The sequence below is a fragment of the Thalassophryne amazonica genome, chromosome 16 (assembly GCF_902500255.1).
Source record: "Thalassophryne amazonica chromosome 16, fThaAma1.1, whole genome shotgun sequence".
NCBI classification, from domain to species: domain Eukaryota; kingdom Metazoa; phylum Chordata; class Actinopteri; order Batrachoidiformes; family Batrachoididae; genus Thalassophryne; species Thalassophryne amazonica.
Window position 1 is genome coordinate 8,085,598 of NC_047118.1, and position 126,185 is coordinate 8,211,782.

Sequence of the window (126,185 nt, forward strand, 5' to 3'; positions counted from 1 at the left end):
CACACTTTGGCTTCATTATTTTTGAACTAGGCCATTAGCTACAAATAACATCAAGCGAAAAGGTAAAGTGACATCTTATGGAGAGGTTAGCATGCTAACTAGCATTACAGGAACATCACTGTGAAAGAAGCAAATCAAGTGGACTTTGGTTCCGTTAAGGAGTCAAACATTGGGGGTGAACAAAAACTAAAAGTGGCAGTGTCTGGATTTTACATCCTTTATAATCCATCACTAAACACCAGGCACATTAATGCCAAGTAACCACCAGCTGGGGCCACGCCCCAGCAACATCCATCAAGTGACAAACACCAACTTCTCGTTGCTCTTTGTAGCTAATGTGACCACAGGGTTGTTCCAATACTTCTTGAGGGGACTGTCTGCAGGTCTCAAATCAAGATGACTGATCTCAACCACTTCAAATCTACTGCCGCCACTTTTGCAGAAAGACAGTCGCATTAAATTTACTGCTACTGCCAAACTCAAGTACCCCCAACTACACATCTATCAGGGTACAACTGAGTAAAAGCAGCTTTTGGTACAAGAGCACTGGGGAAAATACAAACTGACACGCAATTTCTCCTCAGCACTCATCTGACAGCCGAAGGAGGAAAAAACTGCTTCCATCAAGCTAAACATTCACGCCGACACCTGCCAGTCACCTAACCAACATTCACAACATCGTCTCCAACGTGTACAAAAGTAATTTCTTGGGCTGAATTCATTTCATTTATACAAAAATTCCTCATCCTACAAGTTGTATAAGCACTGACGTTTCCTATGACACACTAACATCAGCGCATCTACCTAAATACCATTCATGAGCTTAAAAACCGCACAGGGAGAGCGATCTGGGACATAATGACGAATGACTCATCAGTTATCATTCTGGCACGGTTCAACGGGTTTAACCATATTTTTGTCTGTGTGGAGTTAAGTCCACTATGTTAAGTATGATGGGAGACAAAAGCACATTTTTACATCACGATGCCCACACCAAACCATGGAGTACAGGCCCAGAGGAATATGCATAATTGCAGTTTAAGAACTGTGAAGAAAGAGGTCTCTGCTGTGTACAGTGTGCACATCACATGACCCTTAATGTGAAAACCCGTATCGTTTTGACAGCAGCGAAGGATGGGATATGGGTAGTGGAGAGAAATCCTGACAGAGCCACGAGTCCGGCCCCTCACAGTGACAGTATCCGACAGTCATCTGTTCTCTGAAAGTACTTATTGACCAATACTGAAAGCTGAGGTTACACCGATCGCAAGTAGTAAGTTATTGACGGTTTGGTCTTGTATGTGCTTGAGTGGGAGAACCTCAGACATGTCCTGCATATACAAATATACTTTTGTCCATCATAAAATAGCTACTCAAATATTTGATCTACTATAGAAAAAAAAAAAAAAAGACAGGCTGGCAAGACTAGATCTGTATGACGTAATTAACTGTAATATTAGACTTTCAAAATAAAAGCACAAAATTAAGAAATGCATTATGTCCCAGAATGGAAAGCACCATTAAACTAACATCAATCTCAGACTGCCAAGATTAAACAAACCAATTCAAAAGTTCTCTATCCACAGTCCTTAACAAAAACCTATCTAGCAACATCGCATCTCGTCCCTGTGATAGAAGGGCCTGGACTATGCTTAAGGACAGAGCAAAGATCAGGCAGAACCAGGTACTACAATGATATATTTGTGTGCGGCCCAGTGCTCTGGAGTAGAACATGGAGGACAGAGTTTGAGTATTGCTATGGGAAGGACCTACACGCGACGCAATGTGCAATCAAGTCAAGATGACACAAAGAGGAAAAGTTCAAGGACGATCTGATGGCCGAAAAAGCCCAGGTATATGGGGTTAAAATTGTCTCATTAATATTTGTAAATGCACACAGGGTGATCTACAAATAATAATTGATTTGCAAATGTGTTCAGATATCCACAAATGCAATTTTCATATTTGTAACTTGTAAATTGGTCTTTGCAAATAATGTTGTATTTGCAAATATAAAACTTAATTTGTAAAAAAAAATAAAAATTTTTAAAAATTACATTTGTAAAACTGGAAATTGTCTTTGTGAATTCAGTCTCAGCATTTGTGGATCACCAATTACACGCATTCATCGCTTTCCTGTGAGTGAGTGTGTATTTGCAAATCAGTAGGCATTTGTTTGTGGATCTGCGTGGATTTCGCAAAAAGAATGTCTCAAAATTACGTCAGAGGAAAACGATGAATGCGTGTAATTGGTGATCCACAAATGCTGAAACTCAATTCACAAAGACAATTTCCAGTTTTACAAATGTATTTTTTTTATTACAAATTAATTTTTATATTTGGAAATACAACATTATTTACAAAGACCAATTTACAAATATGAAAATTGCATTTGTGGATATCTAAACACATTTACAAATCAGTGATTATTTGTAGATCACCCTGCATGCATTTACAAATATTGAGACAATTTTAACCCCATACAAGGTAACCTACGGCGACTTCTATCAGCAGCTTGGGATGAAAAGGAAATACTTTACAGATAGTGAAACCATTTTCTGCAGACTTTCTAACAAACAGTTCAAAGACACACACACACACGAGCTCATAAAATCTGTGTTTTTTGAAAAGGGGTTTAAAGTCCTTAATAATGTGTGCTCAAAGGGGAAGAATTAGAATATTTTTGCACAAACACAGATGAGGACGTTGAGCTTTTTAGCTTGATGTATTGATAGCTGACCTGGAGCCGTATCCCACCATTAGGACCCCGACCCCGCCAAAAACACACAGAGGCAGGACTATGAGAAGTGGAGTAAAAAGGCGAGGTTTGGTACGAGCCTGCAGCACAGTTCAGAGGTGCTGTGAGGCTCCAGAGCCCTTTTCAGGGGGGCCCATGTGGTGCAGATAGCTGCTGTCTTCATGCCCATAGTGGTTTAGGGGCTCACTCTTAAAAAGGGCTGGTGGAGGGGGAGGTGGGGTACTGCAGGCACAGTAAGATGGTGGTGGGAGTGGGGCGGTGCATGCTGGGGTGCTGTTGAAAGGTGCTGCTGAGCTGTTGCAAGGTGGGAATGGTGGTGAGAGTGGGACGAGTGATGCTGCACACGAGAGAACGTGTGTCCGACTGGGCCTCGCTGAGTCATGGGCCCTCCTGAGGGGCTGAGGCCCTGCGGCACCGAGGTGCCGGCTGGGGAGGGAGCTGAGGGTCCGTGGCCAGGAGAGGATGAGAAGGCGTTGGCAAAGATACCGAGAGGCACGGCTGAACCGCTGGTCTGTAGAACCACAGGGCTGGTGACCCGGAAACACTTCTCTTTGTGTGCTTTGAGCATGTTGGAGAAGCGGAAGCGCTGGCCACAAACCTCGCAGGGGTACGGCTTCTCACCAGTGTGGGTGCGACGGTGGCGCTTCATGTTGGGCCGACTGGTGAAGCTCTTCCCGCAGATCTCACAAATGAAAGGCTTCTCTCCTGCATCAGTAAAAACAGAAAGAACACATGAGGTACAGAGGGACTCTGACGATTCCAAGTGCTGGTAACAAAAACACAGGTGAGTGCGTTTGTGACTGAGACTATCCTAGGCAGCCGGTATACACAATAACTCAAAAACAACAAATGCTATAATTTTATAACTCAATAAATTAAAAGAACATATAAAAAAGACAAGCCCGTCACATTTGATGAACTTTGATGGACCACACTGATGGAAAAAGCAACTTTGTTTTGTCTAATATTCCATAGATGTGTCTGCCCCCTGGTGGATGCTGGCTAAACTAGAGATCTGTGATCAAGCTGTTCAAATTGCCAGCAAAAATCAGACTTGAATCTGACTTCATGTTGCTAATCTGAACAGAGTCAAGAGTTGCTGAAATCGCTTTTCTCCAAATCTGTTTCAAGCCTCATTTGTAGGTGAATTGAAATGTGATCTGAATTACATTTTTGCAAATCCGTTTTGGTTTGGATGTTAATACTGGATTCCAGGTATGTCGGTCACTTTTCACACGCAGCTCACGGGATGTAGCTTATGTGGAGGGGAGCTGCACTGAAAAATATGCACTCCCACTGCTGCTTCAGTCTGTCTCTGCACCCGTCAACTTCACCCAGCTGATAAAATCCCTCACTGCTCGCACCAATAAGATTAAAAAAAAAAAAAACTTTAGACATGACATGTATTTATAGTGATGCACTGAATGTGCTGTCGAGGACAGCAGCTATTCAGCTGAACAAGCCAGTGGGGGTGTGTGTGTGTGTAATACATTATGATACAAACAAACACACACACACAGGAATTAATGCATTGATACCACATGCTTGAGAACGGGCCAAAGTTTTGTCAGTACTGTGCATTAGTGACGACAATCTTTGCTTCAACACCTTTGAGTGTTTTGATCACTGCGTCATAATCCACATCAAGGGGAAGACATCACATGCTGTGCTAAATGGGACCTTATTACATCACCAACAGTTTACTCACATTCCATCTGATTTTCCACCTCTGATTCTCAAGTGTATTCAAACAAGTGAACGAAAGAGGACTGCATGGCTTCTGAATTTCATATTTAAAAGGTGACAGTGAAGAGTGTGTACATGCAGTTTACACGTGTTGCTTGTTTTAACAAGAGTCATCAGGAGATGACATATCCCCCCCAACCGCCACCCCAGTCCCCAAAAATCAGTAATACAAAATGTTGAGGGATTGCCCAAGTACACCCTTATGCTAAATATGAATGGGATTGGTCAACTGGGTCTTGAGATGAGGGTGACAATAATATCTCGTCATTGTGACCTTGAAAATGACCCCAAGGTCACCCTAATCAACTGGTGTCAGTGGGGAGATCACATAAGTACACCCTTATGCGAAATATGAATGAAATTGGTCAACTGATTGAGATATCACGCTAACAAGGCTGACAACAATATCTTGAATATCTCGCTATGACCTTGAAATTGACCCCAAGGTCACCGTAATCAACTGGTGTCACGGGATCACCCGAGTACACACTTATTCTAAATATAAATGAAAATGGTCAACTGGTTCTTGAGATATTGTGCTAACAATAGAAAACAGACAGACAGACATGCATAATAAGTCCCTTTGGCTGCTCCCGTGTTTTGCACTCGTGGTTGCCACAGCAAATCCATGGTGGATCTGCATGTTGAACTGGCACAGAGTTATGCCAAATACCCTTCCTGATGCAACTCCACATTACACGGAGAAATGTGGCAGGAGTGGGATTTGAACCGTGAACATTCCGCACTGAAACCAAGTGGGGAAGACAAACCGCACCAAAACGTCAATCAGCTCCTTTGTGGTCCACTGTGATGGACTTAAAAGTTGCCATATCTTAAACATCCGCCAACACACTGGTCCAAGTTAACTATTATTAACCGTTTGCCTTTACAGAGACCATCCGCTATGTCTGGAAAATGCTAATACTCTTCACCTTGAATTGAAGGCCTTTGCTGTCAAACCACCCACTCCACAGGAAGCTATCACAGTTCACACTTTGAGGAGAGGAGGTGAACGTGAAGAGCAGCAGCTCTGTTGGAAGGCTGCTCTCATTAAACTCCCTCCATGGAGCCACTGAATGTGCGCGCTGCCACCCACACAGCCACCTATTAACAGGCCGCTGAAGGGCTCTCTAAATGCCTTATTCCAGCACGTTATGCATGAAGCTCCTTCAAACTAGCTGAATATCAAAAGTTGACAGCTAATGTGGCAGTAGTCTGTAGCCGCTATATCATAGCGGCCAGAAGATTTGAAAAACCAAGCGAATTCTCTGAACTCCACTCGGGCCAGTTGTGTTTAATGTGTTCTGAGTATTACAGGGCATAACTGGGTGTGTCTGTTACTACAGAAGGCTAAATTGGTAGCTAATGGTAGGGAGAAGAGCGGCTAGCATAATTACATGTCACAAATAGAACTGTGAAAGCCAACAGAGAGCAGCATGTCCACCCACGACAGGCATGACTGGAGAAAACCAGTGAATAACATATGGGCTGTGCTCACTTTAGGTTTGGAAATAACGGTGCAGCAGAGGAGGAAAATCAAAGGGATGTAATCCAGCATGCGTCTTGGCAGTCAGAAGCCACAATATGCAAGTCTCTTCTTTGATGTAAAGCCTCCCTCTCATTATGGAAACTGGAAAAACTCTGCGCCTCCACTGCACTGTTCAGCCCCCTAAAATGACTGACTGAATCCAAGAACATTGCTGTTTGGCAAAGATTAAATAAATAAAAAAAAAAAAAAAAAAAAAAAAAAGAGTGCAGTTGTTGTGGCAGAAATACCGCTGAACATTCTACAGTCACTTTTCTGTTAATGTTTCTTTAATAACAACAACAAAAAAGGCTAAATTAGACCAATGCCCACTGGAACATTTGAGCCAAGTGACTTTTTCCAGAGGATCAACTGCTCACCTGTGTGTGTTTTCATGTGCTCATCAAAATACTGTTTCATGTTAAAGTCTTTGCCGCACCACTGGCACATGAACTGCTTATGTCCAATGTGAATACTCATGTGGGAGCGCAGCTGGTACTTGTACTGGAATCGCTCGTCACAGTTCTGCAAAGTAAATAAATCAAACAAACAAAAAGAAGTGTTCAGAAAACATGCACATTAATACACAGGAGCTAACCAATCACAAAATCACCAAGCAACAACAGACCCCACATGGTTGTGCACTTCGTGCTGGATGCGCACAAAGGGGAGTTTTCTTCAGTCTTTCTTGTGCCAGTAGAAACCAAGTTAAAAAACAAAAACAAAAACGAATTTCTCTTTATCATTGGTTGAGAATGCAAACCCTGTTGCTGAGGGAAGCAACATTGAGGGTGATTTCAGAGTGGAGACAGAAAAGCAGACAGCGATCAGAGAGTTTTGGCATGGGAGAGATATTTGCCGTGTGTATTTAGTCTGTTATGGAGTGCATTTAGCGTGTGCGGTTAGTGTGTAGTGTTGTCGTCTTTTGTTTTGTATGTAAAAATAATGAGGCGTCTTATGAATGTGGAGCAAGCGCTTCAACTTATTTTTTTTTATTTGAGGGAGACAAGGTGTGCAGTGCATCGTCAGAATCTGAACCAGATAGCAATGTTCTGATGATGAAGTGCATTCTTACAACAAAGCCTTCATTGTTCTGAACGAACAACGACAGCAGGTAGATCCACCGACATGCACAGCGAGATCTGCACAGAGGATCGGATCGCGCGCTTCAGTTTCCAGATCGAGATCTGCGTTCGCATGTGCAGCAGAGCTATGCCCCAGCTGTGGCTCCTGGAAAACTGAGGAGGATGCTGACACTACCCCAGCAGTAAGCAGGTTCCAGCCAGGGAGAACACCAGGAATCCAGGTTGATATGCTTACACCCCAAAGTCCAAAAGACCTTTTTCTGTTGTTTTTTTGCAACATGTAACAGTTGAGATCAATTTGCACTAACACAAAAAATGCTGCAAAAAAAACAAGGAATTAGGGAAAAATAGAAATGGACTGATATTAAGGTGGAAGAGCTATGAAGACAAGAAAAAAAGAAACACCCGACATGACAAACTGTTTTGAGTCAGGCCTCTTCCTCAATGCCTGCCAGCCTTATTACAACCTGAGAATGAAAGAATGGTGGCGATGAAGGCAAAAACTGGAATGACAATATACGAAAGACAAGCCAACTAAATGGCGGTGAAATTTTTGTGTTGGCTAAGTCAAGCAATAGGTACACACTCAGGTTTACCATCTACACTGGGAAGACTGTGACCACAAGAGAGCATGGGCTGTCTTATTATGTGGTCATGAATCATGTGCCTGTGTGCTGTACCATCCATCCTGCATTTTCAGGTGAGACAGTGCAGAGAAGGGTGAAGGATGGAAGAGATATACAGTGAAAGACATTCCCTGTCTTACCCCAGTTGTGGCTTACAATAAAAACATGGGTGGAGTCGACCTGTCCGAACAGCTCATCCAGTATTACTCCACCCACAGAAAAACTGTGCGTTGGTACAGGACTGTGTTGCTGCAATTCCTTGACATTGCAACCACAAATTCATTCATCTTTCACCATGAGATAAGCGGTGTCAAGCAAGTGGAGCCCATGACACACAAAGATTTCATGGTGGAGCTAATGTGTCATCTTTGTAGCACGGACAAGACAGGTGTCCCCCAGAGCAGGAGCCAGAATCACATTCCTGTGCCAACTGAGATAGGCACAGATCCTTGCCAAAAAGCCACTAAAGGCAGATTGAGGTGCCAACGCTGTCTCTCGGTAGCCAACAGGAGTGGCACACCGTGTAAGTGTCAGGCCTGTGATGCACCTCTCTGTGTTGTGTTAGACAGGAACTGCTTTTTGAGTGGCACAAATAATGTGTTGCATCTTATTTTGACACCTAATTGTTTTGTAAATAGTTTAGTATTAACATTTCCTACACAATAATATTAATTAGCTCAATAGCTTCTCCTTGCTAACGTTGCATTTGTGTTATAAATACTACACCAGTAAAATTCTATTTATTTCTTTTTGCATGAAGCAGAACCACCATATATCAAAAATAAATGCAACTTGTAGACAGATGTGACAACCCCCCCCCCCCCCCCCCGAGGCATTTTTTGGACAGATGTGACTAATACTCGAGTGGGAGTGCGTTTTGGTACATATGCATATGCATACATGAAGCCAGGTGATAGAAAACTTGCAGTAGGCAGGAACTCTGATGACACAGTCACAATAAACAAATGTAATTTTAGGGATCAAAGCAATAAATAAAAACACTGACTGAGTTATTCACCATTTACCTTTTTATAGAACCCTTTTTGCAATCACACTCCTAGTTAAGATAAAACAAGATAGAGACAGCTAAGAATCAGCAAATTGGTTCTCCTGCTGAACAAGATTTATTCACTTACTAATCATTGCTGCTCTTTTCTAATGCAGCGTCACATTATAGGAAGACTTTAACCTACACATTTTTTTTAAATACTTCAGGATAAACACATTTTAAGGAACAGAGTTTCTACAGCTTTACTTCATTCATTCACTCACTCACTCATTTCAACCAATTACTCCAATTAAGGGTGGGGTGGAGCCTATTCCAGAATTCATACGGCATGAGGCGCCCTAATGAGAGGGTGTGGAGGCACAGAATTTAGGTTCAAGTATTGCGAAGACTGACAACATCAGGCTGCTCATGAAAACCGAAAATGCCTGAATAGAGATCCTCCACCTTCCTGATTCCCAAACTGCACAAGATCACCCAAATGTACATTGCATGGGTTGATCTTTGCTAAAAATGAAACCTCTGGTTGAATACACATATAATAACAAACTAAGCTGTATGATGTATTTGTGTTCAAATAAGACAACTGAGGGACAAGATTGTGATATACAATTACATACTTTCCTAATAAGCATATGACGACACAGTATAGTGTAGAGTGACTGTAATTACAGCCATTCCACCCATCCACACATGGTGTCTCTGTGCAATCTATTAAAGTGAGTGGAAATTAAGACTGTTGGTGGAAATAAACACTGGATCTGTCAACAGTGAATGTGGACATGGAGAAGATAATTAGTAGGTACTGATACGTCTGAGAAAAAAAAAAAAAATAAATCGACATTGATATGTAATCAACCTTGATAATTATTGCTTTAAAAAAGTCCTATTTGCAAGAACCTTCTCAAAAGCAGAGATATTCTTGGAAGTGACACCACTTCTGCACCTACGTTAGTCTTTTTGGCAGTGAGAAATGCTTTTGGTTACAACTGGAACACACGTTGTGCTTTCAAAGCGTCAACAGTGACCATTTAGTTCTATAGTCATTTATTTTCCATTAACTGGTGAATACCCGACGTTTGATGAGCCAATATTGACATGGTTTAGGCTGTGCATACACACAAGATTAATTGTGCTTCCTGTCTGGTTATGAGACTTGGGACATTAACCTAGACATAAGATGTGGATACTGAACATTGAACAGTGGGAGGTGATGGTCTAGTGATTAGCGTTGGGGCTTGAGACCAGAGATCCTTGGTTCAAACTCCAGCCTGACTGGAAAAAATCACTAAAGGCCCTTTGGCAAGGTCCTTAATCCTCAAGCTGTTCCTGGTGTGTAGTGAGCGCTTTGTATGGCAGAACCACTGACACTGGTGTGTGAGCGTGTTTGTGTGAATGGGTGAATGTGAGCATAACTGGTAAGCGCTCTGAGCATCGATGCAGATGGAAAAGCACTATATAAATGCAATCCATTTATGTTACCATTTGTATATTTCAGGTATTTAGATCTTGGCCTGTTAAAAAGAATCACAGTGTTGGTGCTTATTAGGATGCCGACAAATAAATGATAAATGTCAGGGGGGCACAGGAACTGAAAGAGTGGGGGCAATAAAGCTGAATTTTATATGATTGCAGGTTTGGAAATTGAAAGAAATTAGCTGTGAATTAATTACCATGAGTGAAAAGTGACAGCCGATGTTCTTTTATGTGTACGATAAGAATAGGAGCAATTTTTGCTGTTCAGAAAAAGAAGTAAAGATGTCTGCTAAATTTTGGCCATGAATCCGTGTGAAGTGTCAGGGCTTAAACAGGAAACCTGCCAGATGAAGACTGAGCAACTGTTCAGTGTTCAGCCAGACATTTGCTGACTGAAGAGATGCAATTTTAGGAAGTGATGCTGTCCCTGTCTGTGGGGCACAGAGCAACAGCAAAAAAACTAGGATTAAAATATCCTTTTAGGGGGAAAAAGATTGGGTCATTTAGGGCGTGCAGTGGATGACCTTACCTCACCAGTGGGCATTAATGGTTAAAATTTAGTGGATAAGTGTTTCAAAAATCTTCTCCTGAATATTCAGGCATATAAAAAGCCTGGACATCTATACTTAGTTTAGATCCTCAGGCAGCGAAAGCCACCACAGCACCAGGGGTCCCCTGGGCCTGCAGGTAAACATGTCCAGGTCTACCCATCACCCAGAGGACTGAAGGAGAATGCAGTCCCTGAATAGGACACAGAGCCCAGGAGAGGCGACTGACCGGACCAGATTTCATCAAATGCTCCACAGTAGGCGAAGGTCATATCAGACTCTGGTTGCTGAAGGGAACAAACTACCGTATTTTCCGGACTATAAGTCGCACTTTTTTTTTTTTTTACATGTTTTTGGCCGGGGGTGCGACCTATACTCCGGTGCGACTTATAATGAAAAATATACCGGTAGGATCTCAATTAATTTACTTATTACAAACAATTTTACTTGACAGAGTCGATTCTATGGTTTAAAATGGCCACCGGAAAAGGAAAAGCAATGCATCATGGGCACTGTAGTATGGCGACCGCCTATAGGTCACGCTGGTCGTGTAACCAATCAGAACAGAACGTTGGACGAACACGGTGCCTTGCTGTTATTCCGGCATGGTGAACAAAACAGCTTCAACCTTGGATATACAGTGTGAGCAGAGTGTTTAAGTTGACGCTGAGAGCTGCGTGGGAGAACTGGTGAGCGACGGCGGAGGATTAGCGTGTGCACTTGGAAGGAGCTGGCGTCGATGTTGTGAAAGCGTTTGAAGCAGACGAACGTGGTGTTTATTCCGGGACGGCTAACAAAACAGCTTCACCCTTGGATATCAGTGTGAGCAGAGTTGACGCTGAGAGCTGCATGGAGCACTGAGCGACGGCGGAGGATTAGCGTCTGCACTTGGACAAGGAGAGCTGGATCGACACCGCTGGGTGGTCATAGAGCCTGCGCAGGTAGGGTGCTGCATGGTTCGGCTCGCAGTGTGGTCCGCAAATACAAACTACCCGTAGGTAAAATGCAGCTCACGAGAGGGCACTCGAGGCTTGTGTGACTGTTCCTGTGACTTCTGACTACCATAGAAAAATAAAAATTTCAACGTTACTGATAACTTAAGACAACGGCGAAGGCCCGAAAAAATGCCACCAAAAAGAAATCATACTCTGCAGATTACAAGTTACGACTGGTGAAATATGCATCCGAAAACGGTAGCCGTCACAATATTATCATCTGAACTTTTCATGTTAAGTTAACATACCTGTATGTCCATGGGACTTATAGCCCAGTGCAACTTATTTATGGTTTATTTTTCTTTATAATGGATAAAGTGGCTGGTGCGACTTATAGTCCGGAAAATACGGTAACTCTACCAACTGCTGTGGTTTCTGAAGATGCCGTCCCATGATGGACTCCGTGTGCCGTTGGGAACCAGAAATCCCAACTCCTGTTCTGCTGAATATGTATGAAGCAAGAATTAGATCCAATGAAAAGCAGACAATGGGGGGAGCCACTGGAGACTTTTTAAAGCCTGCTGTCACCTACACACCCTGGAGGCTTCAATTGGTAAACCCTGGTAGAACTTGCTTAGACGTCCCTTTTGCTTTGAGAACTGCCACAATCCTTCATAAAGACTCAACATGGTGCTTTAAATAATTCCTCAGAGATTATACTCCATATTGACATGATATGATATGACGCTGTTACCACACCAATACCAGCCCGAATTGTTGATACAAGGAAGGGTGGATCCATGTTTTCATGACATTTCCACAACTGTAATGTGTAATATTTGACACCAATAACAAATATAATCCTGTAATTTGTCACATGTGTTACTTCCAGGAGTGGAGCAGGAGAAGAGTCACCCCCCCCCCCACCCCACCCCCCCCAGGTGAGCCTGGAGCCGAATGTATGTTTTATTTCACACTCTTCTGTGACCATTTTTTAGACGTAATTTTTGACTGCGCACATTTATTTTCGTCTTTTCTGTGTGTCTGTCTATGAGTGTGGACATTAAAATTTTTTATTTGGCTCTCACAGCTGATCCAGCAGTCTGCTGTACCTCAAAAGCACATCTATCCAACATTTTATAACTTGGAAATTTAACAGTATCACCATCAGATTTTCCTTTGGTATAATCCAGATGCATGTCATAAACCTCCGTGATCAGTCTGTAAAACTGAAAAGCAGAAAGTGACTTCTTGTAAATCGGACAGCAGTCACTTGGCTTTTCCATTTGCTGAAATGGTTCTTAAAAAACAGTTCTTATATTTTTAGTCCTTGCTCTAATTTATGGCATCACCATTTTGCAAAATATCACTTCCAGCATCTGTATTACCCCTGAGCTTACTGGTGAAATAAATGTCAGACGGTAACACACAATGGTGGTGGCACTGCAATGATGGCTAAGGTGAACTATTCAGTATTACAGCTCTATGGATGTTACTGTAGAATATACTGTGCTGTCCGGTGCGTCACCATCCATCACTCAATTCTTTCTGTGCAGAACCCTGGTTTCAACCAACTTGAACCACTCTTGCCATTCTTCTGACTTCTGCCACCAACAAGGCATTTTCACCCACACAACTGTTGCTGTCAATTTTACCCCCCCCCTCCCATTCTTTGAAAAAGAAAAGAAAAAAAAAGTCAACATGATTGTGCATGAAAATCCCAGCAGATCAGCAGTTTCTAAAAACACAAGCCAGCCCATTTGGCACAAACAACCATGCCACGCTCACTTTTCCATTCTGACCTTTGTTTTAAACTTCAGCAGATCCTTATCCATGTCTATAAATCCAAATGTGTAATGTTTCTGTGACATATTTGGGTGATTAGGTAATTGTTTTAATGAGCAATTGAACAGGTATACCTAATAAAGTGGCGGGTGGATGTACAATCTGTCCATGCATACCAGTTATCATTTGTGCATGTAACCGCAAAGTGTTTCTTACCTCACAACGAAAAGGTTTCTCTCCAGAATGCTGGAGTGAGTGAACTTTTAAAGACATGCTGCGTTTAAATGACTTCCCACACGTCTCGCAGGTAAATGGCATGTCCTTCGTGTGAGCTAGGCGTGGGTGTTTAGAAGAGAAAGGAAAAAAGAAAAACAAGAGGGGAAAGAATAATACTGAGAAAACTGTGTATACATCTGAACAAATAAAAGGTTACAAATAGACAGTGTATGATTTCAACAGTACAAACAATACATCAGGTTTTAAAAATGAACTGTATATTACTATAATATGTACATTCACCTTCAGGTAACCAATCAGTACAAGTATATCAAAATCTTTCCAAAACGTAAAGACATTTTATGACGTCTCTGGTTTTACATTTTATAGCAAAGTTTATTATTACCCCAAAATATTCACAATTACTTAAAAAATGTAATTAAAAGTAATAACACAAAGCCACTGGATTTAAGTTAGATGTATTTAACTAACTAACTAGTTTTACATTAATTTTAAAGATGAATAAAAACTATGATTAAAAGGTTTTGGTCAGCTAAAGAGGATTTTCATCATTTCAAAATCAACTGCTGTCTCATGTGTTGATATTAACTATATTTAGGCATCACAGTGGACTTGAAAGGACACACTGATGTGCCACAAGACACCTGCAAAAGGAGATCACCAACATGGGCTGCTAATCTGATTTTCTTCTCCATACTCTGTAAATGATAACTACATCTTCCATACTTACCAACCATGTGCTTGCGAACGTGAGCCATAGTGTAGAACTTCTTCTCACAGATTTCACACGAGAACCTTTTCTCCGCATACCCATGGACAATCTTTATGTGCTCATGCAACGACCATAACTTCTTAAAAGACTTGCTGCATGTGACACACTAAAGAACACACAAAGATAAAAAAAACCTTTAAAACAATATTTTTGATCATTATGAGCAGCAAAATATTGCTTGAGATAAAATTCATACACCATTACTGTAATATAAGAGTTCATTTAGAGAGTATGGTTGGCCATGAAAGTGTTCTTGCCACATTTCTCTACATTGTAGCTCCCTCTGATGGTCAGGAATCAAAACGGTTTTAAATCGCTCAATTTACTGCATTTCATGACTGCTTTTCAAGTGTTCACCCCCACCCCCAATTTGACATTACTTTAAACTAATTGGATGGAAAGAAGACCTGCACACCATCACAATTTCTCCCCATGATTTAATGTGTGACAGAAGTCAAAGCACCAGCAGGCCATGGACACATGTTCTGGTCCTGTCTTGTTCTTTAATTCAAATGGGATAAAACTTTTAGGTCATTAATGAAGATTAATGGTAGATTTATTGTCCCTTTTTTAGTGTATGTTCTCTCTGGTATATACAAGCACAGGATCTTGAAGAGACACTCAAGTGATTGATTAAGTATCATTAAACTGTTGACACCACACAGAGCAAACTGAAACTTTTGTTACTGCTTTGTGTTTTGGTACAATATTTTAATTATAGATAAAAGTCCGCCCCCACCACCCGCCCACCCCCAAACACTATGGGTAACCACAGCAGTTCAGAGACTTTTTTGCATGATGATTTGGCACACGTTTTACACCAGATGTCCTTCCTGACTCAACGTAATTTATTACCCATTTATTTTACTCTAAATCATTTTGTGACGTCAGCTGGTGTAAGTCGGTTCTACGTTCTGGTTCTTGGTTTGTAGTATGTCTGGCCCATATTATTTACATTGATACTACTTTGTGTACTACTTGCACTTTGTGTTTGTTGTATTGGGAGAAGGACATACAATTTTCAATTTCAATTTATTTAGCGCCAAATCACAACAAAGTTACCTCAAGGTGCTTCACACAAGTAAGGTCTAACCTCACCAACCCCCAGAGCAAGAACACAGGTGACATTCGTCAGGAAAAACTGCCACTGATGATTTGAGGAAGAAACCTCAAGCAGACCAGACTCAAAAGGGTGACCAGCTGCTTGGGCCATGCTACAAACACAATTTACAAAATGACTATACAGGAAACCTTGCCGGTGCACAGGAGGGTTTCAGAAACAGACACCACACCCAACTCTCTCTGCATGCAGACAAAACTAAGAGAAATTCAGGACACAACATGAAACTACAAGAATATTATCTATACTGTTACAAAAAAAAGGACAAAATTGCATTTTCACAATGCCATACTTTGAAGAAAAGTCAGAATTGCAGCTATATATATATATATATGTGTGTGTGTATGATTTTTTTCAGAAATGTTTTTTTCAGCTCTATTATGTTGGAAACTGAATCAGCATCTGATCCAGATTTATATCCAGCTCTGGATTATTCTTGTCATTAAAAATAAATAAATAAATAATAAAAATCTAAGTGATATTTCGATGGATGTGGTGTTTTTAAACTTTTTGATAATCCTCTTCGATGGAGAAAAATTCTTGGTAAAAAAAAAAGCTCCAAATTTCATCCCCTTTTCCAATAAAATCAACCTTTCCATTAAACTGAATGAAAATCACACTCAAACCGAAAAACACGATCTCCTTTATAAATGTAAAGAAAACAACAACAAAAAACAAAACTCGAGTTAGAAACGTTATTCAACTCACGCGCGCGCACGTGCACGTCCGGTATGAAATCAACAGCGCGAGCTCGCACGCACACAACATTTTAATTCAAACTCCTGCAAAATGGTTTAAAATAAATAAAATAATAATTTTTAAAAAAGGATCAACTGTGTCACCTGATGGACAGACGCACCGTGTCCACGCGCGTGTCCGTGGTCCGGGTCCGATCCGGTGTCACGCTGAGCAGACTGTCGCCGGTCAGCCGGAGCGACCGGCGACGAGCACTTTTTATGCAACCGTCGAAACCACCGTGCACGTTCCCGCGTCCTCTCGTCCGCCCCTTTAATAACATCTTACAGGGCGCGTTCACGACGCTACCGAGAAAATTGCATCAGACGGAAGACTGACGGATCCGAATGGGCAGATTGTTCTGCTTTGACTTTGAAGCGTCACAAAGCGTTTCGTGCCCCTTCTGTCAAGTTGTGATCAAAGAAAACAAGATGCTGGGAAAGGAAAGTAAAAATAAATAAATAAATGAATGAATGAATAAAGAAAGAAAGAAAGATAATCATGGGGCCAAGATTTCAGTTTATAACACAGAAAGATGAAACTTTTGTGTTCATTGTTTTTTTTTTTTTTTTAAGAGTAATTTGTTCAAAAGTGATATGAAAAGTGATGGGCTATATTATTTCACCTCAATAAAATAAAATCTGGATTTTATTTTCTGGTGTTCCCTACATTGGCGGTTCTAGAGCTGGGCCAGACTGGGCTATCCCCCCCCCCCCCCCCCCCCGCCCCAAATCCCATAAGAATGTCAGAAGCCCCAGCAGAAAATTGATATTTGCCTTTCAAAACTGTGTGTTTGCAGCCTTCTAATGTGATCAACAGACACAGTTTCCACAACTCCCATTGTTGATGCAAGATACTGGGATCAGCTGAACACGCTCATGTCACTCACACAACATAAGATATACTTAGTTCTTTAAATTACAGCACCCGCATGCAGCAGCACAAGTGGGGGTACTGCTTTCTGTACTGTACACTGAAAAGAAGGAAACATGATTTAAATATGCACATTGATTGCACATGATTTGAATGTGTCCAAATAACACAATTTTCTTATGTTATTTGCACATTCTGATCATGGGCAATCGATGTACATATTAAATCATGTAAAGCTATCAGATTTTTTTTCTTTTTCATTACATCTGTCCATCTGTGTGTGAAGAAAATAACTTGACTTTTGACCTGATTTGGACCAGGCTTTGAGGGCCAGCCAAGGACAGAGAGGTTTATTTTGAGAAAAATGGGAGAAAAGTCAAAGTTACAGGCCAAAGGCAACGTTTTACAAAAGTGCCTTTCGTAAATACATTTACAGCAAGATTTGTATTTGATTGTATTATGAGAAGTTGCAATGCGTTTTTTTTATTTTTTGAGTTATGAGAATTTGTAATGCGTTTTTATTTGGTTTAGTTATGAGAAGCTGCAGGGAATTTTTTTTTTTATTTGGATGTGTTGTGAGAAGCTGCAACACATTTTTTTGTTATGTTACGAGAAATTGCAGCGCATACATTGCCGAACTCAAAGATGTTTTCTTCATTTACATGTTTCCCATGTTGTTGCGTGATGAGCTCATTGGTCTGCTGTACCTTTGTTTGTTTGTTTATGAACCAAATAATTGAAATCCATGAACGTAACCTTCAAAATAAAACATTCTTTCCAGTATTCCAAGATTATTTGGTTCATAAATGGACAAATGTCAAGAAACCATGACATTTTATCCAATGTTTCCAAACCTTTGCAAAGTAGTGCAGATCATATCAATTTAGTAGTGAAGGTCACATATTCAATGTTACAACAATGTGCAATTCATTCCAAATAATTACATCAGAAGATAAAAACAAATCTTTTCCCCTCATGTCAGTCCGAGTACAAGGAACAAAAACGCCAAGAGAGATACAGTATTGAACAAAACCGATCTAATATCACAGTTTTGGTGAGTGAGCGTGACGTGGGCGACATCAAGGCCGAACATGCAGATCCTGATATTTGTGAGGGTGAAACAAAGGAACATTCATGCTGACTTTGGGGAGGCAGCATGTTAATTAAATAGTCTCGGCCAGACTTTGTGAGGTTAGGAGGGAGCTGTGGGGCAGACCAAAGGACAAAAACACATTTTATCCCTGTAAAATAAGAAACAGTGATTTTGCTCCATTTCTCCCCGTCCTGTCCCCAGTGTTTGCTGATGGCTTTTTTTCCTGCTAAAATATGTGTTCAGGGTTGCCAACTTCCAGAAGTGCACAGTTGCGTTTTATTTAGCAACAGTAAGTCATGTTTGACTGTGTGAGGTACGAATTAAACCTCACCAAAATCTAAATATTCAATGCTTCTTTTGAGTTTTGACAGACTGTTTGCACCAGCACCCAAGTTAAAATAACCTAAAAATCACTCGCTCCAAGTCCCAACGACATCAGCAACCCAGTGACACTTCATTGAAAGCTCAGCACCTGTTGGTACTTTCACCATTTTCCCCATCACTGCCATATTATGAACAGTAACTCAAAAACAATAAACTCGTCAGATTTAAATATCACATAATGAGGATGGTGTGATTTGGAAATGGTGAACTTTGATGCACCAGATCAATAGAAAACACAACTTTGATTTACTTATGTATCATCTCATAAATGTGGCTGCCACCTGGTGGCTGGTTAATGTGCGCTGGATGGATTCAAAAAAATGTTTGAATCTCTGTGGTTGATCTTAAATAGATATATTTGTCTGCCACCTGCTGACCACCAGGTGTAATGTGCACCCCCCCAATCACATTCGTGTTGGGTAGGACCCTCTGGGTAGGAGATGATGCCCGCTGTGTGGGCAAATAAGTGATGAAATATACAACAAGAAACTAATGTGTGGCTGGGGATGGTACTCAAAAATATAATATACAAAAACAGGTGTAACTCTGAAGTGGTTAATGTGATGTTTTTGTTAAACTACTTGAATTAAAGTTGAAAGTTGTGATCGTTTCATTTCACCTCCATTGTTATTAGGGTATGCAGAAGCAATATTACAAAAATTGTGTCACTGTCCAAATACTTATGGCCTTGGCTAATTCAGTGATCTGTTATGATTCATTTTGAGGCAACATAATGGACTTATGTTCAATGAAAACAAACATGTTTTAGTTTTTTTTTTTTTTTTGAAGATCTGTAAATTTTATTTTAAATTTCTGCTTTACTCATCCTACAATTACAGTATTGTCCAGAGTACAAGAAACAGCTGTGGAAAAAAAAAAGCCTCTTGAAGAGGAAAAACCCATATATAAGTCGCACCATTTTTCTGTCTTAACAGCTGTTTAATTCAGGGGTTTTGTGCACTGTTTGGAGCACACTTTGTAATTATGGGCATTTAGTCTTTTACCAGAATCCTTTATCTGTTTGCTTCTCCTTTGAACATATTTTTTTTACAAGTTTATTTTTACTCCTTTAAACTTTGTTTTCCATTTGTGAATTATCTAGTTAATTATTATTACACTCAACAAAATATAAATGCAACACTTTTGGTTTTGCTCCCATTTTGTATGAGATGAACTCAAAGATCTAAAACTTTTTCCACATACACAATATCACCATTTCCCTCAAATATTGTTCACAAACCAGTCGAAATTTGTGATAGTGAGCACTTCTCCTTTGCTGAGATAATCCATCCCACCTCACAGGTGTGCCATATCAAGATGCTGATTAGACACCATGATTAGTGCACAGGTGTGCCTTAGACTGCCCACAATAAAAGGCCACTCTGAAAGGTGCAGTTTTGTTTTATTGGGGGGGGGGGGGGGATCCCAGTCAGTATCTGGTGTGACCACCATTTGCCTCATGCAGTGCAACACAACTCCTTCGCATAGAGTTGATCAGGTTGTCAATTGTGGCCTGTGTGTATTTCTGGTAAAGTCCTATATAAATAGTGACTATATTAAATATTAATAACAAATGAATGATTATTTATTTTTATTTTTTTGGTATATAAGTTGCACCGGAATACGAGTTGCAGGACCTCCCAAACTAGGAGGGAAAAAAACAAAACAAAACCCGCAACTTACACTCTGGAAAGTACATTAAGTGTTTCTGTAGCGCCGCCTCTACATTTGGGTGATTCTTAGACTACGGGCACTTATGTCCTTTGATCATATTGTATGAAAAACAGAAAAAAGGGGAAATTTCACACTTTATAGTTATCTTTACAATGAAAGTGTGTTAAGAAATTTGTTCTAGTAGTCTATGATGACTTTTTCAGCATCATTATATGCAAATATTGCCGTTTTGTGCTTGTCCCACACCCAGACTTTTGATCTTCAATGATAAAAATGAATGGTAAAGAAATGTTTTTTTCTAATGTTTTAAAATATCTCTGAATAAAATATCAGTAAAAAAATCAAAACATAATTGGGGTATTCAATGTCATACAACTGTTGTGATTTTTTAAAACAAAATGTAGTTGTCCCACACTATTGCCGTAATTTCCACCACAACACTGTAATGTCCCTTTAAACAGTTTGTATGAAAGATTGTTTGAGTAGTTTCTATGGAGATAAACAGTGACATCAGAGCACATGTATATAACGCCAAATCACAACAAACAGTTGCCCCAAGGCGCTTTATATTGTAAGGCAATGGTGTGGTGGAAATTACATTTACAAGGCCAATAGTGCCCGTAGTTAAAGAATCACCCATTTATTGTTGCAGTAGTTTTTCTATTGTTCGGTATGTTTTATAAAACTGTCCAGAGTTGCAGTTATATATACATCTCAACCAAAAGGTGATTTTTATTTTTACACAATTGCTATTTTATGTCTTTTTATTGTATGTGAGAGAAAGTTTAATGCACGTGGAGGCGCTTCACATCTACGTTAAAATGCATATTTGCACATTTCCCTACAACCGTCCATGAAATAACTGCCACCCCCCCCAAGACAAATGAAGAGAGAGAGAAAGAGAGAGAAAACCCTTTTCCACTGTAAGAACTGTTCATTCAAGACAGACATTTAACTGTTTGTAGGATCCAGAGAAACCAGACGGAACACTGCTGCAGAGAATAAACACTTCTGGCTGGAAGTCACCTCCTCTTCTGGAAAGATCCAACTGAAATCTATAAATTTTGCATCGGCATTACTCCCTTGACAAGCCAGCAGACATGGATGGAGGCTACGTCACCACCTCCACATGACACGGGCGGCTTACAGCCTGAACCTGGCCGCCAGCGATTCTGGTTTTAATCAGAGCTTGACCTTTGTCCTCGACTGCAACAAGTAGATTAACTATTCATGCGCAAAAAGGTGCAACCTTTAAGAAACAAATTAAAACAAGTTTCAAACGGGGAAATGTTTCCACATCTAAATGAGCACAATGAGACACTTGCAGTGCGGGCATGAAGTTGACATGGGTTTTGCTCATTTCTCCCGTTAGACACTTCGGATAAACACTTGCAAATACACTGTGATTAATGAGCCAAACTGTAACGCTCACGAGGCTGAAAAGCACAACGTAAAGCCATCTTTTCCTTATCTGCCCGCTGACAGACGTGACCTCCTCCCTCCTCTTCAGTGCAGAGCGTGATGACTAACAGCTGGGGCGGTCGACTATTTTCAAACCCAAATGGGGACGGAGACGTAGAGACAGCGTGTTATCTCCTCTGCTGCTGAAGCGAGCTGTGGTACCTGACCACCCACTCACCATCAGTGTTCCTCCTCCAATCGGCCTGCTCGGCTACCTTACAGCGTTATGTAACTCGCTGGTGTATGTGTGCTCTACTTAAGTGAACACAGTGATAAATGTCTTAATGCATCCTTCGGGTAGGCACTCAATTAATGGGTTAATTGAAGTGGCAGATGTGGAATAACATTAAATTTTTAGTTTGAAGAAGAGATGCAGACATCTGTTTGCATGTGGTGATAACAGCTGTGCTAATAACTATGTGGTTACAAAATATGGTGGGTGTATTTTAAGACGTGTCCATGAACAGAGCAAAACTGTGAAGTGGAAGGACAGAGCCACGCCACGTGCATTTGAAATGTTTTACACCCCCGTCACACTAGAGTGCGAATGAAAATTCAACCTCCATTCGGGCAAAGTCGAAGCGCAATCAAAAACCTCCGGCAGCATTCTGCCTGAATGTTTAGCACAAGTTCAAAACACTCACGGTGCAGTCGAGGTGGAAAAAGCTTAAATGGCGGTTGAAGTGCTGTCTGACTGCGTTCTAAATATTCCCACAGCATCAAAACAGCATTCAGAACAGTCTTGATCGCGCTCAAGAGACATTCGCCATGGTCAGACACATCAAATACTGCCGGCATATCCCGACTGTGCCACGGATGAGCCATACATGCACCTCCACTGGATCCCATTTGGGCCGCACAAAGGAAATATTATGTGCAACGTCTGTGGCATGCATTCATCTTGTGAACTAGATGTGAACATTGTGCAATCAAACTTAAAGCACTGTGTATCACTGTGAGTCAATGCGTCTCAGAACCGTGGAGCAGCGCACACATCGGAACAGGGTGTCACATCCATAATAAACCTTATATTACAGATACATCGTCATTCCCTCCCATGGATTAGATAATGTATGTAAAATATGATCAGCATAGCTGTAACACCAGCAGCAGCTGTGCCACGCTGCTGACCTACAGCAAATCAATGCGTTTCAGAGGCTCGGTCTGGCACAGTGCAGCTGAACGGCGTGTCTCAGCTCTAATGTATGACATGTAAACCATTGAATCCTTCAGGAGCAATGATGTGCCAACTGTATTGTCAAGCCAGGACAATAGTATAAGAATTCACCTGTGGAACAGTTCCAGATGCATCTTACAGGGCAAAACAGCCAGGCAGCAGCCTGTGATAAAATCCCTGGCAACCTGGCAGCGCCATAAGATGGCTATATCCCATATGACGCGCCATCCAGTGGTGCAACGTGTGCCACCCAGCCAGACGCCCCCCCGTGCGCCAGGGCACGTTCCACGCAATTGAAAAGTCCAGACAGTACATCATGTGAATTGACTGCCAGGACACACATGTGAACCACAGAGTAATCATCTCATGGACATAACATCCTGCAGCTCGTGCATGAGGACATATAATCTGTTCGTATGCGTGACAGAGGCGGACCTTATTTCGCAAACTCCTTCTCTTGTTGGCTCTTGCTTGCCTCTACTGGTGGTTGGCTCTCACTGCGGTATTGTATCACTTCCTGTTCCGGAGCACAGCGGTGTTTTTCTGTATCTGTTAGCTGTTTAATCTGCGCAGTTAGATCTAGTTATCTAGATAACGATTTGTTTCACAGTGTAATCTTCACGTGCCTTAACTAAAGCACTCCCTCTGCTGAATCACCTCTAAATTATTTACATATTATTCACTTCGTGTTTTTAGAAATCCGCTAGCTTAGCGCAGCTACTAGCTCTTAGCCAGTTTAGCATGGCGGCTTCTCCTGTCTCTCCTGCACTTTTCTGCTCTGGGTGTGAAATGTTGGAAAATCCTACAGCTAGCCAGGCCCCTGTAGTCAGTGTGGACCAAGGTAGCTTAGCCGCCGTTAGTTCCCCTCCGGCAGATGTGACGTTTAGCCGCATGTTCTCCCTGAATTGCTGGCTGTCTGAGTGGTGTCCAAAAAATGAGGTGGGCTTCATAGATAATTGGCAAAGCTTCTGGGGAAAACCTGGTCTTGTTAGGAGAGACGACATCCATCCCACTTTGGATGGAGCAGCTCTCATTTCTAGAAATCTGGCCAATTTTCTTAAATCCTCCAAACCGTGACTATCCAGGGTTGGGACCAGGAAGCAGAGTTGTAGTCTAACACACCTCTCTGCAGCTTCTCTCCCCCTGCCATCCCCTCATTACCCCATCCCCGTAGAGACGGTGCCTGCTCCCAGACCACCAACAACCAGCAAAAATCTATTTAAGCATAAAAATTCAAAAAAAAAATTACACTTCAACTGCACCACAGACTAAAACAGTTAAATGTGGTCTATTAAACATTAGGTCTGTCTCTTATAAGTCCCTGTTAGTAAATGATATAATAATGATCAACATATTGATTTATTCTGCCTTACAGAAACCTGGTTACAGCAGGATGAATATGTTAGTTTAAATGAGTCAACACCCCCGAGTCACACTAACTGCCAGAACGCTCGTAGCACGGGCCGAGGCGGAGGATTAGCAGCAATCTTCCATCCAGCTTATTAATTAATCAAAAACCCAGACAGAGCTTTAATTCTTTGAAAGCTTGACTCTTAGTCTTGTCCATCCAAATTGGAAGTCCCAAAAACCAGTTTTGTTATCTATCGTCCACCTGGTTGTTACTGTGAGTTTCTCTGTGAATTTTCAGACCTTTTGTCTGACTTAGTGCTTAGCTCAGATAAGATTTATAGTGGGCGATTTTAACATCCACACAGATGCTGAGAATGACAGCCTCAACACTGCATTTAATCTATTATTAGACTCAATTGGCTTTGCTCAAAATGTAAATGAGTCCCCCACCACATTTACTCTGATGGACTACCCAGCAGTGGGGAATAAGTTTCATTACACTAGAAGTCTTTCAGAAAGCACTGTAACTAGGTTTAAGGATATGTTTCCTTCTTTATGTTCCCTAATGCCATATACCAACACAGTGCAGAGTAGCTACCTAAACTCTGTAAGTGAGATAGAGTATCTCGTCAATAGTTTTACATCCTCATTGAAGACAACTTTGGATGCTGTAGCTCCTCTGAAAAAGAGAGCTTTAAATCAGAAGTGCCTGACTCTCGTGGTATAACTCACAAACTCGCAGGTTAAAGCAGATAACCCGTAAGTTGGAGAGGAAATGGCGTCTCACTAATTTAGAAGATCTTCACTTAGCCTGGAAAAAGAGTCTGTTGCTCTATAAAAAAAAAAGCCCTCCGTAAAGCTAGGGCATCTTACTACTCATCACTAATTGAAGAAAATAAGAACAACCCCAGGTTTCTTTTCAGCACTGTAGCCAGGCTGACAAAGAGTCAGAGCTCTATTGAGCTGAGTATTCCTTTAACTTTAACTAGTAATGACTTCATGACTTTCTTTGCTAATAAAATTTTAACTATTAGAGAAAGAATTACTCATAACCATCCCAAAGACGTATCATTATCTTTGGCTGCTTTCAGTGATACCGGTATTGGTTAGACTCTTTCTCTCAGATTGTTCTGTCTGAGTTATTTTCATTAGTTACTTCATCCAAACCATCAACATGTCTATTGGACCCCATTCCTACCAGGCTGCTCAAGGAAGCCCTACCATTATTTAATGCTTTGATCTTAAATATGATCAATCTATCTTTATTAGTTGGCTATGTACCACAGGTTTTTAAGGTGGCAGTAATTAAACCATTACTTAAAAAGCCATCACTTGACCCAGCTATCTTAGGTAATTATAGGCCAATCTCCAACCTTCCTTTTCTCTCAAAAATTCTTGAAAGGGTAGTTGTTAAACAGCTGATCATCTGCAGAGGAATGGTCTATTTGAAGAGTTTCAGTCAGGTTTTAGAATTCATCATAGTACAGAAACAGCATTAGTGAAGGTTACAAATGATCTTCTTATGGCCTCAAGACAGTGGACTCATCTGTGCTTGTTCTGTTAGACAGTGCTGCTTTTGATACTGTTGACCATAAAATTTTATTACAGAGATTAGAGCATGCCATAGGTATTAAAGGCACTGTGCTGCGGTGGTTTGAATCATATTTATCTAATAGATTACAATTTGTTCATGTAAATGGGGAATCTTCTTCACAGACTAAGCTTAATTATGGAGTTCCACAAGGTTCTGTGCTAGGACCAATTTTATTCACTTTATACATGCTTCCCTTAGGCAGTATTATTAGACGGCATTGCTTAAATTTTCATTGTTACGCAGATGATACCCAGCTTTATCTATCCATGAAGCCAGAGGACACGCACCAATTAGCTAAACTGCAGGATTGTCTTACAGACATAAGGACATGGATGACCTCTAATTTCCTGCTTTTAAACTCAGATAAAACTGAAGTTATTGTACTTGGCCCCACAAATCTTAGAAACATGGTGTCTAACCAGATCCTTACTCTGGATGGCATTACCCTGACCTCTAGTAATACTGTGAGAAATCTTGGAGTCATTTTTGATCAGGATATGTCATTCAAAGCGCATATTAAACAAATATGTAAGACTGCTTTTTTTGCATTTACGCAATATCTCTAAAATTAGAAAGGTCTTGTCTCAGAGTGATGCTGAAAAACTAATTCATGTATTTATTTCCTCTAGGCTGGACTATAGTAATTCATTATTATCAGGTTGTCCTAAAAGTTCCCTGAAAAGCCTTCAGTTAATTCAAAATGCTGCAGCTAGAGTACTGACGGGGACTAGAAGGAGAGAGCATATCTCACCCATATTGGCCCTCTTCATTGGCTTCCTGTTAATTCTAGAATAGAATTTAAAATTCTTATTCTTACTTATAAGGTTTTGAATAGTCAGGTCCCTTCTTATCTTAGGGACCTCATAGTACCATATCACCCCAATAGAGCGCTTTGCTCTCAGACTGCAGGCTTACTTGTAGTTCCTAGGGTTTGTAAGAGTAGAATGGGAGGCAGAGCCTTCAGCTTTCAGGCTCCTCTCCTGTGGAACCAGCTCCCAATTCGGATCAGGGAGACAGACACCCTCTCTACTTTTAAGATTAGGCTTAAAACTTTCCTTTTTGCTAAAGCTTATAGTTAGGGCTGGATCGGGTGACCCTGAACCATCCCTTAGTTATGCTGCTATAGACTTAGACTGCTGGGGGGTTCCCATAATGCATTGAGTGTTTCTTTCTATTTTTGCTCTGTATGCACCACTCTGCATTTAATCATTAGCGATTGATCTCTGCTCCCCTCCACAGCATGTCTTTTTCCTGGTTCTCTCCCTCAGCCCCAACCAGTCCCAGCAGAAGACTGCCCCTCCCTGAGCCTGGTTCTGCTGGAGGTTTCTTCCTGTTAAAAGGGAGTTTTTCCTTCCCACTGTCGCCAAGTGCTTGCTCACAGGGGGTCGTTTTGACCGTTGGGGTTTTTCCGTAATTATTGTATGGCTTTGCCTTGCAATATAAAGCGCCTTGGGGCAACTGTTTGTTGTGATTTGGCGCTATATAAATAAAATTGATTTGATTTGATCACCCTGCTGTGTGTGCATGAGCCCGTCTGGACAGCAGAGCATCCTGCTGTCCGCTAAACAGCTGATTTTCTGGAGAGTAAGAGATGGGGCACACTGTGATGGGGGGTGGGGAGCGAGGGGACTTGCCGCCGCTGTGTAATGCTTTAATGTCAAGACCTGCCTTTCCTTTCCTCTGGATTTTGTATTTTATCCAATATATGGAGTGATGTATATAAGTCAGGGTCCCCTTATCATGGGTGCACTGCAATGCACCACAGACTGGTGGCTATTTCCGGTAATAACTGCTGTGGGTCTGCAGGTCAGTGATGCGATGACTGTAATAATCTGGTTGACATGTAATCAATTCATGGATTGGATGTCATTCAAATTCCAGCAGCAAGACACGGCAGGGATCCACCCACATTCTAAGTAGTGACGGGCATTCATATACGGTTGTCGGAATATCTGTCCCTCCTGACTGCTGTGGCTTTTTTCCCCCCATTCCGGCTGATTCGGCGTGATCCCTGTTCATTTTTACTAAGTGTAACAGGGCCCTTACTGATCATAACTCTAATGTTAGTCAGTTGCTGCACCCATGCTACAGAACTGCCTTAGATCCTGGATGGCAACCACCCAGACAGACAACTGATCCATCCCCTTTTCTTGAAAGTGACCCCCTACTATCTGCTGCAGCAAAGTCAACCATGGACCCGCCCTACTTCTCTAGCCATCAGTGAAAATGCACGGTGGCCAAAATGTCACAGCTGATGTTCCCTCACAATACAAGCAATACTGTTGAGCTTACTTTTTTAATTAACTATTCACTGGACAAAAAGTAATTTCTGTAGTACCCAAGGATCCTCCAAAGAGCTCCAGCACCAATGGCATTTGTCCACATGCACATGCATATTTTGGGAAATGTAACACTTACTGCATTTTGTCCTTTCATTCATGTGCAAACTGCATTTCAGGTGACTTCCATGCTTTAGATCTGAGAAATTTTTTATGCAGACATGGAATGCTACATTTTTGTTGAGCGATGTCCATTTTTGACAACATTGTGTGCTGCATCTATCATGTGCATGCTGTAATTTTCTGCAATGGCCGGATATAGCAAAAAGCGTTGCTTTTAGTACCACAATCCTACCGTTGACACACTTCCATATTTACAGTGCATCTAGAAGAAAGTATGCACAGCACATCCATGCAAGATAATTTAATTTAGGTGGGACTAAATATTTATTAGATGGAAATCCTGCTCATAACTGAATTGCATTGATCCAATGAGTCAGTATTTTCTGAGTGTGTGAAGCACCATTTTTGTCCTTTTCTTCCTTGGTGCAGCAGTTCAGCTGGTGGATCTAAAAGAACTGGAGGCGTAACGAGATCACTGCATAAAACCAGCTGCAACGCTCTTTCAGATCATCTGTCAAAACATCATAACTGTCATTTTAAGACGTTTGTGCATTTCACATTCAATTAACAGAAGACCCTAATGTTCTCAAAAAAGGAGTCATCTGCTGCATCTCCTGCGTTACGTTTAACCAGTAAACATTTGGTTCCAGGCGTTCTGCCACTGCAAACCTGAAATAGCACCTCTCATCCAAACGTCTGTGCAGTTAAAATAGTCAGCTGGAATACAACATTTCATTGAACCTTCTCATGAAACATTATGTCCACCAAAATGAACTTTGTGACTGACGTTTTGTTAAATATTCAACTTTACCCGTCCTTTTGCAGATTACAGTTGACTTTCAACAATGTCTGAGAATAAGGAGGAAAACGTGTGTGATAACCATGGCTACTTGTTTTTACTTCTCAAAGTTAGCAGTCAGGTATAATATACATTATCAAAAAAGGCCCAACATTACCACATCTCCTCAAACCCCAGATTTTATATATATATATATATATATATATATATATATATATATATATATATATATACACACACAAAAACAAACAAACCGGGACATTATAAAGCTGCACATTTGTACCAGATACAATAATATACACAATGCTACATTAAGTGGTTAAAAATACAAAGGGAAAAGTATATTGATTTTTTTTAAAACATCTTTAAAGAATATACGTTATTTTTTTCTTAACTAGCTAGGAATTTTAGTAGAAAGTGCTTTTCTATTTAACAAAGAAAGGAGGAGGAGACTTCTTCCAAATGGAAAGATCCTGACAGGACAACAGAGGAGATGCTCTATGAGCAGCAAAAAAAAAAATAATATAATAATAATTTCAGACATCAACTGGAGGAGCTAGTGTCTATAAAAAAAAGAGCATTGCTTTAACTTTGAGGGGATGTCCATGTTAGAACACAAGTGCATGTCTTTCGGAAACAGTTAAAAACGTATGCACATACTAAAAAAGTTCTTAGTTACTGTGGTCCCTTCCACACAACCCGCCTCGAACCAGGAATCTCCTCCTTTCCTTGCGCCCCCCCCCCCCCCCCCCCCCCTAAAACATATAGTCAAAGTAATCACCTCCACCCTTTCCCATGCAGCCAATACTGCACTCTGTCCCACCATCAATCCCTCCCCCTCCCTCCCTCCCTCCCTCACGCAGCAGTAAAGTGCAGAGAATACATACAATGACAAGGCTTAAAAATAAAAAGATAAAAAGATCAGTACTGCAAAAGGTTGAAGCACATCAGTGAACCTGTTCTGACAGGGTGATAACAGCCGACTGCAAGCAAAACAAACAACAAATACAGTCATCTCTGAAAGTAACGGAACAAAAAGTACAGCTTGTTTTTGCTGAAGAGACACTGGTTTGGATTTAAAAAAACCCAACAATATCAAAGGGCTGCAACAAAGGATGACGTTCAGAATAGAATAATCAATCAATTATTTTCTGTATTAGTTGTTAGATCCTTAAAACATTAAAAAAAAAGTTGATCAATGTTATCCAAAATCCACAACGACGCTTTCAAATGTCTTGTTTTGTGCACAGCCCAAAGACAGAGAATGTCTGCAATCTCATGTATGCCAGAACTCAACAAGGCCCAAACCTGGTCCTGTACTTTAGATCTTGCTGAGACATTGTAGAAGGGAAGGATAGATTTGGTGATGAAGTTATGGAAATGGTGTCCTTGTGTTTTTGTATGTTTGTTATGGAATTTGTAATCTGTTTTCCAGTTTTTACTGCTGAGTAAGTGGTTGCATCTTGCAGTATGATGTCTATATATTGTTTCTGTGTTGGATTGTGGGTAGTCACGGTCACTGGGGATTTTCACAGCTCGAACAATGTTTCTATAACCAGCTGTTTTTTTCCCCTCCCTTATCGTCAACCCATTTGATGTCCGTTGCACAGCACATTGGTTTTTCCTATTTTTCAGGCTATTTCAGATTCTTGCATTAGCTATGCTCAGTGTTTCTGCAATGCCTCAAAATTTCCCCTCGACCTCAGATTCTAAATGATTTACTTTTCATCGATAAATAGCGGTCTGGCCTTTATATTGGGTTATGCTTTTTAACATCTGCAGTCTTCCCAAGTGAAATGCAACAATAAAAAGTACGTACAGTCATGACAGAACCACAATTATAGGATGCGTTTAAGATCCGTAAGTAACACTCCCCAATACATTTGCTCATGCAAAACCTGCAGGACGGATATAAAAGGTTTTTAAGCTCTATAGTGTTTAAAACATCTAGTCAAGTACATACTCCTCTTTATATCTCAAACCCAAATGTCTTCAAAGCGTAGCAAAAACAAATTAGCATTACCCTATGGTCACATTAGGCCTAGTTCAAAAATAATGAAGCCTAACTGCTGATTTGCATTGCATTTGTCATGAACAAGCTGTTATTTTATTTAGCACCATCCAGATTGATCTGTGAGTTGCCTATAGTCTCTGACAGGTACTGAAAATTTCATGGAAAAATTCCTCACGGTTCCACAGATATGCACGAAATTTACCCCCAAAATAGCACTTTTTTCATCAGTTTTGTGTGACAGATATTTAGCATTGTCATTTAAAGTTAAATGTTAAAGAAATAACCTTGTATTTTGTCAGTTTGTTTGTGCTTCATACTAACACAGTAATACATTTTTATAAAGGTAGTAATGTCATTTCCTAGACAAAACATGTTTCTAAAGCAAGGTAAAACTGTCGCAAGCGTAACGCAAGCGTAAGTTCTTGATTTATGTGTGTCAAAACCTAGGCTATATCTCCTACTCTGCTTCAATAGAATAATTATATTTCATGTTCAATAATACCAGGAAATAATGGACAGAATTTTTGTTTCATACTTCTGCAGACTAAAGAAGATACCTCCAACTGTTGTCGCAAGTGTTACGCTCTAGCACATTATAGTATATATGCACTGATAATTTCTAGCAATGACTGAACCGAGACCAATAGAAATATTGAAACTCTGATATATAACCATACCTAAAATGATAACATTTCACAAAAAAGACCACTTTTAAATTTTGATGGTTATGTCACACTTTGGCTTCATTATTTTTGAACTAGGCCATTAGCTACAAATAACATCAAGCGAAAAGGTAAAGTGACATCTTATGGAGAGGTTAGCATGCTAACTAGCATTACAGGAACATCACTGTGAAAGAAGCAAATCAAGTGGACTTTGGTTCCGTTAAGGAGTCAAACATTGGGGGTGAACAAAAACTAAAAGTGGCAGTGTCTGGATTTTACATCCTTTATAATCCATCACTAAACACCAGGCACATTAATGCCAAGTAACCACCAGCTGGGGCCACGCCCCAGCAACATCCATCAAGTGACAAACACCAACTTCTCGTTGCTCTCATTTGTAGCTAATGTGACCACAGGGTTGTTCCAATACTTCTTGAGGGGACTGTCGCTGCAGGTCTCAAATCAAGATGACTGATCTCAACCACTTCAAATCTACTGCCGCCACTTTTGCAGAAAGACAGTCGCATTAAATTTACTGCTACTGCCAAACTCAAGTACCCCCAACTACACATCTATCAGGGTACAACTGAGTAAAAGCAGCTTTTGGTACAAGAGCACTGGGGAAAATACAAACTGACACGCAATTTCTCCTCAGCACTCATCTGACAGCCGAAGGAGGAAAAAACTGCTTCCATCAAGCTAAAACATTCACGCCGACACCTGCCAGTCACCTAACCAACATTCACAACATCGTCTCCAACGTGTACAAAAGTAATTTCTTGGGCTGAATTCATTTCATTTATACAAAAATTCCTCATCCTACAAGTTGTATAAGCACTGACGTTTCCTATGACACACTAACATCAGCGCATCTACCTAAATACCATTCATGAGCTTAAAAACCGCACAGGGAGAGCGATCTGGGACATAATGACGAATGACTCATCAGTTATCATTCTGGCACGGTTCAACGGGTTTAAACCATATTTTTGTCTGTGTGGAGTTAAGTCCACTATGTTAAGTATGATGGGAGACAAAAGCACATTTTTACATCACGATGCCCACACCAAACCATGGAGTACAGGCCCAGAGGAATATGCATAATTGCAGTTTAAGAAACTGTGAAGAAAGAGGTCTCTGCTGTGTACAGTGTGCACATCACAGGACCCTTAATGTGAAAACCCGTATCGTTTTGACAGCAGCGAAGGATGGGATATGGGTAGTGGAGAGAAATCCTGACAGAGCCACGAGTCCGGCCCCTCACAGTGACAGTATCCGACAGTCATCTGTTCTCTGAAAGTACTTATTGACCAATACTGAAAGCTGAGGTTACACCGATCGCAAGTAGTAAGTTATTGACGGTTTGGTCTTGTATGTGCTTGAGTGGGAGAACCTCAGACATGTCCTGCATATACAATATACTTTTGTCCATCATAAAATAGCTACTCAAATATTTGATCTACTATAGAAAAAAAAAAAAAAAGACAGGCTGGCAAGACTAGATCTGTATGACGTAATTAACTGTAATATTAGACTTTCAAAATAAAAGCACAAAATTAAGAAATGCATTATGTCCCAGAATGGAAAGCACCATTAAACTAACATCAATCTCAGACTGCCAAGATTAAACAACCAATTCAAAAGTTCTCTATCCACAGTCCTTAACAAAAACCTATCTAGCAACATCGCATCTCGTCCCTGTGATAGAAGGGCCTGGACTATGCTTAAGGACAGAGCAAAGATCAGGCAGAACCAGGTACTACAATGATATATTTGTGTGCGGCCCAGTGCTCTGGAGTAGAACATGGAGGACAGAGTTTGAGTATGCTATGGGAAGGACCTACACGCGACGCAATGTGCAATCAAGTCAAGATGACACAAAGAGGAAAAGTTCAAGGACGATCTGATGGCCGAAAAAGCCCAGGTATATGGGGTTAAAATTGTCTCATTAATATTTGTAAATGCACACAGGGTGATCTACAAATAATAATTGATTTGCAAATGTGTTCAGATATCCACAAATGCAATTTTCATATTTGTAACTTGTAAATTGGTCTTTGCAAATAATGTTGTATTTGCAAATATAAAACTTAATTTGTAAAAAAAAATAAAAAATTTTTAAAAATTACATTTGTAAAACTGGAAATTGTCTTTGTGAATTCAGTCTCAGCATTTGTGGATCACCAATTACACGCATTCATCGCTTTCCTGTGAGTGAGTGTGTATTTGCAAATCAGTAGGCATTTGTTTGTGGATCTGCGTGGATTTCGCAAAAAGAATGTCTCAAAATTACGTCAGAGGAAAACGATGAATGCGTGTAATTGGTGATCCACAAATGCTGAAACTCAATTCACAAAGACAATTTCCAGTTTTACAAATGTATTTTTTTATTACAAATTAATTTTTATATTTGGAAATACAACATTATTTACAAAGACCAATTTACAAATATGAAAATTGCATTTGTGGATATCTAAACACATTTACAAATCAGTGATTATTTGTAGATCACCCTGCATGCATTTACAAATATTGAGACAATTTTAACCCCATACAAGGTAACCTACGGCGACTTCTATCAGCAGCTTGGGATGAAAAGGAAATACTTTACAGATAGTGAAACCATTTTCTGCAGACTTTCTAACAAACAGTTCAAAGACACACACACACACACGAGCTCATAAAATCTGTGTTTTTTGAAAAGGGGTTTAAAGTCCTTAATAATGTGTGCTCAAAGGGGAAGAATTAGAATATTTTTGCACAAACACAGATGAGGACGTTGAGCTTTTTAGCTTGATGTATTGATAGCTGACCTGGAGCCGTATCCCACCATTAGGACCCCGACCCCGCCAAAAAACACACAGAGGCAGGACTATGAGAAGTGGAGTAAAAAGGCGAGGTTTGGTACGAGCCTGCAGCACAGTTCAGAGGTGCTGTGAGGCTCCAGAGCCCTTTTCAGGGGGGCCCATGTGGTGCAGATAGCTGCTGTCTTCATGCCCATAGTGGTTTAGGGGCTCACTCTTAAAAAGGGCTGGTGGAGGGGGGAGGTGGGGTACTGCAGGCACAGTAAGATGGTGGTGGGAGTGGGGCGGTGCATGCTGGGGTGCTGTTGAAAGGTGCTGCTGAGCTGTTGCAAGGTGGGAATGGTGGTGAGAGTGGGACGAGTGATGCTGCACACGAGAGAACGTGTGTCCGACTGGGCCTCGCTGAGTCATGGGCCCTCCTGAGGGGCTGAGGCCCTGCGGCACCGAGGTGCCGGCTGGGGAGGGAGCTGAGGGTCCGTGGCCAGGAGAGGATGAGAAGGCGTTGGCAAAGATACCGAGAGGCACGGCTGAACCGCTGGTCTGTAGAACCACAGGGCTGGTGACCCGGAAACACTTCTCTTTGTGTGCTTTGAGCATGTTGGAGAAGCGGAAGCGCTGGCCACAAACCTCGCAGGGGTACGGCTTCTCACCAGTGTGGGTGCGACGGTGGCGCTTCATGTTGGGCCGACTGGTGAAGCTCTTCCCGCAGATCTCACAAATGAAAGGCTTCTCTCCTGCATCAGTAAAAACAGAAAGAACACATGAGGTACAGAGGGACTCTGACGATTCCAAGTGCTGGTAACAAAAAACACAGGTGAGTGCGTTTGTGACTGAGACTATCCTAGGCAGCCGGTATACACAATAACTCAAAAACAACAAATGCTATAATTTTATAACTCAATAAATTAAAAGAACATATAAAAAAGACAAGCCCCGTCACATTTGATGAACTTTGATGGACCACACTGATGGAAAAAGCAACTTTGTTTTGTCTAATATTCCATAGATGTGTCTGCCCCCTGGTGGATGCTGGCTAAACTAGAGATCTGTGATCAAGCTGTTCAAATTGCCAGCAAAAATCAGACTTGAATCTGACTTCATGTTGCTAATCTGAACAGAGTCAAGAGTTGCTTGAAATCGCTTTTCTCCAAATCTGTTTCAAGCCTCATTTGTAGGTGAATTGAAATGTGATCTGAATTACATTTTTGCAAATCCGTTTTGGTTTGGATGTTAATACTGGATTCCAGGTATGTCGGTCACTTTTCACACGCAGCTCACGGGATGTAGCTTATGTGGAGGGGAGCTGCACTGAAAAATATGCACTCCCACTGCTGCTTCAGTCTGTCTCTGCACCCGTCAACTTCACCCAGCTGATAAAATCCCTCACTGCTCGCACCAATAAGATTAAAAAAAAAAAAAACTTTAGACATGACATGTATTTATAGTGATGCACTGAATGTGCTGTCGAGGACAGCAGCTATTCAGCTGAACAAGCCAGTGGGGGTGTGTGTGTGTGTGTAATACATTATGATACAAACAAACACACACACACAGGAATTAATGCATTGATACCACATGCTTGAGAACGGGGCCAAAGTTTTGTCAGTACTGTGCATTAGTGACGACAATCTTTGCTTCAACACCTTTGAGTGTTTTGATCACTGCGTCATAATCCACATCAAGGGGAAGACATCACATGCTGTGCTAAATGGGACCTTATTACATCACCAACAGTTTACTCACATTCCATCTGATTTTCCACCTCTGATTCTCAAGTGTATTCAAACAAGTGAACGAAAGAGGACTGCATGGCTTCTGAATTTCATATTTAAAAGGTGACAGTGAAGAGTGTGTACATGCAGTTTACACGTGTTGCTTGTTTTAACAAGAGTCATCAGGAGATGACATATCCCCCCCAACCGCCACCCCAGTCCCCAAAAATCAGTAATACAAAATGTTGAGGGATTGCCCAAGTACACCCTTATGCTAAATATGAATGGGATTGGTCAACTGGGTCTTGAGATGAGGGTGACAATAATATCTCGTCATTGTGACCTTGAAAATGACCCCAAGGTCACCCTAATCAACTGGTGTCAGTGGGGAGATCACATAAGTACACCCTTATGCGAAATATGAATGAAATTGGTCAACTGATTGAGATATCACGCTAACAAGGCTGACAACAATATCTTGAATATCTCGCTATGACCTTGAAATTGACCCCAAGGTCACCGTAATCAACTGGTGTCACGGGATCACCCGAGTACACACTTATTCTAAATATAAATGAAAATGGTCAACTGGTTCTTGAGATATTGTGCTAACAATAGAAAACAGACAGACAGACATGCATAATAAGTCCCTTTGGCTGCTCCCGTGTTTTGCACTCGTGGTTGCCACAGCAAATCCATGGTGGATCTGCATGTTGAACTGGCACAGAGTTATGCCAAATACCCTTCCTGATGCAACTCCACATTACACGGAGAAATGTGGCAGGAGTGGGATTTGAACCGTGAACATTCCGCACTGAAACCAAGTGGGGAAGACAAACCGCACCAAAACGTCAATCAGCTCCTTTGTGGTCCACTGTGATGGACTTAAAAGTTGCCATATCTTAAACATCCGCCAACACACTGGTCCAAGTTAACTATTATTAACCGTTTGCCTTTACAGAGACCATCCGCTATGTCTGGAAAATGCTAATACTCTTCACCTTGAATTGAAGGCCTTTGCTGTCAAACCACCCACTCCACAGGAAGCTATCACAGTTCACACTTTGAGGAGAGGAGATGTGAACGTGAAGAGCAGCAGCTCTGTTGGAAGGCTGCTCTCATTAAACTCCCTCCATGGAGCCACTGAATGTGCGCGCTGCCACCCACACAGCCACCTATTAACAGGCCGCTGAAGGGCTCTCTAAATGCCTTATTCCAGCACGTTATGCATGAAGCTCCTTCAAACTAGCTGAATATCAAAAGTTGACAGCTAATGTGGCAGTAGTCTGTAGCCGCTATATCATAGCGGCCAGAAGATTTGAAAAACCAAGCGAATTCTCTGAACTCCACTCGGGCCAGTTGTGTTTAATGTGTTCTGAGTATTACAGGGCATAACTGGGTGTGTCTGTTACTACAGAAGGCTAAATTGGTAGCTAATGGTAGGGAGAAGAGCGGCTAGCATAATTACATGTCACAAATAGAACTGTGAAAGCCAACAGAGAGCAGCATGTCCACCCACGACAGGCATGACTGGAGAAAACCAGTGAATAACATATGGGTGGCTGTGCTCACTTTAGGTTTGGAAATAACGGTGCAGCAGAGGAGGAAAATCAAAGGGATGTAATCCAGCATGCGTCTTGGCAGTCAGAAGCCACAATATATGCAAGTCTCTTCTTTGATGTAAAGCCTCCCTCTCATTATGGAAACTGGAAAAACTCTGCGCCTCCACTGCACTGTTCAGCCCCCTAAAATGACTGACTGAATCCAAGAACATTGCTGTTTGGCAAAGATTAAATAAATAAAAAAAAAAAAAAAGAAAAAAAAAAGAAAAGAGTGCAGTTGTTGTGGCAGAAATACCGCTGAACATTCTACAGTCACTTTTCTGTTAATGTTTCTTTAATAACAACAACAAAAAAGGCTAAATTAGACCAATGCCCACTGGAACATTTGAGCCAAGTGACTTTTTCCAGAGGATCAACTGCTCACCTGTGTGTGTTTTCATGTGCTCATCAAAATACTGTTTCATGTTAAAGTCTTTGCCGCACCACTGGCACATGAACTGCTTATGTCCAATGTGAATACTCATGTGGGAGCGCAGCTGGTACTTGTACTGGAATCGCTCGTCACAGTTCTGCAAAGTAAATAAATCAAACAAAACAAAAAGAAGTGTTCAGAAAACATGCACATTAATACACAGGAGCTAACCAATCACAAAATCACCAAGCAACAACAGACCCCACATGGTTGTGCACTTCGTGCTGGATGCGCACAAAGGGGAGTTTTCTTCAGTCTTTCTTGTGCCAGTAGAAACCAAGTTAAAAAACAAAAAACAAAAACGAATTTCTCTTTATCATTGGTTGAGAATGCAAACCCTGTTGCTGAGGGAAGCAACATTGAGGGTGATTTCAGAGTGGAGACAGAAAAGCAGACAGCGATCAGAGAGTTTTGGCATGGGAGAGATATTTGCCGTGTGTATTTAGTCTGTTATGGAGTGCATTTAGCGTGTGCGGTTAGTGTGTAGTGTTGTCGTCTTTTGTTTTGTATGTAAAAATAATGAGGCGTCTTATGAATGTGGAGCAAGCGCTTCAACTTATTTTTTTTATTTGAGGGAGACAAGGTGTGCAGTGCATCGTCAGAATCTGAACCAGATAGCAATGTTCTGATGATGAAGTGCATTCTTACAACAAAGCCTTCATTGTTCTGAACGAACAACGACAGCAGGTAGATCCACCGACATGCACAGCGAGATCTGCACAGAGGATCGGATCGCGCGCTTCAGTTTCCAGATCGAGATCTGCGTTCGCATGTGCAGCAGAGCTATGCCCCAGCTGTGGCTCCTGGAAAACTGAGGAGGATGCTGACACTACCCCAGCAGTAAGCAGGTTCCAGCCAGGGAGAACACCAGGAATCCAGGTTGATATGCTTACACCCCAAAGTCCAAAAGACCTTTTTCTGTTGTTTTTTTGCAACATGTAACAGTTAGAGATCAATTTGCACTAACACAAAAAATGCTGCAAAAAAAAACAAGGAATTAGGGAAAAAATAGAAATGGACTGATATTAAGGTGGAAGATCTATGAAGACAAGAAAAAAAGAAACACCCGACATGACAAACTGTTTTGAGTCAGGCCTCTTCCTCAATGCCTGCCAGCCTTATTACAACCTGAGAATGAAAGAATGGTGGCGATGAAGGCAAAAACTGGAATGACAATATACGAAAGACAAGCCAACTAAATGGCGGTGAAATTTTTGTGTTGGCTAAGTCAAGCAATAGGTACACACTCAGGTTTACCATCTACACTGGGAAGACTGTGACCACAAGAGAGCATGGGCTGTCTTATTATGTGGTCATGAATCATGTGCCTGTGTGCTGTACCATCCATCCTGCATTTTCAGGTGAGACAGTGCAGAGAAGGGTGAAGGATGGAAGAGATATACAGTGAAAGACATTCCCTGTCTTACCCCAGTTGTGGCTTACAATAAAAACATGGGTGGAGTCGACCTGTCCGAACAGCTCATCCAGTATTACTCCACCCACAGAAAAACTGTGCGTTGGTACAGGACTGTGTTGCTGCAATTCCTTGACATTGCAACCACAAATTCATTCATCTTTCACCATGAGATAAGCGGTGTCAAGCAAGTGGAGCCCATGACACACAAAGATTTCATGGTGGAGCTAATGTGTCATCTTTGTAGCACGGACAAGACAGGTGTCCCCCAGAGCAGGAGCCAGAATCACATTCCTGTGCCAACTGAGATAGGCACAGATCCTTGCCAAAAAGCCACTAAAGGCAGATTGAGGTGCCAACGCTGTCTCTCGGTAGCCAACAGGAGTGGCACACCGTGTAAGTGTCAGGCCTGTGATGCACCTCTCTGTGTTGTGTTAGACAGGAACTGCTTTTTTGAGTGGCACAAATAATGTGTTGCATCTTATTTTGACACCTAATTGTTTTGTAAATAGTTTAGTATTAACATTTCCTACACAATAATATTAATTAGCTCAATAGCTTCTCCTTGCTAACGTTGCATTTGTGTTATAAATACTACACCAGTAAAATTCTATTTATTTCTTTTTGCATGAAGCAGAACCACCATATATCAAAAATAAATGCAACTTGTAGACAGATGTGACAACCCCCCCCCCCCCCCCCCCCCCCGAGGCATTTTTTGGACAGATGTGACTAATACTCGAGTGGGAGTGCGTTTTGGTACATATGCATATGCATACATGAAGCCAGGTGATAGAAAACTTGCAGTAGGCAGGAACTCTGATGACACAGTCACAATAAACAAATGTAATTTTAGGGATCAAAGCAATAAATAAAAATCACCTGACTGAGTTATTCACCATTTACCTTTTTTATAGAACCCTTTTTGCAATCACATCCTAGTTTAAGATAAAACAAGATAGAGACAGCTAAGAAATCAGCAAATTGTTCTCCTGCTGAACAAGATTTTATTTCACTTACTAATCATTGCTGCTCTTTTCTAATGCAGCGTCACATTATAGGAAGACTTTAACCTACACATTTTTTTTAAATACTTCAGGATAAACACATTTTAAGGGAACAGAGTTTCTACAGCTTTTACTTCATTCATTCACTCACTCACTCATTTCAACCAATTACTCCAATTAAGGGTGGGGGTGGAGCCTATTCCAGAAGTCATACGGCATGAGGCGCCCTATGAGGGTGTGGAGGGCACCAGAATTTAGGTTCAGTATTGCGAAGACTGACAAATCAGGCTTGCTCATGAAAACCGAAAATGCCTGAATAGAGATCCTCCACCTTCCTGATTCCCAAACTGCAACAAGATCACCCAAATGTACATTGCATGGGTTTGATCTTTGCTAAAAATGAAACCTCTGGTTGAATAAACATTATAATAACAAACTAAGCTGTATGATGTAATTTGTGTTCAAATAAAGACAACTGAGGGACAAGATTGTGATATACAATTACATACTTTCCTAATAAGCATATGACGACACAGTATAGTGTAGAGTGACATGTAATTACAGCCATTCCACCCATCCACACATGTTCTCTGTGCAATCTATTAAAGTGAGTGGAAATTAAGACTGTTGGTGGAAATAAACACTGGATCTGTCAACAGTGAATGTGGACATGGAGAAGATAATTAGTAGGTACTGATACGTCTGAGAAAAAAAAAAATAAATAAATCGACATTGATATGTAATCAACCTTGATAATTATTGCTTTAAAAAAGTCCTATTTGCAAGAACCTTCTCAAAAGCAGAGATATTCTTGGAAGTGACACCACTTCTGCACCTACGTTAGTCTTTTTGGCAGTGAGAAATGCTTTTGGTTACAACTGGAACACACGTTGTGCTTTCAAAGCTTCAACAGTGACCATTTAGTTCTATAGTCATTTATTTTCCATTAACTGGTGAATACCCGACGTTTGATGAGCCAATATTTGACATGGTTTAGGCTGTGCATACACACAAGAGTAATTGTGCTTCCTGTCTGGTTATGAGACTTGGGACATTAACCATAAGACATAAGATGTGGATACTGAACATTGAACAGTGGGAGGTGATGGTCTAGTGATTAAGCGTTGGGGCTTGAGACCAGAGGATCCTTGGTTCAAACTCCAGCCTGACTGGAAAAATCACTAAAGGCCCTTTGGCAAGGTCCTTAATCCTCAAGCTGTTCCTGGTGTGTAGTGAGCGCTTTGTATGGCAGAACACTGACACTGGTGTGTGAGCGTGTTTGTGTGAATGGGTGAATGTGAGGCATAACTGGTAAGCGCTCTGAGCATCTGATGCAGATGGAAAAGCACTATATAAATGCAATCCATTTATTTACCATTTGTGATATTTCAGGTATTTAGATCTTGGCCTGTTAAAAAGAATCACAGTGTTGGTGCTTATTAGGATGCCGACAAATAAATGATAAATGTCAGGGGGGCACAGGAACTGAAAGAGTGGGGGCAATAAAGCTGAATTTTATATGATTGCAGGTTTGGAAATTGAAAGAAATTAGCTGTGAATTAATTACCATGAGTGAAAAGTGACAGCCGATGTTCTTTTATGTGTACGATAAGAATAGGAGCAATTTTTGCTGTTCAGAAAAAGAAGTAAAGATGTCTGCTAAATTTTGGCCATGAATCCGTGTGAAGTGTCAGGGCTTAAACAGGAAACCTGCCAGATGAAGACTGAGCAACTGTTCAGTGTTCAGCCAGACATTTGCTGACTGAAGAGATGCAATTTTAGGAAGTGATGCTGTCCCTGTCTGTGGGGCACAGAGCAACAGCAAAAAAACTAGGATTAAAATATCCTTTTAGGGGGAAAAAGATTGGGTCATTTAGGGCGTGCAGTGGATGACCTTACCTCACCAGTGGGCATTAATGGTTAAAATTTAGTGGATAAGTGTTTCAAAAATCTTCTCCTGAATATTCAGGCATATAAAAAGCCTGGACATCTATACTTAGTTTAGATCCTCAGGCAGCGAAAGCCACCACAGCACCAGGGGTCCCCTGGGCCTGCAGGTAAACATGTCCAGGTCTACCCATCACCCAGAGGACTGAAGGAGAAATGCAGTCCCTGATATAGGACACAGAGCCCAGGAGAGGCGACTGACCGGACCAGATTTCATCAAATGCTCCACAGTAGGCGAAGGTCATATCAGACTCTGGTTGCTGAAGGGAACAAACTACCGTATTTTCCGGACTATAAGTCGCACTTTTTTTTTTTTTTACATGTTTTGGCCGGGGGTGCGACCTATACTCCGGTGCGACTTATAAATGAAAAATATACCGGTAGGATCTCAATTAATTTACTGTAACAAAACAATTTTACGTGACAGAGTCGATCTATGTTTTAAAATGGCCACCGGAAAAGGAAATGCAATGCATCATGGGCACTGTAGTATGGCGACCGTCCTATAGGTCACGCTGGTCGTGATAACCAATCAGAACAGAACGTTGGACGAACACGGTGCTTGCTGTTATTCCGGCATGGTGAACAAAACAGCTTCAACCCTTGGATATCAGTGTGAGCAGAGTGTTTAAGTTGACGCTGAGAGCTGCGTGGGAGAACTGGGTGAGCGACGGCGGAGGATTAGCGTGTGCACTTGGAAGGAGCTGGCGTCGATGATTGTGAAAAGCGTTTGAAGCAGACGAACGTGGTGTTTATTCCGGGACGGCTAACAAAACAGCTTCAACCCTTGGATATCAGTGTGAGCAGAGTTGACGCTGAGAGCTGCATGGGAGCACTGAGCGACGGCGGAGGATTAGCGTCTGCACTTGGAAGGAGCTGGATCGACACCGCTGGGTGGTCATGAGCTGCGCAGGTAGGTGCTGCATGGTTCGGCTCGCAGTGTGGTCCGCAAAATACAAACATACCCGTAGGTAAAATGCAGCTCACGAGAGGGCACTCGAGGCTTGTGTGACTGTTCCTGTGACTTCTGACTACCATAGAAAAATAAAAATTTCAACGTTACTGATAACTTAAGACAACGGCGAAGGCCCGAAAAAATGCCACCAAAAAGAAAATCATACTCTGCAGATTACAAGTTACGACTGGTGAAATATGCATCCGAAAACGGTAGCCGTCACAATATTATCATCTGAACTTTTCATGTTAAGTTAACATACCTGTATGTCCATGGGACTTATAGCCCAGTGCAACTTATTTATGGTTTATTTTTCTTTATAATGGATAAAGTGGCTGGTGCGACTTATAGTCCGGAAAATACGGTAACTCTACCAACTGCTGTGGTTTCTGAAGATGCCGTCCCATGATGGACTCCGTGTGCCGTTGGGAACCAGAAATCCCAACTCCTGTTCTGCTGAATATGTATGAAGCAAGAATTAGATCCAATGAAAAGCAGACAATGGGGGGAGCCACTGGAGACTTTTTAAAGCCTGCTGTCACCTACACACCCTGGAGGCTTCAATTGGTAAACCCTGGTAGAACTTGCTTAGACGTCCCTTTTGCTTTGAGAACTGCCACAATCCTTCATAAAGACTCAACATGGTGCTTTAAATAATTCCTCAGAGATTATACTCCATATTGACATGATATGATATGACGCTGTTACCACACCAATACCAGCCCGAATTGTTGATACAAGGAAGGGTGGATCCATGTTTTCATGACATTTCCACAACTGTAATGTGTAATATTTGACACCAATAACAAATATAATCCTGTAATTTGTCACATGTGTTACTTCCAGGAGTGGAGCAGGAGAAGAGTCACCCCCCCCCCCCACCCCACCCCCCCCAGGTGAGCCTGGAGCCGAATGTATGTTTTATTTCACACTCTTCTGTGACCATTTTTTAGACGTAATTTTTGACTGCGCACATTTATTTTCGTCTTTTCTGTGTGTCTGTCTATGAGTGTGGACATTAAAATTTTTTATTTGGCTCTCACAGCTGATCCAGCAGTCTGCTGTACCTCAAAAGCACATCTATCCAACATTTTATAACTTGGAAATTTAACAGTATCACCATCAGATTTTCCTTTGGTATAATCCAGATGCATGTCATAAACCTCCGTGATCAGTCTGTAAAACTGAAAAGCAGAAAGTGACTTCTTGTAAATCGGACAGCAGTCACTTGGCTTTTCCATTTGCTGAAATGGTTCTTAAAAAACAGTTCTTATATTTTTAGTCCTTGCTCTAATTTATGGCATCACCATTTTGCAAAATATCACTTCCAGCATCTGTATTACCCCTGAGCTTACTGGTGAAATAAATGTCAGACGGTAACACACAATGGTGGTGGCACTGCAATGATGGCTAAGGTGAACTATTCAGTATTACAGCTCTATGGATGTTACTGTAGAATATACTGTGCTGTCCGGTGCGTCACCATCCATCACTCAATTCTTTCTGTGCAGAACCCTGGTTTCAACCAACTTGAACCACTCTTGCCATTCTTCTGACTTCTGCCACCAACAAGGCATTTTCACCCACACAACTGTTGCTGTCAATTTTACCCCCCCCTCCCATTCTTTGAAAAAGAAAAGAAAAAAAAAGTCAACATGATTGTGCATGAAAATCCCAGCAGATCAGCAGTTTCTAAAAAACACAAGCCAGCCCATTTGGCACAAACAACCATGCCACGCTCACTTTTCCATTCTGACCTTTGTTTTAAACTTCAGCAGATCCTTATCCATGTCTATAAATCCAAATGTGTAATGTTTCTGTGACATATTTGGGTGATTAGGTAATTGTTTTAATGAGCAATTGAACAGGTATACCTAATAAAGTGGCGGGTGGATGTACAATCTGTCCATGCATACCAGTTATCATTTGTGCATGTAACCGCAAAGTGTTTCTTACCTCACAACGAAAAGGTTTCTCTCCAGAATGCTGGAGTGAGTGAACTTTTAAAGACATGCTGCGTTTAAATGACTTCCCACACGTCTCGCAGGTAAATGGCATGTCCTTCGTGTGAGCTAGGCGTGGGTGTTTAGAAGAGAAAGGAAAAAAGAAAAACAAGAGGGGAAAGAATAATACTGAGAAAACTGTGTATACATCTGAACAAATATAAAAGGTTACAAATAGACAGTGTATGATTTCAACAGTACAAACAATACATCAGGTTTTAAAAATGAACTGTATATTACTATAATATGTACATTCACCTTCAGGTAACCAATCAGTACAAGTATATCAAAATCTTTCCAAAACGTAAAGACATTTTATGACGTCTCTGGTTTTACATTTTATAGCAAAGTTTATTATTACCCCAAAATATTCACAATTACTTAAAAAATGTAATTAAAAGTAATAACACAAAGCCACTGGATTTAAGTTAGATGTATTTAACTAACTAACTAGTTTTACATTAATTTTAAAGATGAATAAAAACTATGATTAAAAGGTTTTGGTCAGCTAAAGAGGATTTTCATCATTTCAAAATCAACTGCTGTCTCATGTGTTGATATTAACTATATTTAGGCATCACAGTGGACTTGAAAGGACACACTGATGTGCCACAAGACACCTGCAAAAGGAGATCACCAACATGGGCTGCTAATCTGATTTTCTTCTCCATACTCTGTAAATGATAACTACATCTTCCATACTTACCAACCATGTGCTTGCGAACGTGAGCCATAGTGTAGAACTTCTTCTCACAGATTTCACACGAGAACCTTTTCTCCGCATACCCATGGACAATCTTTATGTGCTCATGCAACGACCATAACTTCTTAAAAGACTTGCTGCATGTGACACACTAAAGAACACACAAAGATAAAAAAAACCTTTAAAACAATATTTTTGATCATTATGAGCAGCAAAATATTGCTTGAGATAAAATTCATACACCATTACTGTAATATAAGAGTTCATTTAGAGAGTATGGTTGGCCATGAAAGTGTTCTTGCCACATTTCTCTACATTGTAGCTCCCTCTGATGGTCAGGAATCAAAACGGTTTTAAATCGCTCAATTTACTGCATTTCATGACTGCTTTTCAAGTGTTCACCCCCACCCCCAATTTGACATTACTTTAAACTAATTGGATGGAAAGAAGACCTGCACACCATCACAATTTCTCCCCATGATTTAATGTGTGACAGAAGTCAAAGCACCAGCAGGCCATGGACACATGTTCTGGTCCTGTCTTGTTCTTTAATTCAAATGGGATAAAACTTTTAGGTCATTAATGAAGATTAATGGTAGATTTATTGTCCCTTTTTTAGTGTATGTTCTCTCTGGTATATACAAGCACAGGATCTTGAAGAGACACTCAAGTGATTGATTAAGTATCATTAAACTGTTGACACCACACAGAGCAAACTGAAACTTTTGTTACTGCTTTGTGTTTTGGTACAATATTTTAATTATAGATAAAAGTCCGCCCCCACCACCCGCCCACCCCCAAACACTATGGGTAACCACAGCAGTTCAGAGACTTTTTTGCATGATGATTTGGCACACGTTTTACACCAGATGTCCTTCCTGACTCAACGTAATTTATTACCCATTTATTTTACTCTAAATCATTTTGTGACGTCAGCTGGTGTAAGTCGGTTCTACGTTCTGGTTCTTGGTTTGTAGTATGTCTGGCCCATATTATTTACATTGATACTACTTTGTGTACTACTTGCACTTTGTGTTTGTTGTATTGGGAGAAGGACATACAATTTTCAATTTCAATTTATTTAGCGCCAAATCACAACAAAGTTACCTCAAGGTGCTTCACACAAGTAAGGTCTAACCTCACCAACCCCCAGAGCAAGAACACAGGTGACATTCGTCAGGAAAAACTGCCACTGATGATTTGAGGAAGAAACCTCAAGCAGACCAGACTCAAAAGGGTGACCAGCTGCTTGGGCCATGCTACAAACACAATTTACAAAATGACTATACAGGAAACCTTGCCGGTGCACAGGAGGGTTTCAGAAACAGACACCACACCCAACTCTGGATGGAGCCACACCTCAAACAGAGAGAGAGAGAGAGAGACAGAGAGAGAGATGAATTTAATAAAATTAATTTAAAAGGGTTAAAAAAAAGCATAGTAACATACTATGCCAATATGCTAGCCATACAAAAGGGAAAATAAGTGCGTCTTAAGTCTGGACTTGAAAGTCTCTACAGAATCTGACTGTTTTACTGACTCAGGGAGATTATTCCACAGAACAGGGGCATGATAAGCGAAACCTCTGTGACCTGCAGACTTCTTATTCATCTTAGGGACACAAAGTAGTCTTGCACCCTGAGAACACAAAGCCCGGGCCGGTACGTAGGGTTTAATTAGGTCAGCTAAGTAGGGAGGTGCCAGTCCATGAACAGTTTTATAGGTTAGTAGCAGAACCTTAAAATCTGATCTCACTGGGACAGGAAGCCAGTGAAGGGATGCCAAAATGGGTGTAATGTGGTCAAACTTTCTGCTTCTTGTCAAAAGTCTGGCAGCAGCATTGTGAACAAACTGGAGACCCCTAATGCTGGACTGCGGTAAACCAGAAAACAGAACATTGCAGTAGTCCAATCTAGAAGAGACAAACGCAAGAAACAGAGTCTCAGCATCAACCATAGACAGGATGGGACAAATCTTTGCTATATTTCGCAGGTGGAAGAAAGCAGTCCTAGTACTATCTCTAATGTGGAGGTCAAAGGACAACGTAGGATCAAAAAATTACCCCAAGGTTCCTCACTTTGTCAGTGTGATGTATGACACACGAGCCTAGGCTAAGCGTTAGCTGGTCAAATTGATGCCGATGTCTCACTGGACCAAGAACCATCATTTCAGTCTTACCAGAGTTTAAAAATATAAGGTTGCTAGCAGGGTTGGGTAGGATTACTTTGAAATGTAATCCAAAAGTAATCAGATTACAAGTAATCCAAATGTATGTACATACATACATGTAATCCAAATGTATTCTTTCAAAGTAATCCTACCCAACCTTGGTTGCTAGACATCCAGCTTTTCACTGATGCAAGGCAATCGTCTAAGGATTTTATGTGGATGACCAGCAGTTATCAGCATGTATAACTCAGTATCATCAGCAAAGCAATGAAAGGTAATCCAAAAACGCCGCAATATGTGCCCAAGGGGTGCTATATAAAGGGAGAAATGCAGGGGGCCTAAGACGGACCCCCGTGGAACCCCAAATTTCATGTCATTAAGGTTACAGGTAGTGTTAGTGTACAAAACACAGTGAGAACGACTGGTCAAGTATGACGTCAACTATGCAAGGGCACTCCCAGTAATCCCAAAATGATTCTCCAGCCTATCGAGTAGAATATGATGATCCATTGCATCAAACGCAGCACTAAGATCTAACAACACCAGAACCATAATGGTGTCCAAATCCATTGCCAGCAGAAGATCATTCACCACTTTAGTGATAGCTGTCTATGTGGAATGCAATTTTCTAAAAGCAGACTGCAGTGGCTTGAAAAGATTATTCTCAGTAAGGGGATCCATGAGCTGCTGTGAAACCACCTTGTCCAGAATTTTAGAGCAAATTGATAGATTTGATATCGGCCTATAGTTTTCAATACACTAGGGCCAAGATTAGATTTCTTAAGCAATGGTTTAATCACTCCTCCCGAGTGACCGGGAGGAGCTCGGAGTCGAGCCGCTGCTCCTCCACGTCGAAAGGAGGTCTGGGTGGAAAGGAGGTCTCCCGTGGATCGGGAGGTCTGGGCGGCTTTGCTTGAGCTGCTACCCCTGCACCCAATTTCGGATAAAGTGGAAGAAATGGATGGTGTAATCACTGCAGATTTAAAACATTTAGGAACAGATCCAGAAGTTAATGAGAGATTTTTTGTAAACGTTACGAGTTTCGTCAGCACGCCTAGTGAAATACTATCAAATTCTGTAAATCTAGGTCATACCTCAGTAATGGCGCCCACCTCAATAGCAGGGTGTAGTGGCTGGGTTAAGGTATGCTGGGATATGTTTAACCTGTCGTCTATTTTGTTCTCGAAGTATTCTAAGAAATGTTGTGCTGTAAAAGGAGAGCGACTTACAGGTGGCTGTCCATGAATAAGGGTTGCCAGTGTCGAACAAGAACTTTGAGTTATGGTTGTTTTTGTTGATCAGAGTAATAGGGCCACTTTGTAGCCAGTAGTGCATGCTTATAGTCTAAGATAGCATCACGCCACGCGAGGTGGAATACTTCTAATTTTGAACTATGTCATTTCCATTCTAGAGCTCTAGCCTTATGCTTGAGGTCAAGCAGGTAATCACTGACACGTCTATGGAAACAGGCCACAGACTTTCCCTCTGCACTATCACCATAGTGGATTTTCTGCACTAATTTCCTTGCTAAGCTAATAGATTCTACTTCCACATTTGTCATAAGCCTTGCAGGGTCTCTCATCACCTGCTCTGTGGCCTGCTGTAAAATCCTAACGTTACTCTCCCTTTAGCGCTCTACTTATGTTCGCAGACAAGATGGTGGCCCCTTCCCTGGTAAGGTGAAGGCCATCCGGCATCAGCAAGCCATGACGGTGCCAGAATCAAGGCCAGTTATCAATAAAACTCAAGCCTTGCTGTCTACAAAATTACGCCAGCTACCTACATACATACAGCTTATTCCGACTGGGTTTGAAAATATCAATAAAGAGCATGACTATCAATTTGAGAAGGCCACTGCTTTGCATTAGGTAACCGTTTCAATCTCTATAAATGTTTATAACTTGTTATATAATCCCCCCTCCCACACATGAAATTTCCATAGTATGCAATTAAATAAATTAAAGTTACGATGTATTTCTAAACTAACCCACTGAACTCATGTTTTCTCCTGGTGAACCATTTCATCAGAACAACCTGAAATATTTAGTTTCAAAGCAAACTAAAGCCTGACACCATGTCCACACAGATAATGGCTGCACCTGTGATTTCAGTTCATAACAGACACGGCTGGTGCGTTATCGAGTACAGCTGCTTGGTGAACACTTAGACGGTATTAAGTATTCCTAAAAGCTACACCGATCTTGCCGAGGGCAACAGCCTGCATTAGTGTGACGAGTATGAAACACTGTAGATCGCATATTTCATTTCATCCATAAAAGGATCAGGGAAAAATTAACCCAGTGTAATGTGAATTAATTAATTTTCATTATGTCACCATGAGCATTAACCTTTACATTACATTTAGTATAACTCCAAAAAATTAAGTTGTTCATTAATTCAAAGATAAATTTGCATAAAAGATTTTAAATAAAACGACAAAATATTAAACTGAGCTTTTGAAAGAGCAGATCTAAAAATGTTGCCACACAATATCCGAACAACAACAAAGCACACATGCACCTTGTTGCCAATAATCGTAAACATCATAAATTTCCCTGTTGTGGGACCATTAAAGATTCATCTCATCTTATATCATTACCAGTGCTCGGTAGTGTTGACGTGTGGTTCCATACCAACACTAAAAATGTCTGTCTGCACATAAAATAAAACTGGGCTGACCAATGAAAATTATTAGTTGAACACTAGTTTGTGAAGATTAGTCACTGATGATTTCTGCTTGATCTGTCCTCAGTGTAATCATCTCTGCAAGAGTACCCTGTCCAGTGTATCTGGGTCCAGATAATTATACAATAGGATAATTTTGGAGGGCACTGTGTTTGATCATCAGCCCTCCATCTAATCAAGCAGACTGAGGCTTTGTATTCAGTTCAACTTGAAGGGAAAACAATTTGACCCAAAAGCAAAAGTTTGACTTAAAATGAAAGAGGATGAATCCACAATCCTTGATTTCCTTTTTTAAACGTTACGAAGTCTACCTTGATTTTTGTTTTAAAGCTTTTTCATTATTTGTTGCCAAGATGTCTTATATTTTTGCTTGCACAAAATAAAGGGAGGTGGGGGGGAGAAAATTCATTCCGTACATATGCCGTTACTTAATATTAAACCTTTTAAATTCCAGAAGTAACTAAGCCAGCTATGATGTCTAATTTTGATGGACTACCAGAGCTATTATTTATTTAGTAGGTAACCACTAAATGGACTAATTTCTCTATCAAAGTCTACTGTATAAGAATCTAACTCCCTGGATCATTACCCAGTGGGGAAAAGACTTGATACAACCATTCAGAAATAAAATGGTCTTGTCTGTCAAAAATATCCTCTTCGGAAATAGAGTACATTTCAAACTCAAGCATTAGTGTTATGTTATGGTTTTGACCGTTGGGGTTTTACATAATTATTGTATGGCCTTGCCTTACAATATAAAGCGCCTTGGGGCAACTGTTTGTTGTGATTTGGCGCTATATAAAAAAATTGATTGATTGATTGATTGATTGAATAATATTTTTTTGTTTGAAAGATGTAATCACTACCTGTGATGCCAGAAAGGGATGTGTACCTAATTTGCTCAATATCTTTAATAGTGGGGTGTAACTCCCCATCTGTCAAAAACTCATCTCCAGAAATGCTTATAGTCCATCACTATTTGAGAATGCAGAAACACAATAGCAGCTGTGTTTTTACGAGATAGTGTATATGGTTAGATTGTCCTCTCCAGAAATGTGTACTTGTTAAGGTGCCTTGTCACCTAGACAAGTTTGAAACTCGTAAACTCATTGTAAACTGTGTGCGGATTTGTGCAAGTGTGCAAAGAAAATTTTGAAATGTTCAAAGTCTCTGGTACGCACAATGTGAACTTCACATAAGCAATGCGCAAACAATTCAAAAACATCACAGCGCGGTTGATCTCAATGATTATGTCGAGGTGTTAAATTTTACAGATACTCATAAGAAGGAATGAAAATGCAACAGTTTTACCAAGCCATTACAATAAAAATACAACAAATGACTGATGAAACCACCTGTGGTTTCATCAGTCAAACTTTTACAGCAAATGATTAATCTGCTACGAAATCATTATTTTACATCACGCAGCATCCAGCGGCACACAGTGTGTAGCATTGGCACGAGGAATTGTGGGGCAGTGCGGGGGTTAAATGCATGCACGTGTTATGGTGCCTTTATTTTCAATCTTGACAGAAGTATATATGCCAACATCTGACTGAAACTTTGGGCATTTAAGTGCTCCAGTCAGCAATTAGATATGGATGAATAACTTGGCCAAAGTAACCCACTTTGATTTTTTGGTGCGAGACACATTGGTGCGTGACACATACTTGTGTACCTTGACTGTGAAACAGCCCATGAAGATGATATTGGCTGTTGATGCAGTTTGGACAGGATATCACAGGACACAAGCAAAACAGTGGATTTTTGCAGGAAACTCTCAGCTTGTGGTGCATAATGTAAGGACTTTTATGTTACAAAAATAAGCAAGGTGGACAAATAAGCATATTTGTTCCATCCACCCACTAAACCCATGGATTCTAATTAGTTCAACACCTCTTAGAAGTACATGACCTAATCAGTGAAATCACCTGTTTCAGATGGACAGATAGAAGCACCACATTGTAGGACTTTTACTTACTGAAGACTGAGATTTCTGCCTCTGGACACTACAAGTAAAAAAAGGTGAGCCAAACCCATTTTGTTATCTTTACAAACTTTGCTGGTTCCGCTATAAAGGAAATGCAACCAGGAGCATGGGGTGAAAGAATACATACAGTCCATGTAAGCTTAAGTGATCCTCTGACAGACTGTTGGATGGGCTGCAATATGAAATGATACCACTAGATGTCATCAAAACCACCTTCAACATTATTAAATGCCCCCTGAAGTTAATTTATAAGTTCCAAAACATCTAAAAACAGAGCTTATGTTATAAATGGGTGGAATTGCCCTTTAATCTCCTTGCAAATGTTTCATTTCTCAGAAATAAAAGCAACTCTTCACTCCAGCATCAGCTTGCTACTTAAATGTAACAGGAATCAGAACAGTATTCATTTATGTACATCTTTCTATTCAGACTGTTTGAGTGTAACAGCACGGCCTCATGGACACTGGTAGTGTGAACAATACCACATGCTGCAAATTACTGTTCAAGTTAAAAAATGTTAAGTACTGAAATCAAATGCTTTAAGCCTTTTCTTCAAAGAAACTCAATGATTGAGGCCCAGCTTAAAGCTGTACGACCTTTCAAATTTCACAAAACTGACAAAAATTAGTTTGTTGAAATCCAAGCACTAAAATGTAGATACATTTTTGTAATGTGTAGCAAAATTACAGTTCATTTTAATGAACAGAACATATTTATTTGGGGGGACTTCCATAATGAAGGTTTTCTTTTTAACGCATGACCTTGCCTGATGTGCATCCACAGGTTGTGCATGCCAACATCCACAAGATTTGTAAATCACTTCAGAGGTGTTATCTGGTTTCAAAAACAGTGTTTTTAGATTTACAAGTGTTTATTTCTCTCAAACTTTTACGAAATATATGAGAAACATGTTAGATTTGTACAGAAATAAGCTGTTTCAGAAGGTTTTCTACCATTGTGGTTTATTTTGTTCAAGCGAGCAGCCAGATGATTGGCTGTCACCGTGTCTTCCAAGCATCCGTTGCATAAGTCGGGGGAAGCCCCTGCCTGATCCGACATCACTACCAAATCCAGTTCAAGGCTGCCTGATTGCTGGAATTTCTTCCTTTCAGGGGAAGAAATTTATCCCCCTCCCGAAGGCGCAAATCAGATCATATTGGCAATGTCATATTACCCACTCACTCATCTTTAACTGCTTACTCCAATTAAAGGTCACAAATGTCATACCATGAATTCCTTATTTAAAGGCCAAGGAATGAAAATATAGTGGTGCAAAAGAAAATTATTTTACTACTTAAACCTTATAAAAACCAGAGGAGGTACACCTTTAAACACCTACTTAATGCAACATGCCAAAAAAGGTCAAATCTGACATTTCAGTAATTTAAGAAAGAAAAAATAGAACTTTCTTAAGCATTTACAGAAATGCAAACAGCACTTGGGAATTCTTGCAAAAATTATTACATATTACTGGAGACAGGTGACAGGTTTGCATTACCTGGATGTTCCTCTCGCAGTCAGTCTGCTGATGTAAGGTCAGCTCACTCTCCAGAACAAACTTCTTCCCACACTTGTCACAAATCTGCATTCGTCTGTGCGTCACATTCATGTGTTTTTCTAAGTACCAGCGTGTGTTGAACACTCGGGGACACTTCTCACATGCCAGCATCTCCTTTTCCTCCACAGTTTTCCCACCCGTCGTCATGGATCCAGCAGAGCAGGGTGCTGCCCTGGAAGCGCTGCGCTTTCTCTTTGGAGGCTCCATGCGCTTAAGTCTCCCTCTTGTGGTCATTCCAGCACCGGTGGTACTCAAAGCCCTTCGATGGCTTTTCCTCTGAGGCTGGTGGGGAGCTGCAGAACTACTAGCCCTCCGATGAACTCCTTTAGCCCTCATGCTTTGACTTTCTATCGCCTCTTCTCCATCATCTACATCCTCTTCTTCATCAGGACTGTCTTCTTCATCCTCCTCATCCTCCTGCTCCTCATCATCATCATCTTCACTCTCAGCTCTGTCAGACTCCTCTGCTGCAGTTCCAGTTTTACTGTCCCCTTTAGATACATAAAGTGTCTGATTGTTAAGGTTGACCTCAACAATGATCTGCTCACGCTTGAAGCCCTCCTCACCATCCTCATCCTCACCCTCTTCTTCATCGTCAGAGTCATCAGTTGTGCCGTCATTGTCAGCCTGCAATCCCGCCTCCTGTCCTTCTGCTACCTCTCTGAAATAATGCTGATGCTGCTGTGTGGGACACTGTCCAATGTTCTGATCTCCAGAGGATGCCTTGTTTACTATTTTATTGTCTACTAACACAGAATAAGGCTTGCCACCAATTTCCCTCTTGTAAAGCTTTCCTGTAACATCCAGATCTGGGTTGGAGGAGTGAAAATGGGATTGGGACACATGTGCCCGACGTCCCTCCTCCTGTGACATCACGCCAAGATTAGGGACGGAAACCTCCTCCTTGAGGCTCTGGCAGGATTTCATGAAGGGTGAGTGTCAGAATAAAGCGTGTGGCACCCAAAGAAAAGGGAAGGTACAATTGTTAAGGGGTCCAGTTAGACAGGTCTACTCCCCAAAGAGGAGCAATGAGAGCCACACTAATCTCCCCCACCCTCCTACTGAAGAGACAGGAAGGAGGGGATCAGGTGCAAGCCTCAACCCGATTCAAAGAGGGCGTCCATGCTTTCCACAGAAGAAATACAGTTGTGGAAAAAAAATACAAAATCTCATCCAGGTTTTGTTCTGTCTGCTGAACAGAGACTTTAAAAATAAAGTGTTACAGTGTCTCAGATGTTCAAATTTAGAAAGTAATCTCCTGTTGTGTTACGTGAGGAGTGAGTAGGTCCCAGCTGCAAACTCTCCAAAGGCCCTGCAGGATGCCGGTGTCTTCAAACTGCAGACCAGGTAAAAACAAGAAGAATTCCATTTATTGAACCAAAGCAAGGGCATCTAGGTCTTGATTGAAGAGCCCTTTAAAATACATTACCTATGGGAAAAAAATAAAATAAATAAATATTAATATAAAATAGTACACTGCTTTTTTTTTTTTTTTTTTTTTATTTATTTAACCAAGTTAGTCCTATTGAGATCTACATCTCTTTTACAAGGGAGACCTGGACAATTAGGGTAAGTGCACTTTAAGCCCACTTTCAACTTTGATGTCAATTCACAAAAAAAGGAAAATATATATTTTGCCAACCATTACTTCATTCAATCAAATGGTTTGCTACTTCTATTACATTTTTTATTGTATACAAATGACATTTTCCACTGTCGAGTTAGCCCCACCCCAAAGTATACAGTCTCTGGACCCCTGACTTTGGACAACCACAAACTTTGGTGTTTTGGGACCTGTCACATTTCATTCATTTTCGCAAATTTCAGCCACATCTTTGGCAAGTACATTAACATTATGTCAAATAAGAGGTAAATGTAATAATTTTGATTTAGAGATAAATAGTATTTTGCCAAATTATACAATTTCCCTTCAAACGGAAAGATGAGTTTTATGAGCTAGCAAACATAGCTAATATCATACTAACACACCTAGCCCTATTAATGCTACTCTGCCACAAGAACTAAGGTTGTCAGCTACAAATGTTAAAGTAGACCTGCATTGAAATAAATGCAGTCAGAGCTTTGGACCTCTCAGTTGAATGGAGTCAGAGCTCCATCTACTGGACAAACGGTGCAAGGACATTTTACATTGCCAACACAAACATTATTTCAGTAAATGTTCTGTTTATGAGAAATTATCGGCGTTCTATCGGCAAAATTTTGGCCGATAGTGAGTACTTTGAAAAGGGCTTATATCGGTCGGGCTCTACTTTACTGCATTCATAAGGGTCTTATAAATACATATCAGCTATTTCTTTCTGAGATCTGACCACATTTGTTTCAATGCAGGTCTACTTTAAGTATTTTGTTATTCATTTAATATTGATATTTAGATAAAATCAGTCAATCAATCAATTTTATTTATATAGCGCCAAATCACAACAAACAGTTGCCCCAAGGCGCTTTATATTGTAAGGCAAGGCCATACAATAATTACGTAAAAACCCCAACGGTCAAAACGACCCCCTGTGAGCAAGCACTTGGCGACAGTGGGAAGGAAAAACTCCCTTTTAACAGGAAGAAACCTCCAGCAGAACCAGGCTCGGGGAGGGGCAGTCTTTTGCTGGGACTAGTTAGGGCTGAGGGAGAGAACCAGGAAAAAGACATGCTGTGGAGGGGAGCAGAGATCAATCACTAATGATTAAATGCAGAGTGGTGCATACAGAGCAAAAAGAGAAAGAAACACTCAGTGCATCATGGGAACCTAATCTTAAAAGTAGAGAGGGTGTCTGTCTCCCTGATCCGAATTGAGAGCTGGTTCCACAGGAGAGGAGCCTGAAAGCTGAAGGCTCTGCCTCCCATTCTACTCTTACAAACCCTAGGAACTACAAGTAAGCCTGCAGTCTGAGAGCGAAGCGCTCTATTGGGGTGATATGGTACTATGAGGTCCCTAAGATAAGATGGGACCTGATTATTCAAAACCTTATAAGTAAGAAGAAGAATTTTAAATTCTATTCTAGAAATAACAGGAAGCCAATGAAGAGAGGCCAATATGGGTGAGATATGCTCTCTCCTTCTAGTCCCCGTTAGTACTCTAGCTGCAGCATTTTGAATTAACTGAAGGCTTTTCAGGGAACTTTTAGGACAACCTGATAATAATGAATTACAATAGTCCAGCCTAGAGGAAATAAATGCATGAATTAGTTTTTCAGCATCACTCTGAGACAAGACCTTTCTAATTTTAGAGATATTGCGTAAATGCAAAAAAAGCAGTCCTACATATTTGTTTAATATGCGCTTTGAATGACATATCCTGATCAAAAATGACTCCAAGATTTCTCACAGTATTACTAGAGGCCAGGGTAATGCCATCCAGAGTAAGGATCTGGTTAGACACCATGTTTCTAAGATTTGTGGGGCCAAGTACAATAACTTCAGTTTTATCTGAGTTTAAAAGCAGGAAATTAGAGGTCATCCATGTCTTTATGTCTGTAGACAATCCTGCAGTTTAGCTAATTGGTGTGTGTCCTCTGGCTTCATGGATAGATAAAGCTGGGTATCATCTGCGTAACAATGAAAATTTAAGCAATGCCGTCTAATAATACTGCCTAAGGGAAGCATGTATAAAGTGAATAAAGATAATGCATCATCAATTGTTCTGTGGAGCTGATTAATTTGATAAATTAACTTTTTTTTTTTTTTTTTAAAACAGGAGGGCTTAAATGGTACATCCCATCAAAATGCATGCAAACTACAACGAGCACATGCTAATATTCAATTACAAAAACTTTATATTTCTGAATGTGTGCACCGTAGTAACTGCTTTAATGTTTGATGCAAACTACGAGTATACTTAGGCTCCGTGCATAATTTTGTGAGCATATCTTACATTTTGAAAGGAAAGCATTGTTTTTAAGCGTTCCTCGTGGCAGAACCATTTAAGCTCAGCATGCTCCATTTAAGCCCACCTCATGTATTTCAATAGAGAATTTCCTCTACTACAAGTTAAATACATTCTCTGTTCAAAAGTGTTTAAACAGTTCACTGTGTGACTTTACTGATCTACTTTACTACATAGATAAAATGTAAATTGATATGTAAATAAATTTTTTTAAAGGCATGTTCACTGTTATCTAATAAATATATTGCTGTTTATTTTAATTAAATTGCCTGAAGTGCCTGAAATGAAACTAAATTAACCGATTCATTGTTCTGTGTTGTGTACTGCACTTTGTCATGTATGTCATTTGTTCAGATGATCTTGTTCAAAAGGGATTTTTTAAAAACATTCACTGTCATTTATAAAACATATTGCATAAGTTATATTTTATGCATTAATTACTGCATTAAACAGCAGCCGATCTGCTCTGTGTGAGCCTGAAACTGTCAGATCTCAGAGCTAAGCAGTGCGGGACCTGGTTAGTACTTGGATGGGAGACCTCTTTGGAACACCAGCGGCTGTGTGTGTTTCTCCAGGTAACACTGGAGTTGCGTCAGGAAGGGCATCCAGCGTAAAACCTGTGCCAAATATCAATGCGGATCTGGTTGTATCCGCTGTGGTGACCCTAAACGCACGCATGCGCACACACACACACACACACACACACGCACAAAACAAAACGGGAGCAGCCAAATGGACAACAATTATTGCATTAAACAAGTTTATTTTAATCAATAAATGATGTTATGGGCTTCTTTGGAACACACATAGGCTTAAATGGTACCATGGTACCAATTAAACCCATTGCAGACTTGACTTTTCCCTAAAACTTCATTACATCTTTTGAACTGTACATCAACTAACCCTTTAACAAATGTTGTCACTTACAAATTAAGTCCATCCATCCATTTTCTTCGCTTTATCCGGAGTTGGGTCGCGGGGGCAGCAGCTCAAGCAAAGCCGCTCAGACCTTCTGATCCACACACACCTCCCCCAGCTCCTCCGGGGGAACCCCAAGGCGTTCCCAAGCCAGCCGAGAGACGTAATCCCTCCAGCGTGTCCTGGGTCTTCCCTGGAGCCTCCTCCGGATGGGACATGCCTGGAACACCTTTCCAGCGAGGTGTCCAGGGGGCATCCGGAAAAGATGTCCGAGCCACCTCAACTGGCTCCTTTCAATGTGGAGGAGCAGCAGCTCGACTCCGAGCTCCTCCCGAGTGACCTAGCTCTTCACCCTATCTCTAAGAGAGCGCCCAGCCACCCTGTGGAGGAAACTCATCTCGGCAGCTTGTGCTCGCGATCTTGTTCTTTAGGTCATGAGCCAAATCTCATGACCATAGGTGAGGATCGGAACGTAGATCAATCGGTAAATCGAGAGCTTTGCCCCCCTACTCAGCTCTCTCTTCACCACGACGGTCCGATACAGCGACCGCAGCACTGCAGATGCTGCACCGATCCATCTGTCGATCTCACGCTCCATCCGTCCCTCCCTTGTGAACAAGACCCCGAGATACTTAAACTCCTCCACTTGAGGCAAGCACACTCCACCGACCTGAAGAGGGCAAAGCACCTTTTTCCGGTCGAGAACCATGGCCTCGGATTTGGAGGTGCTGATTTTCATCCCGGACGCTTCACACTCGGCTGCAAACCGCCCCAGTGCACGCTCAAGGTCCTGATTTGACGAAGCCAACAGAACCACATCGTCCGCAAACAGCAGAGACGAGATTCTGTGGTTCCCAAAACAGACCCCTCTACACTCTGGCTGCGCCTAGAAATTCTATCCATAAAGATAATGAATAGAACCGGTGACAAAGGGCAGCCCTGGCGGAGGCCAACATGCACTGGAAACAGGTTTGACTTACTACCGGCAATGCGAACCACGCTCCTGCTGCGGTCATACAGGGACCAGATAGCCCTTAGCAAAGGACCCCGGACCCCATACTCCCGGAGCACCCCCCACAGGGTGCACCGAGGGACACGATCAAATGCCTACTCCAGATCCACAAAGCACATGTAGACTGGTTGGGCGAACTCCCATGAACCCTCGAGCACCCGATGGAGCGTGTAGAGCTGGTCCAGTGTGCCGCGACCAGGACGAAAACCACACTGCTCCTCCTAAATCCGAGGTTTGACTATCGGTCGAATTCTCCTCTCCAATACTCTGGAATAGACCTTACCGGGGAGGCTGAGGAGTGTGATCCCCCTGTAGTTGGAACACACCCTACGGTCCCCCTTCTTAAACAGAGGGACCACCACCCCGGTCTACCAATCCAGAGGCACTGTCCCCAAGCGCCACGCAATGTTACAGAGGCGTGTCAGCCAAGACAGTCCCACAACATCCAGAGATTTAAGGTACTCAGGATGGATTTCATCCACCCCAGGAGTCTTGCCACCGAGGAGCTTTCTAACCACCTCGGTGACTTCGGCCTGGGTAATGGATGAGTCTGCCTCTGAGTCCCCAGTCTCTGCTTCCTCTTCGGAAGACGTGACAATGGGATTGAGGAGATCCTCGAAGTATTCCTTCCACCGCCCGACAACATCCCCAGTCAGGGTCAACAGCTCCCCACCCGCACCGTAGACAGTGCTGTTAGAGAGCTGCTTCCGCCTCTTGAGGCGTCGGACGGTTTGCCAGAATTTCTTCGAGGTCGACCGATAGTCCTCCTCCATGGCCTCCCCGAACTCCTCCCAGACCCGAGTTTTTGCCTCTGCGACTGCACGGGCTGCAGCATGCTTGGCCTGCCGGTACCTGTTAGCTGCCTCCGGGGTCCCACCTACCAACAAAGACAAGTAGGACTCCTTCTTCAGCTTGACAGCATCCCTTACTTCTGGCGTCCACCACCGGGTTCAGGGATATGGTGTTCGTGATGAACAAACTGTGACAAGCACAGAAGTCCAACAACTGAACACCACTCGGGTTCAGATCGGGGAGGCCATTCTTCCTGATCACCCCCCTCCAGGTCTCACTATCGCCGCCCACGTGGGCATTGAAATCCCCCAGGAGAACAATGGCGTCCCCAGTAGGAGCGCTATCTTGTACCCCTCCCAGGGACTCCAAGAAGGTCGGGTACTCTGCACTGCCGTTCGGCCTGTAGGCCGAGACAACAGTGAGAGACCTGTCCCCGACCAGAAGGCATAGAGACGCGATCCTTTTGTTCACCGGAGTGAACTCCAACACATGGCGACTGAGCTGGGGAGCAATAAGCAATGCGACCCCAGCTCTCCACGTGGGCAACACCAGAAAAGTGGAGCGTCCAGCCCCTCTCCAGGAGTTGGGTACCAGAGCCCAAGCTGTGCGTGGAGGTGAGCCCAACTATCTCTAGTCGGTATCTCTCAACCTCCCGCACAAGCTCAGGCTCCCCCCCAATGAGGTGACATTCCATGTCCCAACAGCCAGGGGCTGTGAGCATGGACCGGGCCGCTGGGCCACCCGCCCTCGACCACCACCTAGTCCTCTCTGCACCCAACCCCCATGGCCCCCTCTGCAGGTGGTGAACCCACAGGAGGACGGGCCCACGTCGCTCTTTTGGGCTGAGCTTGGCCGGGCCCCATGGGCTAAGGCCTGACCAACAGGCGCTCGCGTGCGAGCCCCAACCCCAGGCCTGGCTCCGGCTCCGCCATACCGGGCGACGTCTTGGTCCTTGATTTTTTTCTGGTCATAGCAGACAAATTATGTCAATATATAAAAATAGAGAAACTTATATTTTGGTGGGCTTAAGTACCAGTATCAGTCATAAATATAACGCAAGTCGTTCTATTACCCATAAACAAATATGTGCATATTCAGTAAAAATTTACACCATAAAAGAAGCATACTGAACAATTTTATCAGGGGAATAACCCGCTCGGAGAGAACCAGTGTGGAGCAGCCCTGATTACCCCTGATTCCGGGTAAGTGCGTCCGCGTGTCATTTAGTCAAGATCCGCGGTGCATACAGCATTCAATAAGCAAAATCATGGCTTATCGTATCTATGAAGTCAGTGTAACGGCTACTGTACGAACTGGAGAGGGAGAAGGCAGCTTCAGGGGACAAGTCCTCGCATTTCAGTGATTCAGAGGAGGAAAATGCAGCCAAAGATGTGCGTGACGGCAGGTCCAAAATGGCTAGCACCCCATGGTGCCGATGCGGGCATTGCTGTCATGCAAACAGACATGGAGTCATATTGTTGCAAAGAGCATAAACTCATTGCAGACCGCTTATTAGACGAGTGCATAACTTCAACTCCTAATCTTCACAAATATATACACTGTACAAATCGTCACTGGAAATGGCCTTTATTTACGGTATGATCCGCGGGTACCTCCATGGACCAGCACCTAAAGAAGAGCTGCCAAACAGGCAAGTTCCGAGTCAATTAACTTCAGAACACGTTGAATAAGTCTTGATATACTAGATTTTTTAAAAAATTAAATAATTTATTGATCAATGTGACGCATAATCCTCTTTGTGTTTCATGAGGGATTTTAATATTCTTTCTCACTTCGTTGGTACAACCCACTGCCCCACATTGCTGAGGCATTAAAAAAAAAAAAAAAAAAAACAGTGATGAAAATTGAAAAAAAAAAAACTTGCATAAATTTACACTGTCTGCTATTGATTGTTTACACACCAGCCGGCGTGCAACCGAGTCAATTTAAGTAATTTAGTGTGTACATTGTTGGAAGAAAGTACGTCAAGATAAAAATTATGTTAAAATGTTGACTGCTATTATATGCAAACAGAACCACCAGACACTGAACTTGAATTGAAATGCAATAAATATTTATTTTCAGACAGTGTAAATCCCGGCCTTGCAAACATATTTTAATGCTGTCTTTCAAAGTCAAGCAATGTAACAAATATGTCCATACTGGAAATAAACATTTTCCAGCAGTAATGTAGAAATGCTAACTCCATCTGAGAATATATACTTTAATATTCTGTTGATTATAAGACCAGCGTTTCATGCTTAAATAACAGTGTATCAGAGGCAATGGTGAAACAATGATCAAATCATATATAATGTTGCAATTACAATGAGACAAACATTCCCTTTTTGTCAACATTAGCTTGTATCTTCAGCATATAACACCCTCCTGCCCCCCAAAAAGGACATTAATTTTATAATGGGCCTTTGAAAGTTGTAATAGCTGACATATATACAATTATATTATTCCCAAACAACAATCATATAAAATTAGTTTGATACAAAAACTGTTTGACCCCCACCACCAAAGAACATCACATCAAAGCTTCTTAATACAAAATAACTTTTTCAGGCAGTACCACCTCATGGCTAGGGTTGAGTATCAAGAACCGGTTCTTTTCGAGTATCATTAAGAATTGATTTGATCCACCAATATCAACAGCCTTTTTGCTTAATGATTCCCTTATCGGTCCTTCAGAGCAGCCATTGTTTTTGAGGGTGTTTGTCGGGGAAAATGATAATTTCTCTTCGTTGATTGCAGACCCTGCAGTGGGTCTGTAATCAACCGCTTCTGCTGCACAACTCCACTTTGAAGGTTACCCAATGAAGCAGTGCTTGGAACCACTGCTTCGTTGGTTCATTGCTTCGCCGCTCGTCAGATGCGGCAAGTCCGCTTCTTAACTCCTCTCAAAGCCATTAAAATGTCAGTCGTGACTGAGTCGCTTTTGTGCAGATTAAAGTCACTAACTGGGACTCTTGTCTTGTTGCAGTCAAGAAACGAGAATCGTCCTCCGTTCCGTTGGCACAGCTCCAAATGCTGTGCGGCTCTCTGCCAAGACAGAGTCTGGTCAGAATGAATAACTTCAAAACAAATTGTTGATTTAAATAAAATGACACCTCTTTCCAAACACGGTAATACAGACAATAAACTACAATCAACTAAAAAGTTTTTTCAGCCAAAATGAGACATCCTGCGTTCTTCACGAATTACATGCTGATGTGCAGCACAGCCGGCTGTAAGAGCTCACCTCAGAGGTATGGAAAGACATTCATGCTAATAATACCTGAAAGGATGCTTTTGACAAAAACGACAGATTTTGTTTATTTTCTATTTATGTCCAGAGATCAAGGATCCACCATGTAGAGTTTATTATGACCAGAGTTTAAAGAGGATAGAGAATCAAAATCACCTTTTTCATGTTTTTGGTGTTAGTTCAGAGTCTCCCCGCTGTGGGGAATACACACGAAGTGCCAGCAAGTTTCAGAACCTCTGTTTCAAGTATTTCTCCTGTTTGAATTGCCCCTAGAAAACAGGCCAATCTGTTTTTGAGAGAAAACTTGTCACTTTTTCGCCAATAGCCCCCCCCCACACCCACCCCCTTTCACACACGCCCCTTCGAAATTAATTATTCATAAGGTTGTGCCCACCCATTCGTAACACTCGAAGAGAAGCAATGGCAAGCTACAGGTGTGCTTTCCCAGGCTGTTTTAGCGGACTACGATCTTCCCACGGAAAGCAATGTACGCGATCACTGGCTTTTATTCATTTTTAACCGCATCCCCAGTACATACAACCGCCGACTATTTCTTTGCGCATTTCACGGAGGACTGTTTCACAAACCTTGCACGATTTCGAGCTGGCTTCAGTCTGCATTTAATATTCAGTAGAGGGTCAGTTCCGACTCTGCGACAAAATCAACCCCAGCAATCAGTACAGCCTGAGTATCACATTTTCTTTTGTTTTAAATTTGTGTTGCGCCATATTCCTGTTGTAAGAATTGCACGTTAGAATGGCACGTTAGCTCTGGTTTGTTCCTCTAAAGGGAATGAGCTAACCCCTTAGCAGCTAGGGATGTGTATCGAAAACCGGTTCCTTTTGGGTATCGTTAAGAAATGACTCGATCCACCGACATCAATAAGCTTTGTGCTTAACGATTATGTTATCGGTCCTTCAGAGTGGCCGTTGTTTGGGGGGTGTTTATCAGGAAAATGATCATTTCTGTATTGATTGCAGACCCTGCAACTTTTCTGCAGCGCAGCTTTGCTTTGAACCTTGAACCAATCGAAGCAGTGCTTCGCAGATTGAAGCAATGCTTCGATTATTCTTTCTTTTGCTTAATTTTCTCCTGCTAAAACCCTAAGAGCATATGTCTGTGAGTATTATTTACCTTTTATATGTTAAACCGACCTCTTATGTTCTTCTGAAACAGTTGATAGATGTATTTTATAACTTAAAAACGGGAGCAATGCTAACGCGTTAGCATGTCTATGGCATTTTCAATGTTAAAAGTTAGCATTGCAGCTGTCATCACGTTCGAGTGCATTTGTTTTCAAATTGTAATATTTCTTAAATTTATTTTTGTTTATATATTAATAATCTAATGATTATTATATACAATTTTAGAGAAAGAGGCAAAAAAAACCTGAATAGATACAACAGAAAATAAATAAATAATGCTTTCTTTTCAGTGAGAGCAAGGGCAGCCAATCAAACAACGGCAACCGATCAGCACCACCTACTTGCATTTCATAATGAGGTTGCCAAATAAGCTCCGAAACGACGCCATTAAAGGCAAACGAGGCATTCTAAACCCAGCATAATAACATAGCTGTTTCAGAGAGCCTTTTAGGAAGGTTCTGAGCCATTACAGACCCAACCAATTTTTTGGGCTACATATCACATCACAGAACAAAGATTAATGCCCCATTCAACCTCTCTCTATCACCTTAAGTATCCACTGACCAATTTCACATTTATTTACTTTAAGACTCAATAAAATGTTGACAAAGAAAACCTGTAAAGCCTATTTTTAGTACAAAGAAAATTCACAAGTGGTATCGATAAGGGAATCGGATCGATAAGCAAAATCAATAATGGTATCGATAGCGATAAAATCTTATCAATACCCATCCCTACTCATGGCATATCGCTGCTTCACAAGATGCATACACAGGGGACATCTGTTGGGCAGACATGTCCGGAGACCACTGCCATCATGCTGTGCACAGTATATTAGGCAAGCATTCCCATGCACGTGAGGAGACTCACGTGCAGCCAGACATCTCTGCACCTCCTCCAGTCCGGCAGAGGAAGAAGCGTGCGCACAATTAAACCCTGTTGCATCAAATTCAGTTTGATTGCTGACACCAAGTCGAGTGCGCTCCTGCAGGTGTTCCACCTGCTGCATGTGCCTGATGTTTGGGAAAATGCGCGAGACGAGAGACGCATGAAGACACACATCTGGCGCTGTCCTCCTCCTCCTCTCTGCACCACTCCATGGCACAGAGCCCAACTACGCATGCAGTCACAAAGTTCTTCTGAAAAACTGGAGCGATCTGAATTTGGTTGGATGAATATGGGTGTGTGTGTGTGTGGAGACAATTCACCTCGTTCATAACGTGACAGAACTTAACGATGCGCTGTTATGCGCAATAGTGTGTAACAACGTGGAACACAATTCTTGACCGTGCGTAATGGTTCCTGATAATTCTCCGGCAACATGTGCCATTAATCGTAATGTGTGGTAACAGGTTGCAGCAGTTCCTGAGGACACCTGACACCTCTGCCCCGAATAATCACATTCGTGATCAGCAGCCAAGAATGTGTACTTCGTGGCATTTGTGACTTGTCGTTATGTGTAAACGCAGCATAAGACAAAGGTGATGGTTAACATGCATCAACCTAAAAACCTGTAAAGACTAATTCATATTTATATCAAATCTGATGCATGTTTATTCACAAGATCAATTTTTTGTGGTGCCGGAATCTGTGCAATATTTTTAGTTGGTCTTTTTGAGATCGGTGCAGTAATTTCTTGTTCTTTGACCTGAATAACCCGAACAATTAAATCTTTTATGTGTTCATGTTTAGTGGGCTCATACGTCTTTCTAGCTACTCAGCTATGAGATAGTTTTTTTCCAGACTTGCCTAAATTTTTGTTCGCCAACCTGACTGCTGCCTTTGTGTGAATGCTTGACCACAGCCTGTTTCCTTCCAACATTAGCATTGTGGTCTAATGCTGCAAGTTTTATCCTAGCAGACATGCAAGGGTAATCAAACTTTCATCTCTTTGGGCAGTATCCCAGTAGCTTGAAATGGAAGTTCTCCAAGCTGCCTGTATGGCAAAATAAGCAAAGCTGCCTCATGTCGTGTAATAATTTGGTGTTATTATATCCTTCAGTGCTAATGATGTACCCCCTTTAAACCCCCACCCCTTTTTTATTGTTTTGTTTCTGTTGTGCTGGTGTCAGTGGTTCATGCAAGCATGCATTTACAGATTTATTACCAGACCATTTATGTTTGCCAGCAATATGGTAGGTTATACTGGTAAACAGCTCTATGAGCTTGTCTGGATTTCCATCACACTGGCGTGCACCGTACCACATATGGTTGATGATACTTTGTGTCCATGGAGCAAGTGTAGAATGTCTTTTTTGTTTTGTCAGCTCTAAGTTTTTTCTTTAAGCTATTAGCCATGTGATAAACATGAAACTGATGATTGATGTTGAATTTTGGAGTATACGCTCTTTTCATTTGTGCTCTAATACCTGCATGTCAGTCTGTCACAGTGGTTTCTACACTAATACCCTGATCAAGGAGGTGGTCTAATGATTTGCTGAATCCCAGTTTTTCCATGGCCTGGGAACTAGTTGTTTGGGTTACCATGGACGAGTTTGAAATCTACAATTTTCTGGGTAGTACTATCCATAAATGAGTAAGTACAGTATTTTGCAATGAATCCTGGACTGTCACATCTGCCATCTCCTGCCAAAGTCAATGATTGGCTTTCAGTGGTCAGCATTCTGAGATATTCTGTTTGTTCTTGTGTCCATTTTCATCAATCACAGGAATAAGCAATTTTTATTGAGATTTAAAATGTTTTTTCACAAATGAAGGGCATATTTAAGAACTGACAGAAATACTGAACTCTGTTGTAAGACAAGCCAGAGGATAGGATGCAGGCACTCACAACAATATGACCAGCAGAGACTTTAGATCTGCCCTCATCTAAAAAAGGATGTGCAGACCATGACATTTCAGGATGATTGCATAAACACTGTACTTTGTAAATAACATTACAACCTTGAATAACCTTTGTAATGCCATTTACTGGACTGTTACATTCTTTACATTTTGTGAGATTAATTAATTGTGTCAGACAAATGTACAAAAACAAATATTTGTTGTCACCTGTACATTGGGATGCATTATCATGAAGTTTAAAACTTTGGGCATCATCATCACTGTTATTGCAATCATCATTGTCATCATCAAAATTGATGTCAGGGTTGGGATACCATGACGTATCCATTGTTATGTTATGGTCTGGTGACTCAGGGACTGGACTCAGAGGGTGGATTCACTGATTCAATGAAAGAATAAGGGCTATGCAAAAGAAATGTATTTGTTAGTGTGTCATTTGAATGCTTGGCACTACTTGATGTGGGTGTAAGAGGTGTATTCTTGACTGGGGTGGATGTAAGTGGGATGATTTGTTCTCTACTGTGATAATTGGGATCATGTGTTATTTTCTTTGTATCTGCTGCCTTTGAAAAGTGGACAGATGTATCCTTCTTCAACATTATGACTCTGGCCTCACATGGATATACAAGGACTGGGTCAGTCTGGCACACTGCACGGCAGACCTGTTGAAAGAAAAATGAAATTTTGTGCATTAGAAATTCATTGAAATACAGAATTTCAATAGCAAACTACAACTGACAATAGGGTTACCATCAAGCAGCACCATTGCCATGTAATGATAAATTAAGTTCAGGTATAATGTTTACAATTATTGGGTTACTCTTTTGGTTGCTAGCTGAAAGAGACCACAGGAATTATATATTTCGTACTGCCCTGTCCATCATTAGATGTAGCACTGTATTGGATGAATAGATTATTTGGTCCACATAAATGCTTAGGAACATTATAATGCTTATTTTATCATAATCTGGAGATAAACCAGTTAGATTTGTCTCCCACAAAACTGTTTGCTTGTTTTGTGACATGGTATAGACGGTAAGGACTTGCATTTGGCTGGTAACATGGCCTTGTGATGTCATCTGTAGCACATTCTTCAGCTTGTGGCCTTTTGGTAGCAGGAGTGCTTTTTGGGGTAATCAAAGCTGTCGTCTGTAGTAGAGTAGTGAGCATCTGTAATTGAGAGATATGTGCAATATGTTCAAATTCTTATCTTCTGATATTTCATTACTTTATACCACTACTATTTCTTCTTCTTTTTTCAGTGTACTTTATTAACCATCTGGAGTACAACCTCACCTCTGTGACTTTACAGTTTTTCTTCCATTCTGACATTCTATATGTAAAAACATGAAATTTGAATATGAAAAAATGTTTTGTTTGTTTTTTAAACAGTGAAAACCACAAGCATCTTTAATGAACCATTTTTCTAAGTTAGAATGCAAATATAAATTTTAAAATTCAAAAACGTGCAAAAATGTAGCAAAAATAAAAGTTATATACATCTAATTGCATTAAAATGCATTAAAAGCAGCAGTGCTTCAGGCATTTTTTGTACAGCAATTTACATGCAATAAGATGCCACACAAATTATATTTGTGCCACTCAGATAAACAATTCCTATCCAAAGCAAGACTTTTCTAACTAGTATTGGTTGGCTTTGGGAATGGCCTGATACTTTGTCATTCCTGCTGCTGACCACTTGGAGGCATTGTTTGTCTCTGGTGGCTTTTTTTTCCCCAGAGAAGAACAATCCCACGTAGGGTCCACAAACAACCCACGTGGAATCGGTGGTTTTCATTAGTTTACGTCATGTGTTTTTCCACCAATGATAAAGGAGAATGTTTCTTTCCCCCAAGCAACAGCGGAGGAATGAGGAAAAACTTGCATGCACTCGGTTAATGCAGCGCCTCCGCAATCATATACGTGGGTTTATGATCAATTTTGGTTTGGTTTAGAGCGTGCATTTAACATTAAATCATAAAGGAACAGTCATGGTTTCTTTCCCCTTGAAACTGCTGCAATCAGAGAAGAGGAAAGAGAGCGAGAACTCCATTCACGCGTGTTGGATGAAGCGCACGAACGGAGAACCGCTCCACACACATTTACTCTAACTCAGCAAAACCGGTCAAGTGAATTTTGACGCAGATCCACATCGAACGACTCCAGAGGGTTAATCGACTGTGTTTATATCATTATATAAAACCACAAGTTTAGTATCTTACCTTTGATGTATTCCGTTTGATCAGACACTTTTCTCATCTGTCGTCATTCCTGACACTTCTGTGCATGAACTGCATGGGAACCGCGTCTGGTTTTAAGCGTAAACGCTTGGTCTTCATGCCCAACAGTTCTGCCTGCATATCCCGCAGGTAGCAGCTCGCCGTGAAGTGGTCTTCACATACTACTGAATTCCGTCCGAATGGGAAGGTTTTCAGTGTATGTGTATGACCCGTACCAAGGTTGTGTAGCCAACATTTGACTAACTCAGACTTCATTGGGTCCGTTGGTTTTGGCACGGAAAAGGAATGTTTGCCTGGGTTTTTCCCGCTTGTTGTTGCTACAACTGTACACTTTACACTCCGCCATTTTCGTCAGTACTGGTCGACCAGTCCACTTCTTCTTTTGCATTCACTGGCAGAAGGCACCCGACCAGTGCACTGCGGCCCAGACAATCACAAAAATCAACAACCGTGCATCACTACCAGGGATGGAACAGTCCATGTAGGAGGCAACATGTCACTGACCATGCCTGACAGACAGAGCAGCAACTTAGAACGCAAGCTTACTTGACAAGGATTCATTACCAGTGTAAACTGATGGGGTCACTAGTATTACTAGTGATTATTTAAATAGCTATTTTTTAAAATGCACTACAGGTAGAATTACCTTCTAAAGTTTCCACTACACCTGACCTGTATGTCTTTAAATGTGAGAGGAAACTCACGCAAACGCAGGGACAACATGCAAACTCCACACAAAGGCCATAGGTAGGAATCGATCCCATGACCTTCTCGCTGTGAGGCAACAGTATAAACCACTATTCCACTGTGCTGCCACAAACTGAACTGATCAATAATGATGTGTTTTTAAACCAACACTCGAAACCAAAACCTTGCCCACAAATGTTTCAGTGTTGTGTGCCGGAGGTGAAACCACAGCTGTCACAAAAAAAAAAAAAAAAAAAAATCCCACAACAACAAGTGGATGCTTCAAAATGAATAAGAATAAAGATGATTTTGTTTAATGGTTTGTTTTACCTCAAAGATTACACAACAAATCAGCTCATACTTTGAAAGAAATTTTTCAACACACTAAAAGTACAAGATGTAAAATATACTTGCATTCATATTAGGGGATGACTGATTCTCAGCACAGATATTCAGCATTTTTGTGGATATTGGTATCGACCATTTATAGCTGCCGATACCAATACGACAGTTTATTTTTGCAGTGCTGCATGTAGCAACACACTGGTCGTCAAGTTCTGACTTCACGCGCTGCAGCTTCACTCTGAGCTGCAGAGCACAAGTGAAAGTGCATCCCCCCCTCCCCGGTCTAAGTAAAAGAAAAAAGTTTAATCAAAATCCTTCATTAAACACATAGTTCCTCCTTTGTCTGTAGTTGCTGTTACATTAAGAAGTTAACAGTTTATTTTACAAATTAAAGGCTTCCTGCTTCGAACAGGAGAAAACACAGACGGTGTTTCAATCAAGGAGAGGAGTAAGTGTGACAGGCCAGACAGTGGGGGGGGGTGTCATTTTCTAATGAAAGTTAATAGTTTTCATGGAACGTCGTTTATAAACTGTACAAGCTGTTTACTGTCTACAAAGGATCACATGACCATTTGCAAACAGCAGACTTTAAATGCTTGTTAAAGCAGCAGAGCACCTTAAGGCTCATCTTCAGCACGCAGCCTCACTTTGTGAAACAGGAAAGTGTGTAAAAACTATGATTCAGAAAGTTTTCAATCAGGTTTTATCCTTTAAAGAGCAGGTCTATAATGAAATTAGCTAGGGCAGGTTCAGCTCTTGTTCAAATAAGGCAATTATTGAAGGGGTTATATTATATAAAAAAAGTAATGCAATCTCACTCAAAAATGTTGAAGAAAAAAAAAAGCTGTTAAGATGACAGAAACATTGCCTCATTGGATGAAAAAGCTACAGTGTCAGTGTAAATGTCAATTTACACACAGTAGCTTTTTCATCCAGTGAGGCAAAGAGCTCCATCAGACAATTTAACACAGTTTTGAAGAAGGAAGCAAATGCTATGTCCATCAAATATTAATGTGTTTTTAACAGTTATTTATAACCTACGCATAACATAACAAATGTGAAGTTTGCATTATTTAAGCTAAATTGCATCAAGTTGTGGTTCTTATAGCAGATTTTAAAAAAATTTGAAATCTTACTTTAAGTTATTCAACTTCACATAGACCAGCTGATGTCTGAGAAGTACCCATCATATGGAGAAAATGGCCCCTTACTTCAGGCACTTGTAGGGGCTATTAACCCATACCACTCTTAAAATATGAATCACTGCTTTCTGCTTTGTAACCAAGTCCCGGCCACTTGATTTGTTAAAAAGTTCAGCCTGTCAATGCTGAAGCCTGCTGTCCCACAAACTGTCACAGAAGATAGTGTGCAGACTGGAGATGTGCTGGCTGTATTTATTTATTTGTTCAACTTTGTTATTTATAGCTACATGCACTTTTTGTGTGAGGGTCATTTTGAAAGGTATGCTGCAGAACATTTAAGGAAGGTTTTGTGTTAAGAGTGCATTAGACTAAATTTTGACACTTTTTACTGCAAGCAAATATCTGTCTCCAAAGCTGGCCAATAATCAGTATCGCTCATTAAAAATCTGTATCTGTCGACTCCTGATTCATATTTACATGGGTTTCAGTGCAGAAAAACGGCCTTTGCCTACTAAAATCAGCTGTTCTACACACAAACGGCATGTCCATTAATCTTTATACAAATGTATTTTTCTCTTCCACAAACACAAATGCACATCAAGTTCGTGTCGAAACCCTTCTAACTGGGTGCTGTTGAGCATAGTGAAACCACAGCCCAGGAGCATGTGTTGCAGATACAACCACAGGAAACTGTATTTCAACTGTTCATTGCAGCTGAAACATTGCACACTTAACATAGATCAAAATATGACAATATCGCAAGTGAAAGAAGCAAGCATTAGCAACAAGACAAGAAACTGTTACTGACTTGTAGCTTTGGGGATACTTATTCATACACACTGTGTTTGGAAGACAGCTGGGTCTCCTAACATGACCTTATACTCAGACTGACGTCAGTGCAGGCAGTGCACAAGAAGTGTCCTTAGGTTAAAAAACAAAAAAACATTTCCTTTCTCATAGATGGCAAACATCCTCACCTCTGTCACTTTACTAAAGTATCATGCTTTTGCTTCTACTTTCTCGAAACAAACTGGATCACAATGTCCTTTCACCAGACCCATAAAGACTATTTTGCAGTAATTTGTACACAAGATTATTAAATTGGTGACTGAGAAACCAAGCAGTGAAAGGTTTATCAGTCTCTAGCATCATTTAAATGATCTGTGCCGCAACAGATTGAAAGTCAAGTGTAGAGCACCACAATTCTAGCAAACAAGGATAATGCTGATTATTTTGAGAAATGTATTCACACAAGAGCAGCCAAATCAATAATTTTGTTTTTTTCTTAATATGAACACATGCACTAGTCAGTGCTTCAGTCAAGATCAGGGGTCAAACTTTTTATAAATCACAAGTCATTCTTGATGCAGGTATTTGGTATGTTGTTAGCCTTAAGTACATGCCGAACTTTTACAGGGTCAAATATCTTATTTTCATCATGAAATACATGCCCAATTGTGCTTGTAAATGTAGGTAAAATTTATACTGTGCTGTCTCAATGTCCTGTTAAAGTAAATATTAGGTTTCTAGACTGTGATTTGTAGCACATATTCTCCTCTTTCTTTTTTAGTTCACTAGATCCAGATCTGATAAAAAACAAAAAAGTTACAGCTGGATTATCAAATGAAGACCCATGTTGACATTTTTCCATAATTTGAACATTGATTATTGCCTGCACCCAGTGTATGGAGTAAACTTAGCAGTTAGCAAAAGTAGTCAAATTACTTCTACAATGTCAATGTTTCTTCAACACATAGCGTATGAACATAAATCACGGGGCACTGTTTTCTAACGACTCTCACAGTTTGGTGACGTTCTTGACACAAAATTCTTGTACAGTCCATGACACTCTCCAGAGTGCAATATTTAAACATGTAATAACATAATTCAAAGTTAAAAGTTCTTTATTAATCGTCTCCTTTCAGAGAAATTTTGCTTGGTGCATGAGGGGGCTCAACTGCACAAACAATAAACAGAACCAACATTACAACATTCTCAGTTTTTGTGATTACTAGAGGTGTTCCAACATTACACAGCCCCCAAAACTGAAGTATTAGTTCACATCATACAAATATAAAAGCTTTAAAGCTTTCAAAAGTCACTTAAAGGAGTGGCTTAAATTAAATAAAAAATGTCAGCATTATGAACTCAATTGTAGAAATTAAGAAGAATTGTAGCTGTGCAATGCACTACAGCACTTTATAAGTTATTATTCTTAAAGCTATGGCTTTTAAAATATATAAATGTATGAAATTAGACTTGCAATTTTAATCAACGTATTCCAGTTGAATTGTACATGTAGTAGTAGTTTTTTTTTTTTTACTGTGTGCCCTCCTTTGACTGAGTTTGTGTAAGATAACCTTCATGCTCAGATCACGTCAGTGTCCTCTTGTTTCCTGTCTTTTGTCCAGCCTGTGTCTTGTTGTTGTAGTAGTTAGTGACCCCTATGTAATGTAGTCTGTTGTTGTGTAAGCTCCTATGATGTTTGTGGGTTTTTACTGTACATTATTTATTTTTTATAGTCTGTCAGGGACTACAGATGGAAATTAGCCCATGGCTATAATCTGACATATTTACACTTTATGTGTTCATTAATGTGTGTTGTCCCTTTTAAATAAATAAATGAAATGAAATATAGGGATCGGAACATGTAACCTGTACAGTCTTGTTTCATATTTTGTATGGCACCCTCTTTTTGTATTTATCCCCATTTCTTTTGCTTGATATAGCTTGTTGAATAAGCTAGGCAGGGAAAGATATGATCTGACTTGTGTTTTTAATGCCCGATAATGGCACTATACTGAGATATATATCTTACAGGAATGATCCAGACACTACTAAATAAATAACAGAATGATGCAGACAATAGAAAATCAATAGTAACACTAGATGTGGTTATGGGATTAACTAAAACTTCAACGGGTAAACAGAGAAAATGCTGATTGCTGGCTGCTAGCTCTAAGCTTCACTAATCGACCCAGAATTTTGATAAAGCTGAGGCAGAGATTGGTTCCATTACTAATAAAATTCATCTAAAAGGACAGGAAGCATAGTACCATACTATGCCAGTATGCTAGCCATACGAAGGGAGAGCAAATGCATCTTAAGTCTGGACTTGAACGTTTCTACAGAATTAGACAGTTTTATCTCCATAGGGAGATCATTCCACAAAACGTGCATGATAAGAGAAAGTTCTGTGGCCCACAGACTTTTTATTCACCCTAAGGACATAAAGTCGTCCTGTTCCCTGAGAAGCCAGAGCCCAGGCCGGTACATAGGGTTTAATTAGGTCAGCTCAGTAGGGAGGTGTTAGTCCATGAATAATTTTATATACTAAGAACAGAAGTTTAAAATCCGACCTCACAGAGAAAGAAAGGCAGTGAAGAGATGCCAAAATGGGTGTAATGTGGTCGACCTTTCTGTTCTCTGTCAAGAGTCTGGCAGCAGCATTCTGAACTATTTGGAGACCCCTAATGCTGGTATGCGGTAAACCAGAAAATAGACTGTTGCAGTAGTCCAGCCTAGAAGAGACAAATGCATGGATCAGGGTCTCAGCATCAGCCATAGACAGGATGGGATGAATCTTCATTATATTTTGCAGGTGAAAGAAAGCAGTCCTTGTAATATCTCTAATGTGTAGGTCAAAAAGACAACGTGGGATCCAAAAATCATCACCCCAAGGTTCCTCACTCTGTCAGTGTGATGTATTACACACAAGCTTACAGCAAGCATTAGCTAGTCAAACTGATGCCGATGTTTCGCAGGACCAAGAACCATCATTTCGGTTTTGTCTGAGTATAAAAGTAAGAAACTGCTGGACATCCAGCTTTTCACTGACGGAAGGCAATCCTCTAAAGATTTTATGTGTATGAGATTGCCAGCAGTTATCGACATGTGCAACTGAGTATCATCAGCATAACAATGAAAGGTAATCCCAAAACGCTGCAATATGTGCTCAAGCGGTGCGATAGAAAAGCAAGAAAAGCAGGGGGCCTAAGACGGACCTGTCGAACCTCATATTTCATGTCACTAAGGTTAGAGGTAGTGTTGTTGTTCAAGACAATGAAAACAACTGGTTAGGTATGTCAAATCATGCAAGGACATTCCCAGTAATCCCAAAATGATTCGCCAGCCTATCAAGTAGAATACGGTGATTCACCATATAAAATGCAGCACTAAGATCTAACAGCTCCAGAACCGTAGTGGTGTCCGAATCCATTGCAAGCAGAAGATCATTTGCCACTTTAGTGAGAGCTGTCTCTGTGGAATGACGTGTTCCTTGGTAAAGAAAACTTCTCAACATCTACCAAAGTCAAAAACACTCTGGAGGAGGTAGACGTATCATTGTCAAAGTCTACAATCACAAGATGCCATGATAAATACAGGGGGTTTATAACAAGGTGCAAAGCACTGGTAAGACTAGTAAGACTAGAGTCTTATCAGAAAACTTTTATTATTAACAAATTAGAAATCTGAAGAAATTTTTATACAACTCCTTAGTTATGCATAATGTGGTGCTGCTAAACTGAGTTCAGACTCAGAGATGGTAGAACAGCAGCTGCTAGCTGTTGTGAAGGACCAGGGGCCTCATGTACAAAGGTTGCATACGCACAGAAACGTGGCGTACGTATGTCTCGATGGTCACATTCAGATGTATCAAAAGTGAAATGACTGTGGAAATGTATAATGTGCCACGCAAAAAATCTTGGCTGGCATGTTTCAACAGCTATTGTTCCACTGCCAAAACGTAGAGGTGATGCTGGGAAACTGTTAATAGTGTGAAAACAAGTCATCACCACAGTGTTATGCACACCAGAGATACGCTTCTGAACAATTAACACACCTACACGTTTGCAATTATAAGGGTGGAAATAAAAGCATGTGCAAAGTGATGAGGAAAGCGGCATCAACAACGGCTGTGCTAGCACTGTTAGAGGACCTCGCAAATGGTGCAATCCAATGTGAGAGTGTATTCATTAGGGGTGCCGGGAGAAGAAGAAGAAAAAAAAAAAAAAAAAAAAAATCAGTTCACGTCCGAATCGCGATTCTTATTTATTAAGATTCTGAATCGATCTAAAATGTCCAGGAATCGATTTTTAAAAAGCATTTTTTTAAACATTTTCTTACTTACTCGCTGCAAACATTTGTGAGCTGCAGCTTAGCATGGCAGACGAAGAGCTAATTCAGTCAGCACCATCTTTGCTGAAGGCAAATGTTTGGGCGCATTTTGGATTTTATTATTTGCTGCGTAAGAAGGAGCTTGACATGATTTATGCAGTGTGCAAAATCTGCAAAATGAAAGTCGAGTACTTTGGGAACACTTCAAATCCACAAGCCCACATGCTACGCCATCACCCGGAGTTAAAAGAAATGGAGCAGCGGTATCTCCCGACTACTGACCAGCGCTTCGCTAAACTGCCAGCCAACTCTGAACGAGCAAAGCAGGTAAGTAATTTTACATCTTTAGAATCATTTGATTAACCTTGTAGAGCTGCATTTTCTTAAACATAAACTTTTTTTAAGTAATATAACTATTTCTCAGAGCTCTTTCAATCGAAAATCGATTCTGAATCAAATCATCACCCCAAGAATCGAATTGAATCGTGAGTTGTTGTAAGATTCACATCTCTAGTATTCATGGAATGCGAGGATTTACTTGCAATTGAGGATAACTGGCTCATAAGCCCATTTTGATTGCCAAGGCCAGTGTTACTGGAGTTGTGCGCAGAACTGCGGCCATCCCGGAGCGCAATATGGTGAGGAGCCAGGAGTCGTCTGTGCCTACACAGGTGCCAACCACAGTGGGCTTCCTAGCAACAGGGGCATTCCTGGCCGATTGGTCAGGAGTGTGCCAGCCAACCTTGAGCCGAGCCATGCCAGCTCTGTGGTATTCTGTGACATTGAATACCCCAATTATGTTTTGATTATTTTACTGATATTTTATTCAGAGATATTTTAAAACATTAGAAAAAACATTTCTTTACCATTCATTTTTATCATTGAAGATCAAAAGTCTGGGTGTGGGACAAGCACAAAACGGCAATATTTGCATATAATGATGCTGAAAAAAGGTGAAACAGTCATCACAGACTACTAGAACCAATTTCTAGTAAAGATAACTATAAAAGTGTGAAATTTCCCCTTTTTTCTCTTTTTCATACAATATGATCAAAGGACATAATAAGTGCCCATAGTCTAAGAATCATCCATATATATACACATATATATATACACACGAGGTCTGTCAATAAAGTAACGGTCCTTTTAATTTTTTTCAAAAACTATATGGATTTCATTCATATGTTTTTACGTCAGACATGCTTGAACCCTTGTGCGCATGCGTGAGTTTTTCCACGCCTGTCAGTGACGTCATTCGCCTGTGAGCACACCTTGTGGAAGGAGTGGTCCCGCCCCCTCGTCGGATTTTCATTGTCTGGAAATGGCGGAATGATTTGGACTTTTTTTTCCATCAGAATTTTTTCAGAAGCTGTTAGAGACTGGCACCTGGAAACCATTTGAAAAATTTATCTGGCTTTCGGTGAAAATTTTACGGGCTTCACAGAGAAGAAGGACTGTTACTACAGCTTTAAGGATGGCTTTAAGGATGCTCGGTGCGCCGCGCTCCGTGCTGCGACGACGAGGCGGAAATTTCAGGCAGTCTGCCGGAAAATGGCTGATGTCCAGCTCTTGTGATAACCAGAGAAAGTGCACACGACGTCTCATATCCACAGAGCCATCAGCTTAGAAATGATCTGGTGTTTTCTGCCTCGTCGTTGCAGCTCGGAGCGTGGCGCACCGAGCGTCCTTAAAGCCGTCCTTAAAGCTGTAGTAACAGTCCTTATTCTCTGTGAAGCCCGTAAAATTTTCACCGAAAGCCAGACAAATTTTTCAAATGGTTTCCAGGTGCCAGTCTCTAACAGCTTCTGAAAAAATTCTGATGGAAAAAAAGTCCAAATCATTATGCCATTTCCAGTCAATGAAAATCCGACGAGGGGGCGGGACCACTCCTTCCACAAGGCATGTTCACAGGCAAATGACATCACCGACAGGCGTGGAAAAACTCATGCATGCGCACGAGGGTTCAAGCTTGTCTGACGTAAAAACATATGAATGAAATCCATATAGTTTTTGAAAAAAATAAAAAGGACCGTTACTTTATTGACAGACCTCATATATATATATATATATATATATATATATATATATTATCTTATATATATATTATATATTATATATTATTATATTATCTTAATAAATAAGAATATATATATAAAAACCCTAATTGTCTTGTTTGAACAAGAGCTAAATCTGGACTGATTTGATTGTCAAATCAGAATCAAATTTATTGCCAAGTAAGTTTTCACATACAAGTAATTTGATCAGGTGTCATTGGTGCATAAACAATAATAAAAAGAAAATGAAAAAAATAATTCTGGAAGGAGTAAATCTGCTCCTTTAAAGATGAATCCTGGATGAAAAACTTTCTGAATCAGTTTTTCATACTTTATTGTTTTACTGAGGCTGTGTGGTGAAGATGATCATTTATTAAAAATGTTTCACTGCTTTTTTACATCTAATAACACTTTTTTCTGTCTGTCTGTCTGTCTGTGTGAGGGAACGAGAGACTCTTCACTCTCACACCGTATTTGAGCAAACTTTGAAAACATGAAGGCTTTCAACTGTAAAATAAAGCCTTTAAATGAATTTCTGGAGCTATACAAGCAGAAGGAGCTCGTTTTATCAGAAGACTTTGACGGAGTTTTTTTTCCGCTGCAGCGCTGCTCGGCTCTCTGTCTGTGGGGGAGGGGGGAGAGGCCAGTTCAGCAGAAACAGCCTGGTTGGATTTTAGAAAAACTACCTGATAGCAGGACAGAATGTGACGGCGCTGTCAGAACACTGTGGTGCAGTGCCGTTGGTCCATTGTCTGGGGAGAACCCTGTGTTATCATGTTTTCCGATTGTCCGCTGCGTGGAGAGTGGCAGGAAAAACCGAAGACGCTTTCTTGCGAGGTGTGAGAAGAATTTGAACGTTTTAAACCAAAAAAAAAAAAAAAGCCACTTGTCCGGTCGGACAACGATTTAGAGCTTGTCCTATCACATTTTACACTTGTCAAGGACAATCAGACAAGCGTTAATGTTGATGGTAGCACATGGAAAGGGAGGAGCTTGGTACATCTGCATGTGGGCTCAATTTCATGTTCAGTGGGATGTACAAACAGAACGTGGCTCGATCCATGCGTACGCACTCTTTGATACAGCTGGATATTTTTGTGCTTACGCCAGTGTCTGGGTTTTAGCATATGCCATGTTTCAGTAGGAAATCCATTAAAGTCTTTGTACACGAGGCACCTGGTCTGTCCTTTCTGAGCATTTTATTACAAACATCTAATAATACTGCTTACTGTGCAGTTAACTGTCCAAGGAGATTGCGTAAGAAGCCTGCGCTCGAGTGAAACCTTTGTGTTATTTAATTTTGTATTTTAGCAGCTATCAGTACCTTCATGCCGTTGGTTCCAGTTGTTAATCCATGGTTACTGAGGAAATAAGTCGGTCATAATTTTTAACAACCACATCCATGTAAACAGTTACAAAACCATAGCCATGTCCTCAAAAATGCACTTTTATAAAAATCACCCACACCAAATTTATGTTGATAGCATGTTTGGTAACTGAGATATGGGCAATTTGGGCATGTTCAGGTTTCATTCATCCCACTCAGGTCGCACAAGGTCTCACTTACACTCTACCTTTCTACTCATTTATGGGTTGGGTGGGATGTCAACAAGAGTTAAGTACAGACAATGTGGCAACACCCACAACAGAATTTTTTTTATAGCCTCAACACAGCTCTTGCTGGTCTCTATAGAACCTATGGTTGATGTCAAAGAAAGGTTGTCCAGTATATATATATACAGTCTATGCATATTGTCAAAGCAACAAAGGAGCTTTGCAAGGCAAAGAAATTAAATATTCTTCAGTAATCATTCACCTGACCTCAACTCAATATAGCAAGTTTTTACTTGAAGATGAAATTTAAAAAAGAAAGACCAAAAAATTCTGAGGGAGTTTTTCTGTACCATTGCCTGTCACCAATGTGTTTGCACATTACGTAGATCTTACTCGTGTATAGCAGAATTTGATGGAAAAACACTTCTGGGGAAATCCCACTCTAAATGTTAGCCTGGTGATCCAAACACATGGCTCTCTGCTCTTATAATCAATAGTGTTTACACAAAAACACATTCTAGTGTTCAACACTGACATGGACAATTGGAAATGAGTGCATAGTTTACACATATAAGGACACAGACAAACAAGCCTGAACATTCACAGAATTAAGCAATGAGAAACCAGTGGTTGAGAGTGACATGAGTCATGGGAAAATACTGGGAACAAAGCAACATGTGTTTGTATTGATAATTTCATCAAAGGTATGTCTTCTATCCCCAATTTTAAACACACGTTGTATCCATTCAATTCAGCATGTTCAGAAGCATTCAAAACATTCCTCAAACATGTATAAGTTGCCATTTCCCCTCACACCTACACGTCTTAAATATAATTTTGTAAAAACAACAACAAAACCCAGACATTTTAATGAATAATCAATGGCAACAAATTTCTTAAATATAATTTTGCAAAAACAACAGCAGCAACAACAAAAACACTTTGTAATGACTGATCAATAGCACTATGGTGGGTGGAAGCCTCCAAGATCCAAGAAGCACGTGTAGTGTGTGACTTAATATAATATGCACACAGTACGTTAACATGATTGTTTTTAGCATACAGATGTCGCCAAATATATTCTCAAATTTAAAATAATTTAGGGGGAAAAAAAACATTTCTGCTGGGCTTTCGCCGCTTACAGTTAGGCTGAATAAAGCCAGACTCAAGCTCAAATATGCATAGATTTGTTCAAATCCCAAATTGCCAGTTTTCAGGTCACAGCTGCATTACTCTTGGAATTTTGTATGGAACGGGAAGGCTTTTCAGTCCCCTATCATACCTCAGCTTGGTGAAGTATCTTTACCGATCTTCTGCGTCCAAGGCCTTCACACACATTGGCACACGGGACATAATTTTGGACATTATCACAACAATTATTGATGGTGTTGCTCTTCAAATGCTAACCACAAAGTACGCCTTGCCCGTTCTATTGACGGCCAAGGTGGTGTGCATGACATCCCTTTCGGGATTCCCAAATTTTCCTGTGGCACTTTGAGATAACTTATGCAATCATTTGGCACTATATATATATATATATATATATACATATATATATATTAAATCTGTCTTCTGTTCAAATGGGTTTTCTAGACAGTACATCACAACTGACTTCCTTGTTGTCCTAAAGTAATTTCTCTCCTGAATCTTGTTAGACTTGATGACCTAGAGGCATGCATGACTAAAAAGCAAATATTAAGTACAATTAAATAGCAAAAAGGGGTCATGCCAAGCTTTAAAACATTTACCTATGCACATTTTATCAGTTTTGGAAGTTTAAATCAAAGAGATTGTCACATTTCTGTACGTTCACGAGCTGCACACAGACATACACCTATCTTCCGGTACATGATGACTGTTATCCTTTCTGAGAATTGGACAGCAGCTCAAAGTGCATTAAGACCACAGGGGAAGGGCGTACTCCACACTGACAGAAAGTCAACTCACATGGCTGCTTTAGACACAAAGCCTAACAGATTATCCTGCCTTTAGATGACATGAATATGAACAGCATGAGAAGCCTGCCTGAACATGCAATGAGCTGGTTCCTTAAGCAAATGTTTGGTGAGAGTTCTATAAATAATGTTTTGATGGCATGAAACAATTATCACTGACATTACAATATCCCTGGCAATACAAAATTATTCTGCCTTTCACAATAATAGTCCCAGCATGCTAATTTACTGATAAAGACCTGAAATTTCAGGGGGAGGGGGAATTGCACAAGTGCAAATAAACACCCAGTGTGGTTATGTAACCCATATTGAGTATATGGCTTCCACTTGCTTATTATCACAGATGAGTCATGTCACAGTTTCATTCAGTGAAATAACACAAATCCTTTGATGTGTGAATTAAGGTGAGAAAAAACTCAATATCACAATCATCTTGCAGGATCAGGAGGTTAAACCTTTGGAATGATCATTTGTGACTAACTTTTTCCAATCTGGACAGCTTTCAATAAAAAAAAAATTTACAGGATACACACACACACAAAAAAAAAAAAAAAAAAAAAAAAAAACGGGGAATAAAACTAGCGTTGGTGTAATGAAGCTGCTTCTGGTAGTACATTTCAATCATTCAGAGCATTGCTAATGCTTAGAAAAACGTGCCGAGAATAGAATCTTATTTAATAATTGATTTTGTAACCTTCCCCAATCACACTTCAGAAGGACAAATCAACCACACACTCATTTCACACAGCGTATCGCATAAAAAACCACAAAGTCACTCCTGTATCAAATAAACGTTACTACTGTGGTTTAAGATTTGAATGACACAAAACAGGAACTTTACTGCAAAGCCACGAGACAAGTAAACAGAGTGCAAATTCTAGCAGCTGCTTCTTTGAACTGTAACAGTCTTCCAAATGAGACCTCTGAAGTAGGCATAAAGCCTTACATGTACACTTTTTTCCCCCTTTTGTTTTTAATGCAGCTGTGTGCCTCAAACATACAGGCCCTCTCAACGCTGGACTTTAATCAGCTTTCCTTTGCGCAGCGCTGAGGACCATGTGGGACTGCACATTCCTCACTCAGTCCAAACTCATAAGACCATACCAGTTACTGAGCACTGCAGGGTGCACCATGCCTCTGCAAGCATTTCACCTTTAAACCTTCAATCAGGTAACAGAGCAGTAAGCGATGTTTTAGCCCAGTACAATGCATCCAAAGCATCATAGAAGGAAAGTCACTCTCCCGGACTATCAGACCAGGCATAGGATTAATAGAGCCAATGATAATGTGTGCAGCAGGTAGCACAGTGGAATAAGAAGCTGGGCAACCAATATGTAGACCTGGGATAGAGTGCGGATCAGGGACACTTCATCTGCACAGTGTCAGTCCACCCATCTGTAAATGACTATCAGCCTGGGCTGGGGAATTAATGTAGCAGTAGACTTCGGTACACTTCACACTACGGAAACTGGGGATAAGCACCCACATCGTTCTACATAGGGAATAGTGAGTCAGTCTGCAAAATTTCCATTAGTAACTCAAAAAACTACTGCATATTCAGTTCTAAAATTCTGAGATGGAATAACCACAAGCAGCAAACTTCTTATTTTGGGGCATAATTGTTATCTTGTTAGAGGAACAACGATTACTGGACAAAATAAAGAGACAGGCCTAACACACTGCTTGTGAAGCCTTTTTGTAGCATCCTGGTGGCTGCTAATGTCACTGCTGGTTGCCTTCCGAAGCTTCTAATTGGTGTTTTACCATTACCCTCAATGCAATGTGGCATTCACTACAGAACAAGCATACAGAATCCTTGGAAGAGTTGTAGTTTGGCACTATTCTCATCACTACAAGTTGTGTCTCCTTGCCCTGAGTGTTTGAGCAAAAATGCAATGAGCAACACTTGTTGACAGTTCTCCAAGCGTTGGCGATAGGGTAGACATTTGTTACAGCTCTTGCCATATTAGCACTGAAAATGTGAATTCACATATCAGTAGAGAGACACAATAAACCAGACTTATTCCAAAGATTTTGCATGCATGCACCGTAGGGTGGATGCAACACTGTATTAAGGGTAATGACAAGATAACTAATATACTTGTCAAAACTGTCAGTACACAGTTCACTGACACTGTTGTAGAGTTTAAATTTTTTTTTTTTTAAAGTTGTAGATAACATGGCTAACACATTTACTGTTTACCAGACAAAATAATGCAATAAACAGCATAAAATATATATGAAGGCTAATCTGTGGTTAAAATAAGGTTAGTGCTTTTGGAAATAAAATTAACTAGATATGAAGCAGCAAGTCACTTCTGGAGCATATGAAAACAAAGCTTTTCAGGAACATGAATAGATTCTTTAAGTTGGAGGGTTTACGAAGTAAAGAAAGGGTTAAACAAAAGAGCAACACTGGAACATTATAGAGCAGTAACACTGTTTAGGCCTGACCAACCAAAGCTACTTAGCAAGCTAGCAGCACTTACAGGTAATAACCTGCGTACACATGACATGCTAACGTGGCTAAATTAGCAAAAGGTGCAGCCGCTGAAGCATATTTTAGCCCAATTAAGGCTAGAACACCCCTCTAACAATCATACCAGCCAGTAATTGCTGTAGTAGAAAAAGATTCACGTTACCAAGTTGCATTAACGAACGAAAGAAACGGCACTCAGAAGAAAAAAACAAAAACAAAAAAGAAAGCGGAGCTAGTTAGCATGACGCTAGCAAGAACGTCAAATATTCAGCGTTAACGCTGCAATTAAAAACAGTTCACTTTCGTAGGACTGACAGTCACCGGGCGAACATGAACCTAAATTAAAAGCCTGTGTCATGCTTTTTTAACACTGTTTATTCCGTGCAAAAACATATATATATATATTTTAAAAAGCGCCGCTTTCCTAATAAAGCAGACCGCCGTGAGGACAAACCCACTCAACTCGACACAACAAAGTCACTGCTAACGGAGAAGCTCCGACCTGCTTCTGCTTCTCCGCGGATAACTGCTGTCATTTCAGTTTAAGTGCAGAAATGGAGTTAGAAAGCAGCGTTCTTCAGCCTCACCTCCGTCCGGCGCGACCTCCTCCTCGCAATCAGAGTTGCACAGATTCAGGGGCTGCACGCGCGCGGAGGTACATTTGGCAAAAGGCGGTAACAGCAGCTTTTGGAATCAAAGACAAATTATTACTATTATTATGAAGTTGTCATATGCTGATGCGCGCCGAGGACTGGGATCTCTGCAAACCAGTACCCAGTCCAGCTACGTGGCCCATCCGAGCTGTCGCGCGTACTCCGCCGTCCCGCGCTCATCCCAAGTACTGAGGCCGCTGTCTGGACGTGCAGGCGCGCGCCTGCGTGTCTCTGTCTGCTGCACCGCCCCCCAAAAAACAGAAAGTACACAGCACGTGCACACTACAAAACTCCGAGGACTGTGTTATGACCTCTAGAAAAAAAGTGGAATTTATTTGTCCATTCAAAAATAAATAAATAAATAAAATCACAAATTAATAATAATTTTATGCACTTTCTTCTTCTTTTTTTTTTTTTGCATTTGCATTTGCTGTAAATCTCAGCAGAGGTTCTTACCTCTGGGTCCTCAGCCTTTGAGGTCCAGAGATGTCTGGTAAGAGCTTATGGACTTATGATGTTCCTGAATGGTGGTGTTTGGTCCACTGATACCTCTGGAAGAGAACTAACATCGACGTCTTCATCCAGGATCGATCCAGAGATTAGATTAGATAGAACTTTATTGATCCCTTGGGAAGACTCCCTCAGGGAAACTGAGCTTCCAGCAGCACACACGGTAAGAAGCACACAGAGTATCAAAAGTGAAAGTAAAGAACAGTTTGCAAATATAAATATAAATACACAGATGCCTGCCCATAGGTTTGTTTAACATGAGGACGTCACTGCATGTCAACACACACACACAGACCTTGACAGAACCTTAGCCTGGTCCAGTGGCTGGGAAATCGCAGTCAATTGGGGTCTGAGGACCTGCTGCAGCCTTTGTCCACCTTCACATTCAATGGGTTACAAGTCATCAGCTTCTCGACTGTTGAGGACTTCTTGTTTCACCAGAGCCGTTAGCCATCTCATGTTTAGGGTTCCTGTTGGGCCTTCATGATTACAGTAGTGCCCCCCCGATCAGTTACCCAGGTTTCACGACACAGACAAGAGGTTGGATTTTGACACTCAATGGGGTGTATTAAGTGCGTATTTGAGGTAAAGGTAGCTATGACGTCTTATATAAAAGTCAAGTGTTTGTCGGTTTTAAAGGTCACAAGACTGGAACGACTGGGCATCCAAAAAAGGTTACTGGTTTTAAGGTATAAATAAACTGCAGCATTCAGAGTGCATACCTGCTTCACTGATTGTTGCTTTACCTGAATATGGCAAAGGTCCCGCCTTCACTATTTTATGAAATAACAACACTGCCACCTGACACCCCCCCCCCCCCCCCCCCAAAAAAAAATGTCATCAACCATTTGGGGAGGTGATGGTCTAGTGGTTAAGTGTTGGGCTTGAGACCAGAGGATCCTCGGTTCAAACCCCTGCCTGATCGGAAGATCACTAAGGGCCCTTGGGCAAGGTCCTTAATCCCCAAGTTGCTCCTGGTGTGTAGTGAGCGCCTTGTACGTATTGCAGAACCCTGACATCGGTGTGTGAATGTGTTTGTGTGAATGGGTGAATGTGAGGTAATTGTAAAGCACTTTGAGCATCTGATGCAGATGGAAAAGCGCTATATAAATGCAGTCCATTTAACCATATCGCTTGCTACCTGCTACTCAAACTGTTGAGTCAGTAACTTAACACAATTGTTATAACTTTCATCGAAAACAACCATTCTGTTAGTGCAAAAATGGACAAGTTGACATTTTGTTTTAGGTGGCAAATGAAGATGACGCTGTCAACGATCCCACTGAGGTCCTTAACAGCCTTGAGCCCCTTTGACTGCCCCCACGCAAGTTGACCTTCAAGATCAGACTTGGATCACTCCCCCACACCTCCACAATCATCCATGAAAGACAAACAGGAGGATGATGAACTATATCCTGGAGGCCACTACTCTTGATGGCAAATATGACAAAGAAACAGCCTTAATTCCAAAGATTCCACTGGTCCCCTCTTCCATTGGCTTTCAAGATCTCAAGGCTGCAGTTCCCACTAAGAGCAAGCTTTGCAATATCCATCAAGACACAGGGTTAGAACCTCAAGGTCATGAGGATGAGAATTTCAAGGAATATGTCTTGAACCATGGCCAGTTTGCAAGTGGGAAATCCAACTCTTCATGTACTTGCAGTAATAGAAGAAGAAATTCATCCTAAGGTTCTGCAAAATAAACCAGTGAAATATCTTACATGCACTTACTGGCTTATTTATTTTCCACTAAAGTGAATCTCGGTATCTACCTAGCTGACCTAATTAACCCCTACGTACCGGCACGGGCACTGCGTTTTCAGGGTGCAGGACTACTTTGTGTCTCTAGGGTGAATAAAAAGTCTGCAGGTCATAGAGCTTTCTCTTATCGTGCCCCTATTCTGTGGAATGATCTCCCTGCGTCCATAAAACAGATTCTGTAGCGACTTTCAAGTCCAGACTCAAAGACACACTTGTTTTCCCTTTCATATGGCTAACATATGTAACGGAGGCCAGCAGGTGTCGCTGTGCATATGTAGTTAGTAAACCTCACTCCCAGCAGCTCCAAAGGATTCTCTGGTCACAAGGCCAGAGCCCTGGGGTTTTGCCTTCAAATTCAAATTTATTAATTTATGTGGCGCCAGTTCACAAGATCATCTCAAGGTGCATCACACAACATAATAAAAACAAAAAACTGAATAAAAAAATTAAAAACACAATAAAAAGACAAAACCATAAAAGAATACAAGAATAAAAACACATCATAACACTAATGATAAAACAAGGAAAACGTGATTTAAAAGTCTCCACAGTATCCGACTGCCGTATGTGTGCCGGGAGATCGTTCCACAGAACTGGGACATGGTAGGAGAAAGCTCTGTGACCGGCAGACTTTTTATTCACCCTGGGAACACATAAAAGTCCTGCACCCTGCAAACGCAGGGCCCGAGCTCAAGGGCGTAGGTTTGGTCTCAGCTTTGGTAGGGACAATACCACCCCCCCCACCCGGCCCCCCTGCTCACCACCATCACCCCCTAACCCACTCATACCATTAGACGCACAAGTACAGCATAATACATAACATATGACGACATAATGCTGAATAATTTAACACTTTATTTACAATATTAAGTGTGTAGGCAAACAAACAAATAGCTTAAATAACAAAATTGCACCCAAAATCACGAATCTATTCTATAGGCCTACACCTGAGAGAACAAGACAACAAAAAAAAAATACTTGTGGAGCTAACAAAAAAAAAAAAAGTTTTTGCAACCAAGATGTATAATCTATTCTCTTCATCAATAATGCAGTTGTAGGTATCTGGCAACCTAATTTGCCAAAAAAAAAAGGGGGGGATTTCCAATTATATATATGGTGTATTACGGTAAACGTAAGCCTGTGATGTCATAACGCAGAGGAAAAACACGGAAGTTTCACACTAGTGCGCCGCTGATTCTCATTACCGTAAGTTCTCATGTAAGCCCTCACTCTGAAAAATTTCAACACTGACAGCAAGCCAAGAACCCGTGCTTTCCAACAGTGTGCTATATGTTACATATATTACAGTAAAGTGCGTTCGGTGACTTTTGAAACGAGGGAAAAGTATGAAAAAGAGCGCAAAAGTGACAGAAAAGTACATAGACAGACAGCAAACATAAAAGTATTTTTTAAGGAAAAGGCAGGATGTTTGTGTCATTTGTGAAGTTGTGCGTGCGTGTTTGTGTGGGTGTGCAGTTTATTTTAAGTGTGGCGCACAGCATTGTTCGCAACCCCTCCCCCCCGCCCTTCTTGTTTTTCTGCACCGGAGCAGTGTTGCCAGATATGAAATATGAAACTATCGTACCAAAACCTCAAAAGTATCGTATTTTGGGAGAAATTATCGTACACAAACAAAACGCATACAACGTAGCTATTTTAGCGTTTTTTGTTTTTTTTAATTTACAAAGAATTTTATGTCACATTTTTAAACAGTAATTATATTAATGGGGAAACTATGGCACAAAAAGAACGCAAATGCACAAGCAAGACTGTGAAGTAACACAAACGTATTAATTACCAGACTAGAAAGAGTCGAATTCAACCTCGAGGTCGCTGTCGTCATCCGATGCCGTGGACACTTGTGCAGATTTTGTTGAACACAGAAAAAATGTTGACACCTCCATAAGGAACTTGAACTTTTTTTTTATTTTTCTTGTATATCTCTTTGCTCTTGTGTTTTGTTCGTTTGTTATTGCATTTGTTGAAATACAGTTTCGAAAAAAAAAAAAAAAAAAAAGATGTTGGTTGGGGAATCTTCCTGTCCTGTCCTGCAGAGATTGGATGGGAACTCATTACTTTGTATGGGGGAGGGGGCGGGGCTTTCAAATGACTGTCCCGGCAGCCCAAAGCCTGCAGCAGCCCTGTGTGTGTTGTGTCTTTGATGCCGTCTGAGTGCAACGCCTGCAAAATGATTCTTGGGTGTCAGAGAGAGATGCGTGTTTGGGCAACCAACTGAAATTATCGTACATATTGGGTTTTTTCCCATTATAGATCGTACATCGTACAGATGGCAAAACTATCGTACAAATACGATAATTATCGTACATCTGGCAACACTGCACCGGAGCCACCCATCCTCTGCGCTCCGGGACCTCCCACTTTACAAATGAAGCGCTGCCTGCCACGAGATGCACTTTGTTTACGTCCGTGTGAGAAGAACGTGAGCCAATGAAATTGCAACATGGGTAACCCTGTCACTCTGGCACGTCGAAAACACAAAACGTGACGACTAAAATTATAGTATCGAGTTCGCGAAAAAATAGTGAATGATTTTGTTATATAAACAAAAATGCTAAATATTGGTAGGGACTATTTTGCCATCCCAAAATATTGGTTGTGACTTGTCCCTATGGTCCATATGCAAACCTACGCCCCTGCCCGAGCTGGTACATAGGGGCTTACCAGGTCAGCCAGATAAGGAGGTACAAGTCCATGAACAATTTTATAAACTAATAACAGTACCTTAAAATCTGATCTTGCAGCGACTGGAAGCCAGTGCAGGGACGCCAAAACGGGCATAATGTGGTCAAACTTTCTGCTTTGTGTCAAAAGTCTGGCAGCAGCATTTTGAACCAGTTGAAGACCCCTAATCCTGGACTGTGGTAAACCAGAAAATAGAGCATTACAATAGTCCAATCTAGAAGAGACAAATGCATGAATCAAAGTCTCAGCATCAGTCATAGACAGGATGGGACGAATCTTCGCTATATTTCGCAAATGCATGAAAGCAGTCCTCGTAATGTCTCTAATGTGGAGGTCAAAAGACAACATAGGATCAAAAATTACCCCAAGATTCCTCACTTTATCCATATAATGTATAACACACGAACCTAAGATAAGTGCTAGCTGATCAAATTGATGCCGATACCTCGCTGGACCAAGAACCATTATTTCAGTCTTATCAGACTTTAAAAGTAGGAAGTTACTAGACATCCAACTTCTCACTGATGCAAGGCAATCTTCAAAAGATTTTATGTGAATGAGATTACCAGCAGTTATTGGCATGTACAACTGGGTGCATTCAGCATAGCAATGAAAGGGAATCCCAAAATGCCACAGTATATTCCGAAAGGGTGTTACATAAAGGGAAAAAAGCAGGGGGCCTAAAACGGATCCCTGCGGAACCCCAAACTTCATGTCACTCCGATCAGAGGAAGTGCCATTGCACAACACACAGTAAGAACGAAAGGACAGGTATGACATCACCCATGCAAGGGCAGTTCCAGTAATCCCAAAATGATTCTCCAACCTATCGAGTAAAACATGATGATCCACAGTATCAAACGCAGCACTAAGATCCAAAAGCATCAAGACTGTAGTGGTATCCGAGTCCATTGCTCGCAAAAGGTCATTCACAGCTTTAGTAAGTGCTGTCTCTGTGGAGTGATATTTCCTAATAGCAGACTACAATGGCTCAAAAGGATTATGCCTTCTGGTTAGAGTCCAACTCCCATGCCGAGGATCGTGAGTTTGTGTCCCGAGGGGAGCGAATGGGCAGAGTCATAAAACAATGCAGAGTGCAGCTGCTACACGTACTGGCATAGTAGGTTACTATGCTTTTTATTTACCCTTTGTAATTAATTTTATTAGAAAACAGAGTGTGCCGCAGCCTCAACTTTATCTAAAGTCTGGGTCTTTTGGTGAAGCTTAGGGCTAGTAGCCGGCAATCACTTTAGTATTTCTTGGTGCTTAATGCTGACAAATTATACTGTATTTGTTGTCTTTCCAACACTCGATTCAGTTTTTTTTCTCTCTGAGGTGCAACTCCATCCAGAGATAGGAGTGGTGTCTACTTCTGCAACCCTCCCGTCCTGCGCACCAACAAAATTTCCTGTATATTAGTTTTGTAAATTGTGTCTGTAGCATGGCCCAAGCAGAGGATCACCCCTTTGAGTCTGGTCTGCTTGAGGTTTCTTCCTCAAATCAGAGGGAGTTTTTGTTGTGATTTGACAAACTGAAATTTGAAATTGGGTACAGCGCATCCGGTAAGTACTCACAGCACTTCACTTTCTCCATTTTGTTGATGCAGCCTTGGAGGAAATTAATTTTTTCCCTCAAAGTTCTATTCACGACACCCCACAATGACAATGGAAGTTTTTTTTTTTTTTTTTTGCAAATTTATTAAAAATAAAAAAACTAATAAATCACATGTACATACTCGTAAGTATTCACCCCCTTTGCTCCAAATTTTGTTGATGCGCCTTTGGCAGCAATTACAGCCTTAAGTCTTCCTGAATATGATGCCACAAGCTTGGTGCACCCATATTTGGGGAGTTTTACCCATTCCTCTTTCCAGCACCTCTCAAGCTCCATCAGGTTGGATGGGGAGCATCGGTGCACAGCCATTTTCAGATCTCTCCAGAGATGTTCAATCAGATTCAGGTCTCTGCAAACTCCAGGAAGGCTGCCACATGCCCCCATCTGTCCACTCTACCAATCGGGCCTTGTCCTTCTGGAAGGTTCTCCTCTCTCCACAGAGGAATGCTGGAGCTGTGACAGAGAAACCATCAGGTTCTTGGTCACCTCCCTGACTAAAGCTCTTCTCCCCCAATCCCTCACTTTAAATGGTTGGCCATCTCTAGGAAGAGTCGTGGTGGATGTGACCTTCTTCCATTTACAGATGATGGAGGCCACTGTGGTCATTGGGACCTTCAAACAGCAGAAATGTTTCTATACCCTTCTTCGTTTTATTTTCAATAAATTTGGCAAAAAAAAAAAAAAAAATTCCACATTGTCATTATGGGGTATTTTGTGTAGAATTTTGAGAGAGAGAGAGAGAGATTTTTATCCATTTTGGATTAAGTCTGTAACATAAAAAAAAAAAAAAAAAAAAAAACTTTCCACATTGTCATTATGGGGTATTTTGTGTAGAATTTTGAGAGAGAGAGAGAGAGATTTTTATCCATTTTGGATTAAGTCTGTAACATAAAAAAAAAAAAATAAAAAAGAGGAAGAAGTGCAGAACTGTGAATACTTTCCGGTGCACTGTACTTCTGCTAGTTTCAACTATGTGGTGTCTTTCTCCAGCAAACAGGTGCCTCAGAGTTGATGGCTCTAAGGATTAGAAAAGGACTTGGGAGTGGCAGATAGATGGCTACTTTGCAGATGTGGGGATGGACCTACATCTGCCTTGGTGGTTGCTAGCCAGAAACCATGGTAGTTTCATGGTGTGGTGGTTGCAGCAACAAATGGCATCAATGCACGCTCCCAGACCTGATTGCTGTAAATGTCAAACACCTTGTCATCAAATTAAGACAAAATGAAATGTAATATTTATCTACAAACATACCACAGGTTTGATTAGAAATAAAAGCAATACTGGAAGAGAAAAAACAGGTTAAACAAAGAAGTTAAAGCCATCAGTTATATAAACATTTTATTTTTTGACACGATTCTCTTGGTCTGCAGTTGATTGAAGTGATCGGTGTACACCCTTGTGGTGATAAATTTGAATGCACCCCACAGAAATACCAACATTTTAAGGGCATTGGACAAATACAACTGAGATGGAGGAAGAAATAGCATTTTAAAAAATGTATCATTTCGAAACTGGGCTCGTGTCTTCTGCACAAAATAAACCTACTTAACTGTAAAGGATCGACAACCATGGAAATTGTATTCCAATGGACTTGGTCAGGTAATATCACAAAGATTTACTACAAATTGAGATATTCCAGAAATTTAAATTCTGAACACAAGAGATTTAAGTCAAACTAATAGTACATCTGCAGTAAAACTTTCACCCGTGCAGTGCGAAGACTCCCCTTCAATGGAGCAAAGACAAATCTTAAGAGAATTTATTACATTGGTCAATCTGATCCAGTCCCAACATGTACGAAGTTTTGTCACAATCTTCATATTCTGATGTATTGCAGAACTGCTCTCACACTGTCTCCCATGCTGCCGTTACCAGTAGTGATTAGGCAAGAGTTGGTCAGAGAAAAAGTGGTAAGAATGTGCATGAAGCGGGGCGAGTCCTTTACTAAATCCTTCGACCGTGCCTCGCATGGACCTTGCCTTGTAACGGCTGGTGACCAAGAATGGGGTGGACAGAGAGGTCACGTGCTACCTATCACTGGGGCAGCTGGAGCAGAGTACCCTGTCCCGAGGGCAGGTATGTAACGTTGCGGGAGCGAGACAGCTGGAATGCGATATCTTCAGCTGCCTCCAGCTTCCGCAGCTCTACCAGACCATCACCAGCTTCCATCAGGGAGTTGGCGATGAGCAAGGCAGCCTGAGAATCTCCCTCTGCTGAGATGATGGCTGCCTGCTTCTGCTGCTCTGCCTGAAAAGACCAAAAGGAAGCTTGAGCTGATTAGTTCATACAAAGTCATTCAATACCCTTTTTATGCTGAGTACCGAGAGCGCACGTAAAGTCTGCTGCACATGATACCTTTTCTACCACAAAGCGGGCCCTCTCAGCCTCCTGCTGGGCCACTTGCTTCATCTCCACAGCTTCTGTGAATTCCTTGCCAAAAGTTAAGTGTGTCTGAAGAGAGGAAAACAAAAAGTTTCCTGCATTAAAAACACAATGACCAACAGCAGGGGGTGCTGCTTGTGAAGTTTGAGTCAGCAGGTTCCTACCAGTGAAACATCATCCAAAATGAGGCCAAAGGTGGAAGCTCTTTCTGTAAGGTCTTCACTGACCTGCCGAGATACGAGCTCTCTCTGGGTGATGAGCTCCCCAGCATCAAACCGAGCCTGAAAAAACATTCACAGACAAGTTAATAAAAATTTAATCCAGGTGATAGGGGAAGGATAAGCAAAGGTGGAGGTGATGGTTTAGGGGTTAAAGCGTTGGGGTTGAGACCAGAGGATCCCCGGTTCAAATGCCAGCCTGACTGCAAAAATCACTAAGGGCCCTCGGGCAAGGTCCTTAATCCCCTAGTTTCTCCCGGTGTGTAGTGAGCATCTTGTATGGCAGCACCCTCACATCAGGGTGAATGTGAGGCATTATTTGTAAAGCACTTTGAGCGTCTGATGCAGTCCATTTGAGTCCGTTAGTGAAGCTTAGGTCTAGGACTGAAACGATTCATCGAGTAATTCGATTACAAAAAATGTTCAAGGCAAATTCTTTGCCTTGAGGCTTCGTTTAAAGCTGTAGCACATATGCCAGGCCTGTATGTGGCGCTGTAACGCTCACACAAAAAACACAGAAGAAGACCATAGTGCTAATCAATGTAGCAGGCGATGCTACAAGTTTGCAAAGCCACACGCTGAGTAAAATAGAGCCTTTTAAGAGAAAGTGTCCGTGCGGCTCGTCTGAAAAGGACTTATAGCAAATTTAAAGTGAAGCAGTGTGTTTGTATATATTTAAAAAAAAACAAAACAAAAAATGTTTTGCTCCACTAGCCGTTCTCCATCTCCGCAGATGAAGCAAAAGGACGCGCACTTTAAATGAGTCATGTTTAATGATTAAAATAAAGCTTTAATTCAGATTTGGTAAGAGTTTTTAATCAACAGGCAGCTTTTGTGGAAATGCTGCAATCCACAGCCGTTTTTCAAAGGCTCTGTTATTCGCCAAGTATCCACAGAAAAAGAATGACTTTGGTTTGAGCTACACTCTGTACAGCATGTATAAATATACACTAAACACTGAATAAATCACAGTAATAAAAAGTGCAAATGAAATATGCAATAAGAAAGAAAAAAGAATGCACATTGAAGATTTCACAGACTGCCTGGGCTTATGGTTTGGCAAAGCTCTAAAACTCTTAATATGAAAAAATTAATAACCCGGCAAAACAGAGAGGGAACACCCTAAACTTAAAAATCTGCATGATGGCACAGAAACATTGTGCTACTGCTTTAGGGAGAGCCCTGCCACTACTGATATTGTTTAAAAACACAAAGGTACTTTTTATCCGATTACTAGATTAATCGATAAAATAATCGATAGAATATTCAATTACAAAAATATTCGATAGTTGCAGCCCTACTTAGGTCTAGCAGCTGGAGAACACCTCAGTATTATCTCTGCTTTCCTGTTGATTTACTGCTGGCAAACTCATAGCTTAGGTTCAGTTTTTCTGGCTGACTGATTCTGCTCTTTTTCTCACTGTCCAAGGCACTGATGACATCGCACAAGGCTGACAGATGCACACCCTAGGGCGCTGGAATGACCATGAGATGCCATGGCTGAAGCAGCACACTACAGACTGTTTTTGGAATGCATTCTACCAGGAGGACAGACCTACTGATGATGTGATGGATGGACGCTAGCCCTGCACCCCAGGGTTCTGGATGAGCCCCTGCCTACAGTACAAATGCTTGTGTGGTCATCTCAATAATGGACTTTGTTTTTGATGTTCTTCTGGTTTTCTGTTTCTTCAGTTTTGTAAAGACCTTGTAGCTGTTAGGCCATTCTAAGCAGTGGGTCAACTGTCCACAGTAATGGAAAGTGTGGTAGAGAGCTGAAGAAGAGAGTGCAGGCAGGGTTGAGTGGGTGGAGAAAAAGTGGCAGGAGCGATTTGTGACCGAAGAAGATCTGCAGGAGTGAAGGGGAAAGTTTACAAGACAGTTGTGAGACCAGCTACGTTGTACAGCTTAGAGACCGTGGCACTAACAAGAAGACTGGCGAGACAGGCAGAGCTGAAGATGTTATGATTCTCTTTGGGAGTGACAAGAATGGACAGGGTTAGGAAAGAACATATCAGATGGATAGCTCAGGTAGGATGGTTTTGAGACAAAGTCAGAGAGGCCAGCTTGAGATGGTATGGACATGTGCAGAGGAGGGACCCAGGGTATATAGGAAGAGGGATGACGAGGAAGGAGCCACCAGACAGGAGGAGAAGAGGGAGGCCAAAGAGGTGGTTTATGGATGTGCTGAGGGAGGACATGCAGGTGGTTGGTGTGACAGAGGAAGATACAGAGGACAGGGTGAGATGGAAACGATTGATCTGCTGTGGCGACCCCTAACATGAGCAGCCGAATGAAGAAGTTGTTGATGTCATGTTTTACAACTGGCAAGGTTGAGATATTTCCTTTGTTCAGAGCTTGTGTGGTTATCAGGAACTGATTAATGGTGATATCAACATCCATTCTTCACTGTTGTTACCTAATTTCTTCAAAAATATTTGTCCTATCAAATTTCGGTTTTCACGGCGTTTATCCTTGACCTAAAATACATAACCATACCAAACGGCAAATGTCAGCTCTCCCCAGTTTGTCTGTGCTCAAAATCATATGCACGCATACACGTATACAGAGGCTACTTGCTTTTAATATATAAATTAACTCTCCCTCCCAACTCTTCTGTACTTTGCTGCACGGTGAAACCATCTGATAAGACAGATGATTAAATTGTGCACATATCATTCATCACATCCTACTGTGGACAAACTGTATCTGCATGAATTACAGACCAATTCCCATTTAAGTCAAAATGGGAGCCTTGCTACTGTCAAGACATGAAGTTTGTAAAATGTGTAAAAAAAAGATTATAATTTTGTCTGGGCTGAAGAGGATTAAGTCCTTATTTGTTTGATTCAATGCCTTTTAAGACTTTTTAAGGATATGCAGGAACCCTGAATACAATGAGCAGCGTTTCTCATTTTCACAATAATGATTTTTCTTGACATATGATGACAACAAAACAAACACAGCTCTCTCTTTATAAGCAAATACAATCAGGTTAGCTTATACCCTCATAAATACTATGATTTCAACAGGGTAGGTGGGGGATGACATTGGCATGGTAAATGAAGAATGTTGTGTAAACTCTTTATAGGAGCTGTAAAGTGTGGGCTGTTTTCACTGTAACATCAACTGGAAGTGAGAAACTTGAGGACACCAACTTACTAACTTCCTCATTCTGTTGATATATCACAGCCGTTCAACACAAACACAAACAATGAAGAGATTCAGCCCGACATTTTATGAACTCAGTAACAGTGAAATTTGTTGACATACATCTTTTCTGTTATGAATCATTCAGTTTGAATCATATTTACCTAATAGATTACAATTTGTTCATGTAAATGGGGAATCTTCTTCACAGACTAAGGTTAATTATGGAGTTCCACAAGGTTCTGTGCTAGGACCAATTTTATTCACTTTATACATGTTTCCCTTAGGCAGTATTATTAGACGGCATTGCTTAAATTTTCATTGTTACGCAGATGATACCCAGCTTTATCTATCCATGAAGCCAGAGGACACACACCAATTAGCTATACTGCAGGATTGTCTTACAGACATAAAGACATGGATGACCTCTAATTTCCTGCTTTTAAACTCAGATAAAACTGAAGTTATTGTACTTGGCCCCACAAATCTTAGAAACATGGTGTCTAACCAGATCCTTACTCTGGATGGCATTACCCTGACCTCTAGTAATACTGTGAGAAATCTTGGAGTCATTTTTGATCAGGATATGTCATTCAATGTGCATATTAAACAAATATGTAGGACTGCTTTTTTGCATTTGCGCAATATCTCTAAAATTAGAAAGGTCTTGTCTCAGAGTGATGCTGAAAAACTAATTCATGCATTTATTTCCTCTAGGCTGGACTATTGTAATTCATTATTATCAGGTTGTCCTAAAAGTTCCCTGAAAAGCCTTCAGTTAATTCAAAATGCTGCAGCTAGAGTGCTAACGGGAACTAGGAGAGAGCATATCTCACCCATATTGGCCTCTCTTCATTGGCTTCCTGTTAATTCTAGAATAGAATTGAAAATTCTTCTTCTTACTTATAAGGTTTTGAATAATCAGGTCCCATCTTATCTTAGGGACCTCATAGTACCATATCACCCCAATAGAGCGCTTCACTCTCAGACTGCAGGCTTACTTGTAGTTCCTAGGGTTTGTAAGAGTAGAATGGGAGGCAGAGCTTTCAGCTTTCAGGCTCCTCTCCTCTGGAACCAGCTCCCAATTCAGATCAGGGAGACAGACACCCTCTCTACTTTTAAGATTAGGCTTAAAACGTTCCTTTTTGCTAAAGCTTATAGTTAGGGCTGGATCAGGTGACCCTGAACCATCCCTTAGTTATGCTGCTATAGACTTAGACTGCTGGGGGGTTCCCATGATGCACTGAGTGTTTCTTTCTCTTTTTTCTCTGTATGCACCACTCTGCATTTAATCATTAGTGATTGATCTCTGCTCCCCTCCACAGCATGTCTTTTCCCCGGTTCTCTCCCTCAGCCCCAACCAGTCCCAGCAGAAGACTGCCCCTCCCTGAGCCTGGTTCTGCTGGAGGTTTCTTCCTGTTAAAAGGGAGTTTTTCCTTCCCACTGTTGCCAAGTGCTTGCTCACAGGGGGTCGTTTTGACCGTTGGGGTTTCCCCGTAATTATTGTACGGCCTTGCCTTACAATATAAGGCGCCTTGGGGCAACTGTTTGTTGTGATTTAGCGCTATATAAATAAAATTGATTTGATTTATCTGCAGCTAATCGCATTCTTACCAGCATTTGACTCCTCCTGGTTGCAAACTTCAATGTGAACCATCGTGATGAAACCTGAATGTAGCCTTTGATTGAGACTCACCACAACAGCCTTCAGGACTTCTGTGGTGATGGATGGCAGCACCCTCTCATCGTAGTCCTCTCCAATACTGGTGAAAATGCGCGGTAGTTGGTTGGTCACGGGCCGGAACAGGATACGTAATGTGATGTTGACATTCTGCAGATCTGTAGGTTAGATTATTTGATAAGTAACTGAACACCAATCTTCATTTATAATCGTAGTGCTGCAGAAAATATCTAGGAGAAAATGTATATGAGCAGGTAGAGTAGATAAAGGAAATGGCAGAGCATCAGTTTTATATTGATGTACCTTTACTGCCTGTGATTACAGGCACATTGCGTGGACGGGAGCGGCAGTCAAAGATGATTGGTTTCTGAACCCAGGGTATAAGGAAGTGGGTGCCTTCACCAACAACAGCATCTTGCACTCCTCTGAACCTGTCAAATATCACTGCCCGATGTCCTGCATCAACTGTACCAAGGAAAACAGTTAGGCTTTATGCTAAAAGGATTCTGTGTACAACACTAACAGATTACGGACAAGGTTTTCACCAGTCAAAAACATTCTCAAATTTTTGACAAGCTGATTGCCACTAATCAAATTCAAGTCAACAACATTGCTGAGGAGTTACAAACCTTACCTGCAGGTAATGCTATTCTCCAGTACAACCCATCAAATGCAAACCAAGTTCAAACTAAAGTGAAATACTTCATAGTACAGTCTGAGTTTTACTCCATTCTTCTTTGTGTTCAAAATCATTCATACCACTGTCCCCAGAGGATAACATACCCTGCTGGCAAATGCTGCTTTGGTACATATACTCAACAAAAATATAAACGCAACACTTTTGGTTTTGCTCCCATTTTGTATGAGATGAACTCAAAGATCTAAAACTTTTTCCACATACACAATATCACCATTTCCCTCAAATATTGTTCACAAACCAGACTAAATCTGTGATAGTGAGCACTTCTCCTTTGCTGAGAAAATCCATCCCACCTCACAGGTGTGCCATATCAAGATGCTGATTAGACACGATGATTAGTGCACAGGTGTGCCTTAGACTGCCCACAATAAAAGGCCACTCTGAAAGGTGCAGTTTTGTTTTATTGGGAGGGGGATACCAGTCAGTATCTGGTGTGACCACCATTTGCCTCATGCAGTGCAACACATCTCCTTCGCATAGAGTTGATCAGGTTGTCAATTGTGGCCTGTGGAATGTTGGTCCACCCCTCTTCAATGGCTGTGCGAAATTGCGACGACGAACTGGAGTCAGGTCGAGACCCCGGTGAGGACGACGAGCATGCAGATGAGCTTCCCTGAGACGGTTTCTGACAGTTTCTGCAGAAATTCTTTGGTTATGCAAACCAATTGTTTCAGCAGCTGTCCGAGTGGCTGGTCTCAGACGATCTTGGAGGTGAACATGCTGGATGTGGAGGTCCTGGGCTGGTGTGGTTACACGTGGTCTGCGGTTGTGAGGCTGGTTGGATGTACTGCCAAATTCTCTGAAACGCCTTTGGCGACGGCTTATGGTAGAGAAATGAACATTCAATACACGAGCAACAGCTCTGGTTGACATTCCTGCTGTCAGCATGCCAATTGCACACTTCCTCAAATCTTGCAACATCTGTGGCATTGTGCTGTGTGATAAAACTGCACCTTTCAGAGTGGCCTTTTATTGTGGGCAGTCTAAGGCACACCTGTGCACTAATCATGGTGTCTAATCAGCATCTTGATATGGCACACCTGTGAGGTGGGATGGATTATCTCAGCAAAGGAGAAGTGCTCACTATCACAGATTTAGACTGGTTTGTGAACAATATTTGAGGGAAATGGTGATATTGTGTATGTGGAAAAAGTTTTAGATCTTTGAGTTCATCTCATACAAAATGGGAGCAAAACCAAAAGTGTTGCATTTATATTTTTGTTGAGTGTATGTGCTTGCTACATTCTGAAAACACTTCAAGCTATGTGATAGTTGATTTCAGAAAGCAGACACCAACTCATGAAGCTGGCAGTATCTAGGTTTGTCAATCAAGGGCCACAACTCAGCTAAAAATTGTTAATCTTGTGCAATATTACAATATGTGTATTACCAACCTATAACAAGGAATTGTACCAATTTTCCCCAAATTCTTCTTAAAAATGTGAGAGGAGTTGATTTCAGAAAGCAGGCACCCACTCATGAAACTGATGCAGTCTAGATTTGTTAATCAAGGGCCATAAATCTGGTAAAATGGGCCCAACTTGAATGATATGATAATATGCATATTACCAACCTATAATAAGGAATTGTACCAAGTTTCTTGAAATTCCTTCTAAAACTGTGAGAGGAGTTGATTTCAGAACACTTATACCCTTTTTGGGACAGAGGGACACACAAAGAGACAGACAAACACTGCCAAGACATAATCTCCTTTCAGGCCTTTGGCCAGCGGGGGATAAAGAAAGTACAATGATCAGACCTATAACCCAGTAATTTAACATGATATCCCAAAATGGGCCATCCTACATAACTGCCCATTTGTATCCTGCTTTCTGGACTTTATGTTGCACCGGAGCATGTCGCATGCCAAAAAAAAAAAAAAAAAAAAAAGCGCACCACGATGATGGGAAACAAGACTCATCAGGAGATGACATATCCCCCAGTCCCTACAAATCAGTAATACAAAGTCGGGGATCACCCAAATACACCTGATCCTAATTATGAATGAAATTGGCCAAGTGGTTCTTTAGATATCGCACTAACAATGGTGGCGTTGACAATATCTTGAATATCTTGCTGTGACCTTGAATTGACCCCAAGGTCACTGCAATCAACTAGTGTTGGGGATCACCCAAGTGCACCCTTAATACTAAATATTGATGAAATTGGTCAACTGGTTCTTGAGATATTGTGTTAACAAGCAAAGACATACAAAGGCTTTTTTTAAACCCTTCAACCGTATTTCATAACAGGTTGGGGGGCATATACAAAAGTTGTAACAGTCTAGAAGTCACATTTATTTTTGAAACATGAAAATGATTTTTGAAAATAAGTATCAGTGTATTATTTATAATGCAAACACTAAAAGGGCTAATTAATGTTGTACGAGGCACAAAGAACACAACAGTAAACTGCTTCTTGTCCCACTTCACAGATGAAAATGTCCAAATGGAGCAGCTTGCAATTGGGCACCATAGTCTCGTTTGAGGGTCGGCAATAAAGGGGTTAAATGAAAGAGCATATGACGCAAAAAATATACTTCCGGGGACAGCCCATTCACTTGGGCAAGGTACTTAATCCCCTAGTTGCTCTTGGTGTGTAGTGGGCGCCTTGCAAGCAGCGGCCTCATATTGGGGTGAATGTGAGGCATTGATGTGTAAAAGCGCTTTGAGTGTCTGATGCAGATGGAAAAGCGCTACATGAATGCAGTCCATTTACTCATATGTCCTCATCGGAAACAAGGCACTTTGAATTTTCAGCAAATTACACAGCAAACAAAGTGAAAATGCAATGTGTTATGGTTTGCTTATGGCCCGGAGCTCAAACACGTTGAGGCGGTTGTGCAGGTGTTGATGAGAGATCACAGCTACTGTCCACCTTCAACTCCTCATTCTTGCTAAAACACGACCTCTCCCATTTGTCATGTTTTCCCTTCTCCACTGGGAACCGGAAAAACTGCAGCTTTCACAACTGCTTCGGTGATTGCAGCCGAAAACAAAACAGTACATCTTTCCGTGTGAAGTGACGCTGTGTTTGTGTTGCGCTGTCCCCGGAGGTGGTCAAATCTAGAGATATCACACAAGGGTTCAAATGAAACTGTGCTACCCCATTGCCACATGTAGATGGTGCCACCTTTTGGCCATAGATAACAGTGAGGATATTTTTGATAAACTGCTACAAAATATAAGCTGTAAAATCAGCCAATCAAGTATTTATTTATAAATAAGTAGTCTAATTTATAAAATTGGAAATTCAGTAGATGTTTTTTTGACCCCAATACTTTTCTAGTCTTAAATTAGTGAGGGTAAAACATGAAAAGGGTGTGCCAACCACGATTAAAGATAAGGGTTTGCAACCATGATTAAAGTTACAAGAAGGTAACACTAACATCACATTAACTTAGGAAAAATTCTGAAGTAATATTATCAGTTTACTGTCATACACTGATAATTATAAACACGACTACCTAAATGAGTGGACAACTGCAATGGATACTGTACCATTTGCAAACTGTACTTCAATTGATATTCTCACAATGCCTTGATATTGAATGCAACAGGTACAAGAACTTTGTAACAAAGTGTACCGGTACCCTTACCTTAGCCGACATGACCCAGTGACTCTGGGGTTTTAAAGACGCCAAAAACTGTACAACAGAGCCATAATGCCCTGATAACGGGTCAGGAATATTTTCAGTCTACAATCATATACCAAACAGTACAGCCCCAAGCATTTCCTATAGAACTGGCCAAACTTCACATTGGGTCATCTGTCACACAAATGAACAAAACAAGACAACATATCCATATCCAAAGGCCCTGGCCATATCCAATGCGAAAAGAAAGAACTGATCACAATTTTTGAACAATCCGTGCACGGACAAACTGGCTCGTATCTTACAAAAATTGTCCGGTTGGATTTTTCAATGCTCTACGGAACTGGTCTGGAGAATAGCACTTTTTACAAACTGAGCTCTATAGTAACACAATACGAGCCAAATGAGACCCATATTGATAACATTTTATTAATAAAGGCAAAGTTTCACTCACCATTGAAAAGTGCAGAGTTCACAACACCTCCACCAATGGCTAGAGCCAGTCCCAACTTCCCAACAGTCTCGAACAGCTTTGCCATGACAGCAACAAAAGTGGCTCTGAAATAAGACAGGATATTACATTTAATTATAAAAAGCTTATTATTCCACTCAAACAAGCTGTTAAAGATTTAGGTTTTCGTGGATGTCCTTACCTACAGGGGAAAGTAATGTCTGATTGTTTTATTCTAAAAAAAAAAAAAAAAAAAAAAAAAAAAGCAGTTTGGCTTTGGGCCTGAACTGAGTGTGTTAATCAGAGTTAAATCGGAGACTTGCATGCACACATGTGAGCAAGACTGATGGAAGAACCCGAAATGTACGTAGTTGTACCTGTACCAGACTACCTTTGGCAAGTTTACATTTGTTGATCTCAGTGTTTAGCACACATCTGTTAGCTATTTCTTTTGTATAAAATAATGATGAAATAATATTGATTTATTAACTGATATGTTTATTAAATCAGATTAAGTGCAGCAATGAATCATGCTCACTGTGCTCACAATGTGCCATTACTGCAAAGTTTACACTGTTTATTTTTGTACAGTAAAATATTTTTGCAACTGGTTTTCAATGACTGCTTTCGCATTTCTGAGCACCTTGCATTTTTCTGCTCAATGCACCTTGCGATTTGAATTTTTTTAGTGAGTGTCTGAAAAAAGTTCTAGGGCCAACACTGAATTTGAGTCAACTTCTGAGTCTGGAAGACCCGACCCAGATTATGGGGCTATTCCACGGAGCACTGTTCCTTACAATTGAATCCCAAATAGCAAATCATGGCATGTCTTCAACCAACATAGTAACTTCTTGATCTGTCTTCGTCATTCTTGAACAAACTTGGTATAAGCAGGCGTTATGGCAATCACTGGTACCAGATTTGAAATGGGGTCAAACTTTCAAACTATTCAATAAATGTGGTCCCGATTTGCAAAATCACCGCTGGTGCGTGGCAACTTCCGGGTGTTCATAGTCTTGCTCTTACATATTCATACTCTTCAACCATGTTTGAGCGTGTTTAAATGGGGTATTTCTAGTGAGTACGGCTTGAATCTTGTTTGATCGTGCTCAATTGGGGTAAAAATTTGAATCAGAAGCAGCCTTTGTTGCAATTATGGTCGAGGACGCAGCTCCTTACTTTTGTTTTCAGGTGAGTTGACACATCTGCAGTTTATAAGATGGTTTGTTAAGAGACATGCCAAAATAAACCACTTCATTCAGCTTTTGGACTTTTTTTTTTGGACTGGGCGATCTTAATAGAAAGGCACCCTGTGGAATAGGGGTGTTACTCAAAGATGAGTCACAGGTAGCTCAAACAATTAAAAAAACATATAATTTTTAATATTGCAGTAGCGATTTGCTGCCACTTTTTGTCCTCCATTTATTTAAGTATCTATATACAAGCTCAAACACAGTACAGGTCCATAACCCAATTACAAATGTACATTTTTCAATAAATTATAAGCGTTATAATACTGAGTTACATAATTCCTGATGTTTGCTCATTTTATTGCAACATACTGGGGAGGTGATGGTCCAGTGGTTAAGCAGTGGGCTTGAGACCAGAGGATCCTCAGTTCAAACCCCCATCTGGCCAGAAGTCAGTAAGGGCACTTGGGCAAGTCCTTAATCACCAAGTTGCCCCTGATGCACACTAAGGGCCTTGTATGGCAGCACCCTGACATCAGTCTATGAGTGTATGTGTGAATGGGGGCGCTTTGAGCTTCTGATATAGCTTGAAAAACACTATATAAATGCAGTCCATTTACCATACTACATGATACTTTCGTGACAGAGATAAGGGCTATTAGTGTTGACAAGTCAACAGAGATACCCGGATGCAACAACATGGATGCCGACGAGTTTCAGCATTAGCTGATAACACAGAACTTAGGTTAGTCAATAAGAATGTTTTTCACAATATATTCAGATATTTATGGCGCAGAGACAGACAGTGAGAGATGTATGCAGATATTTATGGCACAGAGACAGACAGTGAGAGACATATGCAGATATTTATGGCACAGAGACAGACAGTGAGAGATGTTTGCAGGAAGTTGAATGGAAGACATCACAACAGATAACTAGAAAAAGGCACAATTATTTGAGTTTGCTAAGGCGGATAGCTTAGTATTCCACCACAGAAAACTGACAAGGAAGAGAAATCCAAACAATGATCAGTTTTATATAACAGTTAGACAATTTTGTTACAGCGGATTTCCTCTTTAAAAAAAAAAAAAAAAAAAAAAAGCGTGAAATATTGCCCCAGTGTGACTACTGCAGACTGTTTTCTAGCGGACACCACGAGAAGACGACTGGACTTTCAAGCCTCATACTCACAGCAACCCTACGGGGTGTCGACCATCATTACTGAATTTGGCAAAGTGCGTTCAGGAGGCTGTGCGTGTGCAGGGTGAGGAACGTTACAAATATTACTGCATGTAAGGCTGACAGCCGACACAACCATTTGGCTAGATTACATTTACAATGATCAAGTTTCTGGCCATATCTGGCCTCGTCTTGCGGTTGAAGTTTATCATAATGTTGGTATGACACTGTGGCCTCACCACTGCCAGTCTCCTGGCGGCCAAAGCGGGAACTACAAAAGTGCACAGACGCGCTAAGGTACAGAGTTGTGGATCATGGCGTTGACGTCAATACAATTAAGGCTTAAAAATGATTTGGCTGACATAAATACCGCAGAGGAAAAAAATAATGTTTTATAGCATCCATGATGTTAAATCGCTGCGTAAGCGCTGAACAGCTAGTTAGCTAGCAAGCTAAAATAGCTAAAGCAAGAAGCATGAGGTGCAGTTTACAGAAAAAAATCATAATACAACAATACACACACGCACAAATTATAACATCTGACAGCAATAATGAAACCTGATCTGGAGCAGGTCGAAATAAGGCACAGAACGCCGTGACGATTTCTCGCTTTCGTCTTTCTCAACTCACGCGACACAGTAATAATAAAAAAAAACCTAAAGCCGCCGAGTAACCACCAGTATACAAACCAATTTGGCTATACCACGAATTTTACTCAACAGAGACGAAATAACACTTGAAACATTTGGAACTCACCTCAGATGTATTCAGACATAAACTGTATGACCTCCACACAGCACATGAAACGTCTACGGTACTGCGCCTGCGCGGAGGAAAAAGGCGTCTTTCTGCTTCCTGTTCTATAAGGGACGGTGGTATAACAGGACATACCGCCACCTACTGTTTGGGAGGGTAGAGTTTTTGCTGTTCCTCTTTCGGTTGTTTCCATTCTTATTTCTCAGGTTTTGAGTTTGAGACAGATCTATATTATAATCTATATTATTTAAACACTCATGTGTTTAAATAATATAGATTTTGCTGTTATTAGTTTGTCAGCATTGTGCAGGCACGTCAGGAATTTGTGTCTGTAGAGACGAAAAGAACATTCTAATCTACTGGATATATTGCGTACGTTTTTCCCAAGATTTTGAATGATCTCATTCATTTTAGCAAAATACAAATTCAGAATGATGAATTCAGAAAAAAACAGAAATATGGGGAAAAAAATTCAGAAATATTGTAAAATTTAAATAAAAAAAAGGAATTTCAGAAAAACATGAAATGCACCACAAGTCAATACAGGAAAAACAAATTGAGAGTAACAGAAAATATGAAGAAAACAAACAAACAAAAACAACAACAGAAATACAGTCAAAGATAAAGTAACAGAAATACAACAATTTTGAAAAACTGAAATAAAAAGCAGGGTCTTTCTCAAATGCATGTTCTATGTATATTACTTTAAACAAACAAACAAAAAAAGTTTAGAATCTAATTCTTGAGCCATGCATAAAAAAGGATAGAGGGTATATGACTGATTCCTAAAATCTCATATGCAAAAGAAGATTGCTTTTAATTAAAAAATTAAATGTTATAGTTTAATAATGATAATAACAATAATAACGAATCTAATCATAATCATTTAACGTTTTGATTTAAATTTAACTTTTTTTATTTTTAATTGCAGATTATTACACAATTTTAGCATTTCCTGTTTTTGAGTTATCGTCAACACAAGCTGGCTGGACGAACTCATCACCATTCATCGACATTTTTTGCATTTAGTTTCAGGTTTAAATGAAAAACAATGACGTTGATGATAATGATAATGGTAGAGAAGCTTGAATCTTCGACTGGACTGGGTTGCTTGACACGAGGACGTTTCGCTTCAAATCGCAGAAGCTTCCTCAGCTAAAATTCTTGCTCTGGTGGTCTGACTTCTGTCTTGACTTTTGTAGAGAAGAATAATCAAGAAGTCACAAAAGCTGGAGTTTTAAACCTAACCAGACCCCTCCTACCGAGAGGCAGACTGCTATAGGCTAGTGACTAAACAATAGCTCTAATTAGCACGTGCTATTGTGCTCTAGTTAGCACAATAGCACGTGCTAACTAGAGCACAATAGGTGCTAATTAGAGCTATTGTTTAGTCACTAGCCTATAGCAGTCTGCCTCTCGGTAGGAGGGGTCTGGTTAGGTTTAAAACTCCAGCTTTTGTGACTTCTTGATTATTCTTCTCTACAAAAGTCAAGACAGAAGTCAGACCACCAGAGCAAGAATTTTAGCTGAGGAAGCTTCTGCGATTTGAAGCGAAACGTCCTCGCGTCAAGCAACCCAGTCCAGTTGAAGATTCAAGCTTCTCTACTATGGAAACCACCTGGACAACTGAGAGCCTACACAAAAAAACATAATGATAATGATAATAACAACAACAATAACAACAGCAATGACGATGACAATAATGTCAACAACAACAACAACAATGCTGACGATGACAAAGACGTAACAACGACAAAGAAATGGCAATAACTGACTGAGACACAATGACAACAGTAACGAAGATAACAACAATAACAATAAACACAAGGATGTCGACATCAATGACAACAATAATGACAATAACAATAACAACAATGACAATAACAATGATAACTACAATACCAATGAAAAAATAACAATTATATCACTGGAAAAATTTAAAGAGTGCATGATGATGATAACAACGACGATGGCAATGATGACAATATCGAAGACGACGGTGACAATAACAATAACGACAACGACAACAAAACTAATGAAGATAACAACAACAATGGTAGTAATGACGACAACAACAACAATAACAACGTTGACAATGACAACAACAGCGACAATAACGACAATAACAATAAATAAATAATAAATATAATAATAATAAACCTATAGGTTTATATTGGCAATGTAGCCTATAGGTCCTTATGTCTATAGAATGCTATAGGTCAAGGCCAAGACCCCTGTAGGTTGCATGTCTATAGGTGTTATATAGAAACCTATAGAGCTTATATAATCATATCACTAGAAAAAGTGAATGACTGCACAAGTGATTTTTTAACAGAGTGAAATCGTAGACTGCATATATTTAATTCTGTCGATATTCAAAGAACTGGGACAATAACGTTTTAATAAGAAGTTTATAATTTTCTACCTTCTGTAACAAATTTGTCACTCTTAAACTGATCTAGAGCCAGGATAATAAGGACTATACCGTAATTATACCAAGACTAAACAACAATAAAATCTCCACAGTGTAAAATACTGAAAAAACAATGTGTAGTGTCAAAGATGCGAAACAACATTGACGTTTTTATTCCTTTTACACAGAGAAAAAAAAAAAAAAAAAAACCCAGCCTAGGCGAGCCTCTCTATCGCCCCCTAACGCAGACAGGAAAAACTGGACGACAGCGTAGTTTCACTTTCTTACGTCTTGTTGAAGTCTGACGGTTTGAAACTGAGCGAGAAAACGGCGTAAAACAGCTGTACGGTTAGTAATCTTAACTATCCCTGGAATATTAAATACGTTTTGTAGCAACGATACAAATCGGACGATAGCAGCAGATTGTGATTTTTTTTCCCTTCACTTCCTGTTTTCAGATGCATCTGCAGATATCGTGTAGCAGCAAACTGATTTGACCAGAAAAAAACCCATTGAAGACTAAAAAATATACCACAGAAAAAAGTTCGATCGTTTTATTCCTGCTAGTTGCTACTGTACGTAACTGCAAAGTGAATGTGGAGGAAAGAAAGTGAGTTATAACCTCGTCATAGTTATTTTCACTTGAAGACGTGTGGTTCCTACATTTAAACATGCCGTGACTTTTTTTTTTTTTTTTTAGCAGTTATAATAATAATAATTAATAATAGTAATAATAACAGTTTAAGCTAAGCATTGGTGTTTTGAGGACGAGGATGAAGTGACAAGTACTTTCCATTAGAGGTCGCTGTATCATCACAAATGTCCTCCATTACATTTGGATGGGTGGGGCTTTTAATTCAAGATTTTTATTTTTCAAAAAGCCCACCATGTTTAAAATTTATAGTTAAACACAGCTCAGGTTGTCTCCTTTCATTTATTTTCATTTTCTTTTTTCCTCAGTGTTGTTATTGCCCCCCCCCCCCCCCTTTGGGGAAATCTTAAAGTCAGAGGATAACAATTGAGTTTTATTTCACATTTAACATTGACATCTGGCCAACTGATAAGCACAAACAGTTCAGACAAACATCATGTATCACCAGAAATATCTGTCTTAAAGTGGTCAAATTCTGCCTATTTTCTGATAAACCACCAGGTGTCTTCAAAATATTGTTGCTAAAAATAGTCTATACATACAGAAATGGTAAATCATTTTTAGATCTCTAAGAAACAGCATATTGTTTGTGTGTTGATTTAAAAGTAACGGAGCTGCTGTTTGCCATCATACTGCAGTTGGTGACATTCAGTGTCTCAGGATTTTGAGTGGCAGGCGCCATATTGTTTCTGACGCCAGAATGATCGCACTTTGATCACATTGCAAATTACACACATCTCAACATAGTGGGTTGTTGGATGCATGGTTTTATTCTCCAAAAATGTTTCAGAATGACAACATGTTATGCATATGGATGCAAAAAATGACCTGAAAATGGATATAAAATGTATAGAATTCCTGCAGATATATAAAGCAGAAAAATATGGGAAAATAAAGCAATGTCATGTCTCTGTCAGGCAACTTTATGTATAAAAATATACATAACAGTGTTTCCCCTACAGGCCGCTAGCCAACCAAGAACCTCCACCAGGCTAGAAATATTTTGGTAATAATGCTAACAAAAAATTCAGCTAAATAACCATTCATTTGGATGACAGCAGTCATTTCATTATAGTGAGGGTGATGTGAGTGATAGTTTGTGGGGCACTGTGTGGGCTACATAAGCCCAGTCTGCTTTGTGTGAACATGGTTTACCAGGGTGCCTAGACTTAAACTTTGAAGAAAAAGTGGGTGCACATGCATCCTGAGATCTGTCAGTGATGCCGGTGGGATTCTGGTAAGTAAAATTTTCCTAGCCAAGAAAGGCACCTAAGACGCTTGTTTCCACAACCCGACCCAACACCCAGGTCAGGCAAGCATCTGAGCCAGAATACACCCCTGATGTTTCCACTGCCAAAGAGGGAGTGTTTTCACCCCTGTTTGGGTGTTTGTTGTTCTGTCAGCAGAACTAATCAAGAGGGTCTCTCAACCAATTTTCTCAAATCCTGGTGGAGGGTTGGGGCATGGACCAAGAAATAATCCATGGCATTATGGAATTATATTGTAGATTTTTTCAGATTTATTTATTTATTTTTGCATGCAAAAATACAAAAGGAAAAGGAGCAATTTCACACCTAATCTCTGTCCTTTAAATGGTTCCCTGAATTGTGAGAGTTCCCACTTTGTGAGGACTTGCATTTTTGCTCACCGCGTTGATGCTCTTATGCTTCCCACAGAATCCGGTATGTGTACTGCTGCCATTTGAAATCCTGCATTTATGTAGTATGCCAATTACTAATGTTTCTCCCAGCAGATGCAGGCACCCATCAGGACTGTGAGGGTGAATGGTCTGCCCACAGACATTGATGATGACAGGCTAAAGGACAAGCTCTTTATCCATTTTCTGCGAACCAGGAATGGGGGTGGGGAAATAAATTCCATCCATATTGTCAAGGAGAAGCCTGGTTCTGCCCTCATCACCTTTGAAGACAGTGGAGGTCAGTAAGGTCAGGGTGTGTGCATGTCCGTGCAGCTAAGAAGAAAAAGCTATTTTGAAAACATAATTGAGTCAACTCCAATGCCATGAATGCACAATTCTGGGACAGATCTAGCTTGAGGTGGTGCTGGTGGTGATTGGGGTGAGGTCTGTGGGAATGCTTGGAAAAAAAAAAACAATTGAGCAAAAGAGAAGAGCCAGAGTACAAAAGATGGGGATCTGCCCAAACAGTCCAAAGTGTATCAGGTGTGGGTGGTGAGTCGGTGGGTCTGAAGGCTTGACATGGGGCAAAACAGGTGGCAAGGCTGGGTGCGGCCGGCACAGGAGGTAAGTCAGTGAAGTAACGAGGAGTGGATGAATGAGCCGGTCTTTTAAACTTCACTGGAGTAGATGATTGATTGCAGGTGCGAGTGTCTAACAGGTCAGCCACCCCAGCCTAAACACTCACAAGACAAACAAAAAAGGTAAAATCCTGATAGATTATTTTTCCTGCATTCTAAGGCAATTTGGGAAACAAAATTACAGACTCTGCAATCCTCTATTTTGAATATACTTTTTTTTATTATTTTAGATGCGAGACATCATCTATTTCTGAATGCAGCAACGTTTATCAATCAGCCTTTGCTTATACAAGATCTTTTCCATATTTTAATCACACTTTTGGTTAGCGGCTCAATGTTTATACCGCTGACCTCTTGATTCGCCACTGTAATTTGACTCCAACTGCAGTGATTTGTGAAATATTCCTTTGTAATTAGCTATCACTCTTTAACAGTACATGCTCAGTTAATTAGAACTTAAAAACAGTTTACTTACACTCAACAAAAATATAAACGCAACACTTTTGGTTTTGCTCCCATTTTGTATGAGATGAACTCAAAGATCTAAAACTTTTTCCACATACACAATATCACTATTTCCCTCAAATATTGTTCACAAACCAGTCTAAATCTGTGATAGTGAGCACTTCTCCTTTGCTGAGATAATCCATCCCACCTCAAGATGCTGATTAGACACCATGATTAGTGCACAGGTGTGCCTTAGACTGCCCACAATAAAAGGCCACTCTGAAAGGTGCAGTTTTATATCACACAGCACAATGCCACAAATGTCGCAAGATTTGAGGGAGCGTGCAATTGGCATGCTGACAGCAGGAATGTCAACCAGAGCTGTTGCTCGTGTATTGAATGTTCATTTCTCTACCATAAGCCGTCTCCAAAGGCGTTTCAGAGAATTTGGCAGTACATCCAACCAGCCTCACAACCGCAGACCACGTGTAACCACACCAGCCCAGGACCTCCACATCCAGCATGTTCACCTCCAAGATCGTCTGAGACCAGCCACTCGGACAGCTGCTGAAACAATCGGTTTGCATAACCAAAGAATTTCTGAACAAACTGTCAGAAACCGTCTCAGGGAAGCTCATCTGCATGCTCGTCGTCCTCATCGGGGTCTCGACCTGACTCCAGTTCGTCGTCGTAACCGACTTGAGTGGGCAAATGCTCACATTCGCTGGCGTTTGGCACGTTGGAGAGGTGTTCTCTTCACGGATGAATCCCGGTTCACACTGTTCAGGGCAGATGGCAGACAGCGTGTGTGGCGTCGTGTGGGTGAGCGGTTTTCTGATGTCAATGTTGTGGATCGAGTGGCCCATGGTGGTGGTGGGGTTATGGTATGGGCAGGCGTCTGTTATGGACGAAGAACACAGGTGCATTTTATTGTTGGCATTTTGAATGCACAGAGATACCGTGACGAGATCCTGAGGCCCATTGTTGTGCCAATCCAAGAACATCACCTCATGTTGCAGCAGGATAATGCACGGCCCCATGTTGCAAGGATCTGTACACAATTGTTAGAAGCTGAAAATGTCCCAGTTCTTGCATGGCCGGCATACTCACCGGACATGTCACCCATTGAGCATGTTTGGGATGCTCTGGTCCGGCGTATACGACAGCGTGTACCAGTTCCTGCCAATATCCAGCAACTTCGCACAGCCATTGAAGAGGAGTGGACCAACATTCCACAGGCCACAATTGACAACCTGATCAACTCTATGCGAAGGAGATGTGTTGCACTGCATGAGGCAAATGGTGGTCACACCAGATACTGACTGGTATCCCCCCCCAATAAAACAAAACTGCACCTTTCAGAGTGGCCTTTTATTGTGGGCAGTCTAAGGCACACCTGTGCACTAATCATGGTGTCTAATCAGCATCTTGATATGGCACACCTGTGAGGTGGGATGGATTATCTCAGCAAAGGAGAAGTGCTCACTATCACAGATTTAGACTGGTTTGTGAACAGTATTTGAGGGAAATGGTGATATTGTGTATGTGGAAAAAGTTTTAGATCTTTGAGTTCATCTCATACAAAATGGGAGCAAAACCAAAAGTGTTGCGTTTATATTTTTGTTGAGTGTATATTCATTTAAAGTATGAGTAGATACTGTGGTATGTGAGTTGTCACCGGTGATTTGTTCTGAGATGCATTGTTGGCATGCAAGTCGATAGAGAGGTTGATTGTAAAAGCGCCTAGTCAGGATGCTTTGCAGGCCCAGATTGATTTCTTTCTGGTGGCCTCTCTCACACAGTGGCACAGAGAGTTATTCAGCACAGCCAGCACAATCTGGAGCTGGATGGGAAGACACATGAACTCATCCTAACTGAGCATCGTGAAAGTCTGGACCTAGATAAGGTAAATCAAGTAAAAATGATGATTCATATGGCAGCACATACTGAAAACAACATGACAATGTAATACACAGTTGTTCTCTCTTCTTCCATCGTCATCATAGGTTGTTTTAAGCTTATCAGCAACGGTTGACTACAGCCAGATTCCGTTAGGAATATTGGCATTAAAAAGCCTTAAGGATCATCATCGTGATGTCCAGATAAGCTTTGACGCTACTGACAAATTGTGCACATTGAAAGGTTCCTACTCCAAAATCCAGGCTGCCTTGGCCCTACTTGTGGAGCATCCGGGAAGTCCACAATCAGCAGAAAACAAATACTTGGATCAACCTGCTGCCCAAACCTCCTGGACTGTTCATAAAAGGCAGAAGCTTCATGCTCAGGACTCTGTAGATCAGAAAAGGAAATCAGATGAGCGAGCAAAACAAAAAGAGCAAGTCCACATCGACAGGCTTTCTGAAGTGCGGAGCTCACATCCGCATACACACTTCATGAGTGCTGAATATGACTGGGAAGATACAGGCCAGGCAGCAGGCAAGGCTCGGCAGCTTTCTGGACTTCTTGCAACATCAGAAGAAGATTTCTCATTAATTTTGGATGCAGACATGTTCCACTATCTGTTGAAACACTGCAGGGAGGATTACCAGCATATCCTTCATCAGCATGGTGTTGAGGTGGTGGATGTGACAGTTCAGGGTGTGACCACTCTGTTTCTGCATGCTACCACAGCCTCAAGGGCAACTGGGCAAGAGCAGGAACACCTGAGGTTGGCAAGAAATGAAATAAGCAGGTTGTACCAGGAGAATGAGTCCAACATCCGTCGAGGTCAGCTGCCAAAAAGCATCTTGCCCAGCAGGGAAGGCTTGCAGATGGCGTTTGAGAAATTGAATTTGGAATTTCCAAAGCTGCTTCTGACTGAAGATGACCAAAATGTCAATATGGTTGGCAGCTACTATGATGTGTCCGCGGCAAAACAATTTCTCCTTGATCATGGGGGGGTTACAGGTAAAGTAGAAAAAGAAGAAGATGTGGGTAGTACTTCTCGATATTCATTTGATTCAGGCTCACAGCGTCCTCCTGCTGGGGGTAAAATTCCTCTTCCCAAGTCCTCAACTGCACAGTCGCTGGACTGTGGGATAGAGAACATAGTCAAGTCACATGAGAATGACACAACAGCTGAAGGAGCTAGAAAATATAAATTAGCAGCCAGGTTTAAGGACTCAGGGTTTGCTGGGTTGAGGGACTTCAATATTCAAGGCCACTCATCTTCTGGTAGACAAGAACGCCTTGGTCCTGTGTTAGGGCACAGAATGCTTTCAGAAACTGTAGGGGTTTCTGGTGGGACAATCTCCAGAGCAACAGCTCAAAACACTGGAGGGGACATCTTGTTTAAGAATGGAGATACTGTGCGTTCATCCATGTCTGGGCGTGATAAAACCTTCCTGAATTCAGATGTAATCACTCAAACGAAGAGCAAGACCACCTCCACAGGCAGTGATCAGTCCACTTTGTTAATTAGCACAGTATCCCTACCAGCTCAGTCTGGATCTCCTTTGAAGCGATCAAGTAGTTTCTCAGGAACTCTCCCACAGAAGTCTCAAGGTGTGGATCAGAAGATTGAAGATGATTTGTTCACGTCTACATCTAAAGCCAGGAGCAGGTCTTCTAGCTTCAGCAGCCAAACACGGCGTGACAAGGGAGAAGTCCATATGACAGAAATTGTAGCTTCGTTTGTGTTGTGGAACTACATCAAAGAAGCATATAACGTCCTTTTGGAAGACCTTAGCACTGATGTCCGGTTGAAAGAGATCCACACAGAAGGTAGCCAGGATGCAACTATTGTTTTAATTGGGGCAAACATGCAAAAAGTCAGTTCTTGTCAGCAGAGTTTGCAGAAGTTACTGGACAGGGTCACTGCAGATTTTTGCTTTGAAAAATTAAGCTTTTCAGACCTGGGAGTTACTAACCCAGAAAATGAAACTTTGCTTATGTGTTGCGATGACATACGTAGCCGCCACAAGAAAGTTACAGTCTTTACGACAGCAGAGAACTTATGCGTTTGTGGTCCAAGGCAATTATGTTCTGAGGTAATTGCTGTACTACGTGAGATATTTTCTGGAGAATCAACCCAAGTATCTCAGCAACAGAGCAACTTCGATCACTTAACATTTACATGGGACAAGCCAACAGATGCACAAGTGATCAAGGACCAAGATAACAATCTGCACTGTAACAGTAATCCTCAGCAAATACTCAAGACCAAGAGTTTCGAGAATGGTGTTGGGTCAGTAGCAGCTGGTTCCAATCCAGATGCATCCCTTTGTCAGAAGGAGATGATAACACACTCTGTGGTCACCCAAAATGATGATACAGAGCATGACCAAGACATGATTAAGGATTTGTCTGGGGAATCCACATCAGGTCAAGGAGACATGGGGTGTATCTGTGTGTGTGGAGAGAGTGGGGTGCTGACGACAAGAACCAAATGTGGGGTGGCCATGTGCTCTCAGTGCCTGGACAAACTTCATGTTCACTGCAGAGTTTGTATTGAGACGGAGCCAATACCACCAGGCATCCAGGGTGAAACGAGCTACTCCAAACTCTCCACCACCATACCAGGTCACTATAAGGACTCCACCATTAAGGTCACCTACTGTATTCCTGATGGTATCCAAGCGGTAAGAAGCTTAAGTTAAATATTTTCATTGATGACTTGTGTATTTGACAGAGGCCTTTTGCAGAATTTCAAAGGAACAATGACGTTTGGCATCTCAGGTTGGCAAATTTGTCTTTTTTGTCAGCCGGTATTGTAAACCACCTTCAGAAGAAAAGATCGTTGAATCTTGACAAATGTCAAAAAGTACCCAAAGTCTTCATTTTAATGCTGAAACGGGGGGGTGAGCTCTTACCTAGCCCAAGGCTTAACTATGTCAAATTTAAATGAAATCTGTTTATGTCCTTGGAGGTATGCAGCCGGACTGCTCTGTGTCAGTCTGATCCCATCATATCTCAGAAGCTAAATGGTGCAGTGTCTGGTTAGTACTTGGATGGGAGACCTCTTCAGAACACCAGTGGTTGTGTGTGTTTCTCCGGGGAAAACTGGAGTTGCGTCAGGAAGGGCATCCGGCATAAAACTTGTGCCAAATACCTATGCAGATCTGATTGTATCTGCTGTGGCGACTCCAAACAGTAATGCGTGCAGCTGAACTGACAACACTTGTCCTTGGAGACATCCTGCTAACTGACTGCCTGACTGTTAGCCAGCGACAACCAAACAGAACAGATTATTTTATATGCTTTTTTTGGTCAATGGTAGCTTTCTCTCTCTCTCTCTCTCTCTCTCTCTCCCCGGTCAATACGTTGGCACCGGTGTTGAAGTCTCTGAGGTTGGGAGACACCTGGGGTTTATGGAGTAATTATAGGCTGACAATCTACCTCGAGTTGGATTCAGTCCACATTTCTTTCCAGCCAGATAGTGTTTAGACCTGTTTTTCAAATCCGACTAATCCTACACATGCATCCAAACTCAATCCATCTGAAGCTGCAAAAGATGATTCTGGAAGTGACAGTGAGAGTGTGCGCGCACAGGTGCGTGATCCGGACGTATGTGACACAGGAAAGGAACGCACCGGGTGGATTTTCTTGGTGAGCAGGTGCCACAGAGAAAGAAGTTTGTTTGACATGCTCGCTGTTGCAGCCACACTGAGCGCCACCACATTGGAGAGGGTGCTGTGGGTGCACGGATGTAGAGAGGAAGTTTGTCATCATGATCCTTGAGTTAGCCGGATTCTAGTCACATTTACATTCAAACCTTGGCAAATCCTGCTAAAATCCATCATAAATCAAAGGTGGGTTGAACCGCATGGAAAACAATCCGGGTTAAATCCAATTTGCACCATTCCGATTCAGAAAAATTCTGTCTGTCTTGAATCCAGACTGAGCGTGAATTTGACTCAAGCGAGATTGACAACCCCAGTCTGAACAGAGGCAGAAATGTTTGGCAATGCTGGTACCTTCAAAGTCTTGGTGCTTGCTGTCTTCCTGTACAGTTGTGAGATTTGGACATTTACCAGTGTTCTAAGGTGACACCTTTGGTATTAGCTCTCTTCTGAGGATTCTCTGGGACAGCTGGAATGACTTTGTGTCATATGAATATTTACTGGTACTTACTACTTAGAGAGACTCAGATGAGGACTATTGGCCATGTGGTACATTTCTGTAAGCATGATCCAGCACACAGTTGCCTTAGTGTTGAGGACCCTACCAGTTGAAAAAGGCCAAGAGGACATGTTTCACCTGGCTGCGGTACAAATATGTCCCTGTGAGAGTTGAGGCTGGACTAGTTGTCTCCCTGGTTAGTTGTAATCTAGGATCCAAAGGGCTTCCATAGTGTGCTGTATGTAGTGACACACAATATCAGCACATGCTCCCAGACCTGACCTGACAGTCAGCTGGTTATTTTCCAAGTCCTTACCCAACTCAAGGACAGTATGAGGAGAACCCCAGTGCGGTAGCATAGTCCTTAACACAGCTAGTTTTAAATTCCCTGAACTTTTTGATTTAATTATTTTTATTATTATCATCACTTGATTGACTATATACTGGGGGTCACCAATTACTACAGTAGTGTTCAGAATAATAGTGCTATGTGACTAAAAAGATTAATCCAGGTTTTGAGTATATTTCTTATTGTTACATGGGAAACAATGTACCAGTAGATTCAGTAGATTCTCACAAATCCAACAAGATCAAGCATTCATGATATGCACACTCTTAAGGCTATGAAATTGGGCTATTAGTAAAAAAGTAGAAAAGGGGGTGTTCACAATGATAGTAGTGTGGCATTCAGTCAGTGAGTTTGTCAATTTTGTGGAACAAACGTGTGAATCAGGTGTCCCCTATTTGAGGATGAAGCCAGCACCTGTTGAACATGCTTTTGTCTTTGAAAGCCTCAGGAAAATGGGACATTCAAGACATTGTTCAGAAGAACAGCGTAGTTTATTAAAAAGTTGATTGGAGAGGGGAAAACGTATATGTAGGTGCAAAAAATTATAGGCTGTTCATCTACAATGATCTCCAATGCTTTAAAATGGACCAAAAAAAAAAAAACATGCGTGGAAGAAAATGGAAAACAACCATCAAAATGGATAGAAGAATAACCAGAATGGCAAAGGCTCACCCATTGATCAGCTCCAGGATGATCAAAGACAGTCTGGAGTTACCTGTAAGTGCTGTGACAGTTAGAAAATGCCTGTGTGAAGCTAATTTATTTGCAAGAATCCCCCGCAAAGTCCCTCTGTTAAATAAAAGACATGTGCAGAAGAGGTTACAATTTGCCAAAGAACACATCAACTGGCCTAAAGAGAAATGGAGGAATATTTTGTGGACTGATGAGAGTAAAATTGTTCTTTTTGGGTCTCAGACAGTTTTTGAGATGACCCCCAAACTCTGAATTCAAGCCACAGTTCACAGTGAAGACAGTGAAGCATGGTGGTGCAAGCATCATGATATGGGCATGTTTCTCCTACTATGGTGTTGGGCCTATATATCGCATACCAGGTACCATGGATCAGTTTGGATATGTCAAAATACTTGAAGAGGTCATGTTGCCTTATGCTGAAGAGGACATGCCCTTGAAATGGGTGTTTCAACAAGACAATGACCCCAAGCACACTAGTAAACGAGCAAAATCTTGGTTCCACACCAACAAAATTAATGCCTCGCAGATGTGAAGAAATCATGAAAAACTGTGGTTATACAACTAAATACTAGTTTAGTAATTCACAGGATTGCTAAAAAAGCAGTTTGAACATAATAGTTTTGAGTTTGTAGCGTCAACAGCAGATGGTACTATTATTGTGAACACCCCCTCTTCTACTTTATTTTACTAATAGCCCAATTTCATAGCCTTAAGAGTGTGCATATCATGAATGCTTGGTCTTGTTGGATTTGGGAGAATCTACTGAATCTACAGGTACCTTGTTTGCCATGTAACAATAAGAAATATACTCAAAACCTGGATTAATCTATTTAGTCACATAGCACTACTATTATTCTGAACACTACTGTACATACAGCCAGTTTTGTCCAACTTTTTACAATTTTTGACTTATGGTCAAGTTTTTGGCAGCTTTGCCCAAAGATTTAGTTTGACACAACTATGGAACATTTGGGCAGGTAGTTGCCAAGCTATTAAGTTAGTTTGTTTCCATTGTGGAAGGTTCTTGGTTCAAGGCCACCCCTGCCCATTCTCCATGTAATGTGGAGTTGTGTCAAGAAGCGTTATGAGCTATTTTTGAGCAAAGTTTGATCTCATATCTGAGGTGGGTGGACAATTCAGTGCCCTGGTTTACGTTCATGGTGGGAGTGTTCCTTTATGTTTTAAATGAATTGAAATAATAAAAGCAGTATGGAGATTTTGCTCATTTTTATTGTTTGGTTGTGACTGGCAAACATCAGTCAGTAGATGGTTATTTTCCACTGTAAAACTGGACAAAGACTGGAAATTCTTATGATCTGTTGTTGTTTTGTACATTTTCAGTTATTACACAGCGCTTTAAAAACTTTTGTTACATTTAACATAACCATAGACTCTTGAAGACTGTTGCCTTTGTTTTTTATTGATTTTATCAGGACAACCACCCTTATCCAGGGCAACCATTTCAAGGAGGAGTATTTGTTGCCTACCTTCCAGACTGCAAGGAGGCGAGGAAGCTGTTGCCCAGGCTGAAGAAAGCCTTCACCCAGGGACTCACCTTCACACTGAAATGCAGAGAGTCACAGGCCTGGGTCACCTGGGACAAAATCCCACACAAGACCAGCATCCATGGAGGCAAATCAGGGTGAGCAGGACCACGTCGATTCAGAATGATCGGTCCCCAGCGCGAGTCCACGTGTCTTTGTTTAACAGCCTAAATCTGTCTGTCTCTTCAGGAAAGGTTACCCAGATTCCACCTACTTGACTCGGCTATCAGCCGTGCTGGCTTCTTACGGGATTTCAGAGGCACCAGTAAAGGACAAACGATGAAATTAACCAGGAAGGACTTCTTGTGTAATTTGTACGTCTGTTAACGGAGGTAATGTTTTCAGTCGTGCATGTTGGTATTTCTGTTTGTTGGATAGCTCATCAACAAATAAGTTTTGCTTGATTTGGTCAGTGGATTCTCATCCAGCTGTAGAACAAAAATAAGTTTTAAATTACCCTTTTATCATTCCTACTTTGTCTTCAGTTGAAGTCAGATGAATGTAGCAGGACTTTTGGGTTTTGACAAGTCTTTTTTTATGCCTCAGCTATTTTCACTGTATTTGTATGTCAAATAAGTATTGTTGTGACTGATCAATTTTGTAATATTTGATTATAAATGCAGTAACTGAAATATGTTGCCACTCATTTTTGACATTTTGTTCATTTTTAACAACTTTTAGTAATTTTTCAACCGTGAAACTGATTTTTGATTAACGTATTTTTTTTTAATTTGTATGTCAATATTATTTTCTGGAAATTGTATATTCTCCGATTGTTTCACTTGTAAAACTGTATTTTATGTGGTGTACCTAATTTTTGGGTTTTAATGATAATATCATGATAATATCTTGTAAGAAAATAATGACTATTTGTCACAATTTGTCAGAGTAAAATTAAATAAAGCACATCTCATGACCTTTTTTTTGTTATGCTTTTTTTATTAGTCCTGGAAAACATGTAAGGCATATGGTAACATTACACACTGAAGCGTTACAAGCTTTAGAGGCCATGTGAACAACATGGCACCACACGGTTAACCCAGAGTCAAGCACAGAAGCAGCATCAATTCAAAGGGTTTAAAAACCAAAGTCTGGACGAGAAGACTGTTTGCAGCGGGTTTGGGGGCGGCGGAGACAGGAATGTCATCGTAGAGGGAAAAACTACAGCGCACAAATTAACCTGCTGAATATACCTTGTACAAAATGACCACAGGTGATGTAACCTTCCCACGAGGAGGGTGGAGTTTTTTTGAAGCATTCCCAGAGATAAATTACGTTGTATTATTAGGAATGTACCGGCTGGCCCCGAGAGGGCGGAGTCAGGTGGAAAAGTGGGACGAAAACTGGATGCAGTTGTCGAGGTGATGTGACTGACACAGCATTTTTCCTCACAACACGGCACCACGTGACTACTAAACGTACACGGAAGAGGTGTGAGCTGTACACACGCGCATGCTTTGTTATTCCACTTAACACATATCCACATACTGTACATGACACCCCTGACCAGGCTGCATGTTCGCAGCATCGCTGCAATGTTCCCGACATGAGTGCAAAGAAAACAGCGGCTGCAGGCAGATGTTGGCCTTTAGTTTCGGGATGGAAGGAAGTGGTTTTGGAATTGGATATGACCCATCTTTTAGATCGGTAACACTAAACCTCAACATATGTGTTGTTGAAAAGAGTTGGAGTGACAGTTTTGCAGTGAAAAAAAAAAGTTAAAAAAGTCATTAAATGTGAACTGGAGTACAGCTGTTAAAGATCTAAGAAATCAGATTGGAGAAATTGATTGACAGGTGCCTGTGTGGTCTACTCAAGCCAACAGAGCTGCAACAGTTGCATTGATTATTAATTGATTTTGTTAAATTAAAAGACAGCCTAAAAAAAAAAAAAAGGTCCAGATTCTCTCATTTCAGCTTCTTAAATGTGAATATTTTTGAGTTTCTTTACTCCCCTCTGACAGTAAACAGAATATTTTTGGATTTCTACATTCCCCCCATGACTACATTTTTAATTTTTTATTTTATTTTTGGCACTTCATACCTTTCCTATGTTGGCATTTTAAAAAAATGTGAAATTGATACTTTTTCAAAAAAATATTTTAAAGCAAAGTTGAAAATTGTTTGTCAGATTCATGGTTATGCTTTACTACGACGGCATTTTAGGGCCACATAGAATGTTTTTTTTAGACTTCGAGAATAAACTCATTACGAGAATAAAGTCATAATATTACGAGAATAAAGTCGTAATTTTAAGACTTCAAGAAAAAAGTCGTATATTACAAGAATAAAGTCATAATATTATGAGAAAAAAGTCACAATAGTTTACTTTTTTCTCATAATATTACGTTTTTTTTCTCGTAATATTAAGACTTTATTCTCTTAATATTATGACTTTTTTCTCGTAATATTACGACTGTGGCCCTAAAACTGTCGTACTTTACTGGGTAATTAACCAAAAGATAATTAGAAAATAAGCAATAGACTAAAAAAAAAATCAAAAAGTCTACTTGTTTAACTGATTACAAAATAATCATTAGATGCAGCCCTATAATACTGAAAGAACCTAGTCCCTACTCTTGCATGTGTGCATAGAATTTAATTTAACCAGGTTAGTTCCATTGAGATCAGGAGCTCTTTTGCAAGGGAGACTTGGACAATTATAAAGTTTCCAATCCACCTAAATCCTGCATGTCTTTAAATGTGATAGGAAACCCGATCACCCAGAGGAAACCCACACAAACAGGGGGAGAGCATGCAAACGCCACACAGAAAGGCCACAGGTGGGAATCGATCACATGACCTTCTTGCTGTGAGGCAACAGCACTAACCGCTAAGCCACCGTGCTGCTGAAATGACAAATGACCATTTAAAAAGTGCAAACATGGTGGAGATTGCTCAGGCAGCATCATGCGCGGGATTGTATATTCTACTTGAACTGCGGCCCCTGAAATGAAACACTCATCTGACTGTGTGAAATCATCCC

The 126,185-nt window shown here is 40.9% G+C and overlaps 4 protein-coding genes across 7 annotated transcripts; 1 reads left to right on the forward strand and 3 right to left on the reverse strand.

Moving 5' to 3' along the window:
* Positions 1–2,820: 2,820 nt before the first annotated feature.
* LOC117528454 (zinc finger protein 652-like) lies at positions 2,821–14,612 on the reverse strand. Its single transcript, XM_034191086.1, is given in 5 exon segments — positions 2,821–2,972; positions 2,975–3,463; positions 6,410–6,554; positions 13,707–13,822; positions 14,458–14,612. Coding segments are annotated over 5 exon segments (900 nt in total). The 5' UTR covers positions 14,486–14,612; the 3' UTR covers positions 2,821–2,850.
* A 20,029-nt stretch (positions 14,613–34,641) lies between these two features.
* LOC117528091 (zinc finger protein 652-like) lies at positions 34,642–87,042 on the reverse strand. Its single transcript, XM_034190623.1, has 6 exons — positions 86,809–87,042; positions 54,762–56,250; positions 46,423–46,570; positions 45,670–45,785; positions 38,343–38,487; positions 34,642–35,378 (listed from the first exon to the last, which is right to left on the reverse strand). Exons 2-6 carry the CDS (start codon positions 55,746–55,748, stop codon positions 34,765–34,767), a joined length of 2,010 nt encoding a protein of 669 aa, XP_034046514.1. The 5' UTR covers positions 55,749–56,250; positions 86,809–87,042; the 3' UTR covers positions 34,642–34,764.
* Positions 87,043–94,791: 7,749 nt separating this feature from the next.
* phb (prohibitin) lies at positions 94,792–108,844 on the reverse strand. The gene is made up of 7 exons (XM_034190700.1): positions 108,766–108,844; positions 105,644–105,747; positions 101,198–101,359; positions 100,910–101,052; positions 96,010–96,126; positions 95,819–95,914; positions 94,792–95,710 (listed from the first exon to the last, which is right to left on the reverse strand). The coding sequence occupies exons 2-7, from the start codon at positions 105,726–105,728 to the stop codon at positions 95,498–95,500; spliced, it is 816 nt and encodes a 271-aa protein (XP_034046591.1). The 5' UTR covers positions 105,729–105,747; positions 108,766–108,844; the 3' UTR covers positions 94,792–95,497.
* Positions 108,845–111,428: 2,584 nt separating this feature from the next.
* Positions 111,429–124,093, forward strand: si:busm1-163l24.3. Of its 4 annotated transcripts, none has more exons than XM_034191077.1 (7): positions 111,429–111,526; positions 111,637–111,788; positions 113,581–113,767; positions 116,357–116,460; positions 116,561–119,134; positions 123,090–123,298; positions 123,390–124,093. In XM_034191077.1, exons 3-7 carry the CDS (start codon positions 113,584–113,586, stop codon positions 123,481–123,483), a joined length of 3,165 nt encoding a protein of 1,054 aa, XP_034046968.1. In that variant the 5' UTR covers positions 111,429–111,526; positions 111,637–111,788; positions 113,581–113,583; the 3' UTR covers positions 123,484–124,093. The 4 variants fall into 4 exon arrangements, with proteins under 4 accessions (XP_034046968.1, XP_034046969.1, XP_034046970.1 ...); XM_034191078.1 differs by having other exon boundaries at positions 113,584–113,767; XM_034191079.1 differs by lacking the exon at positions 111,637–111,788 and having other exon boundaries at positions 111,430–111,526; positions 113,584–113,767.
* Positions 124,094–126,185: the final 2,092 nt, after the last annotated feature.

What these genes read in the sequence shown, in the direction of transcription:
- LOC117528091 (XM_034190623.1), bottom strand. Translation starts at nt 55,748, where the DNA reads ATGAAATCCTGCCAGAGCCTCAAGGAGGAGGTTTCCGTCCCTAATCTT. An exon ending in AGAAACCTTTTCGTTGTGAG is followed by an intron (nt 38,488 to 45,669) that starts GTAAGAAACACT and finishes TTTACTTTGCAG; the next exon opens with AACTGTGACGAGCGATTCCA. An exon ending in GCACATGAAAACACACACAG is followed by an intron (nt 35,379 to 38,342) that starts GTGAGCAGTTGA and finishes TTACTGATGCAG; the next exon opens with GAGAGAAGCCTTTCATTTGT.
- phb (XM_034190700.1), bottom strand. Translation starts at nt 105,728, where the DNA reads ATGGCAAAGCTGTTCGAGACTGTTGGGAAGTTGGGACTGGCTCTAGCC. An exon ending in GAACTCTGCACTTTTCAATG is followed by an intron (nt 101,360 to 105,643) that starts GTGAGTGAAACT and finishes TCCTTGGTACAG; the next exon opens with TTGATGCAGGACATCGGGCA. An exon ending in TGTAATCACAGGCAGTAAAG is followed by an intron (nt 101,053 to 101,197) that starts GTACATCAATAT and finishes TCTAACCTACAG; the next exon opens with ATCTGCAGAATGTCAACATC.
- si:busm1-163l24.3 (XM_034191077.1), top strand. Translation starts at nt 113,584, where the DNA reads ATGCAGGCACCCATCAGGACTGTGAGGGTGAATGGTCTGCCCACAGAC. An exon ending in TTCCTGATGGTATCCAAGCG is followed by an intron (nt 119,135 to 123,089) that starts GTAAGAAGCTTA and finishes TGATTTTATCAG; the next exon opens with GACAACCACCCTTATCCAGG. An exon ending in ATCCATGGAGGCAAATCAGG is followed by an intron (nt 123,299 to 123,389) that starts GTGAGCAGGACC and finishes CTGTCTCTTCAG; the next exon opens with GAAAGGTTACCCAGATTCCA.